General features: G+C 40.7%; 7 protein-coding genes across 7 annotated transcripts; 6 read left to right on the top strand and 1 right to left on the bottom strand.

Moving 5' to 3' along the window:
• Positions 1-40715: 40715 nt before the first annotated feature.
• LOC137278376 (SH2 domain-containing adapter protein E-like) lies at positions 40716-66775 on the top strand. Its single transcript, XM_067810670.1, has 6 exons — positions 40716-41281; positions 54293-54395; positions 54961-55674; positions 56963-57116; positions 58004-58123; positions 59388-66775. The coding sequence occupies exons 1-6, from the start codon at positions 40733-40735 to the stop codon at positions 59566-59568; spliced, it is 1821 nt and encodes a 606-aa protein (XP_067666771.1). The 5' UTR covers positions 40716-40732; the 3' UTR covers positions 59569-66775.
• Positions 66776-74061: 7286 nt separating this feature from the next.
• On the bottom strand, positions 74062-84004 carry LOC137277024 (transmembrane 6 superfamily member 1-like). Its single transcript, XM_067808686.1, has 8 exons — positions 83775-84004; positions 82455-82656; positions 80255-80337; positions 78157-78272; positions 76887-76973; positions 76010-76102; positions 75417-75536; positions 74062-74292 (listed from the first exon to the last, which is right to left on the bottom strand). The coding sequence occupies exons 1-8, from the start codon at positions 83971-83973 to the stop codon at positions 74062-74064; spliced, it is 1131 nt and encodes a 376-aa protein (XP_067664787.1). The 5' UTR covers positions 83974-84004.
• Positions 84005-86333: 2329 nt separating this feature from the next.
• Positions 86334-116195, top strand: LOC137278365 (small ribosomal subunit protein mS27-like). Its single transcript, XM_067810654.1, has 10 exons — positions 86334-86466; positions 88083-88172; positions 88601-88671; positions 89065-89129; positions 89788-89902; positions 105248-105326; positions 106041-106189; positions 107637-107888; positions 108339-108488; positions 113566-116195. Exons 1-10 carry the CDS (start codon positions 86394-86396, stop codon positions 113953-113955), a joined length of 1434 nt encoding a protein of 477 aa, XP_067666755.1. The 5' UTR covers positions 86334-86393; the 3' UTR covers positions 113956-116195.
• Positions 116196-117674: 1479 nt separating this feature from the next.
• Positions 117675-119892, top strand: LOC137277023 (pyroglutamylated RF-amide peptide receptor-like). Its single transcript, XM_067808685.1, has 2 exons — positions 117675-117810; positions 118597-119892. The coding sequence occupies exon 2, from the start codon at positions 118599-118601 to the stop codon at positions 119595-119597; it is 999 nt and encodes a 332-aa protein (XP_067664786.1). The 5' UTR covers positions 117675-117810; positions 118597-118598; the 3' UTR covers positions 119598-119892.
• Positions 119893-125211: 5319 nt separating this feature from the next.
• LOC137277022 (adenosine receptor A1-like) lies at positions 125212-127602 on the top strand. Its single transcript, XM_067808684.1, has 2 exons — positions 125212-125275; positions 126596-127602. Exons 1-2 carry the CDS (start codon positions 125212-125214, stop codon positions 127600-127602), a joined length of 1071 nt encoding a protein of 356 aa, XP_067664785.1.
• Positions 127603-134417: 6815 nt separating this feature from the next.
• Positions 134418-139023, top strand: LOC137277021 (growth hormone secretagogue receptor type 1-like). The gene is made up of 2 exons (XM_067808683.1): positions 134418-134702; positions 135811-139023. Exon 2 carries the CDS (start codon positions 135827-135829, stop codon positions 136850-136852), a length of 1026 nt encoding a protein of 341 aa, XP_067664784.1. The 5' UTR covers positions 134418-134702; positions 135811-135826; the 3' UTR covers positions 136853-139023.
• Positions 139024-139773: 750 nt separating this feature from the next.
• LOC137277020 (neuropeptide FF receptor 1-like) lies at positions 139774-142594 on the top strand. The gene is made up of 2 exons (XM_067808682.1): positions 139774-140365; positions 140714-142594. Exons 1-2 carry the CDS (start codon positions 140336-140338, stop codon positions 141776-141778), a joined length of 1095 nt encoding a protein of 364 aa, XP_067664783.1. The 5' UTR covers positions 139774-140335; the 3' UTR covers positions 141779-142594.
• The last annotated feature ends 1585 nt before the right edge of the window (positions 142595-144179 follow it).

The following is a 144179-nucleotide window of genomic DNA, read 5'->3' as shown; positions in this document are numbered from 1 at the left end:
TCATACAAAAACGCGTTGATGGATGGTACTTGGTACCTGCCTGGTACTCGGCATTGAGGTGATTAACATGGACTGTCGCTGGGATTCAGCTGTTTGTGGGGTATCCAGATAGCCTGCAGCCTGGTATCTCAGTGAGCTGGCACTAAAAACCACGTGTCAAGACTTTTCTAGCATCATTAAAATGAACTTTGTTAACAGAGTATGCCGAATGGACTATATTTCACTAAATCTATACTAGGTATTGGAAATGGCTTTGTCTGATGTCAAGAAATTGACCTTTTATAATTCTGTCATAAATAATGACAGCTCCTGTGAAAATATTGGTATGTTTCTCCCACGATGCTATACAACATTAAGTATTTCACTGGAGTGAAAAAGCTCTAAACCGGAACTATCTCGCCTATGCTTTTAACTCTTGTTCTGGTTTTCAAAATATTATCAGCTAGAAACTATATATAATATATAGGTTACTTGACTCCTATGCCACACAACACGTTTAAATCTATATAGACATATCACTTGGACAAGAATAACCAAATACCATGTAGTATGTTTATCTGACATACCGGTATAGGGTCGAAGATGTACCATTACAATATAATTTTATCTTTCAGTTCTATTGATGTCATGTGTTAATACACTTTACAAATAATTCAGTATAGCACAGAGAGTACAACTTCCGGACGCCGCTTGCTTGAATCATTGTAGAAGCAAGAGCAGCCACTGCGAATTCAGAGACCCAGTGGAATTGATATTTTATTCAGTCTAGGCACCATAATCGGTTTACAGACCAACCTTTCCTGTAAAAAGAGGCATGGAAAGAGCATACCAATTTCAGAAACTGATTCAATTTTCCAATATCGGTCTTTCAATGCCGTGGAGAAAATGCGTTCATGGCAAGTGAAGTTGAGCAATCTCAACTCAAATCAGGTTAAATGCCAGTCTGATATATCCAGGCCAGGTCTTAAACATGTTCTGGTTTTTCACGTCTACTTTGCTCCACGACGTCGTGGACGGACGTAACGTCTTCACGCATCACGTTTCGATTTTCTGTCTGCTTCTCTGAAGATATTTACAAGTAGGACCATTTCACGCAGAATTCTCCAATTTCCGGTGTTGTCCGAGACAGTCCGGAAACTGCCGAGATGATGGTTCAAATAACGGTTAAAATCACCTGTATCCCATCAACGATGAACAGCTAAAAATAACCATCCTTTCTGAAAAGTTAGTGTGAACTCTCAGCCTCACTTCATTCATGGCAGAATGTTAAATGAGAAAGTCAGAAGTGAGACCCCTTCTTCCCTCGCCTGCCTGGAAACACGACTTGACTACTGACGATCTAACGCTATTTATAGTGAACCCCTCTAAGATCTTGAGGCATCTTGGCTAGCAAGAAAACATTGAATCAATTTGCTCCAAATGAATTTCTTTCTCTTCTTTCTTGGAATGTTTTGATAGCGATGTATCTTCTGCTGCGAACTCCGTCATGCCTTTTGGTCGCCTGTATCTGCGTCAGCTGGTGTTGTTTTGTAAATAATCGCCATTGACCGTGCTTTGTTCTTGGGAAATGGAGACTCCGTGACCGCCATGGGACGTAGAATGTTCGGAAAAGAACACTTCCAGGTGTAGTTTGCGATGCAATGTTTCGTCTGTCGCCTAAAAATGCCAGCACTGTCACGCTCCTCGTGATAACAGACATGTGTCGGTCTCAGGTACGTAACTTCCATATCGTCTGCTCGAGAAGCATGGGGGACATTACACTAGCTGTGTTTACTTGCTTAACCATCATTCTTCTTTTCTCTAAACAATATGTATATTTGCATTTCCTTGTGATGATTTGAAAATATAATTCTCATTCAAATTCATCTTTTTGTCCGTGAATATTGATTATGATATGGGAGATGTTGCTGTTTAGAAACTGGGCATGTTGATATTCGTGGACATATGGACTACTTAAATGTAGTATATTGTTGCAGAAATTCATGGTAAAATTTGACTAATCTGAATTTCAGTTACATTCAGTTACATTCGATATAAAACGTCCATTTCATTTATGCCACATGAATTATGCATGACGTCAAACAACGCGCTTGGGCATTTTGTGACTTTCTCTCCCACAAGTCAGTTTGAGGTAATCAGTCAATTACGGTCAGTTTGTTCAAAGTCTGTACTAATTATTACGATTGTGCCCGCTCGTAATTACTGCAAATCACCACTATCGAATATCCTACGTATTTATGCTTTCTGTCAACCTCGATGTTGGCAAGCTGAAATGCAGACAAAATCTAAGAACAAGTGATGGAACGAACCCGCATTGAGGTTAAGTAGATTTGCAAATGTTCTGCTCTGTTCCAGTTTTTAGCATTAAAATTGTATAGGAACCACATGCTGCGCTCGGGTTTAAAATCTGCTGGGGACATTTGGCACCAACTGCGCAGTGTTTTTGTTTGGATGAAGTTGGAATGTAACACCTGTAAGCTTAAGAGGAAGAGATGCCGTGCAACGATAAACGAAGAATATCCCCACAATGCTTCACACAATGTCTGTGTTAAATTAAATCCAACAAAGTTATCCTCACAGCAAATAACGATTGATACAAAGCCAGCCCTTCCCGATATGTTGGTAACTCGAGAGAGCTACGGAGTTTCACTTGACTAGGAGCTACCGTACATACTCTGATTAAGGTAAACGACGTACAGTAATGACACAATGAGTATAAATACGAAACATAAATATAAACATATAAATATAAATAACTTGATTTACCTCGATCGTCATTATCGTGCAAATTTTAGTATTAAGGATATTTTATTCAGCTATTCTTGACGGATCCATTTCGGTTAGGAGATGGATCAGCGTAAACGATTGTATTTCAATAAGACTGCAGCTAAATGAAGACAACAGTATACATTTCCTTCGCCCTCAACTTCAACGGACGACGGATTCTTAAGGTCGATGGAATAAACGTTTGTAGACAGGCGCCTCCTATAACGACAGTGTGTTCATTTTTTAGGAAGTCTCAGTAATAACGTTTGTCCTGACGTTGACCAATAACACCCTAGCTTGTGTATTGAAGATATTACATTGATGGCTTTTGTCGACAGGAGTCACAATCCACTTTCCCTGCGCTGTGCTAGTTTATTAAGACAGTTACGGTAAACTAGTGACGTTTGTCGACAAGCATCGTCCTTTACCTCACCTGCATTGGGCTGTTTATTATGTTAGTTACTAGTATACTGTATTAACGTTTGTCGACAATCGGCACTCTTCACATCTCCTACAATGTGCTAGTGTATTGAAGCACTTACGTTAATGATGTTTACTTCACCTTCCTGCATTGGACTGTATAATTAATGGATTTACGGTAATGCCATTTGCCAGAAGTCACACTCAACCTCTCCTGCAGTGTGCTCGTTTATTAAGGCAGTTACGGTAAACTAGTTACGTTTGCCGACAAGCATCGTTCATGACCTCTCCTGCATTTGGGCTGTTTATTAAGGTAGTTACGGTAATAACGTCTATCGACTATCAGCGCCCTCCACGTCACCTACATTGTCATAGTTTATTAAGGCACTTGCGTTATTGGCGTTATTGACAGCCATCGTCCTTTACCTCCCCTGTGCTTGGCTCTTTTTGAAAATAGTTATGGTATTGGACTCTTTATTAAGGCATTTATGGTAAGAACGTTTGTCTACACGTTTACGTACGTTGACGGCGTTTGTCGACATGCATCTTCCTTTGCTACTCCTAACTGGGGGGTTTATTATGGTATTTACGGTAGTATCGTTTGTCGACAGGAGTCACTCTCTACGTCTCCTACAATGTGCCAGTGTATTAAGACAGTTACGTTAATGACGTTTACCGACAACCATCGTCCTTTTCCACTTCTGCATTGAGCTGTTTATTAGGGTAGTTACGGTAACAGCTTTTGTCGACTATCGGCGCCCTCCACCTCTCTGCACTGGGCTGACTGCCAGTGTTTGCATAGATGTGCATCTTCCAAACCGTGTCGTGGCACGCTGATGAATGCACGTCTGCATCTGATAAAATTGATTTTTGACAAGGGAAGTGTTGGGCTTCGGCGATCTGTATAAAGTCCATCTGTACAGAGAGAGGCCTCGGCTCACACAGGGTATGTACTTGTACATGTAATATTGATAATACTGATCGCATCATGAATGTGTGGTTATAAGTTAGCCAAAGTAGTAGGCTGAAACGTCTTTACTATACCCTTTGAAACCTACTATGTATTTATTGAATGAATTAACAGAAATGCATTGTCGTAACAAACTCTGACATTTCGGAAATTTTGAATATGATTTTCTTTCATTTTCCAAACATTGATTGTGTCATAACGGTCTTCGATAATTTCGTTGTTATGCTGTAGGTGATGAAATTCATCTGCAATATGTTATATGGATTTTTCTTATCTCTTTCAGTTAAACTTATATCTGTAAATAATGTATATGACATAAATTGCCAGCAGGTCTTCTACATACACTCAATCGCCAAAAATTGGCAGTTTTGACTAAAAAATGAAAAAAAACATGAATTCTTATTTGAGGCGAGTGTATTTGATAAGATCCTAAGAGATGTGTCTTGGACTCTTGGAGTATGAAGTGTTACGGAAACTGTTTTAGTGCAAATACTTTTTTCATACCGATTTAATGGTTGAGGCAAAGGCAGGTTTTAAGTGCCTTAAAACGATGTAATGACCGAAAGTCAACAATCATATTATGCTGAATATGCCATATTAGCAGTAAATTAATAAGGATTCTTTATATTTGTCATTCAGAATCGAACTATAGTGATTTTATAAGAAATGCCCTCATAAATAAATATTCTACTCTGGTTTTAACATTAACACTTGTCCTGGAAGACTTGTTCGTTTTATCCAGGGTGACGTTATAGCCAGGGAAGTGATTCCAGACATACTAATAAATATCAGTGTATATTTAAGCATTCAGATCGGATATACCCGTGAAAGTCCCGGGGTAGAATAGGCCTTCAGCAACCCATGCTTGCCATAAAAGGCGACTATGCTTGTCGTAAGAGGCAACTAACGGGATCGGGTGGTCAGGCTTGCTGACTTGGTTGACACATGTCATCGGTTCTCAAGATCGATGCTCATGTTGTTGATCACTGGATTGTCTGGTCCCGACTCGATTATTTACAGACCGCCACCATTTAGCTGGAATATTGCTGAGTGCGGCGTAAAACTAAACTCACTCACTAACTCACAGATCGGATATAAGACCAGGAAATGGTGAAGGCGAGAACGTCTTAGCAGTACAACGAGGCATGCAAGTTTACATGTGCCGATAATGGAAACGTGCATACTTGTAGTAATGTCAGCATACCGACCGAGCGCCTGGCTGAGCACTGCTTTCATGGCTGTGTCACTTTGGTACATGGATGTTGTGCTTAATTACAGTCGATATGCACAACACTATGTTCATATGCACGTTCATTTCATGTATGGTGCGTTTTGGCGATTCACTACTGACGCGAGTGGCGTTACGTTTTTGTTTCTTTATTCAAACGTTTTGTCGTCGGCAACTATTCCACCACACGTTGGGATTCAGTATAGATTGGTTTGTGTCAAGCATTTTCCTAAACTTAAAAAAATCCTATGGTTTCTTTTGGAGAGTATATATATGATTGATGGTTTTCTCATTTACTCAGAGTATTTTAACCCTAGCCTTCATGACGTTCCCGGGTTAAAACTGTTCCTTCACTATGGGACTGTTTGGGACGGGATGACAAGGAGGGAGATTTGTTGACTGAGTAATTGGGCTTTGCTTTTAGAATTAATCAGTGTGTTTTCTTGCCCAGACTTCATCATGTATAGATCACCGTGACCCAAATGTGTTAAGCGAGCAAGCACATGCCCGTACTGTATGTATGTATCTGTCACATGCATTTCAGTGCATGCACATGACATTAATTTAAGAACAAATCCACTATGGGGTCGGAACTGCAGAGGATCGTCAAATTGCCGCTCAAACATGTACATGATGACACTAGACATCACGTCGACGAAACGACAACGCATTAGTCGAACGGGGAAGTGGAAGTACAACTTGCTAGCTTCAGCGTCATCAGTAACAACAGACAATAGACACCAATCATTTCATGGAAAAAAGCACACTAAGTCGAACACGGTAGAGGAAGTCAAACTTGCTAACGTCAGTGTCATCAGTAACAAACAAATTAGACATCTATGAATAAGTGGACGAAAAGACACCACATTAGCCGCACAGGGTAGGGAAAGTCAAACATGGTAACTTCAGCGTCATCAGTAACAATAGAGCATGAAACCTGCATTCATTCCATTGTGATGAAAAAGGGAATTGCCTACTTCCGAGTGGTGAGTACACGTGATGAATCCACTTCCTGATACCATCTGACCTGACGTTGTCATTCGAAAGTGGACAAGTACATATAGTTATATGGTGACAGTAAACACGGCCATGTCCTTTAAAATCCACTCGTTATGTAATTTTATTTCTAACGACGGCCTTACAAAACCGAGCTCTTTCGTAAAGACTGTGTGACAGCAGACTGTTTTGGCACGCTTACATTAATCTAAGATCTCTGGGACAAATGCGTCTCAAAAGCATGTTTATACATGAACATATATCAGATTTACAGTCGGACGATTCATTTATATTTACATCATACATAAAATACATACAAATTTCATAATATGTAATATTTAATATCGTTAACTTTAGAAATTTCATAGGTCGAAAATTAGTTGTTCTTGTCCAGTTCCTTACTTCAGAGGAGGAATCAGAGACCAATTCAATAGAAATGGGCAGTGGGGTAATCTAGAGGTTAAAATATTCGCTCGTGAAGCCGAAGGTCGCAGTTCGATTCCCCACATGGACACAGTGCGTGAAACCCATGGAGTGCACCTTTGTGATACTGCTGGAAACACGACTGCACACACACACACACACACTCACTCACTAATGTTAACAGCAAAATAGTCTTACGGCATTTGTCGCTATGCATAATATATTTTTCTGACAGTTTCGAAAATTATGTAGCTAAATATTGCTATATGAAATTCTAATAATTTGAGAATAAAGTGGTTCTAATTGTTGAAAAGGTTCTTCTCGGCTGTTTCTTTTATCACTTGTAGTTTAAATCTGTTTTAAGCTCTGGATTCCCGCAGACCAACAAGAACGCATGTCTTGTACTCCCTTTTCTTTTCTACTAATCTTCGCGACACCACGATTATTGTGTATGGTCGGAGATATGTTTCTTCCATTGGGCTGCATACTGGCTATTGGTTCGTTACGACAAAATCTTTGTTTCAGTGCCCTATTGTTATAACCTATGATTCCGTCCTCGGTGACGGCACGAGTGTCATGACTGGCGTAATGTGTGTGACTAGTGCCGAATAACTGTAAACATGTTGATGCTCTACTGTTCAAAACATCCTACTGAAAACTATATTTTACTTCCGTGTATCATAAACGGGAAATTGCTCTAGTTGGTGTTACTGGAACCACGGGTTGTCCTGTTGTCTGTCTCACAGTAACTGAAACACATTATTTTCCCTGCGGCCTAGTCCTCTGTGCAATGTTAAAACCCAACATGAAGTAAGTTCAGATTTCCTCAGGTTCAGGATCTGAATCTCTGGTCTCCACGGGTCTCCTTTTCAATCTATATGGGTTTGTTTGTCACTATCAAATTTACATCTATTCAGAGATTAATCGCTATTTAGTTGTCCAGTTGTCTCAGGCGCAGCGATTGGGTGTGTCGAGCTGCTTCCCTTGGGCACACAAGAATTCTGTGATCGTGATATAAAACCTCGCTTCGCCCCGACTCTGTATTAGGTTTGTGAGAACGAAGCCAGTGCTCTACAACATCGAATAAGTTCGACAATCAGTTTGGGATCAGTTGATGCAATCAGTGATCTTATCATGAGTTTGCCATATATCAGCGAATAAAGTATTACCTACGCTAGAAAAGCGCACACTGTTCACACATATACTGCTGCTAGGGTAGTATTCGAGCGCCGCACAGGGTAAGACAAAAGTCTCCTTTTTATGTGTTTAGCGGGGCTCGAACTACTGACCTTCCACTTACCGGGCAGACGCTGTGTCCATCCGTTTCGTGTTCACAGAGGCGATCAATAAATCTGAATCATTTTCAACTTTCAGTGTTTCTTTTTAGGATCTGCCATAGTAAACGCTTGTTCGTTACTCAATCGTGAAACATTTGGAAGTTCCTGGGTGATCAGATAGTCTATCAGATTTTATTACCCATTTGTCGCCGAACCGTCGTCCCATGAGTATTCTCGCAGGGTGAATGGTAATGAACTTTATTGCAGGACCCGCACGAGCCAAACACGTGCAGAAATAACATACAAGGGTATCTGGTGTCAGAAGAGATTAGTTCGCTCAAATTCAAGGAAAGATAATGCGCCGACAGAGACGAATAGATAATAACAATATGCTCCCTTTCGAAATAATTCACGTCCATTATATTCGCGTAATAGATATAAACTTATGTTTTGGAAAAGATAAACTTAATTTGAACGAAATTGATATCACCTTTGAAAGTGCAACATCCCCTCTATAGTTGGCCAACCGTTACTATCAGAAACCTCGTAGTAATCTAATCTTGCACTGCAAATTGTTCGAGTTCAAGGAGTTAAAGCTTGTCGGTGTTCCTTCAACCTGAAAATGAGTCCGTAGTAGATCGTGATTTGATGTATGCATGCTTGCGTTCTCTCTATGACTATAGTAGGGCTGTATACATTACCTTCGAGAACAATGGATGGTTTGTTTCGTGAGATCTTTAGTGCACGCCGCTCTCCCTACTAACATCCACCAGTATCTCTCCAGCAACTTAAGATCAGTTCTGCTGCGTCGTACTGCAAACCTTCGACAACATAATTCGAAACTTCGGATGTGTCAGCAAGTCAAAAAATGTATGTGTTTTGCAGTGTCCAATGTTGACCATGATTTTGACTCACGTCCTGTCGAGTATGAAACCACCCACTCGTTTCGTGTTTGTCTGTGATATCTGAGTGTGCCCCCACTTCACCCAGAAGATGGTATTTTCGTGGTGATTGAGACCATAAGGGTTCAAGATAAGACCCATCTTCACCCTAGCATCTGTCTGAGCATCAGTACAGCAGCAGATAAACAGAGAAAATTAAATCTCTCAGCCAGCTGGCCGAGTTAACACAAAGCTGAAACAGCGAACACCTCTGTCTAAAATAAACATTCCAGAAAGCCACTGAAAGCGAAACATGATAAGATAATAGCGTCAGGGACATCACGCACCCTCACCAGTTCCACTCCATTAGGTAGACATCAACCTTGCACACTTGCAGGAGTCCCGGGGACCAGATCACAGAGACTGCCTGCGCGAGAGACGAGAACTTTATTGGAAAATCTACACTGACTCAGTCCGAACACGTTCCATTTTTTTAACGGATGTTGATGAAGTCTAATACCACTTGGATGTGATTTTTTATAGTCCAATACCACTTGGATGGGATTTATTCTCCCTCAGGTCCAAATACTTGGCATGTCTCTCATCTGTGTACCACCGGCCTGGGCTCATGGAGGGCACGCGCAGGATTCAGAACATGACATCACTCGATCGATATTGAAGTGGTCTCGATAAACAGTGTTAACCCGTGCTCAGTATCAAATGTAAACAGGGATATTATGTAATTAACATTTTGGTTCCAACTTCTAGAAATAACATGGTAAAATGAGCTTTGTGTTTTCACCTCAACCACTGATTTTACCCGATCACTAGAGTGCGTTAGAACAAGGGATCAAGTTATGTAATTAAAAGTTTGGTTCCAAGTTCTAGAAATAGCATGGTAAAAAATCTTTGTGTTTTTACCTCACCCACTGATTCTACCCGATCACTAGAGTGCGTTAGAACAAGGGATCAAGTTATGTAATTAAACGTTTGGTTCCAACTTCTAGAAATAGCATGGTAAAATAAGCTCTGTGTTTCTTTACTCACCAACTGATTCTACCCGATCACTAGAGTTCGTTAGGGTAGGTTTGTGTCACCTCAACCGTCTTTGCCATTGTGCCTCAGCAATTTGGACGTCACTGAAGCTATCAATACCGTCTACTTTCAGACACGTAAGTGCAAAATTCAACTGTACCCTGTTGGGCATTTTGGTAGCCAAGTGGTTAGGGCGTTCATTCACCACAACGAAGATTCGGGTTCTATTCACCACATGGGTGCAGTGTGTGAAGCCCGTTTCTGCTGTCCGCCGCTGTTACACAGCTTGAATATAGCCAGACGCCGCTTAAAACTCACTCACTCACTCACTCAAAATACTAATGGTGTTTTATAACTGACTGTAGGTTGACGCAATAGAAATAGTAATAAATACTTGAATAATGTGTGAATAACAAAATGTATATAAATGGTTGTAATCTTTAAGCGTAAGAAATCAAATAGATTAAATGATATGCGTCCCTGAGGGCAGATATTCAGAGAAGTGTGGAGTGATATTGTACCTTTAAGCCAGATTTGATGGCCACTCTGCATAGTTACAAAAGATTAACTACGAGGAAGTGTTATCACTTCAGATCATCTATATTCATGCGAAGTGACACACAACATTAAATGAATTGATACCATGGGTTAAACCGTATCTCATTCTTCCGTCTGCCAGGGGTTGTACTTCATGCTTACATTACACACGACGCAAACATTACACACAACGTGTGTCACACATTACATGTTAAAATGTATTTTAGGTCTGAGACATTTTCATAAATTGTTATTTTCCCATGGAACTTGATAATATATAATTAGAAAAATACGTTGGGGACATTCCATTTTACGAGCATACCACCAGTCAATGCCAATGCATATGAGAAAAAGTAATATATATCCACACAGATGAAACATTTGCAAATAATGGAATATATTGTCACACTTTTCCTTAATTTATCTTCACCATCTGTTTCCTGTTTGGCTTCATCACTTGCATGTTATCAGTATCCCCCATTTCGTAATGGTATATACATGCTGTGGGGATTCAGTCTCATCAGTATGATATATATGATATGCGTGTCATAAGTCAAAAACATAATTCTACATTCTCTACATACACACCATCACGTACGCCAGTACACGCACAGATAGATGGATGTGCCGCTGTGTACTTAATGCCGGAGTGACAATGATCGGGACAGAGTCTCGGTTTCAAATAGGTTATCTAGTAGAAATATATCACTCTTGTGAACAAAGTGTTTCTTGATAAGTATCACTTTGGTGCATACAAAGCATTACAGCTGAAAGATGTCGGAGATGAGAGATAAAACGTTGGAGTTTTAAGCCAAAAGTTGCTTCTGGAATAATCTAGTTTATACATGAAGGACTAAAGCCGACTCGGAGGTTCTATTTGAAAACGTACGCCAAAGACAGTGGGAAATTGGGAAGGCCTGCCCCACTTTCTTGAGACCAAGGCTTACTCTTTCAAACAAAACGGAGGAGGAGGTTTTGATCCTACTTATAATACCGATAGCGTTTACTATAAAGCATTTCGTTGACAACAAAAACAAGGTTTCAAAAATTATTGCATGTAGTGTTGAAATGAACTGGGGTGCGGATTAGAGCCGATACCTTGCCTTGCACGCGCCGTGCACATGTGGTGCACGTGCACTGCCGTGTTGTGAAGAGCAGGTGGTTCACACTTACAAACAATCATATTCTTTACAGCGATCCTTTGTAGTCAAGTGAATAAAACCGCGAAGGAATGCAGGTTCGAAACCAGACCTCGACATGATGTTTCAAGTTTTCAATAATGTGATATTTTACGATTATATTTGGTAATAGCAAGGCTATACATGGTTATAAACCTGGAGTGACGTCACCCTGTTGCTCGGTGGGATTCTTTCACAGAGAAAAACTCTGCTGTCTGTTGCCAGGGCATTCTTCAGGAAATCTCAGTGATTTCTTAAGAAATGCCCAGAGATTTTCTGAGGAATATCTACTGAGTTTGAATATCTGATTTGTACAAGTTTTGAAGATAGTTATATTGACTGTTACAAACCCACATGTTGCACATTCATGGGCTTAACCGCCGGTTGCGTTGGGGCGTGCTTTGGCTAGTTTTTTCTATCACTTCAATTTGGATTCATTCTGTGTAATCAGCCATAAGCAACATGCACAGAATTACCGGGATACCGAAACACGCTTTTCAAACGATACGTAAGCCTACTGTAATAAATTTACGAGAACAGGTATATTGGGCAGTACGACATAAGTAGTTTTGAGATGATTGTGTGTTGTTAAAGTACTAACTCTTAGCAGGCTTTCACACACAACCTACGTTTCCTTCATCATTATTGACAAAACGGTATTACACATTGTAAATGAAAAAAAACCCAACTATCCAATCTAACTTTCAGATTGCTGTTACAGGAGCGTAACATAGATTGCTCTGGCTTTGATATCCAGAAAACTGGATCTGCGTGTACGATCAGCGTCGCTGACAAACAATTCACTTCCCAATATACGTATCGCAATACTGCCTGAGTCGCATTATATTGCAAGACAATCTATTTGCCAACATACAGCTCCAGTTAATCGCATTGTCAGCATACTCAGACATATTTAAGCATGTTGGCATATGTTTGAGACCTTACGTGCTGTGTGCGAAGTAGTTTCCAAATTGTGCTTGGCTCACAAAATGATACATATGTCCAAAATATGAATGTAGCATCTTAGCAAAAGATTGCAAAACTATAGTTTATCAGCCCACAGTTTTGCATGATTTGAAAGTCTATTATGTCTATTATCGCAGAGAGTGATATATCAGTATTTATTTATTTATATCAGTAATATGACCCTATGAACATAGCCAGACGTAGGAGTTTTTCTGGTCCGACTTGATTTTTACTAGCCACGGACTAGAAGGCAGGTGGTTATTTGGCACAGTGGCCTACATACCTAGGTGATGCTTCAGTGATGACTATGAGTGCGCAAGAAACTGAATCCTTCAGTTCCTGCTAATTCGATATGTATATAACCGTGTTCTATAATAGCCGAGTTTTATGTCGTTTCTAGGTTTCAGGATCCTGTGCGGGCAAAATGGGGGTTCTGTTGCAGTGTAGAGAACTGTATATTTTGATCATTTTTAGAAGCCAGGAATGAATCAATGATTTTGTGGACAGAAGAATGAAATGATGCGCGGACCAACCAGAAATCATGTTGTGGATGTAGGCGTGTGTAGATGTGTTGTTGATACAATGAGTAATTGATATTGTGCGTCCCTCCTGACTGGGCGAACTTCTTCTGCGTCCATACTGTACATTTGTTCGTAGTACCCGTATGCACATCGACCACCCGGTATTGATACAGACATTTCTCGTGTAGTATGAACATCGGATAGCCTATGACGGACACGACATTGTCAGGAAAGTGATACAATACAGTTCAACGTAGTCTGTTGTCTGTGGCGTATATTTTACCTTATCCTCCCTTAGAATAAACATCAAAACTTGTGGACATACTAATGTCTCTTTTCAACTTTATTATAGCAGTATAACAATTTACTGAATAGCCCTTTGCAACCGTATTATAATTAAATTGAAAATTTTAAGCCGATTCTTTCCGACAAATGCAAACAATGAAGATTAGAGATTTATAATAATAAATAACTACCTAAACCCAAAGTGGAAATTATTTCCTTTGTAAATTGATGAGAAGGAAGTTAATTATGGTAAAACATGACTTTCCTGCGCCCTCCACGTATAAACAGTCCTATTGAAATACGCACGTCATAGTATCATACGTGTGTTATTTCCTCCTTGATAAAATACATGCTTTCGATTGCTCTTACGCATGTGCGTAGCTAAGATGCCCAGAATAGCCACCGGGATGACCCAGAAGGGAAATCGGGGTTTGCATACACTTTACTGTCGTCATCGTACCTCATTCTCTGATACTGTACATACCGTAGTGCATGTGTCTCTGGTCGTCGCGTGTCGACAGCCGGATCTGCAGACCGGATCTAGGGAGCACGTTGCGACAATACAGTAAGCTGTATATTTGATGATAATCAGAACGCATCATTCTCACTGCAAGGAGGCTCAGTGACTACAGGGTGCGTACGTTAGCATCAGCGTTCCGTTTGATTATTAGTGAGTATTTAATGTAATATTTAGTTTGCTTTTATCTAACGCCGCACTCAGAAATTTGTTTGAGTGGCATTTTAGAAGTTGAGGTGTACAAATAGGACAAATTGGTATGGATAACAACTTCTTTATTGCGTGATTGCGACGTTTCGGTACAGATTCTTGTACCGTTGTCAAGCAGGAATGATGATGTCATCAAGCAGGAATGGTGATGTCATCAAGCAGGAATGGTGATGTCATCAAGCAGGAATGGTGATGTCATCAAGCAGGAATGGTGATGTCATCAAGCAGGAATGGTGATGTCATCAAGCAGGAATGGTGACATCATCATTCCTACTTGACAACGGTACAAGTTGTTTGTCCTATTCGCACTCAGAAATGTTCCCACTTTATGGCAGCGGTATGTACATAATTGAGTCTCGACCAGATAATCCTGTGAGCATGAGCATCGACCTACACAAATGGGATGCGATGGCATGTGTGAACCAGCGAGCCTGACCACGGTTAGCTGCCTCTTGCGACAAGCCTGGCTTGGTTAAGAACGCTTCCAACCCAGAGTCGTCGTATAAACTGTACTGCACATATAGATGTATATCCAATAATGCATGCATACATGTGTTTTGTTGTTTGGTTGTATATTTTATGGCAGGATTTAATGCCATGTCACACATTTATATTGAGTTTTTTCACCAGGCCAGCAGAGATGTGTCGTGGAGATCACGTCTAACTGTGATTATAAGGTCATTTTGTGAGCAAACTGACGAATGACTATCAGTGCGTCACAGTTATTATCAATCAGTCATAAACGTATTTTAGAATTAGCATGTGTGAGTTATCTCATCTCGATGTTGTTTACTGGTAAATGAAGCACAGAGCTGAGCAAGGGCCAACTCAGCTCAGTACACTTTTTCAAGAGGAGTGTTTGAGTGATTTACGAGATCGCGTTCCCAAACCGCCCTTTGTACATGGTGGGGGCGAGAAGTTCTGACTCGGGAACCATATTGAGCTTTTCTAAATAGCTATCGGATCCGTTCGTTTCGAGGGGAAACATTACACCCATGTATATAGCACAGGAACAAAAACTCGAGGAGTAGGATCATTTTCCACCTTCTGATATAGCTTTCCTCGACTATCAATTATGCAGTGGAGATATGCGCAACGTTACGTTTACCAGACAGCATTTTACGAGGTCGTTATTTTTAAAAAAAACCCGTGTACCTATTACCTTGATAAGAGGTTTCTAGTGGGAACCTGTGGAGAAATATAAGATATGACACATCCGGGCGACAGATCGTTGAGAAATAGAGTCGCCCGGACGTTAGCAAATGTTAAGCTTAGATGCATACAACGTCTAAAAAATATTGATAATGGAGTAAGAGGATACAGTACACCTGTTTACTGGCATCGCGTGTCCTTCTTGAAACACTCTCTCCTTTTAAAACTCCCTTTTAAAACTTTTAAAACTTTTAAGCCATCCCCCTGCCTTCGATTTGACGAACGAACACTTTATCCAATAGACGTAATGGAAATATCCCCATATCTGTATGTCTGTGAAATATTCAGATCAACTCATAATTTCCAACGAACAGCAGGAATTTTGAAATATTACAGTTCTTGCGACATTTATACACCCCAGAACCTTATCTGTATGTGCACACCTGTACTAGTAACCACACTAAAACATAAACAGTTCCTACAGGGAGACCGTTTTAAGAAACCTTTGTCAGAAGAATACGAGTCGGATCAACTAATATACGTGTCAGAACAGATTAACCTGTTAAGATTAATGCGTTTATAGTTTAACAAAATGGTTACGCAATACTGCATGTTGTATACATATAAGTAAATGATTCTACCGATAGTCAACAGAACATCGGTATCCAGATTAACAGTGTCCGGACAAACAAGGTATAAAATTTTAATCAGGACACCATAGCATACCATACTGAACAGCAGAAGGAACGCAAGTTTCGAAAAAAATGAATTCTCATAAAAACTAAACTGTTATGATTATGTATTCTATTTAAACACTTGACAAAAAGCCAGAGCTGCGTTTCTTTTGCTGTTCAGTATACGATAAGTCCAGCCTGGGCATCTGACGTATGTTCACTGTTGTTAGGCGGAACAAGCACCGATCATCACACCTGTGGACGTGACGAGTTCTCTTTGCATGGACTTGTTAGCAAATATTAAACCCGCTTGAATTCCGACAATATATTGGGTGAAGCAAACTGTATTGTATTTACATATGTGTTTTTCTTGTGACCAACACTGTTATCTAACATTGAATGTGGCGGTGGTTCGAAGTGTGTAGGATTCAGAATTGATTTAGCGGGCCTACAGTCAGTGTTGTGTTCAACGTGGATTGAAACGTTCAGTTCGCTCATTACGATTCAGATATGCGTAAGGTAAGTAATTCCAGACTAGCATTTCTCGAAACATTCGTTTCCCTACGGACTTCTTAAGTCCATTGGCTCTTAAGTCCATTGGTTCGTAAGTCCATTGGCTCCAAAGTAGAAATCTTAGAGCTACGGAAGTTTCGAAAATAAGGGCCCAGCTTGACATATAAGCTGTTGTTTTCAGATGTTACGAAGTCACTGCATCATATGATAGTTAAAGCATTAACTTGTAATAATTGCGATGCCTGTCGTGTGTTTTTACACAGTGAGACTCAGGACACCTCTATGATTAAATGGGGTATTGGGGATAAGTAGCGGCTTAAGATATTTGTAAGTATATTATTTCATCATCCAAAACTGTGTTCTACTGGAGATATCGCTTGTGTGAGATCAGCCGATATCTCCTATGAGATATCTTTTGGGCAGTAGATTTTGCACAATGCCCTGACAACGCTATGACGTCATTAACTTGATGACGTCACAATGAAACAAAACTAATGAAGAAAGATTTGGGATGATATATAGAATCTCACCCGCGTGCTGATATCAATTATATCAACACTCGTTAATAAAGGGAAAAAGATAAAGTGAGTGAGTGAGTGAGTGAGTGAGTGAGTGAGTGAGTGAGATTAGTTTTACGCCGCTCTCAGCAATATTCCAGCTATATTGCGGCTGCCTGTAAATAATCGAGTCGGTTGACAACAGGCAACCCAGTGATCAACAACATGAGCATCGATCTGCTCAATTGGGTACCAATGACATATGTCAACCAAGTCAGCGAGCCTGACACCCGATCCCGTTAGTCGCCAATTACGACAAGCACAGTCACCTTTTATCGCAAGCATGGGTTGCTGAAGGTCTATTCTACCCCGGAACCTTCACGGGTGAAAAAGGTAAAGATTCTCTACTTGGTGATAAAACGTATATATTTTCCCGGTATCTGCTATCATTATTATTATAGAGGTTCATATTTAGGCTCACGATGCAGCTGGAAGCGTATAATGGCTTCTTGAGATACAAAGGGAATCTTACAATGGCAGAGATTTCTTGAGATACAAAGGGAATCTTACAATGGCAGATTTCTTGAGATACAAAGGGAATCTTACAATGGCAGATTTCTTGAGATACAAAGGGAATCTTACAATGGCAGAGATTTCTTGAGATACAAAGGGAATCTTACAATGGCAGATTTCTTGAGATACAAAGGGAATCTTACAATGGCAGATTTCTTGAGATACAAAAGGAATCTTACAATGGCAGATTTCTTGAGATACAAAGGGAATCTTACAATGGCAGATTTCTTGAGATACAAAAGGAATCTTACAATGGCAGATTTCTTGAGATACAAAGGGAATCTTACAATGGCAGATTTCTTGAGATACAAAGGGAATCTTACAATGGCAGATTTCTTGAGATACAAAGGGAATCTTACAATGGCAGATTTCTTGAGATACAAAGGGAATCTTACAATGGCATATTTCTTGAGATACAAAGGGAATCTTACAATGGCAGATTTCTTGAGATACAAAGGGAATCTTACAATGGCAGATTTCTTGAGATGCAAAGGGAATCTTACAATGGCAGATTTCTTGAGATGCAAAGGGAATCTTACAATGGCAGATTTCTTGAGATACAAAGGGAATCTTACAATGGCAGAGATTTCTTGAGATACAAAGGGAATCTTACAATGGCAGAGATTTCTTGAGATACAAAGGGAATCTTACAATGGCAGATTTCTTGAGATACAAAGGGAATCTTACAATGGCAGATTTCTTGAGATACAAAGGGAATCTTACAATGGCAGATTTCTTGAGATACAAAGGGAATCTTACAATGGCAGATTTCTTGAGATACAAAGGGAATCTTACAATGGCATATTTCTTGAGATACAAAGGGAATCTTACAATGGCAGATTTCTTGAGATACAAAGGGAATCTTACAATGGCAGATTTCTTGAGATGCAAAGGGAATCTTACAATGGCAGATTTCTTGAGATACAAAGGGAATCTTACAATGGCAGAGATTTCTTGAGATACAAAGGGAATCTTACAATGGCAGAGATTTCTTGAGATACAAAGGGAATCTTACAATGGCAGATTTCTTGAGATACAAAGGGAATCTTACAATGGCAGATTTCTTGAGATACAAAGGGAATCTTACAATGGCAGATTTCTTGAGATACAAAGGGAATCTTACAATGGCAGATTTCTTGAGATGCAAAGGGAATCATACAATGGCAGATTTCTTGAGATACAAAGGGAATCTTACAATGGCAGATTTCTTGAGATACAAAGGGAATCTTACAATGGCAGATTTCTTGAGATACAAAGGGAATCTTACAATGGCAGAGATTTCTTGAGATACAAAGGGAATCTTACAATGGCAGATTTCTTGAGATACAAAGGAAATCTTACAATGGCAGATTTCTTGAGATACAAAGGGAATCTTACAATGGCAGATTTCTTGAGATACAAAGGGAATCTTACAATGGCAGATTTCTTGAGATACAAAGGGAATCTTACAATGGCAGATTTCTTGAGATACAAAGGGAATCTTACAATGGCAGATTTCTTGAGATGCAAAGGGAATCTTGCAATGGCAGATTTCTTGAGATACAAAGGGAATCTTACAATGGCAGATTTCTTGCGACCTTGGAACGTTGCCGTTTTCTTTCTCTCCTGTATTCGCTGATGATCACAATGTTACACTTCCAGACTGCGATTTGATCCTACATGTATCTAATGATCGACAGTGGTCACCCCAACTGACCTGTCGGATGTTTATTTTGAAACAATATAATGACTGTTCATTTACAAGAATTGTCAGTATTCATTGGTGGAAAATTGTCCATGGGGACTTCATATTTGTAAAGCCACTTTTGTTATGAAAACTATTCTTTTAACTGTTGTAAAGTTTATTTCCGTAGGAATAAACCTTACAACAGCTCTTCAACATCATAACTAAGGTTTTCGTGATCACTTGACCGAGTTTAACATTCATGACCCCGATGGGCGGATCTAATGAATGTGGGCGTCACGTCAGGCTAGAGAATGTGAGTAGACTGAAACCTTCATATATGTAGCACCACTTGTATACAATTGGTTCTGACATGTGGTTGAGGGAGATTGAAGTTTGAGGTCACGAATCATGAAATAAACTTCCTCAAACATATGTTTCCGAGGTCAGGAGTCAAGGTTCCGTGTAGTTCATAAAGGATGTTTACTGCGGGATATCAAAGTGTTTAAAGCAAAGCAAGACAAAGGTCTTTAACTTGATATGCTTAGATATTTTTAGTATTCAGGAAAAGATCATGACGGGATTGGCTCCCTAATTACAGTGAAATGTAAACGCACTTTAGTTGCAGTGTACCCTGTGACATTTTGTTTTAAAATAAAATATGATCCTATCAAATATATCTGAGATACGTAGCACTGCTCCAAGCCTAAACTGATTGCTAAGCCTGTGGACATATAGTAATTATTTCCTCCGACAGAAGCAAGTCTAGATTAGGTGAGTGAGTTTAGTTTTACGCCGCTTTAGCAATATTCGAGCAATGTCACGGGGGTGGACACCAGAACTGTTGTACCCATTGGAGTTATTACCTTGGAGAATTATTACTTTAGAAACACTACGCGGTGCTTAGTTGTGGCTTTGAACTGACGTCATTCCGCACTCACGTTGGCCTATGACTCTTCTAGCTCAGGACTACGGACCTCCCGACGTACCTCATATAGACCTACGGCGGTCCTATCCTTGGATTACGTACCTCCCGACGTACCTCATATAGACCTACGGCGGTCCTATCCTTGGACTACGTACCTCCCGACGTACCTCATATAGACCTACGGCGGTCCTAGCCTTGGACTATGTACCATCCGCACTCATATAGACCCACGACACTCCTAGCCTTGGACTACGTACCTCCCGCACTCATATAGATCCACGACACCCCTAGCCTTGGACTACGGACCTCCCGCACTCATATAGACCCACGACCCTCCTAGCCTTGGACTACGTACTTCCCGCACTTACATAGATATACAACACTTGTATCTTGGACTACGTGCCTCCCGCACTCACATAGACCTACGGCGCTCCTAGCCTTGGACTACGTACCTCTCGCACCCAAATAGACCCACGACACTCCTAGCCCTGGACTACGTACCTCCCGCACTTACATAGATATACAACACTTGTATCTTGGACTACGTGCCTCCCGCACTCATATAGACCCACGCCGCTCCTAACCTTGGACCACGTACCTCCCGCACTTACATAGACATACAACACTTGTACCTTGGACTAAGTACCCCTCGCACTCATATAGACCTACGAAGCTCTTTTCCCTGGACTACGTACCTCTCGCATCCATATAGACTCACGACACTCCTAGCCCTGGACTACGTACCTCACGCATTCATATAGATCTACGACACTCCTAGCCCTAGACTACGTACCTCTCGCGTTCATATAGACCTTTGACTCTCCTAGCCCTGGACTACGTACCTCTCGCACTCATATAGACCTACGGCACTCCTAGCCCTGGACTACGTACCTCTCGCGCTCATATAGACCTTCGACTCTCCTAACCCTGGACTACGTACCTCTCGCGCTCATATAGACCTTCGACTCTCCTAGCCCTGGATTACGTACCTCTCGCATTCATACAGACTCACGACACTCCTAGCCCTGGACTACGTACCTCCCGCACTCATATAGATCTACAGCATTCGTACCCTGGACTACGTACCTCTCGCGCTCATATAGACCCACCACACTCCTAGCCCTGGACTACGTACCTCTTGCACTCATATAGATTCACGACACTCCTAGCCCTGGACTACGTACCTCCCGCACTCATATAGACATACTACACTTGTACTCTGGACTACGTACCTCTCGCACTCATATAGACCCACCACACTCCTAGCCCTGGACTACGTACCTCCCGCACTCATATAGACTCACGACACTCCTAGCCCTGGACTACGTACCTCTCGCACTCATATAGACCCACCACGCTCCTAGCCCTGGACTACGTACCTCTCGCACTCATATAGACTCACGACACTCCTAGCCCTGGACTACGTACCTCCCGCACTCATATAGACATACTACACTTGTACCCTGGACTACGTACCTCTCGCACTCATATAGACTCACGACACTCCTAGCCCTGGACTACGCACCTCTCGCACTCATATAGACCCACCACACTCCTAGCCCTGGACTACGTACCTCCAGCACTCATATAGACTCACGACACTCCTAGCCCTGGACTACGTACCTCTCGCACTCATATACACTCACGACACTCCTAGCCCTGGACTACGTACCTCTCGCACTCACATAGACCCACCACACTCCTAGCCCTGGACTACGTACCTCTCGCACTCATATAGACCCACCACACTCCTAGCCCTGGATTACGTACCTCTCGCACTCATATAGACCCACCACACTCCTAGCCCTGGACTACGTACCTCTCGCACTCATATAGACCCACCACACTCCTAGCCCTGGATTACGTACCTCTCGCATTCATACAGACTCACGACACTCCTAGCCCTGGACTACGTACCTCCCGCACTCATATAGATCTACAGCATTCGTACCCTGGACTACGTACCTCTCGCGCTCATATAGACCCACCACACTCCTAGCCCTGGACTACGTACCTCTTGCACTCATATAGATTCACGACACTCCTAGCCCTGGACTACGTACCTCCCGCACTCATATAGACATACTACACTTGTACTCTGGACTACGTACCTCTCGCACTCATATAGACCCACCACACTCCTAGCCCTGGACTACGTACCTCCCGCACTCATATAGACTCACGACACTCCTAGCCCTGGACTACGTACCTCTCGCACTCATATAGACCCACCACGCTCCTAGCCCTGGACTACGTACCTCTCGCACTCATATAGACTCACGACACTCCTAGCCCTGGACTACGTACCTCCCGCACTCATATAGACATACTACACTTGTACCCTGGACTACGTACCTCTCGCACTCATATAGACTCACGACACTCCTAGCCCTGGACTACGCACCTCTCGCACTCATATAGACCCACCACACTCCTAGCCCTGGACTACGTACCTCCAGCACTCATATAGACTCACGACACTCCTAGCCCTGGACTACGTACCTCTCGCACTCATATACACTCACGACACTCCTAGCCCTGGACTACGTACCTCTCGCACTCACATAGACCCACCACACTCCTAGCCCTGGACTACGTACCTCTCGCACTCATATAGACCCACCACACTCCTAGCCCTGGATTACGTACCTCTCGCACTCATATAGACCCACCACACTCCTAGCCCTGGACTACGTACCTCTCGCACTCATATAGACCCACCACACTCCTAGCCCTGGACTACGTACCTCTCGCACTCATATAGACCCACCACACTCCTAGCCCTGGACTACGTACCTCTCGCACTCATATAGACCCACCACGCTCCTAGCCCTGGACTACGTACCTCTCGCACTCATATAGACCCACCACACTCCTAGCCCTGGACTACGTATCTCTCGCACTCATATAGACCCACCACACTCCTAGCCCTGGACTACGTACCTCCCGCACTCATATAGACTCACGACACTCCTAGCCCTGGACTACGTACCTCTCGCACTCATATAGACCCACCACACTCCTAGCCCTGGATTACGTACCTCTCGCACTCATATAGACTCACGACACTCCTAGCCCTGGACTACGTACCTCTCGCATTCATATAGACTCACGACACTCCTAGCCCTGGACTACGTACCTCTCGCACTCATATAGACCCACCACACTCCTAGCCCTGGACTACGTACCTCCCGCACTCATATAGACCCACCACACTCCTAGCCCTGGATTACGTACCTCTCGCACTCATATAGACTCACGACACTCCTAGCCCTGGACTACGTACCTCTCGCATTCATATAGACTCACGACACTCCTAGCCCTGGACTACGTACCTCTCGCACTCATATAGACCCACCACACTCCTAGCCCTGGATTACGTACCTCTCGCACTCATATAGACCTTCGACTCTCCTAGCCCTGGACTACGTACCTCCCGCACTCATATAGACCCACCACACTCCTAGCCCTGGACTACGTACCTCTCGCACTCATATAGACTCACGACACTCCTAGCCCTGGACTACGTACCTCTCGCATTCATATAGACTCACGACGCTCCTAGCCCTGGACTACGTACCTCTCGCACTCATATAGACCCACCACACTCCTAGCCCTGGACTACGTACCTCTCGCGCTCATATAGACCCACCACACTCCTAGCCCTGGACTACGTACCTCTCGCACTCATATAGACCCACCACACTCCTAGCCCTGGACTACGTACCTCTCGCACTCATATAGACCCACCACACTCCTAGCCCTGGACTACGTACCTCTCGCACTCATATAGACCCACCACACTCCTAGCCCTGGATTACGTACCTCTCGCACTTACATAGACATACTACACTTGTACCCTGGACAACGTACCTCTCGCACTCATATAGACCCACCACACTCCTAGCCCTGGACTACGTACCTCTCGCACTCATATAGATCTACAGCATTCGTACCCTGGACTACGTACCTCTCGCACTCATATAGATCTACAGCATTCGTACCCTGGACTACGTACCTCTCGCACTTACATAGACATACTACACTTGTACCCTGGACTACGTACCTCTCGCACTTACATAGACATACTACACTTGTACCCTGGACTACGTACCTCTCGCACTCATATAGACCCACCACACTCCTAGCCCTGGACTCTCGCACTTACATAGACATACTACACTTGTACCCTGGACTACGTACCTCTCGCACTCATATAGACCCACCACACTCCTAGCCCTGGACTACGTACCTCTCGCGCTCATATAGACCCACCACACTCCTAGCCCTGGACTACGTACCTCTCGCACTCATATAGACCCACCACACTCCTAGCCCTGGACTACGTACCTCCCGCACTTACATAGACATACTACACTTGTACCCTGGACTACGTACCTCTCGCACTCATATAGACCCACCACGCTCCTAGCCCTGGACTACGTACCTCTCGCACTCATATAGACCCACCACACTCCTAGCCCTGGACTACGTACCTCCCGCACTTACATAGACATACTACACTTGTACCCTGGACTACGTACCTCTCGCGCTCATATAGACCCACCACACTCCTAGCCCTGGACTACGTACCTCTCGCACTCATATAGACCCACCACACTCCTAGCCCTGGACTACGTACCTCTCGCACTCATATAGACCCACCACACTCCTAGCCCTGGACTACGTACCTCTCGCGCTCATATAGACCCACCACACTCCTAGCCCTGGACTACGTACCTCTCGCACTTACATAGACATACTACACTTGTACCCTGGACTACGTACCTCTCGCACTCATATAGACCCACCACACTCCTAGCCCTGGACTACGTACCTCTCGCACTTACATAGACATACTACACTTGTACCCTGGACTACGTACCTCTCGCACTCATATAGACCCACCACACTCCTAGCCCTGGACTACGTACCTCTTGCACTCATATAGACCCACCACACTCCTAGCCCTGGACTACGTACCTCTCGCACTTACATAGACATACTACACTTGTACCCTGGACTACGTACCTCTCGCACTCATATAGACCCACCACACTCCTAGCCCTGGACTACGTACCTCTTGCACTCATATAGACCCACCACACTCCTAGCCCTGGACTACGTACCTCTCGCACTCATATAGACCCACCACACTCCTAGCCCTGGACTACGTACCTCTCGCACTCATATAGACCCACCACACTCCTAGCCCTGGACTACGTACCTCTCGCACTCATATAGACCCACCACACTCCTAGCCCTGGACTACGTACCTCTCGCGCTCATATAGACCCACCACACTCCTAGCCCTGGACTACGTACCTCTTGCACTCATATAGACCCACCACACTCCTAGCCCTGGACTACGTACCTCTCGCACTCATATAGACCCACCACACTCCTAGCCCTGGACTACGTACCTCTTGCACTCATATAGACCCACCACGCTCCTAGCCCTGGACTACGTACCTCTCGCACTTACATAGACATACTACACTTGTACCCTGGACTACGTACCTCTCGCACTCATATAGACCCACCACACTCCTAGCCCTGGACTACGTACCTCTTGCACTCATATAGACCCACCACACTCCTAGCCCTGGACTACGTACCTCTCGCACTCATATAAACCCACCACACTCCTAGCCCTGGACTACGTACCTCTCGCACTCATATAGACCCACCACACTCCTAGCCCTGGACTACGTACCTCTCGCACTCATATAGACCCACCACACTCCTAGCCCTGGACTACGTACCTCTCGCACTCATATAGACCCACCACACTCCTAGCCCTGGACTACGTACCTCTCGCGCTCATATAGACCCACCACACTCCTAGCCCTGGACTACGTACCTCTCGCACTCATATAGACCCACCACACTCCTAGCCCTGGACTACGTACCTCTCGCACTCATATAGACCCACCACACTCCTAGCCCTGGACTACGTACCTCTTGCACTCATATAGACCCACCACACTCCTAGCCCTGGACTACGTACCTCTCGCACTTACATAGACATACTACACTTGTACCCTGGACTACGTACCTCTCGCACTCATATAGACCCACCACACTCCTAGCCCTGGACTACGTACCTCTTGCACTCATATAGACCCACCACACTCCTAGCCCTGGACTACGTACCTCTCGCACTCATATAGACCCACCACACTCCTAGCCCTGGACTACGTACCTCTCGCACTCATATAGACCCACCACACTCCTAGCCCTGGACTACGTACCTCTCGCACTCATATAGACCCACCACACTCCTAGCCCTGGACTACGTACCTCTCGCGCTCATATAGACCCACTACACTCCTAGCCCTGGACTACGTACCTCTCGCACTTACATAGACATACTACACTTGTACCCTGGACTACGTACCTCTCGCACTCATATAGACCCACCACACTCCTAGCCCTGGACTACGTACCTCTTGCACTCATATAGACCCACCACACACCTAGCCCTGGACTACGTACCTCTCGCACTTACATAGACATACTACACTTGTACCCTGGACTACGTACCTCTCGCACTCATATAGACCCACCACACTCCTAGCCCTGGACTACGTACCTCTCGCGCTCATATAGACCCACCACACTCCTAGCCCTGGACTACGTTCCTCCCGCACTCATATAGACCCACCACGCTCCTAGCCCTGGACTACGTACCTCTCGCACTTACATAGACATACTACACTTGTACCCTGGACTACGTACCTCTCGCACTCATATAGACCCACCACACTCCTAGCCCTGGACTACGTACCTCTCGCACTCATATAGACCCACCACACTCCTAGCCCTGGACTACGTACCTCTCGCACTCATATAGACCCACCACACTCCTAGCCCTGGACTACGTACCTCTCGCGCTCATATAGACCCACCACACTCCTAGCCCTGGACTACGTACCTCTCGCACTTACATAGACATACTACACTTGTACCCTGGACTACGTACCTCTCGCACTTACATAGACATACTACACTTGTACCCTGGACTACGTACCTCTCGCACTCATATAGACCCACCACACTCCTAGCCCTGGATTACGTACCTCTCGCACTTACACAGACATACTACACTTGTACCCTGGACTACGTACCTCTCGCACTCATATAGACCCACCACACTCCTAGCCCTGGACTACGTACCTCTCGCACTCATATAGACCCACCACACTCCTAGCCCTGGACTACGTACCTCTCGCACTTACATAGACATACTACACTTGTACCCTGGACTACCTACATCTTTCACTCACACAGATCTACGACCCTCGACGCCCTGGTTGACGTCATTCCAACCTGGGAAGCTGTTTACACAAACCTGCTTTCTGCAAACACTGGTTATGTCATTTTGTTGGTGCATAGTTTTAAGGGCGGCAGAGAATTCTAGTGGTAAAAGCGTCCGTCACACCGAAGACCCTGGTTCGATTCCAAACATCTTTACAATATGTATATATACTGAGTCAAAAAAGAAACTTCACTTTCTTTCTTCAGGGCATCATAAAAGAACACGAGATGGTAAGATGGTTACTAGTAAATTGCTATTATTTCATTGCTGAGATCTGTGTGATGTACTCGATACACTGACAGTGCCACAGTCAGTTCCATTAGGCAACACCGCCGTTCCAAAACATGGGTATACAGAATGTGAAGTCACAATGTGGACGTCGAGAATGGAGACTGGTAGTCCGCAATCGATTTCGAATGGTCTGTGAGGACAGTCGAACTCTAAACATCTGAGCCCTGGTTCGTGTAGCCGACAGAAATCTGTCACGTAGGTGACGTTGGACGATTTGAAGGTTTTCTGCTCGTGACGTCACACGTGGACGACCCGACCTTGGGCGATCAAAAGTGGTGCCAGTTTTTTTGTAGACGGCCTCGCAAATCATTCATAGTACGACGGCTGCATCCCATTGCTCTTGCGACGTCAATAACTGATCTTCCCGCTTGCACCATGCCAACGGAACGTTCACGTTGCACAATTGACAACCGTGGCATTTAAAGTACCGATAGAAAAGTGGCTTAAAAGTGTATTTTTCACTTCTTGAGCCCAATGAAAACACGTACAAATGAAGAAAACTTCGATGCGAAGGTCACGCGATCGACTGCACGTGCAAAACCTGATTTGGCACTAACGTCATTTGCACGACGAGTGGATGGGTTTGAGTGGGTTTTGCTAACGTTTTTCTAGAGTCGAAAGATAGGGATCCCATTTCGGATACATAGAATACAATCAAGACGTTGATTATTATTTTTAACTGTAATTCTTTGTAAATTTAGGAACGACTTTAACACTACTTCTTCCTTTTTCTCCTTTCCCCAGTGATCCACATATGATCCAGTGTTATAGACTTAACTATTTTGTTCTATAAGAGGTCATATTTTTGATGTACGTAATGCATCGTGCATGTGACATTTATACACGAGAACTACGGGAATATGCCGTATTTTAATATTATCTATATATCAATGCAACTGCATCTGATGCTTAATTTTCAAGTGGCTGTTAACCTGACAACACCCGAATGGACAACGGTACGTAAGTGAAATTCTCGAAGGAGTTGCTGTACCACATTTCAACGACCATCCTTTCAACACAAGGCCATTTGTCATGAACGATAATGCAAGGCCATATCTACCATGGCCACCTAGGGGTTCAGATCTCAATCTCAAAGGGAATGTTTGTGGCATTAGCCAAATACCTTGCTGCAAAATCTTGATGTATTGGGACATCAAGAATGGAAAGCAATACCCCTACGTCAGTTTCAACGTCTGACACTGTCCCTGAAGATGATGGTCAGGCATGGTATAATTACTTTTCGTAGAATTTACGCCAGATACTGGCATTGCTTATGTAATTTCTTAAAGATTTAATGTCAGAATCTTGTGAATAACGAGTCAAAGTATTGCCATGTTTGCTTACATAACACTACGGGTTTTCGTTCATTTTGTATTCAGAATTGTCATTTCATTATTGTCCATTGTCGTCCATGTCAACTGCCCTTTAGTTCATAGGATGGCCATCGAAATAAGACGTCACACGGCGTAAAACCACACTCACCCACTTAAGATCAATGCTCGGTTGTGTTTTTATGCAGTGCCTGTACCGTACTGAAAATGAAGGGTTGTCAACGTGCAGACAACACATTCAAGTGACATATCATGAACAATCATGCATCGCGGTGAATATCTAGAGATATGCTAATGTGCCATTAAGCGTTATTGATCGTATGTAACGTTAACTGCTTTCCTTTGTGTAGTGTGTAGCCAGATTGGGTCGGTGTTGTAGCTATAAACCGAGGGTCAAAACCAGCTATTCCTCTGAGACGATTTTATCATATGTTTGATTTTCAGATATAACTTTAATGATCATGAACTTAATCTCATTCAGCCCTAAAGGAATACTATACGTGATGCGTGGTTTTACACAAATCACCCTGCAATAGATGCAGTTTGACGTATTGCAGCAATGGGTGATGCTGAAAGAGACCGACCCGTGCTGGTGCTGTAAGTAGTCGTAAGTTAATGTATGGCACTTAAAACATTCTTAGCTCTAAGAGAGCTTCGAAAATCTAGGCCCTGGTCTTCAGAAACCTATGCTTTTTGTAAGAGGCATCTAAAGAGATCGGGTGGTCAGGCTCGCTGACTTGGTTGACTCATGTCATCGTATCCCAGTCACGTAGACTGATGCTCATGCTGTTGAACACAGAATTGTTTGGTCCAGACTCGATTATTTTCTTATCGCCATATAATTCGGCGTGAAATACCAACCTACCACACCAATGAAAGAGACCATCAAATTTGATATACCTTCTTTTAGTTTTCAATATACAAACTCGGTATACTTACTTTTGTCCTTTGGTTTACAATTTCAGCTCTTTTGCGATAAATGTCGGCAAAGATGCAAACAAAGCTGGTTCATTCAACCAAAGTGTTGTGTGTTAAAAATAACACCAAACGTCTGTATGATATTGACCATATATATAAACATCCATTTTATCCCAACACGAAACCTTTTAGTGAACCTGGCAACCGTTCTTCCTGATCAATGTGAGCACTGGTGTCCCTGAGTGTTCGTCTGCTTTCGCTCCTGCTGGAGACGACAAGTGTCAATACTTCAAAATGGACGATTCCTACAGGGACACGGCGTGAAGCGGTATACACAACGCTAGTTACTGTTTGATTGCCTCGGCCAATGTATTTTCGATTTTCCATTGAACAGGTCGAGACGAGGACATCTCAATTTTAGCCGGGAGCTGATCCGAACCACCACCGACAATGTTCAGACTTCTGGGCCGAAAGCAGGTAGGCAGTCGATTCCTCAAGATGTCATTTTTGACATTTCGCTTTGCTAAATTGTTCGTTTTGTTGCACAGAATGTTGTCGTTGTGTTTCTTATCTTACTTGATGTTTGTAGCATGTTGTATATTTGTGAATATATCCTCTGTGTTGATGCAATATACACAAAAATCCGTTTAAATTGAAAAGGACCTCCTAGGAGGCCAGATTTAGAACCTAGGGAAATCTAGACTTGCTTCTTTCAGGACTTGAGCATTGCAGTAGGGTCAATAGTTGGGAAACATGGTGGTTCAGGGACTGAGAGACAGGTTAGGGAAATCTAGACTTTCTTCATTTTGATCTTTAATGGCAGGAGGATGGGAGGTAGGGGAAATAAAGTGGTGCAGGGACTGGGAGACAGAATATGGAAGTCTAGACTTGCTTTATTTAGAGCTTTAGCTCTGCAGGGAGGATCGCAGTAAGGGAAATTAAGTGGTTCGGTGACTGAAAGACATCAAAGGGAAATCTGGACTTGCTTCATTTAGGGATTTAGCACTGCAAGGAGGGCCGTAGTAAGGAAATAAAGTGGTTCAGGGACTGAGAGACAGAAAAGGGAACTTTAAACTTGCTTCATTCGAGGAATAAGCATGGAAGGGACTGTGAGACAGACTAATGGCAGCCGTACTCACGGACTCGCTTTACTGTACACCATATATTCGAGTGTGTGAAGACGGGAAGTTTTGAGTAGGTTCAAACCGTTATGGAAACGAATTGGAACACGTCCACATAGTTCCACCTAAATAGATTATTGCTATATACAGGGCTTACAACATCATTCAGGTTTTTTAAATACTTGGAGGTACTTTGTATCTGTGGGTCCCCTGGTGTGAAAATACTGATCCGGTTGCAGCAGTAATGGGTTTCTCAGATGATTCTCGTAGTTTTATTTCGTAGTTTTAAGCATAGTGGTTGTCTGGGGGATGGGTGTGTTGGGGATGACTGAGTCAGTCAAGAAGTGATAACATGGAATGGAATGTAACGTTCAAGAGTATGTGTTCAAGATCGCATGTAACGATGCGTGTGGATGGGTGTCTGTATCACAAATTGTCTGTCCGTCTCCCTGTCTGTCAGTCTGTCTGTTTGCCTGCTTGTATGTCTGCCATACCCGTACTATTGTTGGATTGATATTACTCATCCACTGCGTTACCATTCCACCCACGAAGATGCATGTCATACCTACACTGGCTGACCCAGTGGGTGGGTGGGGTTTCCGCGGGTACGAACTTATCCCCCGTTTGTTTGAAAATGGCTGAAAGCTACACCAAAGTTTATGTTTTGCATTGACGCACCCCTTCCACACCCTAACACACACACCACATAACCCCACCACACACACACACACACACACACACACACACACACACACACACACACACACACACACACACACACACACACACACACACACACACACACACACACACACACACACACAGAGGAAAACAAAAAGTACAATTTTATAAGCATTTTGGTATGACGTAGCCAGGGATGAAACCACCGAAGTTCCGCTAGACCACGGAGGTAGTCAATCCAATAGGAATACTGCCTTTTTCGTTCAGTTTTTTTACCAATGTTGAACTGATGACATCACATTTATCAACTCACGTATGGTTCCACAATGCACAATCCCATAGGCCTCCATGTTAAAGTTGTTCACGGCAATGTACATATGTTGTTTAGCTTATTTGCATTCGATATATAAGCAACGGAGATTTAAATAGAAATTATGGGATCATCACAAATGTGCAAAATCTGACTTACGAAAATTAATTCATGAAAATTATTTATGCTACACTAAATTAACATGTAAATCTATAGGAATTACGTCAAGTGCCCGAATATAACTGGCACGGGTCTGCAGCCTTGTTTACTTGCGTGAAATCAATATCGTTTTAATTGTCTTTCTACTGTGTGTGCTCACGTCATTGATTCACACGTACAATCACACAGGCAGCACAAAAAGGGACAATCAATGGTTTACGGTTGTCAGGAGGACCACAAGAGGAAACCTTACCAACCGTAAGAGGAAAATGTAATATCTTCCTTATTTCGCAAATATCAGAATTATCCTTTGAGACTTAAGGAATGGATTAGGAGCGTTTTCCTGGCTGAAGCGTTGAGTACTTGGGGTGCTTAAACGATATTCCTGATAATGTCGACAGACTGTAACAACGCTAAGGCTCTTTTCCAGTCAAACGGTACAAGTTGTTTCAGACGTTGTTTGTCTCTAGAGACATGTGTGTCTGGGGGAAGCATAATGATATCTGTTGCATGCGCCCCACAGTCTGCTACGATCCAAGTCAGCAGATTGGACAGAAGCTTTCAATAGCTTACTTACTGATTGACCTGTAAATGTTTTACAGTGTCTAGAAATAGAATTGGTCCATTTATTTCAAAGACAATTCATCATGAATTAATAGCTGAAAAAGACAATATAGTAAGGTGTGATATGCACCATTCACAAAATGTAGGATTTACAAGATGCATGAAATGCAAATGACGACACCACGGAGGAAGCAGATGGTGAAGAGAAATTAAATGAAAATGTGACAGTTGTTTTTCATTCCTTTGGAAATGTTTCATCTGTATGGATATACATTACATTTTCTCATATGCATTGGCCAGAGGTATGCTCGCAAAATGGAATATCCCGTACTTTTTTCGAATAATATATATTACAACTTATTCGGAACATGCTTTCGTGACACGTTCTTTGCTATTCTGTCTTCCATGTCCACAAAGTTGCTCCCCTTAGCTTCTTAAGGACACGCTGATCGTGAGTTTGAATCCCATAGTCTTTCTGATTATGGTCCTTGTATTGTCAGTGGTCACTGGTTCCAGGAAATGACATTTCATCGCCCTTCTACTTCCCGATCTTCTCCCACAGCGTTTCCGTTATGCTAAACGCGGGCATGTATCTTTGGTGCTGTTGAGAACCACCCGTGAAGATCCCGGTTACATTTAGTCTTCAGCAACCCATGCTTGTAAGAGGCAACCAGTGGGGTCGAGGGCACGGATGGTCAGGCTCACTGACTTGGTTGATAAATGTCATCGTATCCCAGTTGCGTAGGTCGATGGCCATGCTGTTGATCCATTTTCCGGTCCAGATTGTCTGGTACGGATTGTCTGGTCCAGATTGCCTTGTCCAGACTTAAGTATTTACAGACTGTCACAAAATGTAGGATTTACAAGATGCATGAAATGCAAATGACGACACCACGGAGGAAGCAGATGGTGAAGAGAAATTAAATGAAAATGTGACAGTTGTTTTTCATTCCTTTGGAAATGTTTCATCTGTATGGATATACATTACATTTTCTCATATGCATTGGCCAGAGGTATGCTCGCAAAATGGAATATCCCGTACTTTTTTCGAATAATATATATTACAACTTATTCGGAACATGCTTTCGTGACACGTTCTTTGCTATTCTGTCTTCCATGTCCACAAAGTTGCTCCCCTTAGCTTCTTAAGGACACGCTGATCGTGAGTTTGAATCCCATAGTCTTTCTGATTATGGTCCTTGTATTGTCAGTGGTCACTGGTTCCAGGAAATGACATTTCATCGCCCTTCTACTTCCCGATCTTCTCCCACAGCGTTTCCGTTATGCTAAACGCGGGCATGTATCTTTGGTGCTGTTGAGAACCACCCGTGAAGATCCCGGTTACATTTAGTCTTCAGCAACCCATGCTTGTAAGAGGCAACCAGTGGGGTCGAGGGCACGGATGGTCAGGCTCACTGACTTGGTTGATAAATGTCATCGTATCCCAGTTGCGTAGGTCGATGGCCATGCTGTTGATCCATTTTCCGGTCCAGATTGTCTGGTACGGATTGTCTGGTCCAGATTGCCTTGTCCAGACTTAAGTATTTACAGACTGTCACAAAATGTAGGATTTACAAGATGCATGAAATGCAAATGACGACACCACGGAGGAAGCAGATGGTGAAGAGAAATTAAATGAAAATGTGACAGTTGTTTTTCATTCCTTTGGAAATGTTTCATCTGTATGGATATACATTACATTTTCTCATATGCATTGGCCAGAGGTATGCTCGCAAAATGGAATATCCCGTACTTTTTTCGAATAATATATATTACAACTTATTCGGAACATGCTTTCGTGACACGTTCTTTGCTATTCTGTCTTCCATGTCCACAAAGTTGCTCCCCTTAGCTTCTTAAGGACACGCTGATCGTGAGTTTGAATCCCATAGTCTTTCTGATTATGGTCCTTGTATTGTCAGTGGTCACTGGTTCCAGGAAATGACATTTCATCGCCCTTCTACTTCCCGATCTTCTCCCACAGCGTTTCCGTTATGCTAAACGCGGGCATGTATCTTTGGTGCTGTTGAGAACCACCCGTGAAGATCCCGGTTACATTTAGTCTTCAGCAACCCATGCTTGTAAGAGGCAACCAGTGGGGTCGAGGGCACGGATGGTCAGGCTCACTGACTTGGTTGATAAATGTCATCGTATCCCAGTTGCGTAGGTCGATGGCCATGCTGTTGATCCATTTTCCGGTCCAGATTGTCTGGTACGGATTGTCTGGTCCAGATTGCCTTGTCCAGACTTAAGTATTTACAGACCGATGCCATGTAGCTGGAATATTGCGGCGTTAAACAACAATCATATTGCAGCCAAACTGTTCAGTACTTCCATGAGATAAGTGTACTTGCATTCGTGTGTTTCATGCTCTATCGAGAGTACCATATACCCATTCTGTTTAAACAAATCATCTGGTAACACTTTCACGGCATTATTTTGAAAGCAAAATTGTCAACTCTATTCCTGGTACTACTCCATTTGCAATTTCATTTGGATCGCAGTTCCTTGTTGTTGATTTGTATTTCTCTTGAAACAAAGCAAAGCAAGAGGAGAAGTTATTTTATTCGTGCCGACTAAGTAGCTCACGCTAAACAGCTGACAATACGACTGACGATGCAAGATAGTAAGAGTTACGTCCCATGAAACTCGTCAACAGATCGTCGTGCATTCAGCGCACAGCCCGTTGGACAAACTACGCCTGAATGTTACTCGTCCATAACGTAATTCACTAGCCCATAATTAAGATTAAAAGATTAAAAAATGTAAAATACCACCATTTTTCAGGCCATTGTCTTGCATGATTTCCAAGTTTATAATAACTTAACAAGTTGGAAAGAGTGATATATTTTAAAAAACGACCCCATGAAAGTTCACTAGCCAGTCGGAGATTGTGGAGATTATCTGGTTCTGATGGATTTTTTCTAGCCATGGGCTAGCTGGCCAGTGGCTATTTCGCATACTCTATTTATGATACTAATGTACCACTGAACCTTTTTTTTTCATAAAACCTGCAGGTTTCAGGAACAGCCAGCCAGAACAAAATCGCTGGTCAGATGTTAAGCTGTGACACTGACTTACATATAACTGTGAGACGCTTGTGTCGTTGTCCTGTCGTAAATGGTAGCGCCGACCTATATTTCAATGTAGTCCGATGTAATTACACCACCTACGTGGTGAACAGACATAAAATTATTAGTCACAATATTGGATTCGAACCATGCACCTTTTCTTCTTAGGTCGGACTCCTTGACCACATGTCCGTAGATGACCTCTCGCTCCTTTCCGTAACCTTCGCTACTCGGTTTGTCCGGGAATAACGCGAGTTGGTAACGAATGGTCATAAAGGTTAAAACTGTCATCAATTCAGTTCAATTCAGTTTATTATTCAACACCACCAACGGTAGTACATGAGAATACAAATAAATATAAATATATATAAATATATTGATATGGCAAGATGAGAGACAAAGAGCGAAAAAGAGCCAAAATTTCACGCATCTTTATAGACGTAAATATTATATTAACGTACACAGCAAGATTTTTTTGGAAGAGAACAGTTTGACAACTTTCCACAGCTGTATTCAGGTACGAAGGTAAATATTTTTGTCAATGCTGTAATAAAGCATCGCACTTGAACAGATAATGAAATTCATCTCCCACTGCATGAGAATTACATAAAGAGCACAGACAATATATATTCTCTAGGAACATGTGCCCAACGGCTAATTTCATCAAGTAGACGTAAGGATGTCGTCAGCGGGATGTTTTCACAACATGCTGCATTCTCAAGCTGCATGACGGGACATACTGTCATCACCACTGCAAAGATTGAACTACGGTGCCTGAACCAAAATACTCACCTTTCTGAAAAGCCCTAAATGAGGCAAGTGTACAGTTCCTCAGGATCTAAATCACTGGAGCTTCTTTTAAATTTAAAACGAACTATTTGTTCCTACAAATATATATAAAGACATTAAGCGCCTGTCCAATACGAGCCCCCGTATTTTGATTTCTAAATACTGTTGTGCTCGAAAGTGTAATAGGAAAGGATGTTTCAACAGTAAGTTGCATATGCAAATTTACGATGGAAATTTTAGAAAATACGAGACGGTGATATCAGGGAGACCATACAACGGGGAGTGGTCACTCCTCGAAAAACCGCATAGCGAATGCCTTTGTTGGAGATTATCCCTGGTGATCAAAACAAATGTGAGTAGTTGTTCCAAGCGCTCGTAAAATATATCTATCATCGCGGATGCGGGGTAGTGTCCATTAATCATAGATGAGAGATGAGTTGGTTCATCAACAAAGCTAGGACGCTGAAGAGTCTAGGTTTGTTGTGGTTTTGTGTTCTGGCTGTGTTTTATGTTGTTGTTTATTTCTTTTTTTTTCGTATATTTTAGGGAGGGGTTGTTTTGTTCTTTCTCTTTGGGCGTGAGTGGTTATGTGCGCGGGTGAGTGTTTAAACTAATACAATTAACAGACTGTTTCGGGGTTTGTTGTGGATTTGTGTTCTGACTGTTTTCTGTTGTTTTGTTTCTTTTGTTTTCGTATATTTTCAGGGAGGGGTTGTTTTGTTCTCTCATTTTTTGCGTGACTGGTGTATGTGCGCGGGTGAGTGTTTAAAATAATACAATTAGCAGATGTACATTTCAGAATAATGTTTGCATTTGCCAAACAGGATTTGGTCAACCTAATGTTAGTTTTTGTTAACAGCATATCACCAAATCTTTTACGAACAGTTAAATATTTTTCTATATCTAATTATGATAAGAATGCTTGAGGGGGCATCTCTACTGGATAGAGAAGTGACTTAACTCTTAAGAACGTACAAAATAAGTATCAGTCAAAAAAGACACAGTTATGATTCATTTTGCATGATCTGCTTCAGCTGTTATTCATTTTGTCATTCAAATCGTTAGAATAAAAATGTTAACATGCTAAACGGCATCGCATCCATGAAAGATGAGCATGCATCATGTTGATCTGGCGAGCATATCGTCAGTATCTGGAGAACCCTAAACATCCGGGTAGAATAGGCATTCAGCAACCCTTGCAACAAAAGGCGACTATGCTTGTGGTAAGAGGCGACTAACGGGATCGGGTGGTCAGTTTCGCTAACTTGGCTGACACATGTCACCGGTTCGCAATAACGCACAGTTGATCACAGATGACCAAACTGTTGATCACTGGAATGTCGGTCATACAAGTTTATTTACAGACCGTCGCCATATAGCTGGAATATTGGTGAGTGCGGCGTAAAACTGAACTCACTCACTCATGCTTTTAGGAACGATGGGTTAGCTTTGTGGTTCAAGCGTGTGCGTGTCGGGCGGGAGACCCGAGCTCGAGTGGGCAATATGCGTAAAGCCCATTTCTGATGTCATCGTCATGATATTTCAAAATTGCTAAAAACGGCGTAAACTCATATTCACTCAATATTCGTTATTCCTTTTAACGTGAATCCTGGTATATCCATAGGTATACACGCCAATGCTGAAAATCACATATATACGACAGTTAGGAGACTCCTTCATTTGCATATTGGCAAAACCGTCTAAGCTTAATCTGGTTTAATCGCGCACATACCAAGAAAGGAATAGAGACAGACATAGTGGTAGACCAATGCGACCTATTTCGTATCACTATGATTTCACGCATGTCATCAAGACACACTTGTTCCAAGAGGCATACGAATAGACTCTCCTAGCATTGTGAGTATCTATACGTTGTCACTCTAGCAGCGCTTTTGAGCAGCTGTATTCAGCTGTTAAATGCCCTGTTTATTTATTTATTTATTTATTTATTTGTGTGTTTGTTTGTTTGTTTGTTTGTTTGTTTATATATTCACACCAAAGTACCCACTAATTATTACGCATAATTTATACGGTCTGTTAAATTTATGCTGAGTTCATGGAACTTGCACACTTCCGGGTAACTGCGAAGTGAAACCAAGTCAGACTCACATACATGATTTATTACTAATAAGTAATGGATGTGTAATTTAAATCATAATTTAAAATGTGGTTTTCAGTCCCACCGTTTTCAATGTCAGTGCAGGGATGGAAATAATTCTTGAATTGGTAACGTACCCCGGTACAATGACACTTGTAAAATCACTTGCCCTGATAATTTTTCCACTATAACAGCCGAGTGTCTTGTTGGTTATTTAAATAAACAACATAATTAACAATGTACAGTCAACTGGAGACCGGGACAGCGTGACATACAAATTCGCTTGCCCGACATACTGGGAAGTCGGGCAACAGTCTAACTAAACTTATCCTCAGTACTTTTCGTTATACTCCACTACTGAGTCTAACAAAACCTTAAATAATATGAACGCTATGTATCCTAGCTAGAAACTCACGTGCGTGAAGTTTCCAAACCTGTTGCCCCTTCGAGTATGTAGTCGGTCATATAACGGCACGCTCCCCCGTCTCCTTTCGCAAACGCGTCTTTCCCGCACCTCAGTGTAATGTTGGTTGGACAGTATGTTAAGTTTAAAGTAAGGATTACATGCATATTGACGAGCAAATGATGTAACTTGAAGAAAGATATTTCTCATGAAAATTTCACTAATTCTCGCGTCAACATCAGACACCTGGATGAGAATGGATCGCCAGGACCTTAATTCATATAAATAAACTCGTATTCCAGCCAAGGCCTACATCGAGTTGTCGAGCACACCCTGGTATAGTGCGAAGTCGTCTAGTTATATGCTGGACTACCAGCACCTATGCTGGTGTTAAAGGCTGACTGAAAGCGTGGCGATCAGGCTAAGTGACTTTATTGAGCGCGTTTCATCGGATCCCGACGATGTGAATTTCCGCGCTCATAATATCATGCACTGGCTTGTCTTTTACTGACTTGGGGGGTGATGATGATTTTTATGGAGTTGCGTTTACAATGTTAATGACAACGTTAATTGTACCCATTTGGGGAATCGAACCCAGGTCTTCAGCCCCCACGAAACGCATGTATCTCAGTTAATAACAAAGTGACAGTCATAGTGCCATTGTGTTTACAACATCTTTGTTCACTTTGACAATGTAAATATACGTAGTTTCAATTTCTAGTTTTACTTTCAAATGTATATATGCATTGAAAACGCCATTCGATTCTAAGCGAGAGAGAGGAAGAAGATTGTTAAGGAAAATAAATAACCGGTTTTAAAAGTAAGTTCCAAAGACGACAAAAGTTTGGCTTCCTTATAACTTTATTTGCGCAAAACGTCAGCGCAATTAAACTATTAACCGCTTTTTAAACACTGAAATGACCTAAGGAATACGTTTCCCCATTACACCATGCCATCCTTGTGTAGTTCAGATATTTGGGTTCAAACGGCAACTGCCTTAACAACAGGAGTTCTTTTCAGTTGCTTGCAAGAGAATGCGACCAGCTCGGTAACTATTCTGTGATGTTTCCAGATACTTCTTAACGCCAGAAACAATTTGGCATTGTCATTCTTCATTAACATGACATGTGCATAGGGAGTAATCAATTTTTGCTCATGTGATAGCTCATTTATATTGCTATTTGTGAAAATGTGTGTTGATGTAGTGACTGAATTCAACTGACACAAGCTGTTAGTGTCAGTCTTTCTCTTTGCCATACAAATAAGGTCATGATTTTAGAAAAAAACAAATTTACTTCCTTAACAACTTTCCACCGCTAGCAATAAATGTAAACATACCCACGTGTAGCCCATCTATTTTATCCAATCAAAAGTAAGTATGGTTTCACTCCGTAATGGTGTAAATATTTTTATCCAATCAAACGGCTTTATTTCGTGCAACGCGAATTCAAGGAAGAGTAAAAACATGGACCAGACAGGAAGATCGGTTGCGAGGGAACGGGCTCTATCTCCGCCCTTCTCACAAACCACTGGCTACCTTGGGCTAAATCAACCCAGCGGAGCCATACGGGAAGAATTTTACTCAGATGTATACACGCTTGAGCAACAGAAATCTCAATCAGCTTCGAAATTTCACACTGACAGTTTCTTCGGAAAGTGGCCCCCCGACAGAGCCTGGGCACAAGACAATGTTCGAGACAGACATCACTTGTATGATGAAATTAAGGAAGATGCTCCTAACAGTGACAGTCTCCACGATTACGAGCTAGCGAAGGACATGGGCGCCAGCCAGTCAAAATCTTATTCTCTTGTGAAGGAAAATGGCCCCGGTCGCAGCATTCGTACACTATCAGGTAGCAGAAACAAGGACAACCGCCCCCCGGCGAAAGTCCCTATCGTGATAAAGAAAAACAGTGCAACCGTGTTGAGTAACAACAATGACATCGAAAAAAAACCGCCTGGGGATGAAGACGGATATTCGATGGCTTATCAGAAGGATGCGTTACCAAGCAGGGTACGAAATATATTTAACACTGTTGTTACATACGCATGTTGTACGTCCGGTCATTAGAGCGGCTATGGCAGTGCTTGATGCAGAGATTGCGAATGATGTAATTGATAATAATGTCATAATAATATATAAAAGAATAATTTGTTTCTAGATATAGTGAACGTTTTCTTTCAATTTTGTTAAATGTCAGCACGTTGAAAACTTAATGACAAAGTGAAATGTGTGCGCCAGTATGTGCAAATAAATATTTTGAACTTTTTGAATGTGACTGTACAAATTTGACAGCCTCAAGCCCTTGTATTTATACCTTAGTTTTACAGAGACACTCTATACCATTGCATTTATTTTGTGAAATGCAAAATGATAAATGTCATTTTTAAAATGATACAAACCATTACACACACTGTCTCTTGTTCTCTCTCAGGCACACAACCAAGATCTCTCTCTCTCTCTCTCTCTCTCTCGCGCATATGCACACACACCATGTTATGAAACTATATTCAAGGTGTATATTACCTCAGATAAAAACTTGTGTGTACTTCAGTTAAAAAGGATAAGGAAATGGAGAGTCATTTCGTCGTCACAGCCATATACCGAACATAATCACAGGAGGATGTGAATGTCAGGAAGTTGAAATTTTGTTTCAAATTCAGCATTGTTGGTAGAAATAATGGCTGGGCTAACTTTGTGTAAGTCATGTGACTCATTCATGTCTTTGATCCTTTATCATATTCATGAATCTTGTCAGTATTCCCAGTACATCTGTGATTACACTACATTGTCAGCAGTTAGAGAGAGAGACAGCACTTATGATACTTGTAGGTAGATCTGAAATATAAGTTTCATAAATGCATAAATGGATCTGAGACTAATATATTTGATGAAAACATGCAAGGAGATCTAAGATCAGTATATCCAAGTCTAGAATGTGTGACAAGTCTAGGTCCCCATAGCTTCTGAAAATGAAGAAAATGTCAGGGCTTTCATTATTTTATTTTCTTGTTACTATGAACTTTTTTTTCAGGAAAATATGTTTATTTCTGAGACTACTTGTTAGTCTAATACAATTGCAACTTTTACATTCACTTCAAGTTATGTAGGTTGAAGTTCAGTTCAGCAGAACTGCTGCACAACTGAAATTGAAATGGCACTCTTAAGTTATTGTGACAACGCCCATGAGGCACACTTAAAAAAGAAACTTAATTTCAATACCTGAATATGTATGTCTCATTTTCTATGCTGACCCATTATACTATTGATGTAATAATCATGATGAAAATGTGGCATTGTGCTCAATCTGAGACTAAAATTGAGTCTCTAAAAATGTGAAAACTTGGGGGAAAATCTTTTAAGTATATAATAGAAAACAGTCAATCACATTTCACTGTCGTCTGAAGAAATCAAAGTTTCAAATGTACATGTAGTACTGTACACTTTCAATTTCAAACACTTTGTTTCTGGGTCTGCATGAAAGACTTAATCCCAATAGCCTCTACCATAAGTTGAAGACTGATATGAATAAACAGAGTAGGGGAATGTGCCAGATACTGGGTAGTCAAGGAATATATTCTAATTTCTAGGGGTGTAGTCAAAGAAAGCTTAGTTTAAGAATAGTGGAAGCCCTCTAAACTGGTATGCATTGGGAAAGGCAAAATATGCTGGTATAATGAGCATGCTGGTTTAGCGAACGTTTCCATTTTCAACCTGAGAATGATATTAAGACTAAGAGGAAGCTTTAAAATACAACCGAACATGTGTTGATAGTCATCATATTCTTTATTCATCAATAAAGATAACTTTAAAAAATACGACACAAGGATATATGTATATAATGTATATTGTGAAATGTCAGTAACCTTAGCTTGCTGTTTCTCATATTTCATCTCAAGATCGATGTTTTCAGTGACAGTCTCCAACGTTTTCTCTTGTCACGAGTCATGCTAAGAACAGTTAATCGTTCTTTTGAGACTTTGTTGCCTATGGCAGCTTCACATTTCTTAATACATGTTAAGCAGATCTTCAAGGCTATACATGTTAAGCAGATCTTCAAGGCTATACATGTTAAGCAGATCTTCAAGGCTATACATGTTAAGCAGATCTTCAAGGCTATACATGTTAAGCAAATCTTTAAGGCTACACATGTTAAGCAGATCTTCAAGGCTATACATGTTAAGCAGATCTTCAAGACTATACATATTAAGCAAATCTTCAAGGCTATCTTGACACAGCGAGCAACTGAGAAATTGGGAGACACCAATGAATTTAATTTGCCAAGTGACGTGCCTCTCACCAGTTTACCTCACCTACTTATGCTTAACCACTGTACTTAACTGTAATCCACCATGTTGTCAATACACATTCACCCAATCGACAGAAGAGCCAATATAGCGGATGCCGATTTTGTGAGCGTTAACTACTGTACAAGCAGTCAATTGGGCGGTCTTTATTGTACAGAGTAGGCTGACACTGGATTAGAGGGCAGGCAGATAATCATAAATTAACTAGCTTCTGCCAGGACCAAATTCTAGTGCCCATATCGAGAGCATGTTGGATTGGAGGTATGCCGGTTTTGAGGGCTTCCACTGTATGTCAGACTTTGGTTGTTAGTGGTTTGTGGTAAATTTTGGTAAAGAATTTAACAATATTTGGCCTTTATTATATGATATTGGGGCATATGCACTCAGTTTAGCTTCCAGCTGATGCAATATAAAAATTCTTGTTATTATTATCCCTTATGACTTTATTGAAATCGATAATTGAGACTTTGAGGTCAGCAGCGTTCAAACCCTTGCCATATATGGCATGTGAACAGTTTTTGTGTGTATTGAAAACTGGTGCAAGCAGTGTTGTCGATGTTTGCCAAACTGGTTTCAGTCACAAGTTGTGTGTAGGATATTCAGAAAGAGTGCTCCAAGGGACAAAACTATAGGGTTCGCTTGAAATAATGTTTTGCCAGAAAGGGACATGAAACTCAATCCAATGCAATGTTGCATTAATGCATTCAAACTTTATTATGTAATAATGCAATCCAACTATATACTAGTAACTTGATTCTGATAATAGTATATGGTAGCTTCCTTTAGGGCTGATAGTATTATTGAGAGAAATGCAGTTTGGTGTAATGTAATGCCTTTAATTTTCAGCAGGTTCAACTGTAAGATTCTAAGCTATTTTACTCTAGTCCACTGACAAATATTTTACAAATATAGTTCAAATTACAGCTATATAATGATGAAAACATGATATTACAATGCTTCACTCATTGTGAAGTTTTGTAGAGGCATAGATTTCCTTTAAATTGAAAACGAGCTCCATTGAGGAGAATCATTCAGAACCTTGGGAAATTTAGACTTGCTTCATTTAGGGTTTTAGCTTTGCAAAAATGGTGGGGCAGAAGGGGAAATAGTGTGGTGAAGCAGAGATATGATATGGCCCCTGGTTAGAGGGATGCCTAGGCAGTGGATATGTACAGAGGAAGGGTAGTCAGCCAGATGTCCTGGTTATGTAACATGTCTTGAGGCAGCCGTCTGCACCCCCAGCAAGCCTCTCCTGACCCTCTGAACATTAACAGGCTGTTCCCTCCACAGGCTACCCCACAGGTTACCCCACAGCTACTGCACTGATCCATGGATGGGCACAATGTCCTGATAAATAGACCTTGCTGTAGGTACAAGGGTGTTGACATATGGTCTGAAAAGGTGAACATCTGCCACTGGTAAAACAGCTTGTTTAATCCACCTGTTGATCAGGTCACATTTTTAAGATTCAGGAACATGACATAATTCATGCTTAGAGTATATGATTTTTATTTATCTTTACATGATAGAAGGAAATGGAAATGCAAAACTTACGAAAATTTGTCAGAAAGTGAAGGTTGTTTTAAGTTACCAGCTTGTGGCTTTAGCTGACCTATCATCATCTATGAAAATAAACGTGGGGAAGCAAGACAAAATTTCTGAATATATAAATGGTCACATGTTGTCATTGTTTATTTGTCTCTTTTGTGGGTTTTCCAACGTGAACTGATAATATGTTATCTTTTCTCAGTCTTCTGCCAGTGTGGAATGAATGCCCAGATGTGAACAATACATTTTACTGCTTGTACATTCTTCAATTCTAGACCAGGTTAACTTGATATTTAGTCATATACATTTAATTGAAATGTAGTTTGTATGGCATTGTCAAGAGCCTAAGTCTGCATCATAAAACAGTCAAAAGATTTATCAAGTGAACAATAACCACATACTATGGATATTCAACTTCTTTATTGCAATGGTGTAGGTATCTCATTACTTGCTTGTTAACAGTGTTAGTACCTACACTGTAACGTCGCACCCATTGCAGTAAAGTTCACTACCAATAGAACTTCGTTTCCCTTCATCTATACAACTTCTAAAATGACATTTAAAGATGCTACCAAGTGATCTGAATATTAAAATTTCCCGTTTGAATATTTTATTTTTTGTTTTTGCCCGTCGTTTCTCTGGCTGTTTGAAGTTGAAAATAAGTAGCAAAAGCAACCCGTGAAGATTGTTTTATTTGTATCCATGAGCAGTCCATGTTATGAGGACAACTTTAAACCCTATCGGATATGCACCAACAACTTCAAACATGACCCATGCTGTAAAAGATTAAGGGTAAATTTAAGATTCAAGGTGTCCTTGGGTTAAAATACTTTATGCCAATATCTTTTTAACGTCATATCCCCTTTATGTAACACATGTCTAACTGAGAATATCCATATATTAATTATTATATCCAGCATGATTGATATTTCCAAATAATAGTTGCAAAACCATTTTTAAAAATTTCATTCATTAGACAACTGACAAAATGAGAAGGGTAATAAACTGTAGGCAAATGTTTTGATAAGGTAGTTCTTTTCTATCTGTGTTCAAATATCGAGATGACATCTGCACAGTGTTTATTGATAAACATGCATCAATAACCAAAACAATTTTGACAAATCACCCAGACAGTTCAGTAACTGTCTTGCAAATATTTACACCAAGAAAGGTCACCGACAGTACACTGAACTCTGGAAGAACACAAACCAAGTGAAAGGGTACATATGCGTTTGGTTCTTGAGGCAGTTCACGCATGATTAATTTGATTAATACCCCTGGCTAACAACTTCCTGTATTCTAGAGCAGCTAGTGATACTTGTGTCCTCGGGGACTGTCATCAGGCAGTTACACCAGGTACAGGATATCTGTTTAACTGCATGCATTAACAGCAGGGTATGTGTTCAAAATATTGACTCCTGTAGAATTCTGGCTCCGGTATATCACCTGACATTTTGATCTTTGTTACTGCTTGATCAGTGATCTGACTCTGAGTAAATGTTTGTCTTTTTTCAAGTTGTTTACTGTTGATAGATAGCAGGGTTGATTCACTTGACACTGAACATGTCTAGACAGTTATCTATGTTTTTCCACAATCAGGAAGTATCTGTCGGTATCTGTAGAACATTTTGTCAACAGTCCCAAGTGTCCTTAAACTCTCACTGTTTTGTTGACATTGAAATACTTTAGATATAGGAACATATTGAAATACTTTAGATATAGGAACATGTTGGAGTTTATTTCAGCTTTCTGGCATATATCATTATCAGGGTTTAACCTTCACTTACTTACCCATACTTGCTGATAATATGAAGGCCATGGAAATAATGGTGTGGTGTACTGTGTGTTCAGATAATTACTTCAGAGACGGGAATGAATCAGTGTTCGGGAATGAACCAGTGACCGTGTGGACAGTGGCCATGCATGACTGATGAGTGAAATAACAGACATAGATCACTCTCCTTATGTGCTGTAGGTATGTTCTTGGTGTTGTTGTATGTCTCCCCAGACACAGTATTATTACGTCCAGTCTGTTACAGTCACAGATACCTACTCTTGATGTCCTGTAGGTATGCTTTGGTGTTCTTTCACATCTCTCTTGACACAGTATATGGGGTTTCTGCATCCAATCTTTTACAGTCACAGGTACCTATGCATGATGTCCTGTAGGTACACTTTAGTGTTCTTGCATATCTCTCTTTACACAGTATTTGGAGTTTTCTCACGGTGTCTATTCTGTATATACATCAGATTTCTGGACACACATTTGTGTACTACATGAAACCCTGATATATTAAGTAGATACAGAAATCAGTAGTTTCAGTACATTTTCATAGGACATATTAGTGACCTGGTTTGTGTGCTTCTTGTAGTTTCTTTAATATGATGTGAAGTACAATGAATAACACTGTTATAACTGCTAAGGCTAAGTACGAAAGGTGAAATGTTTCTCAGACATCGGTGTGTCACTTTTATTTGTGCACAGATCAGTTTTTTAGTGCCATTTTGAAAAAAATAATTTTGACTAAGCCGTGTCAAGAACACGTTTGTCCACAATGAGAATGAGGGTATGTAAGAACGAATGTGACTGAAGCTACAAGTACAACGGATTAACATTTCCTCAACTTCCCAAGCTGTATTTCTAAGAAAAAAGAATAACAATGTGTTCCTACCACATCACTTTTCGCTATCAAAAGTTTAAAAGAAAGTTCTACATATTTGAAAAATATGTACCCTAGAAACATTTAATTTTTTTATGCAGCCTAAAGGATATTTGTTGAATATGTTCGAAGAATGTTACTAATGGTAACAGTGTTGCTGCTTCTGTTATTACAGAATGTCATGAACATGTTGAAATAATAGTTATCACACCCTTAGTAGACATTAATCTGTATTATGAATGTGTCATGTTAAACAACTTGGAAACAATGTTAACAATAGTGAACATACCACTTAACTTATCATCAGTGTTCCTTTCTCCAAACAATGTTTTGGTTTTTTTGCTATAAATTAGATTTTCTAGAAGCCTAGATTTTCGAAGCTGTCTTAGCTAGTTAGTTGTCCCAGACAATAACATTAACCTACGACTGACTATCTTAGTGCTAAGAGAGCTTGGAAAATGTGGACCCAGTATGTGATAATTTATGTTTACTATTCTTCAGGGTCTGTTGTGGGTATCATATTATCTGTACTAACATCTACAAAGTGATTCAAGACTGTTAATGGACCACAATGTTATGAGTATTATCCCATGTCAACAGTCTACCAGTTAGCAGCGTTAATTTCAGAACTCACTGCCTTTAGTAATTCTAAATTTTGTTTTAGTGAATGTGACTCATGTTTGAAGAAGCCAATCCTGAGTGTGATGGATCTCGTTTCAGCATGTCTGTCTATCTGTCCATCTGTATGTAACAGTATATTACATGAACTGACTAAAGAATGATTAGCATGTTAGATAAGTGAAATTTCTTCTGTTAAGGTAATTGAGGACTTATTTTTTCAAGAATAAGAAAAAAAAAGTGAAAATTAATTTTCCCTACTCAAAAAATATAATCCTAATGTTTCTATTGGCTAAAAATGTAAACTCATGAGAAAATACTTTATAGGTTGTTCTTTACCCATCTTCACTTCATCAATTACCAGAAGTAAAACACTTTGAGTATTTGAAAGGAATTTTTCTTTGATTGGAAATTATGTTTTCATTTTTTTTATTTATATTGTTTTTGTCTGCCATTAGGTTTTCTGTGGACAAAAATCCGTAAAACAAGAAATAAAATTGGTCAGGCCTAACCATAGATAAACATATAGAGGTTTTGTCCAATGACTTATGGAATCTATTAAGGGAAAACTGGAAATTATTCATTACTCAAAACATAGAAACAATGATATTAACAGAGAGAAACAAAGTTCAAGTGCACAAGTGACTAATAGGGCTGATACTCTCTCAGTGACCAGCATCATCGTACTGGTGTATCAGTTGACTACTTAAATCAAGGGCTTCATGCAATCATCAAATCATGTACATTATCACGATTTGGACTCCTTATACAGGGGAAGGACTTGACCTTCTCAGTTGAAACTAAACAGTTTCTACAATTCCCAGAGGCTAAAATTACAGACACAACATGATTTTTTTCAGATGGTTCCTGTTTGTTGAAGCACAGACACAGTGCTTGTTTTGTGGGTCAAAGGCTAGTGTCACTGTTTAGGAAGTGCCTTGACTGAACCACCCTATCAGGAAAGCATTGCCTTGATTTTGTCATGTACTGGTGGTAGCACCTCACTGTCAAGGATGTGGGTGGAGGAGAGGCTATAGTCATCACTCATCACATTGTTTTTGGTACTAGGTCAGATGTCATATACCTCTGATTTTCCAACACGTATGTATTGTTTGTAAATCGTAATAACATGGTTATGGTAGAATGGAGATAAACATACTGCAGTTGTGGAAAATCAAAGGTATATAAGGAAATTATAATAGCTCTGATTTTTTATTCAAATCCTCACGCAACATTTCAGTTTAAAATCAAATTTAGAGTTATTTTATTTTCAAAATATGTTTTCCCAACACAATATGTTTGCCTCCTAATTAAACACATTTCAGATTTAACGTTTCTTAGAACTGGTATTGTAATTATCAGCAAATGTAAAATTCATAAACAGCGAACAAGTGTCACAAGTCAGATATAACAACTTCAGTCAGAGTCAGTGTGAAATATGTAATCGGACACTGGGGCCAGTGGTTTGTAGATTTCCATCGGACCATCAGCAATTCTGCCAGATTTGTCTTGCGGTTGGACACTCATTTGTGAACACTATAGCAACATTTAGTTTTCAGTGTTTCTCTGACATGCAGAAAATGTCATTGTGTGCCTATGTTGAATGTCACGCAATATTGGAGTGCTGAACAAAAGTATTTGATTTCAAAGATGATCATGTTGATAGTGTAGTTAGATTTCACTCGGTCCTGCCTAGTGTGATCAAGCAAGAGCAGGCACCGTGTGAGTGTTTTGTATCAAACCAGCGGCCATAACTGAAAGAAGGATGTAATATGCATCTGAGTAATGTTGATACTAATTTGTATGTATTACAAACTGGGTGTCTGGTGAGATCATGTTTACCCCAGTGCAGGTCACGTTCCTGTTGATATGGTATAAGTCTGTCTCACTGTCCCTTGCATAATGATCTCCACAATGCTAAAGTCCTAAATGAAACAAGTGTAGATTTACTGAGGTTCAAGATCTCCAATCTCACACTCCTGGGGTTCCTTTTCAGTTGGGTTTGTCTGTTAGTGTTACAATCACATTACATATTTTCAGAGACCATGTAGGAAAGGACTCATCACATTGTTTGTCAGTTAGTCTTTGTCATTTGTATATCGCTGAAATTATGCTGATGCAACATGAAAATTTAACTTCAGCTCTCATGTATTGTTGACCCATGAAGATCCAGGTTAGAATTGAGCTTCAGTAACCCCATCCTTGTTATGACAAGCGACTAACAGGATCGGATGGTCAGGCTCACTGACTTGGTTGACAAGTCATTGTATCCCTTTCATGTAGATTGATGCCCATGCTGTTGATCAGTGGATTGTCTTGTCCAGGCGTGATTATTAACGAACCATCATCATATAGCTGGAATATTGCTGAGTGTGGCATTTAACAACAAGCCAGCCAACATTTGATGGCAAATAATGAGGCAATATTGAGGGAATAATTTCAGTGTGGATTACCATGTCCATTCAGATTCTTAATTGGCATTTGGAAATTGATAGGTAACATGACAATGAATGGTATGGATTTACAACTTCTTTAATTTATTATGGTAGGGATTTACAACTTCTTTAATATATTCAAGAAGTTGTAAATCCATACCATTCGTTGACGTGTCCATTCAGTCGGTGTCCCTTGTTGTGTTGTGCCAGTTTGTCCTGTAGTTTTGTGCATGCTGTGTACAGCGTATTTGGTTTTAAACACGACATTTTTTTGTTGGCTCAGTATAACCATTAAAGCTTTTTGAGGTTGATTAAAAAAATGGCCTTTGATGTTTATTATGGGATATGTTTCTGAAACACTTTCATTCCTGTACTTGTGTACAGTATCATCTTCCTAGAGCATGAAAATGCATGAGAAAGACAAAGACAAAGAGAAAATTCTGAAGTTTATTATTAATTCAAACTGTTCAGTGCAGGAGACTCTTTCCTGGTGTCCTGTTCCAAAGGCCCATCCTTCTACAGGCTTGGTTAGATTACGTCATACATGAAACATGATTAATTGATTTCAAGAGAGAGAATGGGTAATGGGGCAGTGTTACAATAACATCCTGGATAAACATGGGTCTGTCTCTGAAACCAAACTGAATAATTTATCATCACATTTTTAATCTGTCGTTCTTTACTCGTAGTTTGTGGTTATGATAGGTTAACATGGTTAATGTGTAAAGTGATCATGTTCAGGTTTTTTACCATGTGTTCTATGTGCCATGTCTTAGGTGAAAGTTAGATACCTAAAACTGATGAGCGCTCAAGCATATTATATATAACACATTAATACTGGATACCCGTGAAGGTCCCGGGGTAGACTAGGCCTTCATCAACCCATGCTTGCCACAAAAAGCGACTATGCTTGTTGTAAGAGGCGACTACTGGGATCGGATGGTCAGGCTTGCTGACTTGGTTGACACATGTCATCGGTTCCCAAATGTGCAGATTGATGCTCATGTTGTTGATCACTGGATTGTCTGGTCCAGACTCGATTACTTACAGACCGCCGCCATATAGCTGGAATATTGCTGAGTGCGGCGTAAAACTAAACTCACTCACTCAGTCACTCACTCACTCACTCACTGATGATACTGGAAGAAGAAAGACTCTTATGCTGGAGGAGGTGGTGTTTGACTGTTTCAGGGGCCCTGATAAGTTGCTTATTCACGTAATATATGCATAGAAAATTTCCAATTACACATTGAAAAATAATTGTTGCGAACCAATTGCACTTTGAAAATGTTAGATACGCTAAACGGTTAAGACAAATGCATACAGAATTAATTCATAAAAATCAGTTGCTTACAAGTTATATTGTTATTTTAGGACTGTTGTCGTACTGTCAGTATAGGACGAGTGATTTTTTGTGAAATCATTTCCAGCATATTTAAGTTGGCTCTGATTGGGAATGACGTAAGGTAGTAAATATCTCTGCAGTAAACTTACTCTAAGACATATGCTGAACTGAATAAAATCCTTGAAATACCCACATATTGGAAAGCTGTGGTTAACAGAAAATGAAATACCCACTCAACATTCATAGTACCCAAATACAGTGGGTACAGTAGCCACATGAGCTGAATCTTATCTGGAGCTCTGCTGTTGGTCAGTTGTTATACAGGCATATAGTATCCTGTACGCACAAAATATGGAAACAGACACAAAAAGTTCACAGTGCGTCTACATGTATGCAGATATTTTGTATATGTGTTTGGGATGCTGCTATTTTATGATTTGGTCAAATTGATCAATTATAAAATACCATACATAGTTATTTGCTTGCTCTAATGCTGTTTCAAATCTATTTTTAACTAACAGACTCGGAGCATGGCCAAGTTGACATTTGTGGTAGAGTGCTTATTCATTGTTTTCATGTATTTCTTCAATTCTTATTTTGCATTTGCAGTCAACTGGAAGGAAAGTAGATGTATGCTTTCAGCATCCTTCACCCTCAAAATGAATGACCATGAATAACATTGGTAATCCTCTGTAAATTTTGCTGAATCATGGGTGAAGCTTTCAATCTCTCAGAAAGATGATTATGAACATGATTTTGTGTTTGTCAACTCCTTCTTAAATCATTCAATCATTGCTGTAAAGGTTTAACATGGTGATTGCATGCTAATGCCATGGGGTAGCATAGCGTTCCATGATCAGCACTAAATAGAGCAAGTGAGTTGGGTGTGATGTGGCTTTTAGTTTTAGCGGTAGTTTGCCAATATCACAGCAAGGGAAACCAGAAATGGACTTCATACTCCTTTGAGGACTCAAACCCTGGTTTGCCAAGATTTAAGCCATTTGACTACCCCACTCTGGCAAGCACAACACACCAGTGTGTTATGTGTTCGTGGTTTTATGCCACTTTAAACAGTATTCCTGACCAATGTCATAGCAAGGGACATCAGAAATGGGTGTCACAGATTGTACCTCTGTTAGGAAGTAAACCCAGGTCTTCAGTGTAATGAGCAATAATAGTAAGCACAACATATGTCATATGTGGGATTTCACTTTCTTAGTAAAGTACAAATTCTAGTACTTTTTGGGTTGAGTCCCATCCTGGATTCGAACCCGCACCATCAGTCAGGCACCGAATCGCCAGGTTGCAAAGTCAGCCACCAAGGCTGGTGATTACACCTCTGCCGATACTGAAAAGGACAAAACACTGATGATATGACGGAGGAATGTCTTACTGTTTCAGCACCAAATGCAAATCTGTTTGTTTGCCAAACTGCTTCCATATATCAGCTTACCCAATCATGCACATGAATATTATGACCTGCAGAGGTTGTTTTTATCAGGGCCTATATTTTCGAGGCTCTCTTAACGCTAAGATCATTGCAGGTTAATGTTAATGTATTGCACTTACGACTATCTTAGCGTTAAGAGGGCTTCGAAAATCTAGGCCCAGTTGCTTACATACAGTCAGGGTTTCAGCTGAATTTTCAAAACTTGGTGTTTAGTTACCCCAGTGATTAATTTATAGGGTCTTTAAAATAAATATGAGGGTCATGTCATGAAATGTTATGGTGTACTGTACCGTAAGATTTGATGACTGCTCCATTCAGAAGATCTTCATCATTCTTGTGAAGAAGTTGGTAATATGACCGTTCTTGTTCACCCATTCTGTGTATGATGTATATCCCATATCACGCAAAAACATTTGTCAGTTGCTGAAGCCATACCTGAACATGGCACCAGTCACTTAGATTTCCCTCCTGATGTACTTAAGCTGTCTCCAACCATTGATCACTTAAAGCATCATCTCAAAACCTTTTCCTTCAAATGTTCTATAGCACTGAACTTCAGAAATGCTTTATGTATATGATGGTTAGCTCTATGAGCATACCTGATGTAGAGTTTAGCATGATTTAAAGGAACACATTACTATGATTTATGATTGTGTTCCAGGTACGTCTTGGTGACTACACTCAGCCAGTGGATGCTACCAACTTTACGTGGGGTCGGAACGACGAATATTGCGAACCCTACGTTGCAGATCAGCTTATCAAAGGTTTGAGACAATTACGATTCAAAAGATCCTGTCATCAATGGAAGGAGCTGTTTTGTACTATGGATGTTGATTTTGTAAAGTGTTCTGTGATTGGACAATGGAAATGTACTGTAGTCCTCTTCTTCTATCCTTGAAGGATAACCCATGATAAAGGCTAGTTGATATCTTTGCTTCAGAAAGAATAATAAAATTAGAAGTCTTGTTACTGGCAAACAAGGATAAGTTAAGCACTGACCTGACAATTGACCTGTCCACTGGCCATTGTGAGCAAAGGGGCCCCAGGTTTCCCATAATCAAATGGGTGAAGCACGTGACAGTCATGTGAATAATCTGTGTGCAGCTACACGCAGAATCAAAGTCATTGTTATGCATTGTATGTGCACTAGCCTACATCTGCTCTCCCTTTTACAAACTAAATGGGTTTGCTCATTGCCATGCACTGCCTACTTCTTGTAAACACATTCTCTTCATTGGTCTAACTTATTCTTGTTTGCCAGTAAACCTTTGTCATCACAAATGAGGACTACTGTAACCATTTTTTAACATATTCTTTGTACATCTCCAGAGGCAGCAAAAAAGCGACAGTCAGACAACAAAGTGTCAGACAACATGGACGTTAATTCAGAGAGTACAGATTATAATCGAATCAACAGAAATATGGCTGTAAAAACACCCAAAGAAAGTGGTCAGACCAACCCCAACACATCGTCGTCTGTTGACGGTGATGGCTATGATCATGCAACTAGCTGGACAAGTATTGCTAAGAGTTCTGACTCAAGCCACGATACGTATGAAGAACCATGGGATTCACGCACAAGACAGAGAGATTTACAAAATAAGCTGAACAGAGCTCAAAGTGAAGAAATTCCAAAACAGTTTCCACATCCCGATTCGAGACGAATGTCTCACGAACCACCAGCTGTGCGACGTAAACCACAACCATCGGACATGTATGAAGATGCATGGGACTCTCCGTTTAAGCAAAAGCTTTTAGAGGAGAAGTTGAACGCTGCGAAGAGAGGTGGCGGGGCTGCTTCAAGATCACCCACTTCCCCCCTCCCCTCTTCCCCACCCTCCACCTACGAGGAACCATGGGATATCAAGAAGAGACAGATGGAACTGGAGGGGAGATTAGAAGCAACACACATTCACAAATCCCCTATTGGAACTCCTATTAGTCCCTCACGTCGCAGTCCCCAGCCCCGTCCAGCACCAGATACTTATGAAGAAGCCTGGGACCTCAAGTCTGGTGCCAAGGCAGTCAGCTATCTCAGAAGCAGTAAGTCATAGATAATATTGTCCATAATATAGCATAGTTATGTATATTTATTATCTTATATTAGGTTTGTTTGTTTATTGTTTGATGTCACACACAGCAATATTTCTGTTACTACTATATGAATGTGGAAACATACAAGGGTCTAAATCTTTGTACCATACAGGACAGTGGGGTGGTGTAGTGGTTAAAGAGTTCACTCGTCATGCCAAAGGCCCAGGTTCAATTCCCCACATGGATACACTGTGTGAAACCTATTTCTTCTGTCACATGGCATGATGTTGCTAGAATACTGCTAAAAGAGGTGTAGAACCTCTTTTCATACACTGTCATGCTTAGAATGTTATTGGTTTAGAATTGTTTAGAATTATTCATTATTTGACTCAATGTGAGTGAACCCTTCAAATTTGTCACATAGAGCCAAAATTCAGCCATGTTTTTTTAGAGCAACTGACTTGGAAACACACCAGTATGTTTAGACTGTAGTGTATTGGGAAGTCAAGTTCAAGTGAAGTCTGGGGTGGTGGGGTAGCTTAGTGGTTAAAGCATTCACTTGTAATACCAAAGACCGGGGTTCGATTCCCCACATGGGTACAATATGTGAAGCCCATTTCTGGTGTCCCCCACTGTGATATTGCTCGAAAATTGCTAAAAACGGCATAAACCTCTCTAGCTTGCTCTCTTACTCACTCCTTACCTGTCATCAATATACAGCTGAGTGATGTTCTCCAGGAAAGACGGCAATGATGGAATGCGTACAAGTTTAGAATAATGGCTTTGAATATTAAATGTCTTATGTTCAGCAAGGGGCACAGAGGTAGCCTAATGGTTATGCACTCAATTGTCACGTTGAGGACTCAGGTTTGATTCTCCTCATTGGTACAGCGTGAAAAGCCTGTATCTAGTTTCCTCCCCTTTCCCCCCACTTCCCCCATCGTATTTAATACTTTTATTAGTTTAATATTGTTCAAAACAGCCCAAGACTAATCTCACTCTCACTCCCTAAATCAGAAATGAAAATCTTGTTTGCTGATTTGCCTTTTCTTTTAAAAACAAAGCAAAGCCTTTTCTCTACTGATCAGAATTTCATTACATTTCATCTAGAAAAACACAATTTGGTTTCTAAAGAGTTAACAAAAGCGCTTTGTCAGTCAAATACAATTTATTGTTTTTCATCAACAAAAGAAACAATAGACTTACAGTTAGGTTGCTCAAGTGTAACAGGCATTGTTCGGAAGTGTCATGTCCCTGTTGAAACATGTTGTACAATGACTAATGTGTATTGTTTCAGATTCCCAGCAGGACCGAGACCTGGCTCCCAGCTCCCCTCAGTCCCCAAAATCTGGCTCCCCAACCAACAAGCAGGCACCTCGTGTCACCGCCCCAGCAACAGCTTGCACCATAGGGGAGAGAATCAATCCTATCATTCCCTTACAAAAGCAGAGGTAAGATGACAGTCATGCTTCACAGTAAACATGAGAACGGCATAAGGGACGAATGGATATCATTGTCATTCAACTCATGTTGTTGATCACTGGATTGTCTGGTCCAGACTCGATTATTTACAGACCGCCGCCATATAGTTGGAATATTGCTGAGTGCGGCGTAAAACTAAACTCACTCACTCACTCTGAGTATTTGTGTTATTATTTGATACTTGATGACAGTTTATGTAATTTTGTTTCCTATTTAATGTTGCACTTAATAATGTTCTATTAATGCTATGACTGCTAGTTTATTTCTTTGCTATTTGGCTCTGCACTCCGCTATGTTGTAGCATTATGATGTTGGTCTATCAATAATTTATTTTTGACACAACAGTCCAGTGGTTGACATAATGAGCAACACTCTATGCAAATGAGGTAGAGTGACATGCATTGACAAAGTAGCAAGTTATTAATTGTTTATTAATGTGTGTATGTTTAATGTTAAATGGCATCAAGATCAGCATCCTCTTTTCCTTGTGTTACTGAGTTGTACGTGTGGTGCAAGACCAAATAGGAATTTAACATATGTCATATTTGGGATTTCCTAGTAAAGTACAAATTTTAGTACTTTTTTGGTTGAGTCCCATCCAAGATTCAAACTCACATCCTCTGAGTCAGGCACTTCATCGCCAGCACACAAAGTCAGCCACCTATCCCACTCAGCCACCGAAACGTCCACTATGATGAATTATGACAGGATCTCATTGGATTAGTTTTACATAAAAGCTGACATCTTTTTCTATTGACACTTACATGTATAGTATATTATAAAATAATCACCACAGGTAATAGCTGTTGACCATTTGTTGTTTGTGAGTTTTAGTATGACCTGTTTTTGTTGTTAGTTGGTACCAAGGTCGAATTTCCCGAGCCGATGCGGAGAACACATTGCGCGTCTGCAAGGAGGGGAGCTACCTGGTGCGGGAGTCCGAGTCAGAGAGGGGCCAGTACTCTCTCTCCATCAAGTACGTAACACACATTGTAGTGCCACAAAGGCAGTACAGAAACACCATCGTATGTTAACCATAATTATATCTGTTCATGAGGTGGTGTGGTAGACCAGTGGCTAAAATGTTGGTGGTCATGGCGACGACCCGGATTCCATTCCCAACTTAGGTACTATATGTGTGTTGGTGCCCACTGCCATGATGATGCCATAATATTGCCAACAGTGGTGTAAAGCTATACTCACTCACTAGCTGTTTACACAGGGATGATGTGGTAGCCAAGGGGTTAAAACCAAATACCTGGGTTTGATGCCTCACATTTACAATGTGTGAAGCCCATTTCTGGTGCCCCCGTGATAATCTGGGAATCTTGTGAAAAGTAGAACCATGCTCACACAGTCACTTTTGTTAATGTACCAAAGTATTCCAACTCAATGCAGTGTTTAAAGTCAGTTGTTCAAGTCATTTCTGGATATTGTGTTATGAAATAAGGATCAAGGGTATATGATAACCACTAGGACAAGGGTCATTTTTGTTCTCTGGTTGGGTGGATCATGACTCAAGATTAGTCACATGATATGCTGGTCAGTAATAACAAATATAAACATCTTGGTTTACAAAATCACAGATGTACTTTCGGAAATAGAACAGAACTGGGTTTGTTTTGTTTTTTTCACATTTATATCTACAATATTTATGTGGTTAGTTTGTGAAATATTTGTTTGGAATAACTACAGTCACTGAAGTAGGGAGAGAGGAAACAGCATAAAATAACTTCATTGAGGAGAGCTAAGTTCAGAAATGTACAATGCATTAATTTTAAGTCTAAAGCAACTTATTTGGAACAAATCCTGACTTTATGCAATTTAGTGTTCAATGATTTTGCATTACAAAGAACATTTTTTTAATGCAAACTTTGAAATTAGACTTCATTATAAACGATAGCCCAGGGAAAAAGTAATTACTTTAATACTGAAACTATTATGGGCTCACCTACCATTGAGTCTCAGTATCACTATACAACCAAACAGGTCATCTTAAGATCAAAACTAGGACAGATGTAGTAGATGATATGTCATAACAGCAGTCAGGCTGTCTGTAATCAATAGATGAAACATATTCAGCACACAAGAAAGAGCATAAAATATCTTTGAGATGACCCCTGTCTGTAGGCAGCACATGCATTTCTGGTTAGGTGTAAGTATGACCACAATTTGTATTGTATGGAAGCTGGTTAAGAATGTTCATCTGATGTTTAATATTAAAGTTGCATTCATTTCAGGAGCCGTTTAATGAACATCCACCTGAGGATAACAAAGCGTTCAAATGGGCAGTTTATTCTTGGGGAAAACAGTGCATTATTCGATACGATCCCAGAAATGATTGATTACTACACCCAGCACCAAGTGCCACTAAAAGGGACAGAGCATCTCACGCTATTGCACCCTGTGGAACTTCACTAGCATGTGGGGCTACACATAGTTGTCATGCTTGACGTAGGTGTGCGGCTGGACCAAGGTGTGCTATCATATGGAGCTAGATTGAGAGCCAAGCACGTGTTAGGGACAGAGGATATCTCACTTATGCCACCTGTGGAAACCTACCAAGTTGTGGAGACCTTGAAAGGTTCCAGAGGGACAAAGCACTGCATGATTTGCACCACTGAGCTTAACCAGGTATGGAGACCTTGAAAGGGACAGAGTGATAGAGCTTCCCAGGGTGTGCACTCCTTCAAGCTCCATTAAAGTGCTGAGCCAGGCTGCACTAGTTACACTGTTCACAGCGTTGATGTGTGCTGAGAGAACACAGACTTCAGTGATCAATAATGTGCTGGACAGCTTAGCTATTAGAGATCTCAGAATTAATCTGATAATGACATTGGATGTATGATTATAGATATAGCTGTATAATCTTAATATGATGCAAACTGTGATAAAGTTGAAGCAAGATAACACACTCATTAAAACTAGTGAAGAAAGATAACAGTGTGATTAAAACTAGTGAAGAAAGATAACAGTGTGATTAAAACTGGTGAAGAAAGATAACAGTGTGATTAAAACTAGTGAAGAAAGATAACAGTAAGATTAAAACTAGTGAAGAAAGATGACTTGATGAAGACGATGAAAGAGAAATGACACTTTGAATAAAAGTACATGTATTGAAGAAAAATAACAATGTGATGAAAACTGAAAGATGACAGTGTGTAAGGAAAATTGCCAAAAGATACAGATGTTGAAAGAAGATGGTACAGTGAGATAAGGTGTTGAAAGATATTATAACGACAAATTGTGTTGAGAACATCGAGATTAGAATCGACTTCCCAGATGGCAAGAGCTTTTGAACAAAAATGTTTGCTATAAATGTGTTTATCTGTCATGATGAAGCTGTACTTATCCTGTGACACTCACAGTCATGGAGACACTGCTTGAATATGTGCCTGGCTGATAACATTGTTCTTAAGTCATCTACTCTGAACAACAATAGTTAGGTATCATGCATATATATGGGACAATTTTTTTGTATGGAGACTATCTTAAAAATTAACCCCAAAGTGTTCTTGGTCCTTGAACTTTGTTAGCTTAGTACAGACAGAACATTTCAAATTAGATGAAGCTTTCATGAGAACTGTCAAATCAGTCCTCTTTACTTGTTTCCTTTAATTGTTGTTAAACAGTATTACAGACCAAAGCATCAAGTTTCCTTAAAGTACCAGTAAACATGCTAAATTGTTTACATATCATGTGGCATTTTAGAAGTTGGGACATACAATATAGAGCAAATTTAATGGATAACAACTTCTTTATTTCATGAGTGCGATGTTTCGATACAGATTCTTGTACTGTTGTCAAGTAGGAATTGTCAGCGGTGCTTGACAACATACAAGAATCAGTATGAAAACTTCACTGTCATGAAATAAATAAGTTGTTATCCATAAAATATTTGTACTAGATTGTCATTGCTTGTTGAAATGTAAGTAGCTCAACAATATGTCAGTTACTGCATACCACAACCAATAGTCTTGGTGAGCTGTTACAGAATTTGGCTTTGCTTAGGAACCGGTCATTGTTTTCCTTAGCGTGCAAGTAGTTCAGTAATTTATGTTTGTTATTGCACACCACAAACAACAGCAATAATTAGATGTAGGGTTGAAACGGTACCTTGTTACCATGGTACGTTACATATGGTGATACAAAACCTGTGGTTCGGTCCGTCTCGGTTCAGTATATGAGTTACAACCATATTGCTGAAAATTGATAAACAGAGTTAAGCCATAGCCATAATCTTTGTTACTTTGAGTGATAAAAACTGTCATTTTATGACTAGATGGAAATGATGGTTCAAAAATGGTATTGCGTTATGATATACCGAACTGAAGGCAAAATACCACGATATTCCATTTCTCCCTAGTGAGCTGTTACTGAATTTGCTTAAGAACCAGTCATGCATGACAAGAGACTGGCAGGGTTGGTGCATAAGGGTTTCATAAACTAAAGATGATGACACTCTCATACTTTTCAATGATCCTTCCCATGTCATGTACATTTTTGTGACCTTCCTTTTAAATACCAACATTTGTTTGATGGCAAACTTGTTTAGCCCACACAAAGTACAGCAATACAATGTAGGCACTAAGGTTGCAATGTTTCATACCAATTATCTTGAATCAGTAGTTAGACCTCAAGTCACCGTTTCATCAGCAGCGAAAGAGTTGTTTATTTTACCTCCAGTCACCCCATGTGATGTATATGTATCGGAGAAAACACGCCTCAGTGGTTTTGGTGGACAATGTAAAACCAAAGGGGGAGGGAAATTCCCGACCCGCTGGGTGTACATTGTCTACCAAAACCGAGGAGAAGTGTTTTCTCTAACATATATACTGTCAATGATGGGTAATTACAATGTAGATGATCATTTAATGGAGCTATGTATCAATAACTGAAGCGCGCGTAAAATCAATTTGATGACAGTAACTATAAGTAGATAATTTAACCCTTCCACCTTCGTTGGCCCGGTGGCTGTGCGGTAGAGCGTCTGCCTATGGATGAGAGAATGGTGGTTCCAGTCCTGCTTTGGAAAACCTTTGTACTGTGAGTTTAATCTGGAATGCTATTTTTCAATTGAATTCATACACTCATGTATCATTTGAATGTTGATGTTCATATAAAGTTAGGAAAAGTAAACCCTGGGAAGTGGTCTTACTATCGAAAAGTAAAACCTGGGAAGTGGTCTTACTAACAAAAAGTAAAACCTGTCCCTCCAAAACAAAAGCCTCAAATGTGGTTATTCTGGGAAAACAAGAGATGGCCTAATGTATGTATATAGTGAGAGGCACACTTTAGGTTTATATTTGGGTGTGCAATACCTTATAAGTGAGGTGTATTGACATAGCAGTCCACAGATTAGATCAAGGTGTTCGGATGTTACACATTTTCAAACAGCATTGTTTACTCAAGCTATGATAAGGCATGTTGTGTCACACAGATATGGCACATTCTCAAATGTTGACTTGTGTCTAAGGTAAGATGTATATAATATGACACAAGTGAGATGTTTTACAGTTGTTCATGTCTTTAGCAAGATAATGACGAGTGTTTCCTAAGCATCTGAAAAACAAAGATACGAGGATAATACGTAGTGCATCTACATGATTTGCATGTCAATAAACATTCTTTGGTTGAAAACAGTTCTGGTTCAAGCAAACAAATGAATGTACAGAACTGCAACCTAAATTTGTAGATAGCCTTCAGTTGTGGATTGCAGTAATTATCATGGTACATCGTAAATTAGTTTTGATTGACGTCACAAAGTGGTCCTTTTGACCACAGTGCCATGCCTTGCTGACAAAATCAAGCTCCAAAATCACTAATACAAATAATAACAAATTATATTTTTACAAAAGTAAAATAGATTTTTTTAGCACCTACAATCTCACATCTTATCGTCTGCTTTCCTAGGTGTCAGTACTTACTGCAATGGGCTGTCGTAGTCCACGAAACAAGGTGATGTCACATTGTGTGCGCACATGAATGGGTGATGATTTACAAATGCTTTGGTAAACAAACGTTTTATTCACAAGTGGAATATTACTGAAATTATATATATATCAGTGATTATACAAAGTGAAATGGATCATTTAATATATGATTTTCACCGCACTTCCTTTATATCCATGAATCAATGTTCCTCAAGTCTATGTGATATTATTTATGATCAATACCTTGTTTTAGAGTTAGCTAGCTCCCTTTAGGAATATTCTTTGATCTTCACAGGTCTAGGCACTGATGGACTTGGCACATTTATATTTGTACATTTTCAAAATAATCATGATAATATATTGTGATTGTGTTTTCCTGGCCACTGCTGTTTTGTATGATGATTAATGTAAATTCTATGTACACATGTATCTGTCAATATCCATTTTTGCTTGGTGCTTAGCAAAGTGTATATGTCCTCCATTTGCAATGTTTACTAATGCGGTTAACTTTTACAAGTAGATATCCTGTCAGACCTGACAGTCCGATGACTCACCTAGCATTGTTTGAATTTGTGAATTTAGACCAGGATGTAGCATTGAATGATTGATAGCTAAGAGCTACAGCAATAGATATATCTAAAGAGATTTGCGGTGGTGTAGCTTAATTAAAGTTTAAGCTCATCACACTGAAAACTCAGGTTCGATTCCCCACATAGGTATAATCTGTGAACCCCATTTATGGTGTCCCCCACTAGGATATTATTGGAATATTTCTATAAGCACTGTAAAACTAAACTCTCTAAAGTATTAAGGAGAACAGTGCATTTTATGTATTGAGACATGGTGACATTTCATTCTCAAGTCTTCCACATTGAAACTCAATGCTATGGTTGTAGCTGACTCTATATTTCCTCATTTACTTTTTTCTGCAATGCCTTTAACTATGTTGTATGAGCTGGCAATATTTTTATCTGGGCCTCAAAGTCATTGGACTACAAGATATGGACATGCAATAGTGGAGAGGAAGTGAATAATCTTTAAATATTTGACTTAAACTGTACCATGTATACTGTACTATTATGTACATGTGTGATGACCCTTGCCTTGCTTCTGTATGGTACTGCTATGTGTTATAGAGTGTATGGGAAATGCACTGCTGCAGTATTTTAAACACATTCCAGTGTATGTCTATTGTGCTGTACTTGCTTCAAGGGAGACAATTATCTTATGCATGAAATGTGACCTGTGTACATTTGTGTATTGTCATGTTTTTGCTCCGTCATCTAGTGCTCTTAAGCTGAAATATATTTAATATTTTCAAACCATGTGTTAAGCTGTTTTATCTAACATTCAATACCAAATTTGTCATTGCAGTGATGATCATTTTTAGAATCATTGTCATTGTAATGTCGTTTTATAATATCAACCTAAAGAACGATGACTGTTTATTACAGAATATTTGTGCTGAAAATCAAACTTGAATATGTTGCTGTGATGGCAAACACTATATGATGATGTTATGAAAATGTATTATATATGAATATTACAATATTTGTGCATGGTTTATGGAGTTGTTTAAGGAGATATTCAATGGTGCTTTTCCACTGTTACGGAGTAACTACGATGCTGTCATACCAATCAAAAGTATATGCTGTGTAGGCTTCAGTCCTGTGTAGATGGTGCACGCCATGTGTAGGACTGAAACATCTACAACATGGATTTTCATGCCTTGTATGTGTTTGATGATCAAACACTATATTTATCTGAATTATGGTGCGCAAAAAATGCTATTTTATTTGAATATGTAATAATTGAACTATTTTCTGTCTGCCTCATTGATTTTGTAATATTCAGGTAGAAAATACATAATAGATTAGCAGAATATGTTTATCTCGTTTTGTGACATGAAAATGTTCAAATAAGCTTAAAAGCTTAAAATAATAACAGAAATTCAGGTCATGTGATGAGATAAATCATATTTGATGTGAAATGTTCATATTGTCTGGAAGTTGGATGTACAGAAATGTTATTTTGATGGTCTTGCATGTTTATGTGGTACTCAAAGTAAAGGGATACAATTTGCTGCCATTTTGTGTGTATGTATTCAGTAGTCAAGCACAAGGACAAGGTTACTGCACGCATGATAAAGCAATGACATTATCAAATATGAAAATTAAAAATCATTCATGAATCGAGCTGTATTTTCACAGGCAGATTTCAAATGGGAGAGGAGGATATAAACTGTCTTATTCTTGAAATGTTTGCTTTTCACTGCAGGGACTAATTGTGGTTCTCCAGTGGATAGGATGTATGAAATTCATTATTGGATTCCCTCACTATGAATGTACTTAAATATTGCTATAAGCTAGTTCGCACTTCACTTGTTGAGACCATTCTTAGAGTGCATATCACTTAATGTCACCATTTGATAGTGATGCTCCATCTAAATGGGAGGCACACATACTTGTGAGTACTTGAGAAGTGCTGGAAATGTTTGACATTAGGGTATCTTGAAAATCTTCTAGAGCTGATGCGGGAGAGAATGTATGACAACCATTTCACATATCTGAGAATATGAAGCAGCTTGATTTTGTTTTCCACAAAACTGGGCATTTATTTAGTATTGAAAATATTGTCATATCTGCCTAGCAGGTAGTGAATTTTTGTTAAACAGACATAAACTGCTGTCTTTGTTGAGTTACTCTCTTGTGCATAAGGAAGGGGCACATGACTAAGTCAGTGTGCTGAGATGCCATTCCTTTGGCTTGCCAGAAACCTACAATCATCAGGGTCCATTTTTTTGCAATCTAAAGATTAATAGCCCAATAGCCAAGGTCTTGTATTTCACTAGAGAGAGTGACTGAGTATAATTTTGTGGTGAGTTACTGAGGCATGCCAAAGCCTAATTTTTTTAAGTTCCCTTATCACTATAGCCGTAAGTGCAATACATGAACTAATGGCTGTTTTAGCGCTAAGAGAACATGGAATATCTAGGCCCAGAATAGTGGGTTTGAATCTCAGTTAAGCCCAATTATACATCTAGGTGTGTCAGTATGAGACGTGGTAAATATCTGAGACCTTCAGCCTTACAAGTTTTCGGCCCACCTAACTCAGACATACCTAGACATAACTGGAGACCTGTGAAGGTCTGGCTTACAGTTAGAGCCCATGTTTGTCAAGAGAGGCGACTATGGGCTGTGATGGTCAGGCTTGCTGACATCATTAGTGAATGTCACTTGCTTAGATTGATGCTTCTGTAGATCATTGGATTGTCTAGTCCAGACTCGATTATTACAGATCGTCGCTGTCCAGCTGGAATATTGCTGAGTGTAGCATTTAACAATAAATACAAAAGATGTAACTATAGTACTGTTCATATCAGCAATAAATCTCACTCACTCACTCTAACAAGAACCATAACTGAAGAATAGCTGAGCCATTAATAAGTTGTACGTGAGCGCACAGTCATTAATATTAGTTACGTTTTGCTGAGAACCCATTTGTCATGTTTATTTCGATTTTCTTTTCATCCTTGGTTGATTCTATTTTATTCTTCTGTTCTTGTCATGTTATTTCTTGTTACTTGTGCTTATGTATGCAACTTTTAACCATATTCTCAATGTGTCAAAATGGTTATAAACTTTGTCTTCCTTCTTAACACTGTTATTGTTTATATGAAATAAAATCATATCTCAGATATTTTATGTTTCTCTTTCACCGTCATGGATGGACATGGAAGTATTTAGCAACATCATTCCTGCAGACTAAGCAGGCTTTCAGGAATTGTCAATTTGTGATTAGTCTTTTTCATTGGAGAGGCGGTGGGGCCTAGTGGTCACACCGAAGACCCAGGTTCTGTTCCCCACATGGGTACACTTGATCCAAGTGAAACACATTTTTGGTGTCTCCACCCCACCCCACCCTACCCCCATCCACCCCCTTCCCACCCCCCCACCTCTCTGGTATTGTTGGAATATTACTGACAGTGGCATAAAACCCCAACTTACTCTTTTTCATTGGATAATGTGAATAGATTCTTGACATATTCCAAAGTCTATTCTAAATGACATCCCACCTTAGGACTTGTTGCTATGGTTTCAATTGTTTAAACTGTACATGTATTTGTTCCCACGCAAGATGCAATTTACTGGACCTACTGTCAGGCTCTTGACAATGTCACTCACTCTGCTACTTGAGGAAATGGCATCTCACATCTGTTGAGAAATGACGTAATGCATGGTGCTGGTACTTGGGAGATAAACATCATTTCCGGGTATTATCGAGTATTTGAAGCACGGGAATATGTTTGGAACCAACGGCGTCAATTGCACCACACAATGTTTATGGACATTGTAAACAAAAAGGTAAACGAACGGGTTTACATCAAGTATGGGTACAGCAGTGAAGTGTCATCAGCTGGTCATTTCAGCTGGTTAATAGTGGCAGCATCTGGTGCTGTTCGTTTGTGACGTCATTCTGACTTGACGTCACAATATGATTTGAATGACGTCACCACTGTTGATGACACAACAAAACAATTTTTTGCGAAGCGCACAGTCTTGCAGTTTCTGGGAATTGAGTACCATTTGATAATGTTTTGGAACCAAAAGATTACAGAACACAGTGACTTTTGCTTTATGATTTTGTTTAATGTGATAGGTTCATACAGATGCCTACCTCTACGACAGTAGTGGCTATGAATCTTAGCCTCAGGCTATGTCAGTATCATTGCTCTAGATATTCTATGAAGTCTGATGGAAAGTCATCACTGTCTATAGACAAAAACATGTAATTTCGCCAAAAAGAGACAAGAAGAAATGTAATACTGACAATGAGGAAATCTGCCTTCGAGGTACGTGAAATTAAACTTCACTCCGATTAGTGTCATTATCATTCTCCGATTACAATACTACTATTTACGACTTTTTGGGGTTCTCTGGGTTAGTGTAAAGTTAATTATAAAATGCAAATAAAAGGAAGCTCAATTAGATTTGTGAATAAGTTTGCCTGTGTCAAAATTCATTTCAAAGTTTGTGACTACAGTCAAATATTGACGTGTTGAAATTTCACTTGTCTCAAAGTAAGAGCTTGGTCCCTGCATACATCTTTAGTTATAATTTTGCAGTTGTTTTTGAACCTGGGTTTTCGCTAGGTATTTATGTAGGCACTCATCATGAGCAACACAACTGTGCTTGAGTGTATTTTGATAATTCCTCACAAGTGAAATGACGTACCTGAATTGTGTATGGTCTTCTTAACTTTTCTTGAACCATGGGGCCTTTGGGGTTGAAATGTATGAATGAAGTGTCCCCAAAACTCCTTCAGAAAGTCCAGTGTTAAAAGCGCTTTGAAAATGTCATTTTCGGCCATTGCTCTGCCATGTTCCCATCTATCACAAGGACATTCATTCAGCAGTAAATATATGGAATAACATGGCATTGCTTTCAGTGTGACGTCAAAGCTATATGGCCATCAGGTACCTGTTTTTCTCATTTGACTTCATTTTGGATATTTCTGAAGGAAATGTTTTTGGAAGACATATTCACAATAGTTTTACTTCAAAATTGTCAAAACAATTTTGAAGTAAAAACCATTGTGAAATTTGTTGTTTCAATAACAGACGTATAACTGGCTCACGTTGTCAACTTAAAACAGAAAACTGAAAATAAAATCTGAAATAAAAAACATGACACCATAACATTTATTCATCCAATTTAAAGTATTGAAAAGATAAGTAAAATGCAAAGATGTAAAGTATTTATTATATCTCAAAACAGATTTCCAATTTCAGGAATTTGGTCACAACATATTACAGAGATAGATCTACCTACATTTCCACATAATGGATATTTCATAGACCAACAAACAAAATGGTGACATGGATTATGATAATACCTAAACACACAACTACATAAAATGCACCAGTCTACTTAAAATAAATACAACAAATATATATGATAGACAACAAACACAGGTGAAAACAAACAGAGGTGTTTAATGTGTTTGCATTTTGTTCATTTTAAGCCATCAAATATTCTCTTCATCAGATAAATGTACTTCTGTCTAATCTCATTAAAGCACACATGGAAAGTTCAAAACTCCTAAATATGAACCTTGACGTCCAAAATACAGCACAACATTTGCAAAAGGACATTTGGGGGTAGAAGTGTTTCTTCCGAGTCATGTAATCTGTTTCCAGCAAGATACTACACGGGGGTCCACTTTCATTCTCTGCAGAGTCGATGTAGTAGCCTAGTGGTTAAAGTATTCATATATCACGCTGACTGAGTTCTATTCCAAACATGCGAACAATGTGTGAAGCCCATTTCTGGTTCACAATGCTGTGATACTGATAGAATATTGGTAAAAGCAGTGTAATGAGTGGCCCATATGTTATCTGAAGCATCACAATTCCTGTTACATTTATATCACTACTCCAAAACAACAGCCAGACAAGAAATCTGGATGCATGGAGTGGTCATTTATTAAGTAGATGAGGTAAATTAGGCATTTTCTGAAATACGTCCTCAAGGGATTGAATATCTGAAAATGCTGCCCACTAGTCCTCACTGTGATACAAAGTGATCCTTTCCAAATTTTAATGTTTTGGTTTGTTTTTTTTCATTACTATGAAAATTATATATACATGTACTTGGGGATCAAGCATTAGTCTTTTGATGCATCACATGATGTTGGCTTGATCAAGTTCGATCTGATCATATGATAGTTTGACCCAGCCAGCATGTTTCTGCATTGCTGTAGGGACAGCTAATGTTGTACATCCTCTTCCTGATGGGACACTTAGAACAGCTTCTTGTAGATGGAATCAGCATGTTTCATTCAAGACTTGAAGTACACTTCCTATCAAACCACTAACACATTCATCAGTATAAGGACTTGTAACATTATTTTAACAGTTTTGTAACAGGAAAGCAAAATATTACAGACGGAGGAGACACATTATTCGGCAGTCTTTCTTCTATATTTCTCCATAAGTAAACTGTAGTCAGTAACTGCTTTGAGAGGCAATTGCGAAGATGGGAGGGACAATATAGACAAACTTTATGGATAACTACTTCCTTATTTCATGGGTGCAATGTTTCGATACAGACGCTTGTACAAGCAGGAAGTCTGATACAGATTCTTGTACCATTGTACAAATGACAACGGTTGAAGAATCTGTGTCAAAATGTCACACCCATGAAGTAAAGAAGTTGTTATCCTTAAAGTTTGTCTACATTTTCATAGCCAGTGTTTTGAGTGTTCAGTTGCACAGAGGCAATAATCTACTACAAAGTTTCCTCGTAAGAAAAGGGTACATATCCAGCAGTTCTGATAGAATACATTCAAGTAGTAGTAGTAGCTTTAGTAGTATAAACAATAACAATGATTTACTAAAATAACTGAGGAATATCGTCAACAATACAATAAAAACTGAGTCTCCTTGTCAATGACCACAATGATGACTGAGCATGTAGATCAGTTGTGCCCTTGTCATGATGAAGATAAAACTGAATAGTAATATACTGAAGGAAAGAAGAAAGGCAACAAGAGTAATGTGCTGATTGTGCTTCCAGAGAGTTTTGTCTCCAACACATTTATAGTATGGCAGAAAATGTTTCAGGACGGTGTTTGGTAACTTTACTTTAAAACTATAAGTGCTATCCGTTTCCAATTTGGTATGAGGCTTTATAATTTTTCTACCATTCAGGATTTTAATTGTCTTAATTTATCACTCGATAATAAGAAAGTTGTCTATAAGAGCTGTCATTATTTCAAGTCACAACAACACCTCACGTCAATAGTGTGGAGCTACTTACCGGAACACCGACCCAGTCATGCAAATAGGCAGGTCACATGTCCAAATCCTTACATTGTGCTCGGCAGATCATGTCACATGACTTAAAACATGTCCATTTCGCGAGGTGCACACACATCTACACATAGAGAAATGTCCACATCCAATGACGCAAAAGACATTATTAGAAAAAATCTATAATTATTTCAAACGAGAAAGTGAAATGGGCTATCCATTTGTAGCTCCTGGACAGTATTTCAAATGGACACAACATGCCTTGGATCTGTCAAAGGGCATGTTGAGTGGAATTATCCATGCCTCGTCTACGGACATTCCAGGGACCATCTCAAAAGTTGGGAGGAAATTAAAACTGGATAGTTTTGATCAAAGGCTTGTCAGGGACACAATTAGAAAACTAACACATCAAAATGAGCATGTGTCGGTATGGCGATTGAAACAAATCCTTGCACAAGACCACCATCTAGACGAGACATGGGTAAATGCCTCCCATACAGCATCTTACCAATGGCAGCATCCTGACAGACAGGAGCCAAAGGGGATGCTACAAGCTGGTAGAGGACAGAGACTTATAATTCTGCATGCTGGCTCACACAAAGGATTTCTGCCTGGGTGTGATTTGGTATTTAAATCTAAATCCACCGACGGGAGAGACGACCATACGGAAATGAACGGGGCTGTCTTTACACAGTATGTAGAAGAACAACTGATCACAGCCCTTCCAGAAAGGTCCTTGGTAGTCATGGTCAATGCTCCATACCAAAGTTGCCGTGAGTCCGACAATCGGTGTCCAACGTACAATTGTCGTAAAGCAGAGATCATTGAATGATCATTGAATGGCTTGACATAAACAACATTGTAAGACCTGATAAAGAACAAAACCAGTGTTGTATGAGCTTGTGTTACAATACAAACCACCACCTTCCTATGCCATCAACAATATGTTGAAAAAAGCTGTCAGGAGGTTCGACGACTACTGCCATACCATTGCAATTTGAATCCAATTGAACTGATATAAAGGTGAAGGTATCACACTACAACACGACATTCAAGTCATCAAACGTTGAAAAAATTGTTCACATGGCAATGGGTGAGATTGATATCTATCAGTGGGAAGCCTGTGTCAAACATGTATTGGCAGTTGAAAATGAGTACTGGAACCTAGATGGTATTAGAGAAGAGACCATCCCACCAATCTTGATAAATCTTGGAGATGAATCAGGTACTGACCTGTCTGAAGAAGAGATGCTTTGTGATTGAAAAATCTCGAAAAATTTTGAGGAAAACAAGTAAGTGATCAACCCTCAAAATACAAATCAAAGACCCACTTCAGTAATGTGTACATGCATAGTTTCACAGAAATATGATTAATGGACTGTGAATAACGCCTATAAAATAGACCCGTCCCCAAACTACTTCCAAGCTCAAAATGTTTTCATAGAAACTAAACAATCAAAATTCTCCGTTATGTATATGTGCATGAAAAGACATCACAATAGCAATTTGAAAACATCATATAAATTGTGTGACATATTTGATTTTGAGATGACCCCTTCTGCCCTACACTGGTATTAACTAATTAACTAATGCAAAACACACGTGTTTTAAGTCACGTGACATGATCTGCCGCGCATAATGTAAGAATGTGACATGTGACCTGCCTACTTTGCATAACCGGGTCGCTGTTCTAGTAAGTAGCTCAACACCCTTGACATGTGAGGTGTTGTTGTGACTTGAAATAATGACAGCTCTCATAGACAACTTTCTTATTATCGAGTGATAAATTATGACAATTAAAATCCTCAGTGGTAGAAGAATTATAAAGCCTCATACCAAACTGGAAACGGATAGCACTTATAGTTTTAAAGTAAAGTTACCACACACCATCCTGAAACATTTTCTGCCAGACTATAGCAGTGTAGTTCATCTTAATAAAGAGCTTTACACCTGATAACAATATAGATACATTCAAGTGAATGCAGTTGACTAGACATGCAAGCAGTATTTCTGCAGTTACATTTCTCCCAAACTAGCAAACATCTCACTTTGTCCACTACAGGACAAGTTTCATACTAGTGCACTCAAGGTGGTTGTCCACTTAGTAGTTCTGTCTCACTGTTTCAGGTGGTAATGACAAAACATGCACCATCTGTGAAGTTATTGTTGCTGAAACACTCAAAAGAATTTCTTGTAGTGCGTGAGGTTTTAACAGAGGAAACCAGTGTGAACGCTGTCAATCAACAAAAAAATGCAACAAATATTGAGCCAATTCTCTTCCACACTATGTTCCCCTATTTCTATCCATCAGTATATACTGCTTGTATTGTCGTTCACTCCTATGATGCTGCCTTATTATCTGGGTGTTATGTAATATGACAATGACAGCAATAGCTGTGTGCAAACCGTATAAATAGCAAACATAAACATATATATCATTATACAAAATATATATCTGAGTATAAAAAGAGGGATCTCTGTCTATCATATATTTGCATCATGTTTTTCTTACCCTTGTGCAATACATATCATATTTACCTCATATAAACTATGCATGACATAAAACACAGATATAATTACATTAGATATAATATGTAATCTATTATTGTCTACAAGCTCTACAAATATGTAATTATTATAGAAATCTGCAAGAAGAAGACTTTCTACATTTACTTATCTCAGTGGTTTCAACTCAGGGTGCAACACCACAAACACATATTTGGGATACAGTTGTTGTAAATGTGTGCTAAAGTACAGAGGTTATGACTATCTCAGCACTCTGACTGTACTTAGGACAAAGCATCTGACATATTTAACTTGGCCATAATGGACCTTTCTACCGATTCCTTCTTGGGCATTTGTCCAGTTAGTTTCTATTTTTACATACATATATATGCCAATTACTGTTTTATACTTCATTCTTAACCAAAACGATGTGAAGTTTTCAGTCAAAAGTACCTCAGTTTTTAACCTTTGTAAAACAGTTTGCAGTTACTCTGCATTATCTTTTCATCCTGTTAAACAACCATAATTTTTAACTAAATTGTTTTCATGTAACTTCAAAATTATTTTCCTGCATTAAAGCATCTAAACCTTTGATTACAGTTTCGAATAATCTTTATCTAATGAAACATCTTTGATTAAATTTTGTACGCAAACATTGCTACTTTAGTCCTTCTTCCGGTGAGAAGTAGCAGTGATTGGTTCTGCTGTATTGACAGTATAGGTCTCCCCAAACAGGTCAGGTCTTCTCATGCATCGCCAAGCAAACAGGTGAGGTCCAATCAGAAGTGCCAGATTCACACCCCAGAAGATGGCGCCACTGCTTCCTTCCATAGCTGTATGGTAACACTCAGCTGTACGGTGGTGCAGTGATGCAGTGATGTGCACAAATTGAGCCTGGTGGGGAAATGGTTACCTTGTCATTAGGATGGAGAAAGTGCAAGCATATGAACAACAGACTAAGATAACACCTAGGCAGCTCTCTTGTTCTACAACTACAGTTGGCTAAGCATATTGTGGTGGATTTGTCATCCTTTGACTTTCATGAAATTTCATATAAAGTGGAGTCTGTCTTACGCACTGGCCTGGGACTGACACATTTGTCTGGATTGCTAAGCAGACTGGATTAGACAACATTTGTCCGGATTGTTAAGCAGACTGGATTAGACAACATTTGTCCAGATTGTTAAGCAGACTGGATTACACAACATTTGTCCGGATTGTTAAGCAGACTGGATTAGACAACTTTTGTCTGTTACCATAGACACTGCCGCGATGAGTTACCATTCATAAAGGAGGGTACTGAATTTGTCAAGCTTGTCAAACTTTCTGCTGCTCTCTAGTTTCACTTATATTCTTTTCAAAAGATGACATTTTTTAACTTTGTTTCAGTATATGTGAAACACTCTGTCTGCTTATCTAAATGTACACAAATATCTTTCTGTTTTAATCTCTCATCAATAAGTTTCACTTTGTCAACAAGTGACAAATCAGTCAGCCTAAATTTTGCTGGTCAGACTGTGATAACTATGAAGTGATTGTTAAAACAGTACATAATCTGTCATTAATGAGACTGCAAACTGACAGTTAGCTCAAATTGATTAATGTGAGTTTATAGAATAAATTATGTGATTACCCATTCTGAACAGAAGTAATTGAGATGTTCATGCAATGGACTGTTATTGTAGTCAACCTATATCCAGATTACAAAACACTGTTATAGCAAATGGATTGTCGGAACTGTTATTTTAGTCCATAATCCATAATTGAGAGAGTCAGGATCACAAGGCATGCTTTAATGATAAAATAAGGACAATTTTGCCTTGACTCAGGGAGCAGTGAGAAAACTGGATTCCACCTTATGTACAATAAAATAGCCATTCTTACAAACTGCTTTCCACCATTACTTAAACACATGCATTTTTGCCTTTGTTTTTTTTCAGTGGCTGTCTCACACTGAATTACAGAAAAAAATATGTAATGATGTTTTGATGGGGGTAAAACAAAATGCACGTTACTACCTGAGCTGCTGCACCTGCATGTATGAGGGCCATGTCTGCCATCCACGACTGGGCTGGACAGGTGAGGCCATAGATAGCAGTCAGGTAGTAGAACAGGTAGTAGTACAGGTACACCAGCATCTGGAACAGTCAGGCAGCACAGGTGAAGCTAATCAGAACTCTGACTGTTGTAAGTTGATGCATCAATATCTGTCATGAATTTTCAGTCCATTATGTTGAATCGACTTTGATCTTATTGCTCTTTTAATAAGGTTAAGACTTGTGGTAGAGTCACTTTTGTTTTTTCTAAGAATGTATAGTTGACAGCAGAAAGTGACTCTTTTGCAAGAGTGAGTAAAGTTTACATCAGCAATATTTCAGCCAAACTGTCATGCAAAAACTTGCACACAAACAACAAATATATTTATACAGTTTTGAAAACCTGTCAGTAAAGGACAATTCAAAGACTAGCACACATTAATGAAAACTAGTTTGAGTCCAGTGTAAAATGTTAAATCATTTCAAAACAACACAATATAATATAACGGGCTAAGTTTCCATTTGATAGGATAAAGAATCAGTTAATCTGAGTATTTAAGTCTAAAATGACTTACCTGCATCTTTGGATACATATTTGGATCATTGAGGTAGGGTTCTACATCTGAGAGGTAGGAGTGCATCATGTCTGACCTGGCTCCCAACACAGCCTGCAAGTCAAAAAGCAACCATACCATGTGGTCCTATATTTAGGCACCATTGTTAAACAAAGACATTAATAATATATGACAGATTACTGTGACTTGGGTATGCATGAAACTACTGTGTTGCTGTGTAAGTATCAGGACTTTCAGAATCATTCTGTCAGAATATACTGAAAGCCATTAAAAACGCAATTGGTATTTGTTGTCCTAGAACTTGCAAAAGTTCTGTTGAAGATTTTTTTCCTGTAATACAGAGTATGAAAGGATAAAAGAGTGTTATTCTGGCTCATTTTGAGTTTGAGTCCCCAAGCGTTCCTCTCACATGAACATTGAAGCTTATGCCTAAATTTTTGACATTTCTCATAAACACAACCACATTCATGAAACATGCTGTGCACATGTATTACCTGCACCTAGTTACCCCCTTTAAAAGTACAAGGCATTGTGAAACTGAATCACAGGCATTTAGAAGTGGAAAAAGTACGGAGGCTTAACAATATATGGATGAACAACTTCAACAAATTCTTTAAGTAGGATTTAGAAGCTGGTATGTTGAAGAGGAAGATTTACATGACAATGGTGTTAAGATGCACACCGAAATGTTGTCTATCCATGAAAAAAATTGCGCTTCCACTTCAACAACAACAGCTCTCCCTGCAATCACAAAGTTGCTCATCCATGTACTGGTATCCTTCCTCAATACCATTTAGGGCAACAGATTTTTCCAAATTATGTGTGTCTTAACAGAAAATATGTAAATCCTTTTGCATTTTATAAATTTCTTGCTCACCATCCCTCTAAACACAGCAATTATGGAGCACAACATGAAGAAGACTGCAAACAGCAGGTCAACGGGTCTTTCTAGCAGACTGGGAATCTGGAGAAACAAGAATAAAGATTTTACACCACCATTATTCACAGGCAGCAACATGTATCACATATATGAAAATCTTTGTGGTTTCCTGTAAACAACTATCTGCGGTACCTTACTATAGTAAGCAGTAAGCTTAGAAAATTCAGAAAGAGGGCAATAATAAAAACCATATATATGTATGTGATACACTACTAGTCTGTGTCAAACGTTTTCAAGAATTGCTGAAGGTAATATTTATCCATCAAAGTGACCATGCAGTTATATACTCTGATGAGACTGATATTTATTGTGGATAAATCTGTAAAACAGAGACTGTGACTAAACTTGTTCTATTTTAGCATACATTCTTACAAAAATTACTGATGGTGTGTAATGTTAAGAAATGCCAAGAAATACTGGTGTGGGATGCTTAGTTCAATATTGGATAGGAATTACTACAGCCACAAAGGGAAGTGCAACATTGTATTACCCATTTTGTATGTGTTTAGGCAGAGACCATTATATGGTCTCTGGTTTAGGGTATGATTTAGAATCTTTCAATATCATTGTATCTGTCATCTTAAGCCCATGCACACCAAAATATCCCTAACTCCACTGCACATTTGTTGTTCACATGTAAATTAGTCTAGGGGAGCCAACTCTTTGAGTACGTGAAACTTGACCCACTGAAAAATCCTGTGTGAGTCACACATGTAAGTATATGTTTTCCTTTCACACCTTTTCTAGTTTGAATCTGTTCTCCATAAACATTTTGTTTAAAATGCCCAATCAACTTGCCAGTATCATTTACAGAGGAATCTTCTAGATACTTAAGGGACTAATGAGACTTCTGGTATTCAATCAGCATCACCCTAGTCAGACCAAATAGAAACAATAATGTGGTTCCCATTACACCTCTTTAAAATTTAGGGTAAGTAGGTAGGATTTTTTCACATCTTTTTAAGAAGTAACATACCAACTAATAACAAATTTATCAATGTGTAATTGTTTATCCAATCAAGCTTGCGCCATCATGATGACTTTCTCTATCAAAATGATCGATAAGCTAGCTCATTCATACCGCTTAAAAAAGTAGAGTCTGAACCAGAATTCAAGGGCAGGTCGGGTAATGAGAACCACAACATTTTTCAGGCCCCAGTTTTATAAGCCATGTTGGTACAACAGAACAGTTATCCTTTATACTTACTCTCAGGTATGACCTGACAAACAATGGCCTCTCCTTGATAAACTTGAAGCCAGCAACCAGAGGTATTAGTATATAAGGCACATTGAGCAAGTACGACCACTTGATACCGAACTTCCCTGTCAACAAAATATCAACAGCATGAAACATAATAAAAGCTTTTCTAGTATGAATTTACTTTTTCGTTCTAATCAATAAACAGTCATAAAATTAGTTTTAAGCCCTTATCTAAATTTGGTGTTTGTGACATATGGAACATGGGAAGTATGGGGCTGACTACTGAGAGGGAAACAACTACAGTATTGTGATAACGATAGTGTTGTTACAACACTATTACTGTGATAGCAATATGTGTAGTTTATTTTAACCAACTATTGTAATAATTTTGCAATAGTTTTTTCTCACGTTGTACTGTCTGATTTGAAGTCAAATCCCAAGTGAATGTACTGATTATATGAAATAAAACCCAGCTGAAGTAGTATCAGTCTCTTTTTATAACTGACAACAAACTTGAAACCCAGATCAAGTAAACAGTTCAAACATAAACTCAGTGAAACAGCAAGTCTGCACCCAAACAATCAAATCTATTTAAAAAACATAAATATTTAATAACAATAAAGTCAGTTACTAAACTACTGATAGTTATACATACAATCAATGCATCAACAGTTTTTCGTTTCTTAAATCCATTAACTGCTGTTGGAGATTCAACAATTGCAATCCATTGATAATTTGATGCATCATTACAGCTCTAATGGGAAGTGTTTCTTCTTTCTCACATTTTAAGTTTTCATGGCATCTTGGCAACAGGCTCTGGCCTACCCCTTGGAATGCTCAACGAGTGAAAACTGTGTTCAACAACAGGGCGAAATAAGGGTTTCTTCATGTGCGCACAGGGCACCCATAGAGATGTTTAGGTGTGCTCTTTTGAACTTCAGCATGCCCAAAGCAGAATACTCTTTGTCATTTTCGGGACTTTGTCAACATTCTGTCATCAAGGCCAGGCAACAAGGATTTGAGAATTGTTGATTTTGATAAAACTATTGTTAATATATATTTAGCTTTATTACCTACGAGGGAGAAAATGCAGGGGTTCACATTTTTGATGCCCTTGGACACAATATCACTCTGTCATGTTGATGTGATGTGATGTCATGAACCATGCTATCACATGATGTTTCTTCTGTGACATTGCATTTTACATACTGTGTTCATATTTTCATATGATGCCCTAAGGCAAATATCACTTTCTCACGGTGACATGATGTCATGAACAATGCTATGACATGACGTTTCACCTATAAAGCAGCATTCTACAAACGGTGACGACAGGTAGAAAGCCTGTGTTTGAAAGTATTTGGGTTTATTTTCCTCAAAATTATGACCTCAATGATAAACAGAATATTATGTGTGACCCCATATCATACCATATTTAGATCACCTGCATCTTAATATCAGTATATTCCTCGCTCTGGATCGGGAAATTCCACAATTTAGGCACTCATGTTGAAAACAGCATATGACATGGGCACTCATATAATATGCTCTATATAATATCCTCTATACATCACACCACGTCATAACAATGTAGGAAGAATGTAAGCCCAATGCAAAGCCACAAATATGCGGATGGTGTTGATAAGCCTAGTAGCAAAACAAGATTAAATTGAGATTCACCCATACATGGACAGGTTTGGATCATAAAATGTATTTTAGGTTGCACACTGTTCTGTGGGCCAGTTCTGCCGTAACCTTCACATTTAGGAAACACCATCGCAAGGCTTTGTTAACAAGATAGGTCTGTGAGTAACCCATAGGTAGGCACAATTAGCATTCTTACCAATGCCACATAAAATCTATCACTACACTATAAGGAATTATTAACTTGGACAATAGTAGACATATTATGTTTTTGGGGCTTGGTGATAGGAAAGTCTAAAACGACAATACCTTTGGTGTTTCACACTTTGATACACATCAATATTGTACTGACACACCAAGTTTAGGATCATAATTGGATTAAAATCTTTAATTTGAAATCCTGAAGTGCTTTAGACAATTTTTCCACATCTGATCCCTTGAAAAAACATCCGAGGTTTACCTGCTACATTTCCGGGCAGGAACACGATCATGCTATTCAAGATGGAGCCCACCCAGTAAAGTCCAACCTCACGGTAGCTCTCCCTGAAACGAAACATAGCAGATTTAGTTACAGCAGTCCCGTTTGTAGGGACCCTTCGATCCACACTGAATCATCTGACAGCTGTGACTGGCTGATTTCATGATTCTTTAAGACAATGAGTTATGATGAATGTGACCACAGCTGTTTACAAGTCTACCCAACCTTCCAATATACAGATTTTGATATCATATTCTCAGGGACTGTCTGCAATTTTGTTAGCAAAATGGGAAAAAAGTAATTATTAATCACCTGTTGAAGATATCACTGTTTACTAATTTTACGAAGTTATTAAACACTGTATAATAACATTGTGTGATGCTGTACATATGACGTCAAAGTGTTTTACAGTTATGACATCACAATGCTAATACGTCTGTCACAATAGTATTAGACCCTGCTTGATTTGCAGAAAGCTGAGTGTCACCTGATTTCTCAATGAGTTCTTAGGAAGGAAGTACTTTGTTCGATATTATTTTGCAAATGTTGAGTGAGTAACAAATAAAATACTAAACCATGTCCTGTGTAACGCCATAATTATGAAACTCATGAATGGTATTAGCATCTAACTCGCTTTCACTCATTAGATACCAAACCATTCACTCGTTTCATAACATGGTACTTCACGGGACATAGGTTAGTATTCTCTATGAATAGTGAAATAGAACCACATATTATATGCTGTGTACGTTACTGCTGGTGTATGTTTAGCCAAATGATATTAGTATCAACTAGTTACTGATAACTGACAATGAATCTACAACAAGATTTCTTCTATAATATGGATTAAGTTTACACAAAGGATTATATGTATCATTTTCTTTTAGAAAACTCAGTATTTTACATAGGGCACTCTATCCATGTTTTTCCTTTGGAAAAGACATTGTTATTCATATGGGTTTATGCATCATTTTCTTCTACTGTATATGTTATACATTTGATGCTCTAAGTATTCTTAGAAAACTCATTGTTATACATAGGAGGCTCTGTGTATCTTTCTCCTTTGGAAAAGACATTGTCAGGGATTTACAGGACGCAAATTCCTGCATCCTGTACCCACAAAAATGGACAAAGAACACAATGAAAGGACTAGCGTGTCCACAGGTACACAGAAAAATACATTTTTTAAATATGTTGATCAAGTAACAATGAGTTATCACTGAGTCTGTTACTAGCCGGGTTATGATATCATTTGCTGTTTGATTACACAACACGGTAACAGTGACTGAACTGCAACAATATTATGAAATAGTATTAATAAGAATATTTAAGTGTCTGTGACCCCCATTTGAAGTCCAGGACCCCTTAAAATTGAGAGTATGAGTCCCAGGGACCCTCATATACAGGACTCAAGTCAAAGTCAAAAGACATTTATTGTAGACCTCCAGCCCATATACAATCATCCTCAATATCTCCTGGGTATATGTTCCGACAAGTCTCCACTGTACCCTGGATGCATCTACAGATTGGCCCGAAAATTTTACTACCTCCCATTTGCTGGCACCGCATTTTCACAGAAGCCAAACATCTAAGCCGCCGTTACAACTGAACTTGCCAGTGTCAACAAAGATAGCAGTCACAGCTGCGAAGGTTTGTTCGCATTGCAACTCAGATTTTGGGGATATGACATGCAGACACACTGATAGCTCCGAAAAAAATACATGTTATAACTCCTTCTGCCTCTTTCAGAGAACCTGTGCATAGTTTGTGTTGCCAAGTTTAATCAGTTAGATAATTTAAAAAGCAAAAGTAAGTTGTGATTGCTTCGCTCAACTTCCCAGCGTATACACCTGATTGGATAAAAAGCCAGGCAAGGGAGGTAATAAATTGAGGCCAAGGCTTAGATGCATCCAGGGTATAGTGGAGACGCATGGAAGGTATACTCTGGAGATATTGAGGATGATATACAATGGAATTATACATACACATTATACATATGGTGAAATATATAGTAATTAGTGATCATGATAGAGGCAGTAAATTATGTACAAGTAGTGAAATACAATGGATCTACAAAACTTTATATCCGATTGCTACGTTTAATAAGAGCATAATTGATAAAGTATGACAGCTTTATTAGGAGAATTGAGTTTTGCCATGAGAGAGCAAATCTTGCACCTACCCAATACAGTATAGTGTGATGATGGCCAGATACAGAGACAGGTGAGCGGTGCCATCCCAGTAGTTAATCATGGTGCCATAGGCAGTCTTCAGGTAGGGTTCCCCCTCCAGAAAGTAGAACCCCATATACCCTGACACATAACCATCCAGCTCTAGCCCAATGAACAGGTCGATCACTGAACTCCATGCGAAACATGCACAGGCTGCAAGTCAAACAAGGTGTCAGTTTGAAAATATATTTACAAATTACTTGCTGAAAAATATTTTCAACAGTGGAAATGACAGTATGACAGGTACAGTAACTCACTGGAACTGGATGCTGGGTCCATCAGATTTTTTCATCTGATCTCTTTTTATCTTATTCCACGTGATATACTTTATAGTTCAAAATAGTCTAAAGAAATGTGTGCCCCTAACTGGTGTGTCTATAAGATAATGATAAATACGAGTAATATACAAAAAAGGAAAATATGATATTTACTATATAAATGAGGATCACGCTGAGTCCCTTGATGATGATAAGATGAGGAGGTTTTGCAAATATTACCATATTAATATCTAGTCTTTTAACATCTAAAACTAGTACAAATACTTCGCACCATCTAAACTGAAAATGAGCAATACATAGGAAATTGAATTTTGTGTTTTCTTGAGAATGATAGCAGTGCATGAACCTGAGCAAAACCAATCAACATTTGCTACACTATTAGGACTGAAAATATAATTTTGTTCAGGAACTGTGAGACTGACTGAAATATCATAGGTATCATACATATAATATGTATGGTACTTGACATTGGCATGTTAGTATTAAATAGGAAGAAGAATAAAATCATGAACCTCTAAACACTTTTAAGAGTATGTAAATTAATTCATGATGTAGATCGATTTGCTTTAATTCGGAAATATTTGTTTAATAAATTTAAAGCAAGTTCAAAAATAGCTTAAGGTAACCTGTTGTTTCATGAGTGTGGACTGGAAAAACTGTTCATATCTCAGCGTAAGTTTGAACATTATCTTGGAAAACTGACATAAAAGTACACGATATTATGTCACGTCGGAATGAAAACTGGAGAATGGTAACACCAGAGACAATATAACAGTCTATTATATGGTCTCTGGTAACGCCGAATAAGGCGTATTCTAGGAATTACACAGTTGTCTCCCCTGCTGAGAACTTCCATGTCCAACTAAACTGGAATGAACAAAATTGATATGAGAGTTTACACTACAAAGAGTTTATATGAAACGATAAACCATTTTGCACTCGTTAATAATTCGTGTTTTGTGGATGAGAGTTTCGTGCATGAATAATACTTACCGTAGATAATCGGGTCAATATTTCTGAAGAACCGCCTCATAAAAAGTGCCGGTAAAACTGTTGCGCCTATTAAACTTAACGTCCCTGCTCCGAATACAAGTCGCTGATCTTTCATTGCATCTGTTTTGTTCAAATAATATGCTGTCGGAAGAGACGTCAGTGACGTCAAAATGACAACGAAGACAATCCACAACGACATGTTAAGGCTGGTACTGCTACTGTCCCACAGATCAAAGAAGCCGCCAGTGCTGTGGAAGGCAGGTGCACAATCAAGTGGATACTACTATGTGTACTACTGGTTGCAATTGTTACCAAATATTTACATTTTGTTAGATGACTACTTCTTAAGATATGTAACTCCCAACATTTTTATATTTTATATGTCATTCGATGTTTAGGTGTATTGACTTTAGCTTTTGAATGACACAGTTTATCATATTTACAGCTGTCGTGTCAATTTATATGGAACTAGACGTACTACTAATACTACCTTGCTAAATTCGTCTGCTCGTTTCCTGCTGATAGCTGATTATTTACATACTGTTTTGAGATGATGATATTTATTTAATTATAATATAGGGCTGCCGACCAGTCTGCTTCTTTTGGTGAGAATATCTATATCTAAAATGCGATATTCTTGACGGGGGATGCACGCGATCGTATTATCTTTTGAGATGCTCAGGTCACAGTTATATGTGCTCGCAAAGGCTCAGAAACAAAGACATGAATTTATTTTTAGCCTTACAGAACATCTGCTAATTCTTAATTGTCGGCATGCGTGTTCATCTCTCTTTCTTCCTAGCTTATTCACAGCGGGACCACAGATGTAGCAGGCATGCACATAAAATGAACAGAAAAGTGGGGAAAGCCTGGTCATCAACTGATGATATTGCCCTTATCATCAATCAATGAATATTAGTAATGAAGATTACTGAGAATATTGTCAATGTATCATTTATTTGCCTAGTAACTAACAATAAAATAATTATTTATCATCCATTCTTCCGTATATTGTTCTTATAACAGAACATATATTTATTGGCATGAGATTCGCATACAACACTCATAATATTTTACTCAACCTCCATGAGCACAACTAATGGAGCCTGCAGTGAGAACAATGTGCATGTAAATAGTATAGAGATGATCATTCGTGTCCTATGTTAGAGCTAGCAAGCGAGACTGCACAGGCCGCACTGAGGTCTTTCATACTTGAAGCATTCAATGCTCTAGGGTAGTCCCAGGTAAAAATATTCCGGTTGGACGGTACCGTGACCCGTGGAATGGCGTTATGTCGTACTAATCAAATAAATTCCGGTGGACTCGAAATAGGCAAACACTGAGACTAAAAACTAATAAGGGTTTGGATGATTTTAGAACAAGCGGACTATTTTCAGCAGGGCGTGACCTAAAAAAATACCTAACTACACATTGTATGGCCTGAGCTGCATAGCCCCAGCACTGACAATGGTTAAACAGAGCACAGGAACCCGCCGTCATTGCCTCGGAAAGATTGGACCTAGATTGACATGTTGTATGCGTAAGACTTGATATGACATGTACGACTGGTGGATAAATGAAGAAGAAAACACATGCATACACCCTAGGTACGCTTAGAGAGAGCGTGTTAGTTCGATTAAGCAAGCACAGTATTACAGTTATATACAGTTATAGCGTGGTGCGTCAGCTTGTGAGGGCAGGTGACCGTAGTACGATTCTAACTGAGTGAGTGGGTTGGGTTTACCGCCAATTTATATAGTATTTCGGTTACATCGCGGTGTGTAGCGGTAGATTTTTAAAACAAATATTCATTTAGTCACCGATGTCTTGCAAATTTGAAATTTATGTTAATGATAATATTTAGAAACAATATACGACTGCAAAAGTCTAGATTTTCAATTTTACCCCTATGGTAAACATGGTCGGTGTAGAATCTCGAATGAGTGAGTGATTGAGTTGAACAGTATTTCAGTCATCTCAGTTGATATTAATTTAAATATATTTAATTTAGTGAAGAAAGGGGTTACGTACATGTTACCCCACCAGGTAACCATCACGGTTTGTCCGTTTAAAGGGTGCAGATGTGTGTGTGTGTGTGTGTGTGTGCGTGCGAGCGTGCGTGCATGCGTACGTGCTTAGGATGCAACCGTGATATATCCCCGACCCATCTATGTTACATTCTAAAATATTTGCCAATCCCATTAACACTGCCTCATAGATTCATCTAGTCTGTCGAAGAGACCCTGAAGCAAATATATCCAAGAAAGCCCATGCAAGTCTAGAAAGTTTGGCATGTCTAGATTCCCTTGAAGGGTCTAGATTCCCTTGAAGGAAGTCTCAGCTCTCCTTTTCATGATATTGCTTATTTTTTAGACTATGAACTTTTTTCAGGAAAATATGTTCATTTTAGAAACTGGTTGTTAGTCTAAGCAGGGGACCTATATAGAAATGTTGTTGATTATCCCTGGTCTAAGATACATCCAAGGATAATCTACAACACTCTATATAGTGTCCCTGATACATCTAATACCGTAAATTTGACTAAAGCGACACGCCCACTCTCTTGCACGGGACGGCGCAAGGGAGATAAGTTTCAAATTAGCTCCCTTGGTATTCAAAATGGCGAGTTCCATGTGTAGGGCATGGGTCTCAAGAAGCATCAAAGTCTTTAGTCGGGGAATATCATTTTCAGGTGCTGTATGGTTATATTTTACAACTTATTACTGTATACCACACTACATATATATGTCTGTAAGAAACAGGCTTTATCGTGCTTTGTGACTTGTTGTTGTTGGCAAGCAAATCTGATGGTTTGTATCGCCGGTGCTGTGACTGTCAACTGGACCAAGGTCGTCGTTTGGAATGCAGTCTATCTTCAAAGTTGTTTCGAAGTTATTGGCAACGGCGTATCGGTTATATTTCATCACGACTGTCATTTCGACCCTGTCTCAATGTTTGTAAGATGCGTGAGGGTTCGGGTATCCCCGATCCTTTCATCCTATCACACCTATGATCATCAGGTTGGGAAAACCTATTTTGAAATAGGCCAATCAGCCTATAAATATGATATTTATCAAATATATTTGTTGCATTTCAGCTAGTTCAGCAAGCTAAACGTCGTGTTCCTGCCAAGGCATACACCGACGGTGTATGCCTTGGCAGGAACACGACGTTTAGCTTGCTGAACTACATTTCAGCATGATATTATCAGCATGATTCAAGGTTTGATGTCCTAAGGTTTTCATTCAAACCCTTTTTGAGTCAAATAATAAAGGAGTTTGGAAATTGTGCCATTTGGAGTACATAACATAATGCTAACCCTACATCACGTGCTAGAGAATACATTTCTATTTCTGGGACCCATAAAGTGCAGGTGTCTTGCTAAGAAAAATCTATGAAAAATTATGTTCTTAATGAAACATCTTTTCCTGAATTTCAATTTTGTCCCCAAACATTGTTTTTTCAAGCTGAGGAGGTCCAGTAACATTTCAACTCTGTGAAGTCCTATTATAGTCTGATTGGTCTATAACAAAATAGACAGAACGGCCTGTAATATCCTGCTCGGCTTATTATAGGCAGATCTGTAGGTTCCCTCAATCTGATCATTAGGGTGATGTACTCCTTTCCAATGAAAACGCTGCCTCCAAATGCCACGTACCTTTGGAATTGCTATCCCTTGTTGGTAAAACATCATTGTAAAATGCCTTAATGTCAAGAACCACTGTGCAGTTTGACCTCTGAAGATCTTGGTTAGAATTAATCTTGAGCAGTTCGAGTTCAGCTAGCAAGACATCATGTTCCTACCAAGGTATACAACAACATACCATACCTTTAGCTAGCTGAACTACAGCAACTCATGCTTGTCATAAGAGGCGACTAACAAGCAGTCAGGCTCAGTGACTTGGTTGACTCATGTCATCATGTGCTTGTGTAGATCATTCCCATATCGCTGGCATATTGCTGAGTGTGGCATACATCTAAATTCTGTCACTGTACAAGCGATATCTATAGTTGTGAGGGTATCAGAGCACCTCAGGAGTACCTTGAAGATGCTTCCACCATGCAGATTTTGAACAGGTGGTACTCGTAGTCATACTTGTATCTGTTCCTGGATAAAGTCCTAAATTTGGTGCAGGGAGCTCAGGTCTCGATTCTTGTAAAACAATTTCATTATCAAGTTCAACAATGAATAAATGAGCACAAGTTCTTTGTGGTGCCAATCCTTGCCTCAAACTTGCAATAAATGTTGGACGAGCTTTGGAAAACAGCACAAACCGGCACTATGATCAGTCACCATGGATGTTTCAGCACGCAGACACCTACTATCAGAAGCATATAGTTGTCAAGATGCCTGGCAAAAGCGATTACAGTCTCCTATTCTTTCCAATGTTTCATTAAGTAAGTACTGTTTTGGGGTACCTTATCACAGAGGAATATCATCAGCAACACCTGAAAATCACCTCCTAAATTATTCTCTCAACCTGAATTCGTACATTTACGAGACAGACACTAGGTTACACTTGCATGTGACGACGCCATGATACTATGCTTTTATCGTACTTATTATGGTTAGTACTCTTCATTATGCTTATGATTGTAATTAATACTTCAGCCTCTTCATTATTACTCACTGTAAACAAAGTAACGATAAACTCGCATGGTTTTGTGAATTGTCAAATATTGTAGCATTTACCTAAATGATTACATTATCACTTGTCAATACTTAGCCACTCTAACCCCTTGTTTAATGTAATGCTATAATCAATGATATGGTCTTGCTTAAGCTTGTTCTTCCTAATGTTCCTTATTGTATTTATCATTTGCAGATGAATTTGCTGTCCAACTGCGTGACAGGTTTGAGAAACAGAAAAGAGCCAGTGTGATTGATGTTGATATTGTAAGTTGGAAGTTTGCCATTCTTTGTATTGTTGGGAAACCATTTAAGACTGTATTCTTGTCAACACACAAAATGAGTTTTTTGGAACAGACGTACAGGAAACCCGATTATATTTTTAAAATGGTGTAGATTGTTGCTATGACACCATCCTCCTGTCATGTTTTCATTTGTGGAGTGTAAATCACAGTTCTTTAAAATATTTCTTGATGAAACTTATATCTACAACATGTGTAAACTGACTAATCACTGCATGGATATAGTCATTGAGAATTAGTGAGTTGCTCGATTGTGTTACATTACACCCTGATAACAGAGTTTGTTGCTGATAAGATCAATCATTGAATTGTCTAGTCCAGAGCAGGCTACTTTCAAAGTTCCATTGTTTGTGTATAGCTGGTCAACAAAATGCACGAGATGGATGTCTCAGACGCGGACTACATGGAGGACCTCCTATACAGGTAAGCTGTTACATCACACATATCCTTTGTCTTGACAAACTAGATGGAACATTGGGTTTCTATGGTGACAGTAAGGTTGGGGTGATTGGTACCACGCCCTACTGATAAGGGCTAGTAGTGGTGAGTATGGTTTATGCTAGTTTTCAAGCAATAACACACTGGGAGATGCCAGAAATGGGCTTCACACTTTGTATCCACCAGTGGAATCAAACCTGGGTGTTTGATGTAGTAAGTCAACACTTTAACCACTAGACTACTCCACTGCCCTCGCTGTTTCACTATTATTTGGTTAAGACTACATTTGTTGAATTACAAAAATACAATCTCTCTCAGTAATATTTCTGGTCATTAAGTTGTAAGTGATATTTTATGACAATGCATGAAGTGATGATAGTCTTCAAATTTAGTACAGAACACTAACGTATAACAAGCATACTTATAACGAACTGATGAATGTAATGAACTGTTTCTTGGGCCCTGACAACTTGCTGTTTATAATAGTGGAAATGACTATAACAAAGTAAGGTTATGATGAACTGAAAAAGTGAAATTAGTGGTGTTTTTGAGTTTGTTTGACTATACTTTACTGTGCATCAGTCTTGAATTTGTGTGTCTGCATTGACGTAAAGTTGTTTTTTTTGACAATTTTTTGCTATAGATTTCGAAACAGTGAGGATGCTGTACCTGTGAGAGACTCAATAGTTCATGCCATTGTCCGTGCGTACATCGACCTCGGATTGACAGACAGACTTCTGGACATGATGAGAAACAAGGTAACTATGTAGGATTATAAATGCAGGAAATGATATATCATGGTCATATCTACCATAGAGTCATGGTCAATCTAGTGCTTTCCAGCTTTATAATGCACTGCAGAGTTGCCTCCCTTAGCAATACCAAGATTTTCTGATTGTCAGTCTAAATCTGAAGTATGATCGTTGATACATTCGCATGATGCTGAGGATGTTGATAAATGTCAATTCCCTACATGGGCATAATGCATGAAACGCTTTTGTTGTGTCCCCCATCATGGTATTGCTGGCTTGCTTACTCCAACTGAATCGGACGTAAGTAACTAAATACTTTTCAAAGGGGACTACTACTGACTCTATTGTTGGGTTCACACTGGCACCCAGTAGCCAGTGCATGTTGTGATAGGTCAGGCTGCCACTGACTTGTTTGCATCATTCCCTGACTGGTGCAGTGTGTTAGCCAGTAGTATAGGGAATGATAGTCCGAAAACACTTTTCAAAAACCCCTCTAAAAAGCCTCATTTACTAAATGAGGCTTTGGTGGGACTATTAGCTCTTGCTATTATTGCCCCTACTACAAAGCCACGCCATCACGTTTACCGTGACTTGGCAGGCGGTAACACTGTGCCGTACGGTACGATCAATAATTCTTCTCTTACAAATCCCCTACCCGGCCCACCCCTCAAGTAGTACAAGTTAGGTTCGTCGGCTTTCATATCCACTTTATCTATGTTGTAAGTTTTGACTGACCATATAGGATCGGTGGCTCGCTTACGGCTATCGCCCTCGTGTTCCCCCGGCTGGTACAGATACCTCACTAGGGCCCTATCCGGTATCTGTTTCTCCTTCCCACGCAATGGAGCGGCCGACTCTGCAACTATTGATTTTAGTTTGATAGCGTCTGCCGGTTTCTTACCGGTGAGCCGGGTTACTTCATGGTTGATTGCCGACACCACCTCGGGTAACCTCGCTACCCATTCGGTCGATCGTTTTCCAGTGGTTGTCATTTCCCTAGCATATTGATGACCGAACAAGCGCTCAGCCAAAGTCCTATTAAATCTCTCAACTATAGCTTGGCTGCGATGGGCTCCGGCCGTGCCACGTCTGACCTTTGTATCGTGTTTGGCTAGCAGTTGTGACACGGCACCCATGAACTCCCGTCCGGGGTCAACTTGCAGCTCTGTTGGCCAAGTCAGCGGACTGCGTTTGTATATACGTTCTAATCCTTTGGCTACTTTGGCTGAATCTTTCGTGGTCAAGGGTTCGGCTTCCTTGTAACGACTGGCTACGTCCACTACGGTTAAGGCATACTTGTACCTCTTATCATGAGGTAGGAACAGTAGGTCTGCCTGGTGAATGCTATTAGGTATGTTAATTCCGAAACTCCTTCTAGGTACGTAGCGTGGCGCCGGCAAATAGATCTGCCACAGGGCTTGTTTTTCAAGCCACGCTTTGGCTTTCTCTGGTGATACTCGTGCCATTTTAGATAGCTTATCTACTGCGCTAGCTCCTTTCCAATATCCACGCGGGCTGTAATAAATAGCCTCAAATTTTTTCATGTCCATACGCGTATGTGTTTATACCATCAATAGCTATCCAACGTTTCGTGTCCATAGGCGATAGGGACGTCTTGTTTATAGTCAGTCCGTATATCTTATGTCCATCACTTCTAAGCGTGTTCATCTTATGCCTAAAGGTACGGGTCTTGAACAGGGCCTCCTTGAATCTGGCGTGTTTGATGTGTTGTTTCACCACATACTTCTTAACCCCTTTAGCTTTTCGGATCTCACTATTGTCGGCTTTCAATATGGAGTACATCTTAGGCCTCAAACCTATGTACTCAGCTATTGGCGTGCCAGCACACTCGTCCTTCATCTTACCTAGGACCTTTTTATTTACCGTGCTGTGTATAGTATGGGTCTTAGGATAGTCGCTGGTGTCGTATAAATCGATGTGTTTTTTCATGTCCTCGTACACGTCTTCGGTTCGAATCTCCATCAGCAGGGAATCCGTGTCAGTGTACAGCACTTCACACCTGTCGCCGTACTGTTTCTTGAGCTCGTTGTAGTAAAAGTCGTACATCAGGTGTTTGGATAAATCGAGGATACTCATCCCAACGTAAACAGGTCGGTTGAATTTTATGTGGCTTTTCTTCATGTGTATGGCAACTAGGTCGTCTGTGAATATTTTATTACGGTTGAATGCCGGACTGGCTATCAATTTCCTGAGCTTGTCTTCCTCACTAGATCTAACCAGTTTCACGGTTACGCGTTTCCTCAGGTTTTCCATAGTCTTACCAAACACCGAGTTGTTCATGAGCTTGTAGAGATTTTTTTCAAAATCACTGGTGGCTTTTTTCCGTAGGTCTGTGTTCATTCTGATGTAGGGCTCCATCCATGGGCTCTGGTCAAACATGAGCACCCTGTGTATTTTGGTCAGCCTCATACCCAACGACAGGTACAGCTGTAGGTTGCGATAGTGAACGATGTACTTGGTCTTATTCATTAAGTTAGGCACGAGTTTCTCAACGTCCGCCACACGACCACCTGACAAGTTATGTTGGTACTCAGACATCCAGTCTGTGTTAACCTTCATACGTTCGGGTGCAAGGGGATAGCTGTTGTGCGATGTGTGTAATTCCTTGGGATACTCTAAGTCAACTTCGAGGATATACCCTTTATTCGAATCTGGTGCAATGCTCATAATATCAATGTTTGGTACCCATTCGAATCCTCCTGTAGGTAGATACTGGCTCATGGCCCAGCCGTACAGGTTATTTGCGTCGAGGTAGAGAATGTGATTGGTTGGTTTGTTAGGATCGTAACCTTTCACGTATTGATTATTTGCTTTAGCGTATCGTTTGGATGCCATGGAAATCCCACCTCGCAAGCCTTTCTCAATGAATAGGTGCATGTCATAATCTGTGAGCAATTCCAAATTAACTCCTGTCTTTTTAAGCAAGGCGTCCCACGACAGACCTGGGCTGGTGTAATACCATGCGGGGTCGAGTTTATACTGCTTGAAACATGTTTGCCGAAACGTCTCGAACACGTCGGCTAACAGCAGTACATCTGTCCTCAAGTACAGGTCGTGATAATCACCCAGGTTCTTACAACCCAGTTTATTCCATACGTTAGTCGCGTGTGAGTAATCATCTCGTGAGACGGACGCTTCATTCAGCTTGCTATAAAAGCAGTCGATAGGAGGTAGTCTGGTCTCTGTGAACTTAGCCCAGCTATCCATGTACTCATATGGGTACACACCCTTCCTCATGAGCAGGTGTCTAGTCTCGGCGTCTGTGTATCGATCTGTGATAGGGAAGGTATTGTTGGCCTTGACCAGACTGTCGAGTGACGACAGGAGGAATTGAAACGAGTCAATGAACCTAAGTCCGTTTAAGCTGAAGGAGATGTATCTCTCCATGTTGTTTGGGATGCACGATATATTACCATCGATTTTCGCGATGGCCTGCATGATCAAGTGAGAGTCGTATCCTCTCAAGTTGTGAAAGACAACGGGAATGTTTATTGTCTTAGGATTGATTTTAAGCTTGAGGTTGCACGCGTTGTGAGCGGCGCCTCTATACTTACCAGTTATGTGGCAGTGATCTCTCACCGAATCACCGTTAAGTGGCGAGTCGCACACATGACAGTTAGTGCTACTGGTGTGAGCTATCTTGTCGGCTCTGGTCATACGCATGGGAGCGATTCTATACAATGCATTCCTAATAATTTTTTCTTCCTCCTGTAAACACGTTAGAAACCTTTCAGCCGCGTTAGGGCCCCTATACACTACCGGAGCTTTCGTTTCCCCGTCACAACGGACGACAATGTATCCAAACGAACAGGCTTTATGCTCTTGTGTTTTGTGTGTGAAACTCCCACTGGGGGATGATTTCCCACCCACAACTAAGGCTTCGAAGTCGGCGTATATGATATAAGGCACAGACATTTGATTCTTGTGATTGTCGAATTTTAGGATATTTTCACCTTCCTTAGGCATTTCGACTCGTATGGCCGTCTGCCCAACACCTTGGCAATCCTCCAGGTGGGATTCTAATAAATCGGCCCGACTGAAACAGTGTAGGCATCGTACACAAAAGTGTTTTTCCCCAACGTGTTTCGACTGGTCGTGCAACAACCGGCTGAGATGTTTTATCCACGTGTAGTGATACTTTTCACCTTTTTGAATCATGAATAAATTAATAACTTGACAATCCTTCACCGGGCTGACCCTGTGTACTATTGTTGTGTTACCTTCGTGTCCAAAGACATTTATAGCCAGATTATTCTGTTTTTCTACTTTAGTGATCTGGGATATTGGGGTGGGTTCATCTATACCATCCCAGTTGAGCCCATCGTCCTGTGGATAATTAGAAGGCCTGTTCGGATTAGTGGCAGCTGGAAATAAGGCTGACCTGATAGATAACCTCAGGCAATCGTTTCCTCTATTCTTAACGTTTACTATGGCTTGTTTGTTCTTATAGTAGGGAGGCAAGGCTAGGTATGACCCACCTCTGAACGGCACGTATTTAGCTATATCTAGATAGACATTATCGATTTTATCTACAGCCCACCCGGACCCCATGTGCGTGTAGCGTTCTAGGTATTCTCGTATCTGCTGAAAACTATTATCGATTGATGCGTCAATGGTCTCTGCATGTGTGACGACCTCTTGTTTACCTCGGAAGTAAGGTTGAATATACTCAGTGGTACTCCCAACCTGCTTATCGAGCGACATTTTCACTGTGATCTGAAACTTGATACTTCCTAGATTATTTAGTTCCTGGTTGACCTTATCAGCTATCAGAGGCTTAATATCTGTAATGTCTATGTTTCTATCAATGTGCATGCGCCAACTTCTCAAATAATTGCCTACGGCGTGCTCAGTGCGCACGAACTGCAGGTCAACAGCTCTATTCTGTCGTAATAATTCTACAAGCTGTGGTTTTCTCATACGAGAATACCCGCCTAAACCCAAATCGTGTGCCTCGGCTTTCAGTTGTTTTACAGTTGGACGTGCTACAGGGGCATGTGATAACAATGTGGTTAACCCGGCTTTCCCCAGTTTTGAATAACCCGTGTATCCAAGCTGTTTCGCTTGAGCTTTTAACTGTTTTACCGTAGGAGGGACTTCTAAACCTAGTAATCTCAACAATGCTGGCTTCCGCATTCTAGAATACCCGATAACACCTCTCTGCTTTGCGGCCCGCTTGAGCTCGCGCACAGTAGCCATAGTGTTTACACCTAAGAGAATCAATGTCTAATTGGTCGGCAGTAACTCTTAAAAAATATTTTCTGGTGGCCGGATACAATTCTAGACATTCTGTCAAATCGTCCCACGTACCTGGTAAAATATATAGTGTGGCTGTTTCAATCCAGTACTCACCTTGGTTATAGTATTCCTTGTATTCACTTATACTCGAAAAACGTTCTATATGGTATTGAGACGCGATATCCCGCTCCCATTCGAAGGGGTGAGTATACTTAACACCCTCTTTAATCCATACCACGTCCACTATTATCTTAAATCTGAAGCTGCCCCATAAGGCCAGTTCATATTTGAATATGTTTTCCACAGACATAGCTATACATAGGTGTGTATAATCTCTAATTGGAGTCTATCTTGAGCAGTCGCCTACGTTCTTTTATGTAGCCTTTTTTATTCTCGTATATGAGTTGATGTCTGACTACGTTCGCTCCGTGAGCTTTACATAAACAGTAGTGCCCTTTAACCCCGATACCACACACAGAACACGTGTAGTTAGGACTTCCCATATGGAAACAACAGAACCCCTGATTCCTGCATTTCCTACCACAGGCCTCGGTCTTCCCCATAAGTATATATTCGCATCGGTATGGAGCGGGTCTCATGTTTACTTATATAGGTATTTTAGTTTAATTGCTTAGCAACCAACGCAGTAGCTGCTATACCCAACACTATGAAGCCCAGTTCACGATTCATTTGTCCCTTGGATGGTGTGTAGTACTGAGCGAGTGTGGGTTTATTGAGCGCTTCCAATCGTTTACCAGTTAGTAGGTAGTATTCTTTCATTGCTTCATCAACATCTTTGAATGTTTGAACGGCATGGTTTTCACGCGTGAGTTGTTCGTTAATAAAATCGATCCTCTGGAGGCGTTTTTTAGCGTACTCGGCCTGTGCTCTTTGTAATTTCTCAGTAGCGAGATCGTGTCGCTTCCTTTCTTCCTGTATTTCAGCCGCGTGATCATCTCGTAGTTTCGAGAAGAGGAAATTACTCCCGGAAAATGCCAGGGCATTCACTAACGCCCCACCAACCATCATAGCTATCGTGGCCATCCCTATATTTATTTCATTATATTATCAGGTATTATTCCTTGTTTTACTAGGATGTCTTTTGTGGCCATCGCCATACCAAGGTTCATTATGAGCATACCCATATCCTGCAGGTTGAAATCTAGCTTGATAGTTGGTTGTTTAAGCACCATTTTAGTCAACCGAGCGTACCCTACTGCTAGACTGGCTACCACTGTGGCGTGGTATGCGTCGTTGACGAACGTTTTCCCCTCAGACATTATGTATATGATATAAAATATTTTAAATTATAACATGATATGCGGGTCGACGGTGGGGGTACCCCCCACACCCCCAACAGTGGGGGTTACCACCTCAGGTACCACCTCACGGTGAGGGTTTCCATCACGTGTATATAACCATGTTATAACCACGGCAGCAGTTACACCTACAGCCAACAACAGTCGGGTTGGGTTGGTCACTTTATGTTGGTTACACCACCGTTTTTTACCGGCAGCTACTCTCTTAGGATTCTTCTGCCTGGTTACTGTTGAAGGGGTCTCCACCGTCACCTCGGGACTCACTGGTTCCGTCACCTCGGGACTCACTGTTTGGGGTGTGGGGGGTACCTCCACTGGGGTTTCCTGTGCAGCATCCATCTATACTATTATTATTATTCTTTCTCTCAAATTGACAATGTTTTGCCGTGATAATCGCCGCCGTCACTGGAGCCAACAACATACCATATTTGTGGTACAGCCCGCAGCTGATAGAGCTCACGGCGTGTTCGATAAAAGGGTCTTTATCTAGGTCCTCCCACAGGTAAAGTCGGCGCTCTGGTGGAATGGGAAGGAATTGTGATACAATACCGGTGTATATCTGGGTCATAGCCGATCCTATTGTCTTTGTCATTTCTGCTCCGAGCCGGGCCTCGTATCTAGCGTACAGCTTATCGATTTCTTCGGCTGACATTTTGTGAATTTTATCCGGGGTGTAGTCTCCAAAGTAATGTTTGGCTTTGCCGCCAACAGCCAACGCCACCAGTTTCTCTCGCTTGGGGGAATCCCCCACACCCCCAGTGGGGCCTGCCGGCGGCGTGGGGGAATCCCCAGACAATTGTTCGAGCAATTCCTCACACTCCATCTTATAATATAACAAGTAAGATTTAGTTTTAACTATATAATACCCGATGCAGACAAAACACAGAGAAATGAAGGTTAAGTTGCACACGACAAACACTTCAAATATCATAGCTATATGCTTAGCTTTGCTTAGCTTTGCTTAGCTTTGCTTAGCTTTGCTTAGCTTTGCTTAGCTTTGCTTAGCTTTGCTTAGCTTTAGCATACTATATATGCTACTGGTTGATCGGTCTTGAGCACGAGCTTAGCGTGTTTAGTTTCAGCGAGCTGTTTCTTCACCCGTTCCCGTTCTAATTTACTCATCACATCGTTCTCTCTCAAACACTCCTCAAACGAATCCCTGTCCTTGCAGTGAAATAAGGCCACCCATCGCGTCTGCTCCCTGAGGTCTTTCAACACCGAGTTGAACTTCTGCGTTAGCACCCAGACGCTGTGATTTGCATGCCGGCCGGAGAAGGCCAGGTACGATAGCATGTCTCTCTTTTTTGTTATCTCACGATTAGCGCTGCAGTCGTCCAGTATAAACAGCGTCGGTTCCCCTTTAAATTTCTCGTGAAGAGCTTTCAACCAGTCCTGCAGGCGTGTTCCAGGGTCGATTTTGTGTACGTCCGGGTCCGTCATTACCCAAGGTCGCGCGTACGTTTTATTCATGCTCAGAGTAGGGCACATGATAACGATGTTATCGAACACATCCTTGTAGTAACCCTCCAACATATCCAACACGAAAACTGTCTTCCCACAGCCAGTCTGCCCGCATATGATAGCGCAGTGTGGGTCAGTGGGTAACCCCAGGGGGTCTCCCCCATCAGTAGATGGCTTGCACGAATCTCCCATTGTCTATATTAAGTTGCGCGTCCATAATAACGTACAGATATAATTTCAACTTACCAGCGGTTTGAGCCTTCTTATTAATCTGGATGGTTATCCCTTCGCTGCCGTTATCTATACGACGCCCGCTACCGTGCAGTTTATCATCATCCGTGGATCGCATGTCCAACCATAGGGCGTACTTGGTGGTCAGGTATTCACCGATCTGCACGGAGCCGAGGTCCAGGTCCTTTGTTATGTAATCCCCCACTGGTAGCTTTTTTATCTCATCCCACTGCTGGTGTGGTCTCATACCATGACTGAACAGCTGGTTGGGCACGCCCTCGATGGTAACTTCCACCTTTTCAATCTCGGGGTTGAAAAACTTCTCGCTGTCCCTCCGGAATGGATCGTAATCCTCCACGGGGACGACCAAGATACCTTTCATCGATCTCGCCGGCACATTCAGGTTGATATTCCACACAGTGTCGCTCTTGTCTCGCACGACTGATCTATGCCTCAGTACGCGATCGTACAGGATAGCCATCTTCCCAGAGTACTGGCTTCGAACCTGCCTGGCCAGCTCCGGGCTAGTGACCATGTCGAACTCCAGAGAGATGTTGTCTATGGCATAACTGGCCTCATCACCGTTCGGCGTACGCACTACTTTGCTATAGTCGTTAAACGTGAGCTCGTATTCTAGCCTATCACCCAGCGCGGCCTGGTAAAACGGCGCGTGTCCCGTGAGCAACTCGAAGTCGAGCGGCACGCAGAATCGATTCCCGTATGCTAGAGCGATGGCCTTTTCACCGTCCGATAGCTTGTCTTGCTGGTCTGTCGTGAAGACGTATCCTATGCGCGCCCGGGTTGATTTGCTGATGCCCTGGTACACATCATTGACTCGTTCTCTCTCGCTTTTCCAGAGATCCTTGTAGCAGTGAAACACGTCGCTGTCGTCGATGCTCAGCACCTCGTTACCGCTGATCTTGACGGTCGTTTTCTTGATGATAGCTCGACCCACGTTCCGCACTAGCTCGCGTTTGTCGTTGTCGGAGGTCAACGTGATATTGAACGCCAGTCGAACAGTGCCTGGTACAATGAGGTCATTCTCACCAAGGTTTGGAAATCTAACCAGCAGAGTTTGGTTCTGGTCTATCTTGCTGGGATTGTTGGTGATGGTCACCGACTGTCGCACGGCTCTGGCACCTAATGGCTCTCTCAATTTTCTGAAAGGATCTAATTTTCTACCGTACATTGTTATATATAAATAAAATATATTTAAATACTAATGGATGAAGACATACCTATGGATGAGATGCCGGGCGCTAGTGCCCAGGCATCCGATGTGCAGGAGACCTCATTTACTAGTTCACCATTGAGCCAACAACTTTTAGAAACAACGGTAAATGATTATTACGAAGGATTAAAAAGTGATAAAAACTACGTTGAACCACAGGGTATATACCATAAGAATTTTTTTATTGATAAAAAGGGTGTTCTACGTCTTAAGTCTGCCCCAAAGGTTGACCTCTTTAACAAGATCAATAAAAAACCACTGGCCTTGTCAACTCTAGCCAGCCGCAATGGTGGTGCTGAATTTATCATTGAACATCTAAACATGCCTGATTACGGTGGTGCAATACCTAAGACCGTTAAAGAAGATCTGCAAGCTACCAGATCCCACCTCACCACTATAGATGAAATGACGCCAGAGCGTGCTACAGAAGCCTCGGACAGCATAGAAAAACTGTTGAGCACCTACTGGGACAAACCGTTACCGGGGTTTGACTTTCCGGTAAGGGAACTGTACGGCTTAGACGAAGCCGTGAAACGCGTGCGTGGAGAACTCGTGAACAACATGGGGAAACTGAACGAAATCGACGAGCACATCACTAGGGAAAAAACCAAACTCACCGAAACTGACGACGATGATATGAAGAATCGTATCAATGAACGACTACGCGATTTAGAAGACGAGAGACGTACACGATTGGAAGCCGCTTCCTCGAATCGTGAACATCTTCGATCCCAGATCAGTCGCATTCGGGAAACAATCGATAGAATACTGAACGAAGATACAACTTTAGCCAACAGGATTCGGATATTATTCCGGGAGCAAGGGATCACCATCGCCAGCATTCTGACTGCATTGGGTTTAATCATATCAACCCTGGTGGTGTCACTGGTGGGTGGTGCCCCCACACCCCCAAGTGCCGGCGGGGGAACTCCAGGCGGTGGTGGTGGTGTTAAAGACTGGATCAAAAAACTCGGGGAAGGCCTAGCTAAACTGGCTGGTAAAGCCGCCGAAGCCCTTCCCGGCATCCTGGGTAGCATCGTCTCGTGGTTGTTGAGCGCTCTGTCTAAAACTGCCATGTGGTTCAGTCAAAACCTGTGGGCAGCCATCGTCGCCGTGGCGGGTCTGGTGTACGTAGCGGCTAAGAAATCTTTAACCAAATAAGTCCCAAAGTTACCCCACCAACCACTAAGGCTGTTTTATTATCAATATGCTGCTGATAGGTGGTGGAAACCCCCACACCCCCCGGGGGTACCTCCACATGAACTTTAGGCTCCGGTGGTGGCGCAACTATACCCGTTTCACGTGGTTGGGTGTGTGGGATATGTGGGGTGTTAATATCGGGGTTGATACCCAACTTTTGGTCCGCCGTGGCTATGACTATTTCGTTGTTATAACCCACCACTTTTTTAATTCTCAGTTGCATATCACTCGGAGCCATGTACAACCCCACGCCGAACACGTAATTGACTTTCGATCTGGCGTATTCTAACACGTTTTGGTAGCGTTCTATGGCTCGCGGGAGATCAACTGGTGAATTGATAGCATCCTCAACGTTGGAAACGAATTGTGTCTGAGCGTCGTAAGCAGTTCCTTTACCGAGGATGTTAGAACGCGTCATCGACTGCGCACCCAACAGCGCCCACACGTACGTTCGAATTGAGTCATTCAAACGTATTGTACCAGCACGAGTGAATCCTTTCGATGTTTTTGAGATCATTTTAGTCCAGGCTGTGGCTGCATCAGGACTTGTTTGTTTTATACAGCTGACATGGATCTGTTCATTCGTTGTGGGGCCTGTAAATGTATGACGGTGTGGGTTGTATGAACCATCTTTAGAACCGGCATAATATTTTCCGGACCTGTAGAAGTACACGAGAACTATACCGAGACCATGGTTCACACCAGGAAGGCGAAAGTCTTTATTCGTTGGAATCTCAAACTCCCCACAAATACGTTCATAAGCGCGTCTATCATAGGGGTTATTCGTCATACTCCACGCTTTATCTTGGGGAAGAGGAGCACTTATTTCCTTCAATATTCGTCTCGTTTGATAATAAATATGAAACAAAACAACCGACTTACTCAGTTCGTCTATACCATAGTCTGGTGTCACACCCGACCCTGTCGTCGCACACCACACAGCAAAGTTGAGTTGGTTCTGCCAAAACTGCATTGGGTTTTGATTCCAGTTTACCACCGCCTGCGCGTTATTAACGGACACGACATACTTTTCAAAGATATCAATAAAGGTTGTTTTAAACCCAGTACCATCTGCATTCACCACGATTTTCAAGTGTGCTAAATCCATATTATAATTTATAATTCATATATTATAATATGTACATAACACTTCCAGGAATAACGAGCGGTGAGGCCGTTCAGCTGACGCACGCGATCGATAACACGTCAGGTCAACTCGAAGTCGCACTCTGCGATATCACCTACCTACCACAATGGACTAACATTAATATCAGCAACAATAAGCTGTTCGTCAGTGGAACTCGCAGTCAAATAACTGACGGCTACTACAGCGTGTGCTCGCTAAACGACGAGGTCTTCAAACCCCTGGGAGCCGAACTCAAGATGAACGACTCAAACGGCACAGTGGTGTTAATCAACAACGGAAGAACCTCCTTGAGGCTCGGCCGACCATTAGCGAGGATACTCGGTATGTCTCCTGACGAGATAAAACCAACAACAACCGTCACAGGCACGAAGTTACCCGACCTAGTACCGTACCGAGAGCTGTACATTCATCTCGATCAGGTTAGCACAACGTATAACATTCAAGGAGGTCACCCTTCCACTATATTGAGAGCAGTGCCGGTGAAAACTGAAAAATTCAACGACGGTAGAACCGAGTCGTTTTCACCACGGCAGTATAAGAGATTAACCCAGGGCAACATACCTGAACTGACAATATCGGTGTTAGATATAAATCATAATCCTGTAAATATAGGATACCTCAGCTTAACGCTTCACGTAACATGACCAGCGCACAAGGACCCGGAGTGAAAAAATGCGTTAATATCGGGATCTCCGACCTCGGAGACACACGCGGTTTCGACGCTCCCGGAGTAGATGGTAAATCGTATGCCTTGCAACTAAAAAACAACATTTACAAACGCGTTGAAATCCCCTCCGGTGGAGCCCTAAGTGATATGATAGATACCACAGGGGCAACAGCCAACACTAAGTACGCCCTCGTCAACACCGGTGATGACAACTGGAGAATATACCCATCATTCGGAGGTAAACTGTTCGACTTAGACGATGTTGAGAGCACTACCGTCGTCAAAAACAAACCATATATGCTCGTCTTCACCGAAGATGACAAGTGGGTGTTGTTACCCGATAACAAATGGTTTCTCAATATTAGACTCGTCTCCCCTTACGTGTTCACGGATAACAAAGACAACCACCTAAACAAAGTCGTGAACAATGGAACCCTGCTCGTGGCTTACGTCCCAACTCAGAGACGTAGCATAGTCGTCAGCCCAGTCAACACTATAGCAGCCCACATGCTATCGAGTAAACCGGCCATGCAAAACGTGAAATTGCAGTTGGTGTCTGAATTCGAAGGCGTGGTTAAGATACTAGAGAGTCTACCGGCAAACTCAACACTGTTCATCAAAGTCTACCTAGGGGAACCATCGGGGAATGATGTCGAGATCGTGAAGGGGATCAAACTCGGGTGGGTGAAACGACACCAGTTTCAAGTTTGCAACGTTTACGTGCGGGTGGGTGTCGACTCCAAGACCAGTCTGCAGGGGGTCAACGTGATCGTAGAAAACAAGATATCACTAATCAATATCTTCCTGCCTGACAACATACACTTCATGGGTATAAAGTTAACCCCTGAATTATTATCAGAAAACCAGTTGGAAATTATATCATAATAGTATAATAATGACTAATCATCATCCCAACACTACACTTAACGACCTGGGAGATACAGATGGATTCGATCAGCCTGGTGAGGAAGATGAATTCTACATCCTACACTTCAAAGACAACGTGTACAGACCGGTGCCGTTACCAGATTTTAAAAAACCTAAATGGCTGATCAACTTAACACCCACCTCACCTTATATCACAATAGACGAAAATAATTGGATCACTAAGATTAGGAACAACGGTATCTGGGCCGGGGATTTCATTCCGGAGAGGGGGTTAGCACCCAGACGATCTGATGGTTACGACAAAAATGGGTTATCAACTTACTTCGAAAATAAATTAACATTTAGTAATCCTGAAATAATAACCCCCCCTTTCACACTCATCATAGAAGTCTTCTTTACGGATTCATTCGATGAAGACCCCCCAATAGTACACCAAATTTTACCCGGGGTGTCAATACGCTGGGATTACACAACCGATTATTGTCGTATTGTTATACAACAGGATACCACGGGTCCTATAAACCACTTAATAAGCCCCAGTGAGGTTTTTATTAGAATAGGATATTTTATTAGCCTCTCACCTATTACCCTGACTAGTAGTATAGAACTTATAGGCTTCAAATACATTGATAGATTTTTAACTGAACCCCAATTAAAATATCTTTCAAAATATATATTATAGGATGGGTCTGTACCCAGTCGTAGAGGAAGTAGCTAAGACGTTAGAAACCGTAGATGGGTTCCGTTTGAGGCAGTTATGTGATGTAAAACGTCAACTAGAACAAGACCGTGACACGCGGAAAGCACTATGTAAAAAATATAATAGAGCTTTCAATATCGTGGATGGGGCTGACACTACCCTTATGGCAACCAGCATGGGACTAGGGGCGGCAGGTGTTGGGTTGTTAACCACCATCGTGGCTGCACCTATAGTGCTAGGTATTGAAATAACGGCTGGGGTGACAGGGTTGGTAGGGTTGGCGCTTAAGTTAGTATCACGCAGACTTAATCGTAAGGCATTGAAACACGACGAGATCAGGGTTCTGGCCGAAGCAAAGCTGAACACAGTGAGTGAGCGAATTTCCACGGCACTATCTGACAGTAAGATCTCAGAAGAGGAGTTTCGTTCAATCCTATCTGAACTCAAAAAATATAACGAAATGAAACAAGATATTCGATCCAAGTCTCGTAAGTCTGCTATCAGCGAGGATGAGAAAAAAAAGTACATAGCACAGGGAATACAAAAAGCCCAACAAGCCTTTATTATGAACACCAAAGAGATCGTAGGCGGTTCACATTAAACTGTTTCATTGATATAAACATAACATAGCCGTAAGCGAGCCACCGATCCTATATGGTCAGTCAAAACTTACAACATAGATAAAGTGGATATGTACTACTTGAGGGATGGGCCGGGTAGGGGGTTTGTAAGAGAAGAATTATTGATCGTACCGTACGGCACAGTGTTACCGCCTGCCAAGTCACGGTAAACGTGATGGCGTGGCTTTGTAGTAGGGGCAATAATAGCAAGAGCTAATGGTCCCACCAAAGCCTCATTTAGTAAATGAGGCTTTTTAGAGGGGTTTTTGAAAAGTGTTTTCGGACTATCATTCTCTATACTACTTAGCCTAGAGGTTAAAGCGTTCACTCTTCACGCCAAAGACTCGGTTTTGATTCTCCACATGGGCACAATGTGTGAAGCCCATTCTGGTATCCCCTACTGTGATATTGCTGGAATATTGCTTAAGGTGGCATATAACTAAACTCACTCACTTACTGAGTCATTCCTTGACAGAGTGGAACTCATACAAATCACAAGTTTGATGTATACTCATTCTGTAATATACAGACTTGGAATATTAGTGAGTTCATTGTTGAATGACAAACAGACACTAAATTTATTTACACTATCTCATGATAAAAATAAACAAAATTTGTTTTATTCTAGAGGGACTATGGTATTTTCCTTGACAGCTACGCCACAAACATCCTCATGGATCATTTCATCAAGGGAGACAATTATGCTGGTACGTCCATCGTAGAGCAGAAATGTCCAAGTCATGGATTAGATGTATATGCATTGGAAGTGATATAGATAATACTGAGATATGTTTTAACATTGACATGTTTTTCATAAAATTACTCATGTTTTTCCAGAGTTTTTCATTCAATATAGAATGTTCTAGTCTTTGAAGGACATATATATATATTGAGAAAGAGTGAGTCCCAGTATGACTTTCATACTGTAAATCACGAATATTTTACGTCATGATATTTTTGCGAGTGGTGACCAACAGACATTTTAACTTCATGATATTTTTGCGACTTGCCTAACTTTCAAAACATAGTTTAGTTTGACAGTTTCAAAGCTTACCTGCATCTGAAAGTTTTATATGAAGTAAATCGAATCACATATTACAGCTTGCCGCTAATCTTGAACACCATTCGCATTGTTGTCATTGCTTAATATGTGTATTGTCTAGATCTATTGTTAATTTATATGAAGTGGTGAATAATAAAGCGAAAATAGGGCAGATTGTTTTCTGATTATTCATTGCATTCTACCAGCAAACTGCATCATGATATTTTTGCGAGCTCAAGTCATTCGCAATTTTCGCAAAAACATCATGCTCGCAAAAATTTAATGATTTACAGTATTGCTGGTAGGATGATGCATTGTGAATCTCTCAATTAACCCTGAAATTAACATGAAATGAAAGCTGTCAGTGTTGTGTAATCAGATGCAGCAAAGGTGTCTTATGAGATGATGCTCCAGGAGGACTTCAGCCACCCTATCACCTTCCGACTGTCCCTCTTGGCAGCCCTCAAGCACTTGCTCAATTCCAACATACCTGACTTAGCCCTTCAACCAACGTCTGAGAATCCAGAGGTGGGTTATGGTCTAAGGGAGATAATTCAGATGGTTTGAGTATTGTGTCTAAAAATATCTACAATCCCCAATTCAAGTCTACATTAAGCAATATAAATGTAAAGTCTACAGTAAATAGTCACATGAATAAAGGGGCTTTATTACTACCACCTTACCTGCTGTCATTAATTATCTCACACAATGCGTTTTTCTGGGGTGGTATTAAAATGCACTCCGTCCGTGCATCCGTGCATGTGTCTTTTCTGGACCAGAACTTCAAACAGTTGACTATTTCTTCACCTAACTTGGCACATAGATCTCATGGTATGGTGGTGCCTTTTGGTTGTTTTGGAAGTCTGAATAAAATATTTTCGCATCTCCATAGCCACAAATTTGACTTTGACTGAATTTGGTGGGCGTGTTCTTTTCCGAACCAGAACTTCAAAACCGTTGACTATTTCTTCGCCCGACTTGGCACATAGATACATCTGTTGGTGTACTGTTGCCTTTTGGTAGTTTAGGAATTCTGAATGAAATATTTTTGGCATTTCCATGGCAAACCCTTCACTACTTCTGAATTCTGAATAAGATATTTTCAATATCTGCTGAAATCAGGTCAGCTTCTGATTCTTTGGAGTCTGTTGAATTAGAAAGTGATGGACTTTTGTTCTTTGATAACAGTTTTCATCTGAAAAGTACTGTTCAAAGGTGGCTGGATATCTTCTCTCAGGAACTGACTGTATGCTTGCTCTGTTGGAGTGTCTCGTTAAATATGCACTTCACAAACCCATAACTGGTTGAAATAATGAGTGCAACAAAGAAATCAGCCATGTCTCATAGGCTAGCACAATAAATCTGGCATTTGTCCATATTAATGCACAGACATTATACTCTATATGTGCGACAGTCTTCACCTAAGTTCTAATCATGGTAGACCTACATCTACTGTGGATCAACCCCTACATTTTACTGTGATCAGATCCAAAAACAGCTGGTGTATGTGCATGTTCTACAACAAAGATAACTATATTAATAAATTGAAAAGATATGAAACAAACATGTTGTTTTTATTATGTATTGCATGTATATTGATATATATAGTTTCATGTGACACTCATCCTAGTTTCACAACAAAGCGACCTGTGAATGTCCGGGATAGAACAGACCTTCAGCAACTCATGCTTGCCATAAAAGGCGACTATGCTTTTTGTGAGAGGCGACTAACGGGACTGGGTGGTCAGACTTGCTGACTTGGTTGACACATGTCATCGGTTCCCAAATGTGCAGATGGATGCTCATGCTGTTGATCACCAGATTGTCTGGTCCAGACATGATTATTTACAGACTGCCACCATATAGCTGGAATATTGCGTGCGGTATTAAACTAAACTCACTCACTCACTGTAATCATGGTACATGCATTAAAACAACAAGACATGGATAATGTGTGAGCATCTTCTGTGAACAGGAAGAGGAGGAGTGGGTCAAGGTCAAGGTCATCCAATTTCCTTACTATGATGACCACTTTGACATCAAGGATGAACGCTTTCTACTTGGGAAGACCCTGTACATGTTGGGTGGCTCAGTTCAGAACAATGACCTGCTCAGCACCTCCCTGAAGGTGATGGGCCTGGGCCTGTACCAGAAGTTTGACAAGGGCCTGCGTTTGCTGGAGGAAGTTGCCAACTCCAGCAGGAAGGATGCTATCCATGAAGAAGCTGTGAGTTGACATGTAAAAATAGTTACGTCATACGAGAATGCACTTTGTGTGAATGCATTTACTGATTGCAAGTAGTTCATTTGAACAGAAATGCCACCAGAGCATCATAGTCATATGAATATTGAATACTACTTGTATGAAGAGTCTGTTAATTTCTATTAGTTATGTAAATTGTAATGAGACATTCCTCTTCACGTGAATACCTGTACTACTTACAGGCATATTTACTGTTGGCAAATATTTTAACAGAAGTGTGACTGTCACTGCTGGTTACAACTCATTGATGAATTTATTAATTGCTCTGTCAGTTTCTGTTTCATCATAGCCTTGCAGATGTTGGTTCATTTTGACCTAGAAATATGTTTGAGATCTTACACTTGTTGTGTTCCCGTAGCACATGATGACGTCTTTGAATGGTATTGCCTCATGAATAATTATTCTGACTTTCAGTTGATGATATTTGATGAGAGCATCAAGAATGCAGAAACACGTGACCCAGACTTGGAGGAGAAGGATTTTGGTCTTCGGACAATTGATGATGAAGTGTTTAAACTGAGACTTACTCCTGACGGAAAGGAAGAGGTGACTAAAGGGTTTGAGGTGAGATAAAACATCAGTATCAATGAAACACCAAGTGATGTGTGAGAGGATGAGTTGGTTGGATGGCTGTTTTGGTTGGTTCTGTTGCCTGCTCAGTCACTTGGTCTGTCAGTTGGTCATTTGGGTTGGTTGGTGCCACACACAGCAGTATTCCAGCTCTATGGCAGCTGTCTCTAAATAAGTCTGGACCAGTCAATGCAGTGATCAATAGCATGAGCTCTGATCTACATAATTGGGATATGATAACAAGCATTGGTTGCGAAAGACCAATTCTAAGCCGAATCTTCATGGGGTACTTTAGAGAAGAGAGATAGAGGAAGAGGCACCTTATTAAAGTGTTGTTGGCATGGCCTTTATAGTCATCAATGAATTATTCCATCTTGAGAATGCAGCAACCCATGCTTGTACAAAGCAGCAAATGTGATTGGGTGGTCAGGCTTACTGAATTGGTTGAGATATGTCATTGTATCACAGCTGTATGTTCATGACGTCAGGTCCAGACTGAGGCCAACCCTCTTACAGTTTATTCAGTGGTAGAATAACAACCCCTGCTTGTCACAAAAGCGACTACGCTTGTCGTAAGAGGTAACTAATGGGATCAGGTGGTCAGACTCGATGACTTGGTTGACTCATGTCATTGATTCCCATTTGCGCAGATTGATGCTCATGCTGTTGATCACTAGACTCTATTATTCACAGACCGCAGCCATATATCTGTGTGCTGAGTGCATTGTAAAATTAAAATTTTTCCACATCCTGTTGCATGCTTATTTGCATATCTCCTTTCACAATGCGAAGATAGTGGAACACTTCAAATACTTTGAAGTTCCCTCTTTTGAAGTGGACATACAGTCACCCACACCCACAGAAAGCCTCCCAGTTTCCTGCCACATCGGTCACATGACCAGTCAATCTTTACTCCATCGCCAGATGAGACGGTTGGAGTCAACTTTAGTCCCTATATGGCATTTAATATCCTTTTATATTTCAGGGCCTAGATTTCGAAGCAATCTTAGCACTAAGATAGTCGTAAATGCCATACATTAACATTAACTTACGACTGTCTTAGCGCTAAGAGAGTTTCAAAGATCTAGACCCTGTCCTTTTCACAAAATGTAGCGGTATATGCTTTGGTCTGTCCTAATTATCACTAAAATATGAAATAGTGGATAAATTTACATATCTTTTATGTTGTTGAACACATATTTCATAATCTGATATTACATTTTCACGGATGAAATCGTGCTCCTGGTGTACGAGGGTTGGCTGAAAAGTTCTAAGCCTCACTGTGAAAAAAAGTTACAAAGTCCGTGTTTGTAATTTATTTTTCTACATAGTCCCCTTCCAAGTTCACACACTTTTGCCAGCGATGCTGCAAGGCCCGAATCCCGGTCAGGAAGAAATCTTCAGCTACCCTAAAAAAAATCAGTCACAGCGGAAATGACGTCATCATTACTTGCAAAATGGCGACCGGCGAGTTCCTTTTTCATTTTGGGGAACAGGTGGAAATCAGAAGGAGCCAAATCAGGTGAATAAGGAGGATGGTCAATGAGTTCAAAGCCACAATCGCGGATTGTTGACATGGCCACCACTGATTTGTGAACAGGCGCATTGTCTTGGTGGAAGAGGACACCTTTAGCGATCATCCCTCGTCGTTTGGCTTTGATTGCTTCTCGCAACTGGTTCAGTAGATCAGCATAGTATCTGCCGTTGATAGTTTGACCTTTTTCAAGATAATCAATGAGCAGGATACCCCTGGAATCCCTAAAGACTGATGCCATCACCTTTCCAGCTGAAGGAACAGACTTGGCTTTCTTCGGAGCTGGTGAATCAGGATGCTTCCACTGTTTTGACTGTAGTTTTGTTTCTGGTTGAAAGTGATGTATCCAGGTCTCATCCATGGTTACCAATCGTGCCACAAAATCATCGGGATCTGCTTCAAAACGACGCAAATTGTCAAGGGACGTCTGGAACCTGACACGTTTCTGTTCTGCTGTCAAGAGCTTAGGCACCCATCTTGCAGAAACTTTCGTCATTCCTAATTCGTTGGTGATGATATGCTCAACCCTCTCATGAGAGATGCCCACTACACTAGCAATATGTCGAGTAGTCAATCGTCGATCATCCATCAACATATCGAGCACTCGCGTGATGTTTTCTGGAGTGGTTGCTGTTGAAGGCCTTCCTGAGCATGGGTCATCATCAAGGCTTTGTCTGCCACGCTTAAATTCTGCAGCCCACTTCTTTACTGTGGAAAATGAAGGAGCATCATCCCCTAGAGTGGAGACCATGTCAGCATGTATCTGTGTTGGGGACATCCCTTTCTTTTGCAAGTACTTGATGACTGCCCTGTATTCAGTTTTGTCCATTTCTGATGATTTCAGAGGGTAGGTTTACCAAAAGAGCTGTAGTTGAGATAAAACTATTAGTACGTTTGTAGTTCTTGTGTCTATGATTCACTTAATGATTGTCCTCATTGGTGGCAAACACCTGTCTCTACCTGGTGAGAAAAAACCACTCAGGCTGAGAACTTTTCAGCCAACCCTCATAGCTTATGGCTGTCTGCAGCTGTTCCGTATTATTATGTCCTCCTTGCACGGTTATTTGTTCTTCCAGTGTTCACTGTGACCTTGGTAAGAATTTTGTTTGTATTTGTCACAAGGGTGCACCGACTGCAATCCCTGATTGTCATCTTCTTCGGATAATATGGAGACTAGGTCGTAGTCCCAGAAGAGGTGGTCATCAGAATCAATGTCATCTCAACCAAAGAGTTGAAGTCATCTACGTCCTTCAAGACTAGTCTTCTACTACTAGATACTACTGGATCATTGCTGAAACAATGGACCAGCTCCTCTTCATAGTCCTCCAGCGAGGATATCACCCCTTCTGATGACAAGACATCTACGAAGAATCTCTACTCTTACTACCTGAGGTACAGAGCATCAGGGAATCTGCACAACATGGAGCGTCATCTTGACCCTCATCTACTGCATCTACAACAATGCTGCAACCTTCATGAGTCGACATCAACAACGTCTACACTCAACACATCGGATGCTTCTGTGAATCTACAGCCACTGTTGGAATCAGCATACTAAAATTTACCATTTGACGCCAGAAGTTTCCAACTTCCAAGAAGATAAGATGACTTATCTACTCTACTTACTGCGAAGAAGGACTGATAATTCATTTCCAAGCATCTGGAGGTTGTCATGCACCAGCAGTGAGGAATTCAACAAGAATATTTTGACACTTCATGGAACCCGGTTACCACAGTTTACATGTACCAAAAACATGGGCAAGCGTGGGAATTGCCTCCCAACATCTGTATAAGATGTTGCAACTGACTTTCATCACACCTACTGGCCAGGGAGAAAATGGTTTCCAGTGTTCACTGAGGAATTAGGACAACCACCACTGAGACTCCCATCACACAGACATTGTTCCAGCTACATGTGTGGATCGTATCAAAGCCTGCTTGATACATCGAGGATATTCTGCTAGAGCAGCATAGACAGTCACCTTATCTCTACATAGATCTCCTCGCTTCTTATACGATGATAAATGGATGCGATTTGAGATGTACACCAAAGAGCTTCACTGCAACGAAAGCCCCACATCCTGAGCCGATCGCTTCACAAGAAGAGAAGTTCGACTTGATGTGATCACCTTGTTTCATGGATAAATATTGGAACATCAGGTCCTAAGTACCGCTGTTACAGTTCCTGAAGAAGGGAGAACTGGACGTACTTATATGGCAGCCAACAGAATCCATTGTTGTCTGACCCACCGGTCATTCTGTCAGATTATGTAAGCAAATAAGCATGAGTCAACAGGAAAAGGAATACAAATAGTAAATGGTACAATGGATAACATCTCACAGTTTGCACGAACATCCTTGATGATAAATGATACAGGATATTTGGACTTAGTCTTTAAGGGGAGTGGTGGACTTTGTTTTCAGAGCATGACTTAAAAACAGTTAAATATTTTCAACAAAAATTGTTAGATATATTAAACACAACCTAAAGTGGTGCCTTATGCTATGTACAGATTTTGTTACATTTCTTTTGTGGCAATAAATAGCCCATTCTTAATTTTACTGTCCTTCGTTGACATGGTTTCAATATCTTTCAACTAAACTTGACAGATATAATTTTCATTTTTCCTGGTTTCCACTTAAGTGATTCAAAGGGAGGGATGGGATTTGCTTCCAGAGCACAACTTGAAAGTCTTTTGACAGAACTTGGCAGATACATGAGACATCTCCATTGTGGTGTGTTTTGCTGTTTGTTGATTATTATGCATTATTATTTTTCCTGGTTTCCTTGGTAAGGATTCAAACATTAGTCTCACTGCTGTCTAATTCAAACGTTTTTGTCGGTCTCAAGCCAGTCCTAATTAGACAGTGTGCACTGTACTGAAGAAAATATACTTATGTGCAAATGGTACATGTGTGAATTTAGTACTGGTGTACATTTACAAATGTGCATGCTTGATGCATTTGCGTTCATACTGATATGTATGTACATTCATTTGGTACGTCCATAAACTACAATTATCCACATAGCAGCATACTTTGTTCTTTATGGCTATGTTTGAGACACAGAGTAATACATTCGAAGTTTCTCCCTTCGTTCAGTATACCTGTACAGTTTGTTATCTACGTGTATGTGTGATATATATGCATAGAAACTGAGCAATGTTTATCTTTTGGGGTGGTCTGGAAGCCCAGTGGACAGTGTGTTTGCTTATGAAGGCCTGTTTTCTATTCCCCACATAGTTACAATGCGCAAAGCCAATTTTTATTGTTGCTGCAGTGATATTGCTGGGATATTGCTACATTGGTGTAAAACTCACTCACTCACTCACTCACTCACTCACTCACTCACTCACTCACTCACTCACTCACTCACTCACTCACTCACTCACTCACTCACTCACTCACTCACTCACTCACTCACTGAAGCAACTGAAGACCTATTTGAACCCAAATACTCTGGGCACATGCACAAATCAAAATCAAAGAAGTATTGTAAGTGTGATAGTTGAAACAGCTTTTAATCTGTTTATTCAGGAGATTGCCGACAAGTTGCGAATGAACAACCAGACATCGGAGGACAGTATGCTGCCTGTGGTCGAGTCTCTAGCAGTGTCTGAACTCCCTACATATGAAGCTGCTGACATGACAGCCCAGAAGGAGATGTTTGAGCGGTGGGAGAAGGAGCGGGTCGATTTGGTGGAGGCTCAGATGAAGCAGTACATGAAGCAGCAGCGAGAGGAGGAGATCAAGCAACAGTTGAAGGAGCTTCAGGAGAAGGAGGAGCTGTTACGCTACTTTGAGTTGCGAGATCAGATTATCCTGGCCAAGAAACGTGCACCAGAAATACGGCCTCCTGTTGTTGATGATGATGAAACGCTAAGGGAGAAGAGAATCAAACGGAGGAAGTATCGCCACCATATATAGCCTGAATATACGGGGAATGTGTTGGCACTGTGGTATTGTCATGTCAGGCAATGAATGCTGGTCTGTGAACCAAGACAACTCAGTTATGCTAACAACAAGAGAAAATCCATTTATGGAGTTATAGTGTTTTAGGGTTTAGTTCTCAAACAGGTCTGAAGACCATTTGGAAATTACATCAAAAGTAAACATAGTGAACAACATGTCTGGTTTTATCAGGATAAGCGACAATCTCAAATGCCTAGTGAAATATTGTTTTGTACTAGTCTTAAAACTCAGTGTTGAAATTGAGTGGGTCCTGAGTTGCCCAATGTTCTATGCTGTTGGAACCTGATCTCAGACACCATGGCTCGTCACAGTGAAGACCTGGGTTCGATTCCCCATACGAGTACGTTGTGTGAATTCCATTTCTGGTGCTGGAGTATTGCTAAAAGTGTAGTTAAACCATAGTCATTCACCATGAGGACTTCAGATTTAATGCTGTGTCTTGATCACTGAAAGACATGGCCAAACCATTGGTGATTGGTATCACTGGAGGACGAGTGATGAAACTAATGCCAAGGTACATATTGTACTTGATGCTCCAAAATCAGTTGAACTCCGAAGGATACTCAAGGACACTTATTGGTTATTCACTCCTGGGAAATTTAAGCATGAAGAGCCAATGATTTTCACAGCTGCTGAGTTTTGAGTGGCACCCATTAACTGCTGCTAGGGCAGACAACTCTTACATCCGTAACATGTGTCATTTAGGGGATTGCTCTGCACAGATTTTAGTACATTTTTTAGTTGAGTCCTGTCCAGGATTCAAACTCACACTCAGGGAGTCAGGCAGCTAATCACCATCACACATATTTAGACAACAACCTGTCTCCCACTTGTTTCAATTGGGGTCATTTGTCAGGTCGTGGCTCATCTAATACTTGTCAAGCAGTAGGTGGTGATTAGATACCTGAGTCTACTACTGAGCATTCAAATCCTGGATAGGTTTTGACCTGAGGAAAATACTGAATTCAGGACTTAATTGAAAATGTTTAAATATAGCATATGTTACATTTGACCACTTTTTAAATAAGCATGCTATTCTACATGTAAAGTGATATTAACAGCACTATCACCCTATTGCATCATTATGAAATGTCTGATTGTATGCATTGCGAGAGTTCACAACACAATACATGTCTGTGCATATTTGACCAAAAAACGTGTATTTGTGGAATACATTAATGAATACCAGTATAGTGCGAAAACACAATTTCTTTGATGTTCTCATAGATGTATTCAATAATATACCATTACAAAAACAGGAGGGGATATTCCATATTGTGAGTATACTACTAGCCAGTGCCAATGCATATGAGAAACATAATTACATATTCATATAGATGATATGTTTCCAAAGGAATGGAATAAATTGTCACATTTTCCCTTAATTTCTCTTCATCTGTTTCCTTCCTGGCTTCATCGTTTGCATTTTAGATCCAATATCCCCTACTTTTTTTTAATGGTATATATCAGTTTGCTTGATGTTTGAGGTGTGATATGTTATGAAGATAACCCCTACATCTTACTGTGGTCAGATCCAAAAACATCTGGTGTATGTGCATGTTCTACAACAAAGATAACTATATTAATAAATTTAAAAGATATAAAACAAACATGTTGTTTTTATTATGTATTGCATGTATATTGGTATTTATAGTTTCATGTGACACTCATCCTAGTTTCACAACCAAGCAACCTGTGAAGGTCCTTGGGTAGAATAGGCCTTCAGCAACCCATGCTTGCCATAAAAGGCAGCTGTGCTCGTCGTAAGAGGCGATTAACGGAATCGGGTGGTCAGGCTCGCTGACTTGGTTGACATGTCACATAAGTGCAGCGTAAAACTAAACTCACCCTCACCCTCACCCTCACAAACAAGCTGTCACTGAAAGCAAACAAGGGATGTTACTTTGTGACAAACCTTGTGTTGTTGTGCAATTACCTGCAAACTGTTCTGTCCCTTGATTACTCAAGTGGTTAAAATGTTTAATTTGTCACTCCACATATGTGTGTGATCTTCATGGAATATTGCTGTAAGAGGCATAAAACCTCATTCGCTCACGCTGTTGTATTGAAAACTGTCCATGCACAGTGTCGCCACCCTTGCTATTTCCATGATTGTGGGTTTCAAGTCTTCAATTGCTGGTAGTGGTATGGGTGTTGAACATCTACTTGCCATCATTATAAACAAATTTCATTCATGATGGTGTGGACCTTGTCTTTGCACGACATCTAATTAGTATTTGGAGTGAGTGAATGAGTGAGTGAGTGAGTTTTTATGCAGTAGTACTTTAAGCACAGGTGGACACAAACCTTGAATGGATTGGGTTTGCATTACTCCAGTTGAAGTTCCAGTTCTTCCCTTTGGCTCATGGAGTGACAGTCAAGATTATATGACCCAGCATAAGGTGGGTCCACGGTCGGGACACCAGCTTGGTACTTGTTTTTGTCCTCCCTGATGCTGGCTACAAATAACTCTATGTAATAAATGATGTGTGTAGTGGGTACTGTTATACCACCAGTGGTGGCCTATTGAGAATAAAGTGAAGTGAAGAGGAGGCGCACAGTATCACAGTTGTTTACACCGGTACTATTCCGGGCACTAAACACTATAGACAAGGAGCCACACACCGGAATAGATGCAAAAATCTTTTCATCCCTAAAATCTGATTTAAATATTTCACAAAAGTAATTCGGGACCATTTTCAATCTCGCTCTGTTACTCATTCATGTTTTTCCTGAGTGGAGAGAAGGAACTGGTCGCCGGAGTTAAGAGATCGTCTGGGTTTGTGGAGAGTGACAAAGGCCTTGAGATAAGACCAAGAATTGTCAACAGAGATGCAGCTATTGATGATGAGGGGGATCTTGAAGGTTATGATTTGTTTGATGGGAAACCAGTGGAGATACTGGAGAACTGGGGAGATATGATCAGATCGTTTCGTTCTTGAGATTAGTCGTGCTGGTACGTAGTCTTGACATGAGTGAGACTGAGATGTTGAGAGGGTTGCAGTGGTCACGGCTTTGAGTGACAGGAACTTGCATGACGAGTTTAGTTGTGGCTGTGTCAAGAAGATAACATACATAACCGAGAACAACACCTGTACAAAGTGTATGGAATACTTTTGCGGGAACATTAGTAAACCTGGCTAGGACATTTTAAAGTTACTAGCGAATGAACATTTATTAGCCGAAGTACATAAAAATGCAAGACTGTTAAAAGTAGTTATTCATTATTTCGTGCATAAAGTTCAAAGTTTAACATCAACGTTCCAAATTGTCAGGACCAGATGATTCAGCACAAATTTCAGGTTTATAACTATGCAAACAGTGGCAGTCTACTTAAGCATTTAACCAGGGTGGAAAGGAGACCATGGCGCCACTTGCAGTTGAGAAATTTCCACAGACTGAAAATTTACACCAGCAAACCGGGCTACCGTCGTTCTATTTTTACTAGCCCGTTGAAGTTTTACCTAGCATCGGGCTACCGGGCTAGTGTTTATTTCGAACGCTGCCTGTACACACCTGAACTGAATTTGGTCTCGTCGCTATGTGAACGAAACAAGGCCGACTCGACATTGTGTACCTTGTACACTGTGAGGACTTAAGGATATACATAGAGTTTCACATGAAACCACACGTATGCAAGCGGAAGGTGATGTGAAAGGAAATAAAATATTTATAAGTTAATATAACAGCGATAAGGTAACACGGGAGGCACGTTGAACCATGTGTTCATTCCGAGTTGACAACACCTTCATCCGAGGTTTGACGGTACTTTAGGCGTGAACAACGTGTTTCTGCTTACAGCAAAATTAGGTATTCGTTTCGTTTTTGTTTCGATTTGTGGACTGTGATAACCGTTGAAGTAGTTTTTGAGTTGTTTCTACAAGTGGTACAACGTGCGTCCTGTGTTTTTGATTGCTTGTTCGTTTTTTTAACGCCACTCTCAGCAATATTCTAGAAGAATGATAGCGGTTTGTAATAAATCGTGTCTAGACCAGACAATAAAGGATCGACATCACGAGCTTCGATCTACGTCTCTGGGATACGATGACATGTGCCACCTCTTACGACAAGCATGGTCTGTTGAAGGCCAATTATATTTGTATGTGCATGCAGCGACCCAAGAGTCAACAACAGCTATTTTCCTCTGTGATAAATAGAATGTACATATGTATCAACATGTGGATTTTAGGTTCAGATTTAGATTCGAAAATGCAAAGACTTTGTGACATAAGCTTACCAGATCCTCATAGTTACGGGAAAGGTAACTGTGCTTCGTAAAGTGTTACTATTAGTGGGCTGGATTACCATGCGTTGCTTCCAGTGTGTGAAATAGCCACTGGCCGGAAAGCGCGGTTGCAGGTAAAATTCCAGTCCTACCATCAAATCTCCACAGTCACTGGCCCGACTGGCAGATGAATTTTCACGGGGTCATTTGCAGTCTTTTTCTAGCAAAATTTGGACACCATTCCGCACACTGGTTACACCACATAGATACAACCAGGTCACATCAAAGGCATTTTGGATTCGCATGTAAACTCTTTGGCCTCATTATCAGTCCTATTGACTCGGACGATTCATTGTTTCCTTTCATTTCAGAAATGTCGAATTCAGATTGTGAGGAAACGGGACCTGTCCGTGGTCCCAACTTCATCCAGCTTTATCCCTCCATCGTCTCTGTCGGTGTGCTGCTGGTGTTTGTGGGGATCCCAGGAAACGCCATCATCTTCTACATCTACGCCAAGAAGATCAACATCCCTGTCATCAGCTTCTTCATCAAGGTCCTCACTATCCTCAACCTTGTCGGCACGTCTTGTCTGCTACCAGCGCTTGTAATATTCAAGAGTAACATAGAAGAGGATTTTTTCTGCAAATGGTTTTCCGTTGGGCAGCATGTCTTTGTCATAAACACTGGCGTGATTTACGTCACAATCGCTATTCAGAGATACAGGAAAATGTGTAAAACTCATCAGTCCCAGATAAATGCTTCTATGGCCAAGAAAATATTATTGGGATGTGTCCTGTTTTCTGTGGCGTCGTGTTCTCCCCATATGTTTCTGCTTGGAGTAACCCGGGCAAGAGTAAAATTCCGGTGTTTGGCACAAGTACCTTACTGTGGATTTGCTCAAACAAGTCTCTACACCCATATATACATTACGTGGATGTTGCTAGAACTAAGTGCTGTCGTTGTTACACTAGTCGTTCTGTACTCGTTAATAGGAAAGCACATTGCAGCTCACAAACGTCAAATGTCAAGGCATCCATTGTCAAGGGGTCAAGGTCATAAGAAGCTTTCAAACCCCACTGGCATGTTCTTTATACTGACCGTCATATTCCTTCTGAGTGTGGCACCGCGGATTGGGATGGCTATATACACACGCCAAACCATCTCCAATTCTACTTACTCGCAATCAGTTCATCACGTGAGGGATGTGATGATCATGCTACCCTTCATCAACTGTGTGTCCAACCCTTTCGTCTATGTATTCACGTCAAAGGTGTTCCGGATGCATGTTGTTTCTCTGTTTTGTGCTGATGGAAGGGAGGAGTCTACGTCACCACCATCGATAACCGTGCGGACACAAGAATCTGTTTTATAGAGTACCGAAGACACCTGGAAAAGGACAATCATTTGGACCTATGAGGAACATGCTGAGGAGCGATTTAAGTTAGAAGAGAGTACATGGCTCAGCATCGAGAGCAGGAGATCAGCATCATCTGGAGCATTTTGTTTTAGAAAAAGAAACTTTTCGTAAAGAAGGTGCTAATTCGTTAAGAGAAAACGGAACACGAGATGATGAAGTTTACTTCCTCGAACCTATTGGTTTTCCCCGTTTAGCTTTCATATTGTTTAACCGTCATCTTTTGCAAATAAAAAAAATTGTAAAATCTCAACTCCAGAAAATAATCAGTCTCATTTTTTTCCGCTGAGCGTAAAATGCCAGATAACCGTGATATACGATCACTGAAAATCTCTTAAGATTTGTGTTTGCAAAATTATATCAACAATCACCCACTGTCTCGGTCCCTCCTGACACCCGGTGGTGTCCACGGTGAGTTGTCAATGGAGAAGACAATAAATGTAGCATCTCTGTACAGAAATCGTTCGAGTGTCCTTGGCTCCAAAAGTGTAAAAATGCTTTGTGTCATATTTGTAGCATCTGCATACAGAAAGCATTCGAGTGTCCTTGGCTCTAAAAATGTAAAAATGCTTTGTGTCATATTTGTTAAACACTGGTGTAAACACTGCTCATTCAAATATCCTTGCATAAGTAAGTATCTGCTTACATACGTGAGTGAGTTTGGTTTTACGCAGCTTTTAGCATTATTCCAGCAATATCACGACGGAGGACACCAGAAATTGGCTTCACACACAAGAGAGAGACTTTATTTCAGCATTGGAGGCCGCGTAGCCCAGGGCGCTAATACAAAGTATTCACTGAACATATATTCATACACTACTGTTAACTAATAAATGTACATTTAGGTGTGGGAGATTAAGTACAATTATACATATTCCTTTTAAGGTAAACGGCTAGACCTTTCGTGATGTTTTTATTTGTATATGACATCAATTGAATAAATTTATCTCTTGTTGGATACTGACAAAAATATTTGGTAGGAGATTATTTCTACTTTCCTTAAAATATGGACAGACAAGTACGAAATGAAACTCATCTTCAATAACTTTTAGACTGCAGCGTTCACAAAACAAATCACTCTGATCAGTACATTTGGTAAAACGCAGTTTTTGAATTTTTAAACAATGTGATAAGCATCTAAACTTTGCAAGTGTTTTAGTCAAATCTCTATCAATATCAGCATTCAGATACTTTTCTTGTTCAAAGACAGTTTTATAAGAGGAAATGAAAATGCTTCTATTTTCCCGTATCAAGACTGAATGTTTAACTCTATACATGTCTGTTTAAACAAAGTCATAAAATGACATACATGTCCACATTCTTGAAAAATCCAAGCACATGATTATCAGTTTGAAATAACAACATTCTGACAAGAGAAGTCCAGTTTACACTGCCAGCTTCATCATGGGCTTTAAGCATATTATAACAAGCACGGGGGCATCGTGTGGAGTCCATATGGATCAGTCTACACCAATACTTTATACACCGGCAGACGTAATTAACTGACAGATGATAACGTCCTAACTCACCAAGAACTGCATTTGATGAAGATCGTTTCGACAAACCAAGATAATGTTTGAAGAAATTACTATGAACTCTTTCTATACTTTCCCTAAAGGTAAACCTCCAAATCTCACTGCCATGACATGCAATGGGTGCGATTTTTGTATCAAATATGGACAGAATAGCCTTCAAAGAAAGATCTGGGTAACTTTTCATGAGCTGGTAGATAGGAAAACATTCTTTCGATGCTTGATTTGCAAGAGTTTGACAGGCTGTTGACCAGCACAGTCGTTAAGAACATATTACACCTAGATATTTATAATACGTGACAGTTTTCATTTGGATGCCATTGAAATACCACTTTTCAGCATTTCTAATCATTCCACTGTTACGAAACACAATAATGTTTGACTTTTCCATATTAACCACTAATCCCCATTTACTGCAAAATAATTCTAAAACATTCAACTTCCTCTGCAAGTCAACCACAGAATCTGCAACTAACACAATGTCATCTGCAAATAAAAGTAACTTAATAACTTCAACAGGATCATTGACAAAGATACCATGGCAATCGTCATTTTGCAGATCAGAAGCAAGCTGATTTATAAAGAATATGAACAATAAGGGACTCAGCATGCAGCCTTGTCTTACGCCACTAGATGTGGAAAACATGCCTGTAATAGAGTCTCCAACTTTAACACAAGCACGAACATTTTCATACATGCCTACTAAGACTTTGTAAAGTTTTCAATGAATTCCATGTTAGAGAAGTTGATACAGCAGTTTGTTTCTATCAACTGAATCAAACGCCTTCCGAAAATCTATGAATGCAGCGTAAAAACGATGTTTAGTTTTTCTGAGATATTTTTGTGCTAATGACTGCAGTACAAAAGTATTATCTGAGGGGGAATAATCCTGCCTAAATCCGGCTCCAGCTTCAGAGAGAATATTATTCATCTCTAACCATACTCTCAGTCTGTGTTCTATGATACATGTAAACACTTTCCCCAGAGCATTTAATAAAGAAATACCCCTATAGTTATTTGGGTCCGTCAGATCACCTTTCTTAAATAATGGGAGAATCATTACTGTGTTCCAAGAGTCGGGAAACATTCCACAGTCTAGTATAGAATAAAATAACATAACAACTGTATATAAGGAATCAGATGTGGAGAATTCTTATACAACTCAGATGGAATTCCATCTATTCCCGGAACCTTATTTTGCTTTAAAGACTGAATGGCTTTAACAATCTCATTTTCGGTAATGTCTTCAGATAACATCGTTGAATTATTACAATCAGAGCAAGTTAAATGGTTATGTTCTTTGATAAATTTTGCTACGGAAACATCAAATTCACTAGTTTCTGAGTTTCGGCAGGTCTTTAAAGTAATGGTACGAAACCTCTGGTGAAATACCGTTTGATCTGTGTTTTGTTTGTAACACGGATTTTACGGATCGCCAAAAGGATTTACAATCGCTATAATGCAGTTTGCTCTTTTTGAAAAGCCTTCTTTTTTTCCTGACATACTTTTCTAAATTCCTTCTTGCTTTGCAAGAAATGTTCATGATTTCCTTTACAATATTGTGCTCTGAGGAGCTGCTATAATTAATTTTTTTTCAAAATTGAACATTTCCTCTTCAAACCACTCTGGTTGTTCATTTACAGCAGTTCCACACTCAGAATATGGAGCTTTCCGAAAGTGTTCTCCAGATAATTGTATAAGTTTAATCAAACAGACTGCCGCCTCATCTACATTCCCATCTACACACCGGAGGAACCTATCCAACAAAATCTGAAGCCTGATTTGAGCTATAGTTTTCCATATAAACATCTCTACCCGTGTCGGACCAGATGTACTTCGTTATCGGGGTGGTGGTACATGTACCCGGCAAACCTGTCTCACAACCAGCAGCATGATGAATATCAAAAGAGATCTGACAAGAAACGTGTAAATGATCCGAATCTCTTCTACTATGTACAAACGAGTTTATCACCTTACCAAAACACCCAGTTGACACCAAAAAGTAATCAACCAAACTTGTTCCGGCTGGTCCAACATACGTAAATGAACCCCACAAATCTCCAGGAGTTCTACCATTCACAATATGCACATCTAGCTGTTTACATAATCGTAACAACAATAGACCATACTTACTTACTTTTTCATCTTGCGGCTTTCTGGGTTTTGAAAATTCATCAATACTATACAGTTCACCTGAATCTATGAAACGTTTATCATTCTGATTTTCAATCAGAAAGTCATCCTGGGATGCAGTTCGGGCATTAAGGTCCCCGAATATAACAATGTCTGTGCACTGATCGTATTCAGATCTAATACATGCGAGACGTGAACTGAGCTGGCTTCATACATTGTACCCATGTGGGCAGTCGAACCCGGGTCTTCGGTCTGACGAGCGAACGCTTTAACTACTAGGCTACCCTATATCTCTACGGACATGAACATCTATTTCATCATAGGGGTGATCGGCGAAATGCCTTAAGCGAGAATGTATGCAATTTCTTTCTTATTAGTCAGGGAGGTTTTGTAACCTTCTGAGTACAATGTGTGAATTGCATATACATGTGCCCAAATAGTTACTCTCTTGGCAGGAATTTGAATCAGTATAAAACAGTACATAGGAATTCCACATTGCTTGCCAGGTCCTGTGACATGACTTGGGTTTTAAGCGCCGTGGAACATTTGTGATACATGCAAAGTGTGGTCCAGGGTTCGACCAAAGCAGAATTTGCCGGTAGAATTGCTTCCCTTAACCGAGTCATGATATCGTTCTAGCACTTTTAAATGCTGACTCATTCTGCCATCCACCTACCCACTAACTCCCATCACCCACAACTCACCCTAACTCTGATCACCCACAACTCACCCTAACTATCATCATACACAACCCACCCTAACTCTTATCATACACAACCCACCCTAACTATCATCACCCACGACCCACCCTAACTCGCTTCACACACAACGCACCCTATCTATCATCACACGCAAACCACCTTATCTGTCATCGCCCACAACCTACCCTAATTCTCATCACGCCCAACCAAAAAAAAACAACAACTCTCATTACCCACACCCTAACTCTTACCACCTGCAACCCACCCTAATTGGCATCACTCACAACCCACCCTAATTCTCATCACGCACAACCCAAACTAACTATGATCACCCACCCAACTCTCATCACAACAACCTATCCAAACTCTCATCACTCACAACCAAAACTCTCTCTCTTCACACACAACCCGCTCTATCTATCATCACACGCAACCGACCCTATCTCCCATCACCCATAACCCAGACTCTCTCATAACACACGACCCACCGTGTCTGTCATCACACACAAGCCACCCTAACTCTCGTCACAGTCAACCCGAATTAACTCTCATCACCCAAAACTCACCCAACTTTCATCACCCACTACACACCCTAGCTCTCATCACCCACAAGCCAAATTAACACCCACAACTCACCCTTACTATTATCATACACACCTCATCCTAACTCTCATCACACAAAACCCACCCTAATTGTCTCACACACACAACCCACCCTCTCATCACCCACAACCCACCCTATCTCTCATCACTCACAAGCCAAAATAACTCTCATCACCCACAACCCAAACTAACTCTCATCACAATTAACCCAACATATCTCTCATCACCCACTACTAACCCTAACTATCATCACCCACGACCCATCCTAACTCTCATCACTCACAACCCAAACTATTTCTCTCTTCACACACAACCCACTCTATCTATCATCACACGCAATCCATCCTATCTCTTATCACGCACAACCCAAACTCTCATCATGCAAAACCCACCCTAACTGTCATCACCCACAACTCACCTTAACTCTCATCACCCACAACCCAACCTAACTCTCACCACCCACAACCCAGATTAACTCTCATCACACTCAACCCACCCTAACTGTCACCATCCACATCCCTACTGACAAAAGCAGGTTTCATCCTGATGTTTGAAACCAATGCATTTAAACGAGGAAGAATGTGAAAGTGAATTTAATCATGTATGCATGACTCTTTGCGCGCTGTTGGCACGTGGATATTAGGAGGTCACCAACGTAATTCTGACGGTAATGTGTTCATATTATTATCGCCACAAGCGGTATGCTCTGTTTATCAAAATTGCAGTGAGCGACATAGAAGTTGTTCGATCAAGGTAACACCATCCTTGTTATTGGTAAAGCTTTGTGTTTTGTCAGATGAACAATTTACAGTCTTTGCATGTGGTTTTGTCGGATAGACGACCGACACTTTCACGTCTTCACCTCTTTATGACACCTTTACAATCACATTATACAGTCGGAATTGTACAATCGATTTTGACTTTCGGGCGACATTTCTCATGGACGTGGAAAGGGTTTGGACGATTTTACTTATTCATTCGCAATCGAACGTCCTTACCAAATCCACTTTATTCCTACCATTGCGAAAAAAACCCAAAGCTGCCATGTGTATACTAATGTTTTGTGACTCCATTACTGTGTTGTCAATGTCCTGACTTTTGTACATACGTTCAAAGAGGTTAGTTGTTGTTACCCTGTCTGGCTCTCGTCGTTAACTGTCCAAAGTCGGGGATTGTTCGTCCAGAGCAAAACGTTTAATTCTGGTCACGGACTTAAGGGTGTCAGTATGTACACCTAGTAGACTTGAACAACCGCGCACTCGGTACACAGTCTAGAGCAATGCGTAAAATATAGCTGTGTGTGATTCGGCGGATCAGTTGTCCTGTTAAACTACTTCAGTACATGAATAAAAGGACGTTATCTTTTATGACAGATTTTGCTAATACCGTACATGAAACAGTTGTGAAATACTTAACCAGCAGTTCTGATTATTCTGGAACACTAGTGGATTTATATGTTTTGTATTGAACGAGAAGATGTAGTAGGACATGTTCGACTTCAACACAAAACATCCATGCACTAGTATGACGTTCTATATCTATTATATGCCCTCTTATCTTGCATTAATCTGTTTTAATGAATTTTGGATATGAGCAGAACCGGCAGAGTTTCTATACGGAATCTAGGCTGCAATACGGAATTTGACCACATCATCCGTATTGCACCCACGAATTACTGTCCTAAATTAACATGGGTATATGACCTGTCAAGGTACCTGGTAGAATAGGCCTTCAGCAGCCCATGCTTGCCATGAAAGGCAACTATGCTTGTCGTAAGAGGCGACTAATGGGATCGTGGTTGACACATGTCATCGGTTCCTAAATCGCGCAGATCGATGCCTGTCTGGTCCATTGCGACCTAAAACTATACTCACCCACTCACTGCATGGGCATGTAATAAAATGCACAGTGACGTCTTTACGAAATCCTTCAAACAATAGAAGCGATGCAATTCCGGTGGAGTCTAATTTAGTGTCCTGACTTTCAGCAATGGAGACACGTTGTCCAGAGACGTTACATTTCATAATCACCACCTTCATCCGGGTTCACCCCTCCATCGTTTTCTTCTGTGCTCTGCTGGTGATTGTGGGGATCCCAGGAAACGGCACCATCTTCTACATCTACACCAAGAAGATCAACATCCCTGTCTTCAGCTTTTTCACTAAGATCCAAGCTATGCTGAACCTTGTCGGCACGTCTTGTCTGCTGCCGGCGCTTGTGTTATTCAAGACTAACATAGAAGAGGCAATTTTCTGCAAATGGTTTTCTGTTGGGCAGCATGTCCTTGCTATCAATACTGGCATGTTATACGTGATCATTGCTGTTCACAGATACAGAAGGCTTTGTTCAGATCAACCATCACAGATTAATATCCCCGTGTCGAAGAAGATACTTCTGGGCTGTGTCATTTTTTCTCTTTTTTCAGTCACGCCACATGCGTTTCTAATAAACATGCACTATACTGCACTGAATGTTACCCATGACCTAAGTAAGTGTCTGATAAACATACCATACAGCGACTTCACTGAATACGCAAAAAAACATCACCTGTCTACAATGTATTTAACATGGTTAATGCTCGAGCTCTTTGTCATAGTTGGGGTTCTCACTGTGCTCTATTCGTTGATTGGTAAGCATGTAGGGTATCACAAACGTCAGATGTCAAGGTACTTTGCGTCAGGTCAAGGTCGTACGAATCTTTCCAACCCCATGGTGATGTTCTTTACGATGACCGTCATATTCCTCCTGAGTGTTGCTCCGAGGATTGGGATGGCAATGTACACACGCTATTCTACGTACTCGCAATCAGTTCATCATGTGAGGGATGTGATGATCATGCTACCTTTCATCAACTGTGTGTCCAACCCTTTCGTCTATGTATTCACGTCAAAGGTGTTCCGAATGCATGTTGTTTCTCTGTTTTGTGCTGATGGAAGGGAGGAGTCTACGTCACCACCATCGATAACCGTGCGGACACAAGAATCTGTTTTATAGGTTACCGAAGATACCCGGAAAAGGACAATCATTTGTGGACAGATGCGAAGTCACACTGGAACTGGTGAGTGAGTTTAGCTTTACGCCACAATCAACAATATTTCCATTATATGGTGGCCTTCTGTACATAATCGACTCTAGATCACACAATCCAGTGATCCACAGTACGAGCATCTATCTACGCAAATTGGAACCGTAGACATGTGTCAACCAAGTCAGCGACCCTGACCACAAGTTCTCTTACGACAAGGTTGCTTAAGATAAATCCTAACCCGTATTGTCACGGGTCTGGCTGTGGAGAAGGGAGGAGGTGAGTTTGTGAAGGCACGGATGAACCAGAACATGACTGATTAGTGCGAGAGGAGCTGAAGCAGTTGCAGCAAGAGGAATGTTTTCTTAAGCGAGGCGTTCATTCTCTAGTAGGAAATGCGAGAAATCTAGTACTGACTGAAAACTTTATTAATAGTACCGTCAGTTCGTTCGTCTATCTGTTCACCTCTAAGGTGTTCCGACTAAATCTGAGCCAAGGGAATCGTTGACAGCCATAAAATAACACTTGAATATGTCCTGCAATCTATGCCCTCTACCCTATATATACCAACATTCGGGAAATATGAAATGCGTTAACATTTTGTCTGTGCGATTTTGGCGAAACACTTTCATTGCTGTATGGAATCCGAGAAGGGACATTGTCGCGTTGTCGCATTGTCGCGTTGTCGCCCTCTCAAAAACAAGAAAATTGGGGCAAAAATTAACCAAAGCGCGACAGTGCGACAATGCGACAACGCGACATTTCGCCTGTTTGTCGCATTGTCGCGATGTCGCGTGTCGCGTTTCGAATAACACTTTCTCTGTTCCTCCAAAGTGCGACACACGACATAACGACACTTTTCAAGGTCAAAATATGTCGCGTTGTCGCATTGTCGCCCTATCTAAGATATATAAGAATTCACTAAAAGGCGACAATGCGACAACGCGACAACGCGACAATGTCCCTTCTCGGATTCCATATTGTTGGGTCAGTGGGTGAGTAGGTGAGCGGGTGAGCGAGTGAACGGGTGAGAGGGTGTAATATTCTCGAAATGTAATATTCTCGAAATATTGGTAACTGCGGCGTAAAACAACTCTCATCCTTGAAAAACATGTCTGCTTATTCGACGTAACAATAATTAATGATAGAATGACCATCTCAAGATCTCCAGCTTGTTGCTGAACGTGACTACATGTCCCACACGCCCCTGTGAGAGTGAATGAAGGAGCGGTGAGTAGCCAAGTGGTTAAATCGTTCGCTCGTCACGCCCAAAACACGGGTCGATTTCCCACATGAATACATTGTGTGAAACCTATTTCTGGTGTCTCTGGCGATATTCTGGTGATATCGCTGGAATATTGCTAAAAGCGGCTTAACACTAAACTCACTCACTCACTCACCGATCATAGTGTTGAACTTGTCTGAATTCTCTGGGAATTTTCGAACACTGGAACATCCTTTTCCGTTTCGTGTCGGTTAAAATAGCATCAGACCGGATGAAACAGCAGCATGAAAGGCGTCACATTTACTTTGTCCAGACGTTCACAACAGTGATCGACGAGTGATGTGGTTTCACTTCTAATTGGTGACACTTCTGATTGGTTTCACTATGCCTCAGTGTCAGCATCATGCGTTTTGTGATAGATAGGACGGCCACAGGTTTCTAAAGCAACATCTTATTCTATATTGACGATGCATTTCGACACACACCTTACATTTCAACACACATACCTTTGACAGATTAACACACATACCTCAGATGTCACGACGTTGGAAGTATTTACACATATACGAACAAACCACACTCAAGATACATCTATACACTTATTCACGATTCATTTCCTCACTCATGCACGATTCACGCGATACATTTCAACATACACGTACTATTCATTTCCACATTAACTTACAATATACACCATACTCAAGATACATTCCACTTGCATGACGTACTTGGACAGTCACGATACAGTATCATTAACATGATCCATTCCGACATCCACGAACGCTACACACAGACGCACGTGCAAACACGCGCAGACACGAACATACACAAACATGCGCGCGAGCGCACGGAAGGTTCACATATTGCATGTCTACAGCACAAACAATACATTCCCATACTCGCCCACGGCTCATTTCTAGACTCATGCACAGTTCACGCGATTCACTTCCACAAAAGTAATATTTATCCACACTCACAAACGATTTACACCCTACATTTCTACACGCACACACAATTCACAAGATGCATTTTAAACACACACACACGCATACACAGACAAATTGAACACTCATGCACGATTCACTTCCACACCCACGCACGATACATACGTTGAATGCATTTCAACACCCATCCACGATTTAAACGCAAACACGACACACACAATATATTCCCACATTTACGCACGATTACAATTCAATACTCACGCGGGGTTCACTTTCACACGCGCGTTAGATACACAAGATACATTACAACACTCTGGCACGATTCACTTCCACGTACACGCAAGATACACAAGATACATGTCCACACTAACGTACGATACACACGACAAATGTCCACACTCACGCACGATACACAAGATACATTTCCACACTCACGCACGATACACAAGGTACATTTCAACACTCACGCACGATACACAAGATACATTTCACCACTCACGCACGATACACAAGATACATTTCAACACTCACGCACGATACACAAGATACATTTCACCACTCACGCACGATACACAAGATACATTTCACCACTCACGCACGATACACAAGATATATTTCATCACTCACGCACGATAGACACGATACATTTCACCACTCACGCACGATACATGTCCACACTCACGCACGATACACACCATGCATTCTTACACCCATGCACAACACATACGTTACATTTCAACACTCACACGATACACAAGATACACTTCCAAACTCACGCACGATACACACCATACATTTCAACACTCACGCACGATACGCACGATACATTTTCAAACAGTTGAAATGTACCGTGTGTATCACGCAAAATAAACAGGATACATTGCAACTCTCTCGCACGATGTGCAAGATATATGTCAACACTCATTCATGATACACGAGACACATTTCCACACTCACGCATGATACACACGATCCATGTCCACGCTCACACATGATACACAAGATTCATTTCAACACTCACACGAACTAAACAATACATTTCAACACGCGGAACATTCAGCATTACCACGACAAGCGTCAACGCAACATTGACAGGAAGACGACATGAAACTGCCTTTTGTTACTGATGGAAACTTCCTGTTATTATCTTGAAAATAGAGTACTTTCCACATTTAGGCATGTTTCTGTTGTCGCTCTGATAACGCGACATTAAAACTGTGTATATCCTTTCAAATTCCTTAACATTATGGTGGCATATTCCATGAATATCAATTCACTTGAACATTCAGTCAAACATTCAGGTTCGTGCTCATGTTTAAGACATTGAACGTTTTCCATCGATTCTAGCAGTATGACATTGACTAGGTAGCTGCATCATGACACAATGCAATTAGTACGTACATGACACTGAGTAGATAGCTGCATCATGACACAATGCAATTAGTACGTGCATGACATTGAGTAGATAGTTGCATCATGACACAATGCAATTAGTACGTGCATGACATTGAGTAGATAGTTGCATCATGACACAATGCAATTAGTACGTGTATGACATTGAGTAGATAGTTGCATCATGACACAATGTAATTAGTACGTGCATGACACTGAGTAGATAGTTGCATCATGACACAATGCAATTAGTACGTGCATGACATTGAGTAGATAGTTGCATCATGACACAATGCAATTAGTACGTGCATGACATTGAGTAGATAGTTGCATCATGACACAATGCAATTAGTACGTACATGACACTGAGTAGATAGTTGCATCATGACACAATGCAATTAGTACGTACATGACATTGAGTAGATAGTTGCATCTTGACACAATGCAATTAGTACGTACATGACACTGAGTAGATAGTTGCATCATGACACAATGCAATTAGTACGTGCATGACATTGAGTAGATAGTTGCATCATGACACAATGCAATTAGTACGTGCATGACATTGAGTAGATAGTTGCATCATGACACAATGCAATCAGTACGTGCATGACACTGAGTAGATAGTTGCATCATGACACAATGCAATTAGTACGTGCATGACATTGAGTAGATAGTTGCATCATGACACAATGCAATTAGTACGTACATGACACTGAGTAGATAGTTGCATCATGACACAATGCAATTAGTACGTACATGACATTGAGTAGATAGTTGCATCATGACACAATGCAATCAGTACGTGCATGACACTGAGTAGATAGTTGCATCATGACACAATGCAGTTAGTGGGAACATGACATTACATGATTAGCAGCAGCGTAATGATAGATTTTGCGTACAAATGTGGTACTGAAAAGTGACAAAGGGATCGGGTGGACAGAGTCTTTGACCAGGTTGACACGTCGATACTCATGCTGTTGATGATCACTGGATTGTCTGGCCAGACTTGATGATTTACAGATCGCCTCCACATAACTGGGATACTACCGAGTGCAGCAGCAAACAAACCAAAATCCTTACAATACTGGCGTCCATTCATTTCTCCTCCTTACCTAAGACCAATGACTAAATACCACAAGAAGTGTGACCCTGAGCCCAGTTCACAAAACAGATGAAACATGGCAACGCTGGTCACGGAGAGTTCTTGGATGGGTGACCGTGTTTGGCAGCTCCACTCCTCAGCACTTCTAGGACTTCAATCCCGCCCCACAACGAAGTACGCATGACACATGTGGTCTCACTCTAGGCAAGTAAGTTTGCTTACACAAAGCCTGTGTTGACCCTGCAGTGAATGGGTACCCAGTGGTATGGGTCGTATCACTGTTGACCTGCTAGCACATCATAGGTAGCTTGGATTATCTGGGGTAATAATGTGTTAGCACCTTTAGCATGCACAAACGTGTAAGAAAAAGCTTTATGAATAGCCGTTATATAAATATATGCGAAGTCCCAACACGACACTGAATGAAGAAAGAGTCGCTGCGTTTGGATGTAGGGAATCGTTCTGTCAACTACGGAAGCGAGCGAGAAACACTGTACAAGGAGGGAGAAACTGAAACTTTGGACTTGAACAAATATGGGAAAGGCTCACATGAAAAATAAACCCATTTGTCAACGAACGATTGTTTAATGCACGATGAATTTGATACCAAGATCTGTGCATGAATAATACATGATGTTAGTTAATAAAGTTGACAGTAGACATGAGCTTCACACATTGTACTGTCTGTCTGTCTGTCTGCCTGCCTGCATGTCTGTCTGTCTGTCTGTCTGCATGTCTGTATGTCTGCATACCTGTCTGTCTGCATGTCTGTCTGTCTGTCTCTCTCTGTCTGTCTGTCTGTCTGTCTGTCTGTATGTATGTATGTATGTATGTATGTATGTATGTATGTATGTATGTATGTTTGCATACTATCCCCCAAAAAAAGAATGCATAGGCGATTTATATTTTAAAAAATCTATTAATAACCTATTGTGTTCAACAGTCGCCGAAATATGTAACATAGGTGTTCATAACATGTCTTGACACAACTGTACAAGTGAAAAATAAATCGATTTTACACGAAACTGTTGATTTTGATGAGATATCTTACAAGGAATCGAAAGAAACGCAATAGAAATCACCTTCCAGGTGAAATTGTGCAGCAAAGATGCACTGTCTGGCATTACAAATCCAGATTACATTCAGAAATTGGCATTCGTTTTGACCTCGGCAACACGGAACATCGCCTTTGAAAGAGTGCATGCTGGAGATTACCAGTCGTGTGTTGCCAGGCGTCTGTATGCTAGTCTGAGAAAGACATCATGACTTGCAGCTCATTGCAACCAAACAGGTATGACAAATGACCGTCCCCGTGCAGGCAGACCTCGAGTTACCGCTGCAGCGCAAGATCGATACATCCGGGTATTTCAGTGGGGTGGTCATATTGCCACTTGAGAAAGCCAGGGTGCCTGGACCTCAGAGGATATCCTGTCAAACTGTGTGGAACAGGTTGAAAGAGATTGGTCTCAGAGCAGGGAAACCCGGTCGTGCTATGTCTTCACCATCACGCTCAACGTCTCTGTTCTGAAAAAGTATCCTTTTGGTTGTACAGCCGTTACCTCGTTCTACACTGTAAAATTTCATGCACTAAGGTCTATTTATGGACGAGTTATATATGTTTGAAAATACAACATTTTCGAAACGCATTTCTCGTCTATGCGTTTCTTTTTTGCATAGTGTACTTATGTACGGGACATTTAGTAACGCCGGCCTGAAGGTAATACAATCTTTTACCTTCAGGCCGGCGTTACCAAATGCCCCGTTTTAAAACTAAAAGAGTTCAAAATTCTTTTATTCCATCAAGTATCCGCCTTTTAAATGACTGTTGACTGTTGACTGTTGACTGTCAGTCTTTGTTGTCGTTTTACGTATCTTAATCTTTATGTAGTTATTTATGTTTTAACAATCTCATAATTATGTGTTCACTTTCAAATGTAAAAAGAATTCCCCTCGGGGTAATAAAGTATTGTCATTGTCATTGTCATTGTCATTGTCATTGTCATATGCACCACCTCAATGAACAAACCCATTTGGTTTGTGAAAGGCAGAGATGTAGGCTAGCTTCAGTGCATGTGCAATACATGACGGTGAAATTGATTTCGCGCGTTGCTGCCCACACGCCTTGCTCATAGGACTCCCACGCGGTCGCTATGGCACTTGATCGCGAACATAGTCTGTCTACAGGCAAGTTCCTCATCATTCTGTTTCAGTGTAAACGTTTATGATGAATATTCTCAAACAGATGTGTTTATGAAGGACCACAATGCGAGGTACCCGGAAATGAAGGTGTAACGTGAGAGATATGTTTCGTTCCACAATCACGATCGACGAGAGCAAGCAATCGGAACATCACTGATTGCAGTTCAGGAGTCCCTCAAGTCAAGTCGTAGAAAGGCTGGGGTATGGTACTTTCATTTAATTGCTTTTAACTTTCACTTTGTACCCTGTGTTATTAATATTAATTACTCACGTGGTTTACGCGTACTGCTATGTATCTGCGTTGTGTGTCTGTGCTTTGTGGCTGTTTTGTGTGGTAGCTTATAGTTTCATTTTGCAGGCGAACTGTGTGAATAGTTGGTAGTATCAGTAGGGCAGGACATGCGTATTTGTTTCAACCACACGACTTTCATATCTATCTATTCTTTTGTATTGTTGTTCTATCCTTAAAATAGCCAGGACAGTTATACGGTTTACCTGGAATACATGTACGTAAGTGGGGTAGATTTGTGGTGAAATCGTTGACTTATCTCGTCTCGATCGAACGTCATGTTTCTGTGATCCGTACGTTAGCCCAATGAAACTATTGACAATTGATAAATTCATCAATATGGAGTGAGTGAATGAGTGAGTTTAATTTTACGCCACACTCAGCAATATTCCAGCTATGTGGCGGCGGTTTGTAAATCGAGTCTGGACCAGACAATCCAGTGATGTACAGCATGAGCATCGATCTGAGCAATTGGGAACCGATGACATGTGTCAACCAAATCGCAGAGCCTGACCACCCGGTCCGGTTATTCACCTCTTACGACAAGCATAAACGCCTTTTATGGCAATTATGCGTATCTGAAGGCCTATTGTACCCCTGACCTTCACGGATCCCATCAATATGGAGGGTATTCTAAGACTTATTTAACTTATTCTTATCAATCGAAAATGAAATTTATATGAATGCAATTTATCTTTAAATATTTTTAATGATGCATTGCAAGACGATGAGGTAGTCCAGTGGTTAAAGCGTTCGCTAGTGTCGCTGATGACCCGAGTTTGATTTCCTATATGGATACAATGTGTGAATCCCATTTCTGGGGTCCCCCGCCATGATATTGCTGGATGATTTCTGAAAGCGACGCAAACCTAAACGCACACATAATGCATGTGTAATATATTCAGCTACGTTATTGAAGTGTCACCTGTTGCTGTCAATCAGACGGAAAGAAATATTTTAAAATGTTGCTGAAAAGGGAACAATTTGCTTACGTACTTAACTCTTTGTTATTTTTATCAGGAAGGCAGCTTTAAGGATGGACATTACACCACACGGTATTGCCCCCTGTGGCCTACGGTTCTACCCCTGCGTTCTCCTCTTCGGTGTGCTGTTGGTGATTGTGGGGATCCCAGGGAACGTCATCATCCTCTACATCTACACCAAGAAGATCAACATCCCTATCATCAGCTTCTTCATCAAAGTCCTCGCAATTCTCAACCTCGTCAGCACCGCGTGCCTGCTACCGGCGTACGTGCATATTGTTGTCAATCCTGACACCAAAGATGGTGAATTTCTGTGCTCTTGGTTTTCTTTTGGACAACACTTCTTTGGGTTAAATACTGGGTTACTTTACATTGTCATTGCTGTACAGAGGTACAGGAAAATATGTAAACACGGACAAACACAGCTTAAGGAACAAGTGGCTAAGAAGATACTCCTATTTTGCACCCTATTTTCCGTTCTGTCATGTTCTCCGAACGCTTTAATAACTACAGTTAAGGACCAGAATGTAACTGCATCTTCTAAAGAACAATGCAGGACATCCGTTTGCTATTTCTCTGCCGAAGAACGCAGAAATCACATTGCGACGGTGTACTCATCGTGGGTCATTTTTGAACTCATTACTGTCTTCGTGACTCTTGTTGTGTTTTACTCCTTGATTAGCAAGCATATAGGAACTCACAAGCGCACACTCAAAAGGATGTCCATTTCAAGTCGAAGTCAACTGAGGGTGACAAATCCTACCATTATCTTCTTCAGTCTGACTGTGATATTCCTGGTTAGCTCTGCTCCAAGAGTTTTGCAGACACTGTACTATAGCCTAGTCCCCGGTGATCTGGCAATCTCTGCCAACACCCATTATGCCTATGACGTGATCGTAATGCTGCCCTTTATAAACTGTATAATCAATCCTTTTGTCTTCGGCTTCACCTCGAGAGTATTCCGACATCAGCTTATGCTTCTCATGCGTGTATGCGTCAAGAAAAAGAAGCCTTCTTCTTTACCGTCTGACATTCGTCTCTCGGCGGAATCAATCATGCCAATGCGAATATATTCATAGAAAGATACCTTCAGTTGTTTTTTCTTACCACTTTGAACAGTAGTTTAGTTTTGTCAGGGCTTTGTGTGGCACGTGAGCCCAGACAAAGAAATACTCTTTCTCCAGGCGCTTTATCACTTCAGTGAAAACCATGAACTTTGACCTAGTGCTGATGAAGCTGGACCAACATAATTTAGACGGAGTAATGATCATCTTAGGAGTACGGTCGTTTCGTGGAACAGGGTCCTGATGTCTTTTTAGTTTTACAAATTGTTTTTGTCATTTCCATTGTGCACATGTGCAGAGTGGTTGTTATTGGACTGAAATGATCGATAATCAAACAGATCGTCGATAGGAAAATATTGATGATAACAAAAATTGTGTTCTCCATAATTAAAGTTTTATTTCACCAACACAGTACACGAAATAAGACATTTATTCACGGGCTGCTTTCAAATTAGGTTCAGGACGATGTTTGTTGATAATCATGCATAAACATGTCCCTCAGCAGTGATGTGAAATACATTCATTTCTTTCAGACTTTCTTTGTGCTTTTGTGCTCAAAGGTAACTCTCCGCTTATCACATTTATCTATAATGAATCGATAATTAACGATTATCGATCTCTATATGTATCGATAGTCAGACTTGTTTTCATTTAGCTTGTATTTGCTGCATTATTGAAGTATGTGTATGTCCTCATTATCCGGGTAGACACGTTATAGCTGCTTGCATCAATGCAGCAGCAGCGTTAACGACTGCTGATTGTATTTCAGTTTCCGGGTTTGGACGACTTACAAATATAACCGTCATACACGGGCGACGCTGTGCAACAAACTACTTGTATCAGTTTTGATTTCCACCAGTTACTAAGTATTGTGTTAATTACTGGAAACAGGTTAACGGAACATCGGGTGGGTTTCAAGAATATATATATATTCCCCAAGAATCTTATTATTTCAGTTTCCCTGAATAGATCCTTCAATAGTCTCTCTCTCTCTCTCAGCACCCGAGCCACATTATTGTCCATACATCCTAGCCCTCCCTGCAATGCTAAAACCCTAAATGAAGTTAAGAATCCCTAGTCTGTCTCACAGTCTGAACCACATTACTTTCCCTAATGCCTTGCCCTCCCTGTAATGCGTAATCCCTAAATGGAGCAAGTCCAGGTTTTCACGGCTTCTGAATCTCCCAACTAGCCGGGGCCCCTTTGCAATTTAAATGCTTTTACTCGTTACTATCAAAATTCTATACAATCAGAGACTAAGCGTTACTTTAATCGTCCACATGAGGTCAAGGTTACGACCATTTACATAAGGAAACTACAAAATCCGGTTAGTTTGAGATATTGTGATGATACGTTAACTATTGACTCAAGGTCAGGCTAACGATAACCCAATGTGATATTGTGATGATACGTTAACTATTGACTCAAGGTCAGGCTAACGATAACCCAATGTGAAGGACGCGAGTGTCTCCATTTTTAGAAATATTTCAGCCAGGATAGGTGTCGTAGGGATTATTCTTTTTATTTCAACACTTATTGAACTAGTGAGCCAGGTTTCTGAAACTCAAGCTCAATAATTACTCTGGGATTCGAATCCAGCAGCATTGATCCACCGTATCACAGCTCCTCTGGCCGCAAGTATACTTTCAGTCCACACTGTTATTAAATCGGGCCAAATGAAAACATGAAATTATTGAAACAATGTTATCAAATATTTTGAAAAATGTGTTCAGATACTAGTATTTCAGTCCATTCGTCAACATCCAACGTTTCATTAATTACTTCATGGTACAGTCACAATTGTACAGTCAACTCTGTTAGACAAGATTTCTAATGGATGTGGAACGTTTTTGTCGCTTCTACTCACTCAAATAATTATACAAATTATCTTCTAATAAAAGTGAATAAATCATTGACAATTCTCGCCTCCCCCCCCCCCCCCCCCCCCCCCAATTAATACGTGTGCCATGCATGGACGAATATGCATTTCTGCCAGACGGATACCAAATTTGACGAGTACACGTTGGTGCACATCAAGGTGCCGTGCGATACTGGCAGGTGAAAAAATGCAAATAATGATCAATTTATGTCTGATTAATAATTTGATGCCAATGTTAACATATTTCATGAAATTCTATGAAGCATAAATATTCTTTGGATACGGAAATAAATTAGGTTTGAATCATGTTCCTGTTTTCATTAATCTGACTTGAGTCCACTATGGAGTCGTTTTGTCGTCAGTATTGTCAATAACATTGCCGTCTATGGTTGAAATCAACCCCGGGTTGTCAGTGAATAAGGGATGAGGTAATTCTATGACGATATCGTACTGGCTTCAGTCAGTTTCCTCATGACTATCTGCTTAAAAGGGATGGAGATGCAAGTCCTAAATGTGTCTGTTGTGATGAAACACAAGCTACTTGACTGTGATCATGAGATTCACATTATGAAGCAATTAATCTAAAAGATCTGTTTTCCGGCTGAGAGCTGGCATCTCACTGTGAACTATTTGGAAGAGACTGATCCGTATCATAAATCGTATCCGTGTAATGTTTGAGACACATTGCACGTTTTTAAATTTGGTGCAGCATCTTCTTTGTAAATAATAGTGTAATGAGGAAGTATGTTTTTTAAGAAAGGCATTTAAACTTTGTGATTAGAAAGTGTATATGTGTAGACCTGGTCTCGTCGCTATATTTATATGTGGCTGAAACAATGCCAGTGCGAATTCAACTTAGTTCAACTCAACTCTATGATTGAAATCGTTGAAAGAACTAGCTTCAGTCAAGACAGTGAAAAATGGCACAGTGCAGGATACGTGGCGTAATTACATCCTCGTCTTTAAACAATAAGGAAATGAAATGCAAATAGCTCAACGCTGTCATTGTTCAAATGCAAATACCATGAAATGACACCATAAATGGATTTCCTTACAGAATTCATGGAAACCACAACAGATATGAAAAGACTGAATTTGATACTATTCCAAGTGCTGAGCCCTGTTCAAAGTCATTGTTGTTGTGAAAGTTGACACCGGTGTTAAGAATGTTAACCACTTCATTGACAGGACGTGCATGACGGTTACATTGTTTCATTGTAACCAGTATCGGAGCATCATACAGCCCCTGGCACATCGTACAGGCTGTGGAGAATTATATAGCCCATGGGACATCGTAGAGGCTGTGGAGAATTATATAGCCCATGGGACATCGTAGAGGCTGTGGAGAATTATATAGCCCGTGGGACATCGTGAAGTCTGTGGAGCATTATACAGCCCCTGGGACATCATACAGCCTGTGGAACATCATGTATCCTTTGGAACATCGTACAACCCGTGGAACATCATATAGTCTGTGGAATATCGTATAGCACGTGAAACATCGCAAAGCCTCTCGCGTTAACGTCAGTCTAGTTGCACCTGTTGTAATTCCGCCCACTCCTCAACCAGCAGTGATAGAGACACTTGATATTTTGAGATGGTCTCTGTCCGTGCTTTACATGAACGCTGTCACCCCGTCTGCCTACCAGGTTGGTCACAGTGTAGTTGTTTCTTAGAAGTGTTTCTACCATGAAAAAGTTTTTCAATATTTTACGAGTATTCATTATGACTAGGGAATGGTACATAGTGATTACTTATATGCTATATCAGGTCGAGGTGGTATGAGTGATTATATACGAGTTTTGAATTTGAAATATCAACCATTATGAAATAATTGCCAACAAGCATTTTCCCTAAGCATTATACTAACCACTGCCCTTATCACATAACAGTGCAAGGCTGGTGTTTAAGGGTTGAGAGCTATAGGACTCGCCACCCCTAATCTTGATGCAGCTATAAGTCTGAGAAATGCTTCCACCGTGAATATTTACTTCCAGGTAACTATGAACAACACAACGAGCCTGCCCTTTGTTCCCATCAGTCCCTGGGAAGCGATTAAACTTCATCCCATTATCGCCTTCTTCTGTGTGCTGCTGGTGCTGGTTGGGGTCCCAGGAAACTGTTTCATTCTCTACATCTACACGAAGAAAATCAACCTCGCCATTTTCGGTTTCTTCATCAAAACATTAGCAGTACTTGATCTCATCACCTCCATTGGGATAATACCAGCGTCTCTGATATCCAAAATCCTACCAAATATTAACAGTTCTGAAATGTGTAAATACATCACATTTGTGTGTTACTTCAGTTCTTCCACTACAGGTATTCTGTATGTTGTGGTAGCTGTTCAACGGTTCAGGAAAATCTGTTATCCTCATGCATCGCAGCTGACAATGCGTCTAGCCACGAAGGTGACCCTAGGGTGTGTTTTCTTCTGCTTCGTCTCTGGTCTCCCTATTGTCTTCATAATGACTAACAGTGAGTTATATATTAAATGGAATGTGGACAACGAGGAGCGTTTGGTGAAGGGTTTGACATGTGACTACACTGAAACAGCCAAAGATATGAAGATATCTTTGGCATTTTCCTCGTGGATGTTTATATTTGTTGTCTGTACCGTGACCTCATTGACAGTATTGTACTCGAAGATTGGCTTGAAGCTTAGGCAGCATTTTCGAAACATGAATGTTTCCTTCACGTCGACAAGACGCCACAAACAATCTGTGACTGTAACAGCAACATTCTTCAGTCTGACCATCATCTACGTCCTGAGTGTCTTCCCCCGTTTGGTGCAGGCTATGCTATTTAGCCAGAGTGTGATCACCTCGGAGTTGACATTCACACAAGTGCAGATGTCAGACTTTGCCGTTCAGTTTCCTTTTGTTAACTGTGTTGCTAATATTTTCATTTACGGTTTTTCCTCCAAACGATTCCGACGAGTGGCTGTATCTGTCCTGTGTGCCAGATCCTATCCTGACCAGGCCGCGACTATAGACTTACGATCTCAGACGAAATACAGTCAAACTCAGACGGAACAAAGCCGAAGCAATGCTATGATATAAACCAGCCCACTATAAAGATATTTCTTTGGCAGAGTGAGTGAGTGAGTGAGTGAGTGAGAGAGACAGTATGGTTTTAAGCCGTTTTTTAACAATGTCTCAGCGATCATGGCTAGGAACATCAGATTGGGCTTCCCACGATCTTCCGTCAAGGGTGGAACATCTGAGTTCTAATTATGGATCAGTATCTGATACTAGACCTGGACCCGTGTATCTGAATGTTCCGTTGTAAATATATTGTTACGAAATTCGACCATGGACGTGACCTCTGTGCTACTTACAGTTTGGGTGCTCTAAGTGTATGCTTGTAATATAGGCAGATCGGTCAGTACATAAAATAGATCAATGCAGTTATTGAACAACTGAAATATTTCGTAAATAAAAGTTTCACAATATCACACAAATTGCCGTTAACAACTCCACCTCTAAGAGTGTTCTCATGCAAGACTGAATAGTTGCCATCACAGTTCCCCTTGCAGGACTGTCCCAGCTTCCCGTGCTCAACGTGGCATGCATGGGCAGGTAATTGTCTTCGCAGGGATTCGAGGTCTTGCCTACTCCTTGATCTTCAAATTCTTTCCTTCAACCACTAAGTTAGCCGTGGAACAAGAGTACAAAGGCATCGGGTTAAATAAAGAAAGACAAGATGGGGCACAGTTAACATTTGAAGTGTGTTACTATACTATTAATATTTCAAGTTCTGATGTTTTCCTTGTACACATAAATTTCTTGAATGTAAGCAGATTTTTCCATTTACGATATTGCGAATGGATATGCTTTAGTCTATTGTCATTAAAGTTACTACATCTTAGTAAACAATCATCAACTATTGTGGGGGAGTCGCATAACTTGTATGTTCATTTTTCTCTGGTTGTGCCTTTACAGCGGCAGGTGTCAATGGGCAGAAGGTGTTTATTTGTTCTGAATTTCAGAATTCGGATATTAACTTTGGTCGGAAGAAAAAAGTAACTTGAAAGTTCTCATTCGCCATTAATCATAGAAAGGATTTCGACTAACACATGCAAATCTGTTTCTCCCTCCACCGCGAAGACGTACCCTTTTGGGATTCGAACCCTCATGAGGAGGATTCTGAAACACAAAGAAGAAACAGTTTAGTGGCGAGATGGCTACCCCCTCATTCTTTTACACGCATGCAGCAAGAGCGTGCGTGCGTGCGTGCGTACGTGCGTGCGTGCGTGTGTGTGGATGAGTGTGTTTTTACGCTGATCTTAGTAATATTCCAGCAATATCACGGCGGGGTACACCAGACATGGGCTTCACACATTGTACCCATGAGCTGAATTGAACATGCGTCAATGGCGAGTCGGTCGAATGATTTAACTACGTCGATGTTGTAGGAACGCCCGGTGACGTAATCACTTTGTTGACATGAACGAGTAACGATATATTGTTGTATACCTGGCAACATTATCAGTGCGAACCGGTATTCGACCCTCAATCATAACACAATATACCTTCGATGATCCGGGTTAGAATTGGTCTTCAGCAACCCATGCCTTTCGCGAGGGGCGAAGAACAAGATCGGGTGGTCAGGCCGGCTGACTTGGTCGACACAAGGCATGGTATCCCATTTGTGTGGATCGATGCTCATGCTATTGATCGCTGGATTGTTTGACCTAGACTTGAGTCATATGAAAATGGAAAATTGCTGAGCACGGCGTTAACCAAACAACCAAACCATAATATGTTGCATTTGCCTGCGATCCAAGGGACGCTACTCTGGCGTCTATGGTGTCTACTATCGCTCACTGCACGAAGTAGACTAACAAGAGTATCTAGTCTCTGGAATGAACACGTTTTACAGAAAAAAAGTTCATAATAAAACTGAATATAATATAATGAAAAGGAGGCTTTCTTCATTTTCCCAAGACTGTGTAAATCTACATTTGCCACACATCATAGACTAGCAAGGGCTTTCTTGAATATACCTGTTACAAGGTCTGTATGACAGGATGTATACGAAGGTACAGCACAAGTATATTACCAGGTTTATTTTCGCCATGTCACGTGTACGGGTGGTCATAAAAAACATATACCATTTATACGTTCAAGTAAACATGTATTGAAAGTCAGCTGGTGACTCTTTGAACAGTTCATTCATCATGGGTGACTGAGTATAGTTTTACGCCGTTTTAAGAAATGTTCCTGAAATATTATAGCGGGGAACACCAGAAGTGGGTTTCACACACAGCACCGATGAGTGGATTCGAACCCGGGCCTTCGGCATGACGAGGGAACGCATTAACCACTAGGCTTTCCCACTGTCCCTTCAACAAGGTCAAATGTTGAGCGGTGAGCGGTGATTTGCTTATGCATGGAAAACTAACAAAACAGGGACCTGAACATAATTTACAAGCATTTAACAAATAAAGGCTTAACAACG

Source organism: Haliotis asinina, chromosome 3 (assembly GCF_037392515.1).
Source record: "Haliotis asinina isolate JCU_RB_2024 chromosome 3, JCU_Hal_asi_v2, whole genome shotgun sequence".
NCBI classification, from domain to species: domain Eukaryota; kingdom Metazoa; phylum Mollusca; class Gastropoda; order Lepetellida; family Haliotidae; genus Haliotis; species Haliotis asinina.
This window is presented reverse-complemented; position numbering and strand designations above follow the sequence as displayed.

Excerpts from the sequence above, each read along its gene's own strand:
- LOC137278376 (XM_067810670.1), top strand. The coding sequence starts at position 40,733 with ATGGACCAGACAGGAAGATCGGTTGCGAGGGAACGGGCTCTATCTCCG. Across the intron at positions 54,396-54,960 it reads TGCAGATCAGCTTATCAAAG|AGGCAGCAAAAAAGCGACAG; the intron begins GTTTGAGACAAT and ends GTACATCTCCAG. Across the intron at positions 58,124-59,387 it reads CAGTACTCTCTCTCCATCAA|GAGCCGTTTAATGAACATCC; the intron begins GTACGTAACACA and ends CATTCATTTCAG.
- LOC137277024 (XM_067808686.1), bottom strand. The coding sequence starts at position 83,973 with ATGTCGTTGTGGATTGTCTTCGTTGTCATTTTGACGTCACTGACGTCT. Across the intron at positions 76,103-76,886 it reads TTGCTGTGTTTAGAGGGATG|GCTGTGTTGGGAGCCAGGTC; the intron begins GTGAGCAAGAAA and ends TTTGACTTGCAG. Across the intron at positions 75,537-76,009 it reads ATATGTATCCAAAGATGCAG|ATGCTGGTGTACCTGTACTA; the intron begins GTAAGTCATTTT and ends TGACTGTTCCAG.
- LOC137278365 (XM_067810654.1), top strand. The coding sequence starts at position 86,394 with ATGGCGAGTTCCATGTGTAGGGCATGGGTCTCAAGAAGCATCAAAGTC. Across the intron at positions 86,467-88,082 it reads TCGGGGAATATCATTTTCAG|CACGCAGACACCTACTATCA; the intron begins GTGCTGTATGGT and ends TGGATGTTTCAG. Across the intron at positions 108,489-113,565 it reads AGGTGACTAAAGGGTTTGAG|GAGATTGCCGACAAGTTGCG; the intron begins GTGAGATAAAAC and ends CTGTTTATTCAG.
- LOC137277023 (XM_067808685.1), top strand. The coding sequence starts at position 118,599 with ATGTCGAATTCAGATTGTGAGGAAACGGGACCTGTCCGTGGTCCCAAC.
- LOC137277022 (XM_067808684.1), top strand. The coding sequence starts at position 125,212 with ATGCATGACTCTTTGCGCGCTGTTGGCACGTGGATATTAGGAGGTCAC. Across the intron at positions 125,276-126,595 it reads TCACCAACGTAATTCTGACG|CAATGGAGACACGTTGTCCA; the intron begins GTAATGTGTTCA and ends CCTGACTTTCAG.
- LOC137277021 (XM_067808683.1), top strand. The coding sequence starts at position 135,827 with ATGGACATTACACCACACGGTATTGCCCCCTGTGGCCTACGGTTCTAC.
- LOC137277020 (XM_067808682.1), top strand. The coding sequence starts at position 140,336 with ATGAACGCTGTCACCCCGTCTGCCTACCAG. Across the intron at positions 140,366-140,713 it reads TCACCCCGTCTGCCTACCAG|GTAACTATGAACAACACAAC; the intron begins GTTGGTCACAGT and ends ATTTACTTCCAG.